General features: G+C 49.2%; 1 protein-coding gene across 1 annotated transcript; it reads left to right on the top strand.

The window, feature by feature from the left end:
* The first annotated feature begins 2564 nt into the window (after positions 1-2564).
* Positions 2565-120338, top strand: Slc6a11 (solute carrier family 6 member 11). Its single transcript, XM_059256839.1, has 14 exons — positions 2565-2805; positions 5922-6056; positions 6178-6318; positions 9733-9823; positions 36935-37067; positions 64412-64546; positions 95720-95823; positions 100256-100380; positions 106599-106711; positions 109384-109521; positions 115976-116078; positions 116923-117023; positions 117506-117676; positions 119132-120338. Exons 1-14 carry the CDS (start codon positions 2565-2567, stop codon positions 119282-119284), a joined length of 1884 nt encoding a protein of 627 aa, XP_059112822.1. The 3' UTR covers positions 119285-120338.
* The last annotated feature ends 23841 nt before the right edge of the window (positions 120339-144179 follow it).

Here is a 144179-nt window from a genome sequence, read left to right on the forward strand (position 1 = left end):
GTTATATACCCATGCAATAGCAGTGCTCTAGCTAAAGCAAGGTCACCGGACTTAAATTCTTACAGGGTCATAAAGGGAGACAAGAGTTTTCCTCAGGCAGTGACCATCAGGCTTTATTTTACAACCCAAAGCAGGAGTGGTAAAGGAGGAGGTCAACTGAGAGCTAAGATCAGTTAATATATTAGGAAAAGGGAATTTATGTGCTGAAACTACATTCCTAGAGGTGGTTAGGTAAATGTTAGGAGTCTATGTTAGTATAAATATCACTAAGGCTGTATAAGCAAGGAGGGTCTTAGCTTAATTCAGGAGATGGTTTGGCCTTGGATGCCAAAGACCACCAGCCCAGGTGTGACACTGCCCAACAGTGGGCCAGGCCTTCCCACTATCAGTGGAAGAAAATGTACCACAGCCTTGTCCACAGGGCATTCTGATGGTGGCATCTTCTCAGCTGAAGCTCCCTCTTCCCAGACGACCATCCAGCTGACAGAACACAGATAGCAGAGATGGGTGTGCAGTCAGACCTTCCCCTGAGCACCCTGCAGGATCTCAGCTTTCTAACACCTGACAGAGGGTACGGCAACCACCAGCATTTAGTTGGGTGGTTCTGGTTCAAGGCCTGGGAAAGAGCAGATCAGAACAGGCAACCAGGGCTGTGGGGCGGGGGGGGGGGGGGGGGGGGAGAATGGGCAGCAAAGACAAGGTGAGTGGGAACTTCAGGGAGGGAGGGAGGTATACAAAGCCACTGGAGTTCAGTCAGACTGTGGATGGAAGAGCCTACGAACCAGTATGAGCAAGACTGGGGATTTGCAGCCTGGTCCTCAGAGGATAACCCCAGTACTCCATTTATTCTTTCAAGAAATGCTGTAAACCAGGAAGGAGGGCATCTAGGTTGAGCCACAAGGCAGGGAACTCAGGAGCCCTGGGACGGGAGGGACCTAGGACGACACAGGGAATCTACTCTGGGGGTGTGCAAGAAGCATGGACCTGCCCAAATCCACAGGCCCTGTCACGACAGCCTCTCCTTCCCCTGTCAGACAGCCTTTCAGGACTGTAACAAATAGCTCAGAGAACCAGCTTATAACAGGATCAGGCACTGGGCTTCTAGAGGCTCCCGTACTTTGGAGTCAATCTGCAGCAGTGTGTCACAGGGGCAGTGAAGGGGCAGCGGAAGGCTCACCTCGGGATGGCAGGAGAGATGAACCTGAGGATGGTGGGCTCTCACATTCCCAGCAAACACACGCTCTCAATAACCTGGAGACCCTCCTGGAAGGCCCCCCTCTTAAAGGTTCCACTGACAGTCAACAGCACCACAGGCAGGGGACCAGGCTGTCAACGTACAAATGTCGTCCAAACCAAAGTACCTCCACTTCTATCCACCCTCCCCCTTCAGCTTGGTCCTGGGGTGAAATTCAGAGCTCCACACCTGCTTAGCAAGTACTATGCTACTACACCCCTACCTTCTATCTGCAAATATTCTAAGCACATGTTGTGTAGCGTGTTATGCTAAGTTCTCTGCTATTGACACAGGATAGTGTCTACTACTGTTTGTGCAACCGATTGGAGGGACATGTTGAACAGGATGTACACATCTAGGTACTGCATGGTGACAATAACCGCTAATGATTATTGACAATTTCTACTGTAGGAGTACTTTATCAGCATCATGTCAATAACTTTTCACCAAAACAAACAAACAAACCACAACAAAACAAACAAACAAACAAACAAACCTCAGAAGGCATTGCTGGAAACACCATTTGCACACCAGGAAACAGGAATAGGCAGTTAGGAGACTGACCAAAGTTGCATGACTTGTATAGGTGAAGCAAGACATTCAACTTAGATTTGCCTGCTCCTGTCCCTGGATGTCACTACTCAACGCCACACCTTTGTGACTCACCTGTGTGCAGAGCAGGGGCCATGGGTGGAATGAGACTTCCAGGGTAGGGGCCGGGTGGGGGGTGGGCCTTAAGACCCAGCGCCATCAGCATCATCTGGGAGCTTCCAAAGTACTTCCCATCTCATGAACTGTCCCTGCCTCGACTAGGCCCCTGCAATGGAACCTGACCAACACAGCTGTTAGCCCTTCAAAAGTTAGCACTGCCCATCCACTTCTGAGCAGAGATGGGAAAACTGAGGCCCAAGCTTTGAAAGGTCACAGAGAGGGGGCAGAACTTCAAGTGTCACAGTCACAGGCCACTTAGGCTTAGATAGAGGACTACACTGATAGAGGCCAGTGAGTGGGGTTGCAGGGCAAACCTGTGCTCTGATAAGCCAGGTTCTTGCTAGGTCAGGGGTTGAGTGCATGCAAAGTGCTGGGCGCGCAAGGTCTAGGTGCTGGGCACGCAAGGTCAAGTCACTAGACTTGCAGCATCCCTCCCACCCCGAGATTCAGGCAGGCCGGGAGGTGGCCTGGGTACCGCGTCCCTGTCCCGGGCGGCCGGGCTGCTCCCTCGGCTCCACCCCCGGCTCCCCCGCCCGCCGCCGCTCGAGCCTCTCAAAAGCCCGGGCGCCCGGGGCGGCGGCGCAGAGCCGGGGCCGGCGCACGAGGCGGCAGGGCGGCCATGACTGCGGAGCAGGCGCTGCCCCTGGGCAACGGGAAGGCGGCAGAGGAGGCGCGGGGGTCCGAGGCGCTGGGCGGCGGCGGCGGGGGCGCGGCGGGGACGCGCGAGGCGCGCGACAAGGCGGTCCACGAGCGCGGCCACTGGAACAACAAGGTGGAGTTCGTGCTGAGCGTAGCGGGCGAGATCATCGGGCTAGGCAACGTGTGGCGCTTCCCCTACCTGTGCTACAAGAACGGTGGAGGTGAGCGCGGCGGGGGATGCGGGGCGACACCTAGGAGGGGACATCCCTCGTGCACGGCCCGATCCCCCCTTCCCAGTCCCCGTGAGCTGAGGGGCTGCGCGGGGGGCCACCTGTTCCTCTGCGCCTGCGTGCACGGATCCGCTTCGCACCTGAGCGCACCACCACCTGCCACCTGCCACGGGGCCCAGAGCAGCGTCTGTCACCTGCCTAAGGGACCGACATGGCCCAGGAGCTCAGCTTTCAGGCAACTGGCTGGCGTTTTAGGCAGAAGTCCTTTAATTTAGCCTCGGAGGCTCAGCTGTCCTCACTGGAAAAGACTGATCTGAGCAGTCTTTTGGAGAGGTCACTGAAGTGCCAGGAGCAGGGGCCCAGCTTTAGCTGTGTCTTCGTACTTTTTTTTCTCCTTTTGGCCTCACAGTCGCCTTGGAAGGCAGTGCTTTTACTGATCTCAAAGATGATGAGGCCAAGGGTCCAAGAAACACTCTCTTTTACTACTGGCAAGGGTGGGATTCTGACCCCAAAGGTCTCGTTTTTCATGCAGGGTTGTTCCTGACTCCAGGAACAACTTTCAGAAAGGCTTTGCTGTGTGCTCTTCTCTGTGGTTTTTTAAATTTACTCTTCAGGCCATTTCTAGGGAAAGTATTTTAGGCCTCTCTGGAGGAAAAAACTGGCACTAAGCAGTTTCTTTTGCTGGGCTCAGACTCACCCACAACAATGGCAACCACGCTGACTTGTATGTGTAAGATGCTTAGAGATTGGGGAAGGAGACCAGAGCCCCTTCCAGTGGCAGCGGCATCTCAGTGTGCTACTGGGGGGAGTGGAAGCTGTGGTCCCCAGCTGAGAGCATGGCTCAGATGCAGCCCCCCCCCAATACTGCAGCAGTAGGGTGGCAGAGTAGCAAGGGATCCCATTAAAACGTTCAGTGGTGGCACAGTTCCTCTCAGGAAAGGCCTGTCTTGGCATTTCCTCACCTCTGTGTGGTATCCCAATCTTCAAGAAAATCTCCAAACTCTAAAAAGGTAGTGCAGTTGGTTGGCACAGACAGCGCAGGGCTTCCTGTGCGAACAGTTTAGGAGCCCGTGAAACATACTTCCTGGCCCAGGCCCTTTTTGGGGTCATTTACTCCAAGGCACAGGCTGCTCCAGGCCTGCCCTGCACTGGTAATGAAGTGGCCAAGAGTGCCTGTGGCTTGGCAAGGCGAGAAAGCAGGCCCGGACTTGGAGACCCAAAATGTACCCTGTACCCTCGGGCAGGCCCTGCCTCCCCGTGCAGACTGAGCCTTTAGAAGCCACTGTGTCTGCTTAGAAAGCTGTGGGAGCTCTTTAGGGTAATATGAGGCGGAAACTATTGTAGCATCTTTATTCATCTAGGAAATATTAGGCTTAACCAAGAAGCATTCTGCAAAGTCGAAAATGGAGATAAATTGGGTTAATCACAAATTCTGCTACAAATTGTTTTTAAGGTTGTAGTGAGTAAAGTTGAAAAATGACTCATTGTTGGTTTTTTCCTCTCTCTCTTTTTTCCTCTCTTTGATTTGCCAAGAGCCTCCATCCGTGCAGACACCCCGGTTTGGTTGTTGGTTATTTTAAGAATTACAGTACTAGCTTTGTGAGCACACAGGCCAGCTGGCTTTCACCCAGAGTCATCTGTTGGGTTCTCGGAGGCTCACAGGTGAATTACGGGGTCTTAAGGGAGCCACTTCAGCTTTTTAATCAAATAGATTTGGATTCAGGCCTCAGATACCATTTACTCTGTTACACAAGTTCCTGCCTTCAATCTAGCTGGGCTGTGGTTTCCTTTCAAAATAATTTGTCCACAGTCAGGACTCGCAGATTCCCCACAGTAGCTGAAAGTATCTTGTTCACAGGGTGAAATCTTAAATTAGTCTCTTGCCCAGAAAAGGCTAAGCCCCTTTCAGAGCCCAGTAGATAGGTCCACAGTATCGGGATTAATCAAGGTTGTTGCTGTTAATCCAGTGGTTAAAGAGGCTTCATTTAGCAAAAGCAATTTCAGCTAAAGCCTCCATTCTTGACATCAGATGAAGAATACTGTGTTTTCATGCTTCGTTATTAGATGGGAGAAAGAAAATGGGGGATTTAGGGAGGTGTCCCCATCTGTGCCTAGGAGCTCAGGCTCACTTCATTCATTTCATTTATTTTGAAGCAAGGCCCAGGCCATGGATATTGTGTTTAGGGTGGTCCTTACCCAGGCTAACCCTACACCATTTCAGTGGGATCTTTGCTACAAATTCCTTAGGGCTCCCCTCCATATTTGGTCATATATGCAGGGGCATTTAACCCTTTGAAGCCTGGTGCTTCTCACTGTATGATTTCCTGAGAACTTTTTTTTTTCTTTATGAGAAAAATCTTTTAGGGGGCTCTATAATGAAATAATAAAGGGTGGTCTCCTTCAGCCATCCTCTTGAGATTAGAATTAAGAGGAGAACAACACATAGGCTAAGAATGAGCTTAATCTGTTCTGGAGAGTGGAACAGGTGGGATGGGAGCTGGGGACCTGGCTGGGCCGGTCAAGTGCTTTCTCTTCAGGCATGAAGATTGGGTTGGAATCCCCAGCACCCATATACAAATCCAGACATCGTAGCACACATCTGTCATTCTAGGACTGGGAAGGTAGAGACAGGAGAGTACCTGGAGCTCACTGGCCAGCCAGTCTAGCTGGATGAGAGACCCTATATCAAAAATGGGGTCAGGATTATAGAGGAAGGCACTTGACAATGACCCCTGGCTTCTGTATACACACAGTCACAGAAAGTAAATCACACAAAGAATTGATCAAACAAAGCAATTTTTTAACATTCCCATTTCAGTCATGCAACCATCCTGAGAAATGATCAGTGGCAGATATTATTAAAACACATTTTACAGCTGGAGAAGTGGAGGTTCAGAAATGTGAGGTAGAATTGTGTAAGGTCAAAGGTGGCAGAGGGCCCAACCCCCTTCCATGTTTTCTGGCTCCAGCCCCTCACACTAGCCAGGTTGGAAGTTCAGCTGAAGGAACACTGTGTGTTGTCTTGTGGTAGATGGCCACTGACGGGCATTGGTGCCGAAGGGGAACCAGCAGGCCAGTTTCCATGCCATCCCTCTGCTCCCTCACAGGGGCATTCCTGATTCCCTACGTGGTGTTCTTCATCTGCTGTGGAATTCCTGTCTTCTTCCTGGAAACGGCTCTGGGGCAGTTCACAAGTGAAGGAGGCATTACGTGCTGGAGGAAAGTCTGCCCTCTATTTGAAGGTAAGTGTTGGTTTCATGAGCAAAGAAAACTTTGCCTCATTGATGAAAAGTTCTCAGGAGCCAATGAAGGCTGTTTCAAAGGACAAAGACCCTAGCCACTCTTTTTCCTTGGTCCTCACAGGCATTGGCTATGCAACACAGGTGATCGAGGCACATCTCAATGTCTATTACATCATCATCCTGGCATGGGCCATCTTCTACCTAAGCAATTGCTTCACCACTGAGCTCCCCTGGGCCACCTGTGGGCACGAGTGGAACACAGGTATGGTCTCCAGGCTGGGTCTCTCCTGGTCCTGTGGAGGGATTTGGGGTTGGTGGTGCATCCCAAGCTGGAACTTGAAAGTCAGAAGACATTGCGTAGAAATCTGATTTTTCAACTTCTCTCTTTTTAAAGATTTACTTAATTTTATTTTATGTGCATGAGTGTGTGTCTGCTTGTATGTATGTGACCATATGCATGCAGTACCCATGGAGGCCAGAAGAGGGTATCAGATCCACTAGGACTGAAGTTACAGATGCTTATGAGCCACCATGAGATGCTAGGAATCAAACCTGAGTCCTCTGGAAGAGCAGCCAGTGCTCCTAACTGCTGAGCCAACTCTTTAGTCCCCAACTTCTCTGGCAACCTCCCTATTTGACAGCAGCAGTCACCACCATGACTGGGGAGCAGCTGCAGCTAATGGATGACATAGTGCCATCATCACACCCAAGTTACTTTACTTGTTTGCTTTACTTGTTCAAACCAGCTAAACATCTGAAGACAACACCCCCCCTCCATCGCAAACAGTGGGGAGTCTTGTAGGTCATCTTTGACTTTGATACACTGTTTGCTTTTAGTCTGTCATCCTATCAGACCTTCTTTGGCAATCTTGAAGAGGAGAAAAATACCTGTCCAACCCCTTTTGAGATTGTTGTGCTCGGAGCAGGCATCACTAATGGATTGTAGAACTCTTCCTTTTTGAGACAAGCTTGGCTTCAGAGCTCTCCTCTGAGGTGCTTCCTTTTGTCTAGAATTGGGACACATACTTTGACCTATCCATCTATGTTATCACCTATGGTTATATTATGTCTAGGCCTATCACCCCGAGAGCTGAGATACAGTGATCCTAGGTCCTGTATGGTGCTGTCTAAGAGGAGCAACCACAGGTGTTGGGTCTAGAAAGCACCACAGTCTGGTTTCTAGGCTCTGCAACTTTGTCTTACCTGCCTTCCAGTCGCTTCTGTGGCAGTTGTTGCCAGCTCTCTTCAGGCCCAGGGTTCAGTCAGCCCCCCCCCCTTTGGCAAGGAACCTCGTGGAGATGTTTAAAATTCAGAGACACATTCTTAGATTCCTGACAGCTAGTGTGCTAAGGAAACTACAACCCTGAGCATGTCCTGAACCTTCACCCCAGCCACTGCAGTCGAGGGCCCTCGGGAGATTCCGTTGCTTGAGTCTGTGTTTGTAATTTCTCAGGATTTAATTTTGAAATCGTGTGTCAACAAGACATATGTGGCTCAGTGGCTGAACAATTGGCCTAGCATGCACAAGGGCCTGGGTTCCATTCCCAGCATTGGAAAATGAAGAAAGGATAGGAGGAGGGAAGGGAGGAAGGAGGGAAGGAAGGAAGGATAGAGACACATTGTTATAAGGCATGCTGTGAGGAGGAAGGTCTTGCAGAAGGGTGGGCTGAGGAAATATGGGGGGGATATGCAGCAGCCTCTTTGCTGTTGGGTCTGCTTTTCTATTAGGAAAGCAGTTTATAGTCACCAATTAGAATTATTCTGTGCATCCTGGGAGGGTATGGTATTGCTTTGTATTGTATCAGTTCCCAAGTTTAGTTGGTATTTCATTTATACAATTAATCCATCTTTAAGATAGAGTCTCATGTAGCCCAGGGTGGACCTGGAGTTCCTGGTCCTCTTGCCTCTCCTGCCCAGGTGCTGGGAGTACAGATGTATGCAGGGCAGCTTTAACTTGTGTTATATATGATCTTAGACCAAAGACCGAGAAGCAATTGACTTACTACAGTTTTAATTTTGCATATCTAGCTGTAAGAGTATTCATACAGGTTTATAACCATTGTTTATTTGTACATAATAAATATTAATACAAATGACACATCAGTTTTGAATGTCTGAGGAAGTGTGTGGTGTGTGTGTCTGTGCCTGTCTGTCTATCTGCCTGCTTTGTTTTATTCTGCTTGGGTTTAGTTTTTTTAGTTTTGAGACAGGGACTCTCTCTGTAGCCCAAGCTGGCCTCAAACTCACAGAGGTCCCTCAGCTGAATCTTCAGGAATGAATTACCACACCCAGTTTCTTTTTGCTCTTAGGAAAAATATTTAGGCAGCACCATTTTGGAGTCTGATAAAAGCCAAGGACACTGTCATTGCAGAAACAGGCAGGGGTCTATGCAGTCAGTTTGCTGACAGTGTTGGGTTCTAGGCTCCACTATAAACTCCCTGGGGTGCCCAATCCCACCTGCTTTCAGCATAAGGCAGCACTAGCCAAGAGGAGTGAGAATGAAGCAGACAGCCGGGCCATTTATCCCCCGCCTTGTGATCCCCTTTCTCCAAAGCCCGGAACATGCACACCTGCTGCACCTGAGATGCTCCTGACCATGTGGCAGGTGTAACTGGGGTTCGTCTGTGAGAAGGTGGAGCTGCCTAATGTTGCAGCACCCACTCGTCACTGGCCCCTGAGCAGGTTGGATGCCTGGGCCCTAAAGGAGCTGGTGCAGGAGGCTCTGCCCCAGAAAGCCTGCAGCCCAGTGGCCCAGGCAGCTGTGTCCACAGATGTAGGGTCTATGGTAGCTGACAGATTCCAAATCAACCACAGCCAGCAGTGGAGTCCTGGCTGGAGTTGTTCTTGGTTCTGTCTTTAGCAGGCTGTGGGCTTTGCAGAGGGAGGGGGAGGCTGTACCTGGGCTATTCCTTGGATTCTTTTTCTTCATAGGGAAGACTTAGAAAAGGTGATTCATTGGAGGGTCTTGGGGTTCTTATTTACTTAGAATTCAGGAGAGGGAGGTCAGGGAAGGCTTCCAGGAGGAGGAGGAGGAGGAGGAGGAGGAGGAGGAGGAGGAGGAAGAGGAGACAGCTCAGGATTGTTCTGGACCTGGACACTGGGATGGTTCTGCTGCAGAGTTCCTTGGTGATCAAATTTCTGAGAAGAGTTGTTCAATAACTAACTTTTAGACTTACCAGAGTGGGTGAGGGGATGAAGGAACCAAGGACCCCTTGGGTGTGTGGCTCCTGCCAGTTCATCCAGTCCTCAGCCCTTCATAAGACTTACAGTAGTCACCTCTTTCTATGCGAATGGGAACCCCAGCTCCATCAGAGCCCCTGGGGATGATTGGCCTGTTGTGTTCATTCTGGTGAGGGCCCCTGGGCAACAGAGACCAGGGCCGTGGACAGGGCTAAGCAGAGAAAGAGAAGAAAGTCCAGAAGATGGTGTGGGTGTGAGGCCAGGGGCAGCATGTGGTAAGACTCTGGGCAGGACCAGAGTCTGGCCCTGCTCCTCCCACTTCTCCGGTTAGAACCAGACCAGGCCATCAGGGAAACTGTTGTGAAATCTTGGATTCTCTTGTGCTCTGGCCCCTGTTTGCCAACACCACCTGCTTGTGCTATCAGCGCCTTGTACTCCCCGGGGTCAGCCCCATGGAGCTTAATTTCCTTGTGTGTTTTGTCTTGTTCTCACTCAGAGAAATGTGTGGAGTTCCAGAAGCTGAATGTCAGCAACTACAGCCATGTGTCCCTGCAGAACGCCACCTCCCCGGTCATGGAATTCTGGGAGTAAGTGAAGGATCGGCTGGCCTTGTCATCATCCCTGCCCCCCCATCCCCTCCCACCCTCCACCGCCTCCTGGAAAAGCCTAGCCCGACTCCCTCCATTCCCACTTCTTGGCTCCTGTGGCCATCTGACGATGGAGAAGGGAGTATATGTAGGGGTTCTTCCGGGGCATCCCATAGGAGCAGCTGAGAGGAACTCGTTCTGGTTCTCTGGAAACATGTCAGCATGCCTAGTGCTTATTAGGGCGGGAAGTGCTTGGTAAAAAGACAGTTTAAAAATTCATTCCGAACAGCGGAGAAGCTAGTGCTCAGTTGCCGTAAGCAAAGCCAGGATTATATTTAGCCTTAGAAAGCTGAAGTCTCGGGGGTGGGGGGGTGGGAGGGGAGGCTATCTTGCTCTCAGTACCTGAAGTAGTGTGTGAAAAAGTAGATCTACTTCAGTGGAGAGAGGGTGTGGGGAGGCAGGTTTGAAATGTATTTAAGAAGGATGTGAGATTGAATGGACCTGGAAGGTTGTGAGTACCCCTTATCCTAGAAGCGGGCACAATTTTATCCGAGTTCTAAAGCACTGTGATCCTCACAAGGCTGAGTGATACAGTTGTGTAAGCTGTATGCACACCTGGGGAGCATCATTCTGAGGTGCCTTGTGAAACGTGCACTGTAGAAGTGTGTGGTGCACAACCTGCAGGATGTATACGGTCACCCTGACTTCTGCTGCAAGAGAGTCCTTCCGCTCAGGCATAGATAAGTGGTTTCTGTACATATTGAAAGCTAAACCAAATGCTCCCTGAGGTCTCTCAGTCTGTGGAAGCCTGACTTCATGGACAAAGTCTCCCTTACTTTATGGCTAATTAGAAATAGTAACATGGGCCGGGCAGTGGTGGCACACACCTTTAATCCCAGCACTCGGGAGGCAGAGGCAGGCGGATCTCTGTGAGTTTGAGGCCAGCCTGGGCTACAGAGTGAAATCCAGGACAGCTACACAGAGAAACCCTGTCTTGGAAAAAAACCAAAAAAAAAAAAAAAAGAAAAGAAAAGAAAAGAAAGAAAAGAAAAGAAAAGCAATAGTAACATGGGGATGAATGGTGGGGTTTTGAGCGATTTTAATATGTGTGCCGGATACCATTTGTTTCCTTCCCTTTAGAAGTCTGGCTGAATTTAGATTCATCATTCTCCTGTCTTTGTGTTTGTTCTGCTTACATGTGTGCCTGGAATAGAACAGAGGCCCTTTACTTACTGTAAACGCTTCCAGGACTAGTACCCAAGCCTTACATTTTGTTTCAACTTTGTTTCTTTTCTCAGCAGTTGTTTCAAGATGAGTCTATATTGATACAAGGTTTCTGGCTTCTTTACACACACACACCCTTAATGGTGTTGCTCTGTGTGAATGATTGCCTTGTATTTACAAGTCTTCTTGATGGGGTTAGACTGTTAGCCGCGCCACAGTGGTTAAATTAACTGTGCTTTCTTGGCGGTTTCTAATCTGCAAGCCCTTCTTAGTCTGTTTTATATTACTGTTACAAAATACCCAGGACTGGGTGACTTATAAAGAACAGAGGTTTATTTCCTATACTTGTAGAGTTTGGAAGTCCAGGGTGGACAGACTAGTGCTTGGCAAGAGTTGGCTCCTGCACCATCCCATGGCGGAAGGCAGAAAGGCAAGCGAGGAACCAGGGGTCCAAATCCAGCTTTTCCTTAGGAATCTCTGTTGGGCCCATGGGAACAATTCAGATCCAGCCCCATAAGCCACCTTTCAGTGCTGTTGCATTGCGGTTTCACCCTCTAACCCATACTGTAAGGGAATGCATCTAAATCATGCGTCAGAGTGTGACTGCTGGGATGTGGGCCATGCATGGCACCTGTTCTATCAGATACTGTGGAGATTGCTCGTATGTGCATCCTAAATATCAGCTTATAAGAATTTTGCTGCTCTCCTTTTTTTTCCAGTGATGCTTTTTTTTTGTAAGATTATTTTATTTTGTGTGTAGGTACTTTGCTTGTTTGTATGTCTGTGCACCTCATGCATGCAGTGCCTGCAGAGGCCAGAAGGTGGCGTCAGATCCCCTGGAGCTGGAGTTACAGATCATTATGACCTGCCATGTGGGTCCTGGGAATTGAACCCAGGTCCTCTACAAGAGCAATAAGTGCTCTTAACCACTGAGTCATCTCTCCAGCCCCAAGTGAATGTTCTACTTTCTGTGCAGCACTTAATCTGAGCAAGTGGTTTAGGCTCTCTTCATTTTGTTTTTTTCAGGCAGGGTCTTGCTGTATAACCCTGGTTGGTCTGAAACTTGCTATGTAGACCATGCTGCACTTGAACTTGTAGCAATCCCCCCCACCCCCTGCTTCTGACTCTCCAGTCAGGTTTTATTTCTACTGGGTAATGAGTGTAAAATTGCATTTCACTATTTTAAACTTGCATTTCTCAATTACTGGTGAGGTGATCATATTTTCATAATTTTGATGTATCATCCATAAACTTCAGGCTCCTGTCTTTCTCTGACTTATGTTTTCTTACAGACAAACATTCTTTATGCTTTTTGTTTTGTTTTGTTTTGTTTTGTTTTTCGAGACAGGGTTTCTCTGTGTAGCTTTGTGCCTTTCCTGGAACTCACTCTGTAGCCCAGGGTGGCCTCGAACTCACAGAGATCCACCTGACTCTGCCTCCCGAGTGCTGGGATTAAAGGCGTGCGCCACCACCGCCCGGCCATTCTTTATGCTTTTAAAATACGGTTTTCTTTGCTATAGGATCTTTTCTCAATGTGTGGGTCTTCTTTCTTATGGTGTACAGAATTTTCCATGGTACTGACATTGTATGTACCAGCTTCTCCTTTGGGGCCGGGACAGTTGGCCCCTTATTTAGGATGATTTTTCTCCCCCAAAGTTGAACAGTTTCTGTATTTTCTCCCAGGAGTTTTAAAGTTTCGGTTTTATCACATTTAGGAACACCATGTGTGGTATAAGGTGGAAATGGAACTTTATTGCTATGTGAATACTGGATTTCTTCAGCAGTTACCCATCCATCACCCCTTCTCGGCCAATGTGCAGTGTCTTCCCCATGAGACACAATTTCCTAAGAGCACTTTTCTTTGCTATGTAGTTGGTCTTTTTGTCTCTGTATAGATGTTTCCCCCGGTGTTGATATGACCTTAACCTGGTCATACTTTGTTCATTTCCAAAATGGTCTTACTGTTCCAGATGAATTTTAGAATCAGCTTGTTTCACCTAAGCAACAAGAACTAAATGAAAACAACTTTGTGGGGTTTGGGGTGAAAGTCTGTTGACCTGTCAGCTTAATTTGGAGAAAGTCGCCCCTCGTGTATTGAGCTTTCGGTTCGTGAACATACTTCAACCAACTCTTCATTTATTTGGGTCTTTTAAATGCCTTTCGATTGTGGCCTTTGGAGCAGTTAGCATCTGAACCAATGACATCTGCCTAGTCAGTCAGTCTCAAAAAGGAGCCTCTGAAAGGTATGTGCTAGGGAGGAGGCTTTGGTTCTGGGCAGGACAGGAGGGTTTTCCCCAACCACACTGGGCTGGGGTTCCCTGGAAAAATATACAGGGGCTTGTGTTGGACACAAACAGTTAAAGGTCTATGAAAAAAATTTTTTTGTATTTTTTAGTGAACTCAGCCTGAAACAAGACATGATATCTGTGTAAGGCCCTGTGTGTTTTCCCCACATATTCATTCCTTTTGTAACTTGTGTGTAATCCTTAGTTTTCCTTGTATTAATATTCATTTTTAAGGGAATACATGCATGCTACAGTTGTATGTGTGGAGGTCAGAGGACAATTTTTGGGAATTAGTTCTCTCTTTCCACCGTGTGGGTCTTAGAGATTGAATTCATGTCTTCAGGCTTGCTGGCAGGTGCCTTTACCCACGGAGCCACCTTGCCGGCCCAAGTCGCTGTGTGGGCAATGTGTTTGCCCACGGTCTGTGCTTCTCAGTCAATGTGACCACTGCCAGGCTTGGGAAGGCTCTCAGTGAGGATCAAGAGGATGAGTGGGAAGGCAGGCAGTTGGTACAGTATAGCAAACCCTGCATGAGAAGGGGCAAGGAGGCCTTGGAAGGAGCCCACCCTTCACTGAGCTTCCTGTCCGTCAGCAGCACCCATCACTTCCAGCACCACTACACACCAGAACACCAACCTTTCCCAGTTGCCTGGTCACTCCAGGTGAACGGCCGTGGGAGACAGCATCTCTTCAGTGTGTCTGTATTGTCTACACAGTCCTGACTGCTGGGTACTGACAGTACTTCCTCAGGTACCTCTGGTCGTACCTCTAACAATTCATCTTCTCAGAAGAGAGCTTGGAGCACCCAGAGACCGGGTGAGGGTTCACATCATCCTGTGAAGATCTGAGAAAAGCCAAGAAATTTGAGGAGAGCTGATGGCTGTGCCATTTGATGGGACCATCCGTGTACCTTTGATCAAGCCAGATTCCCAACCATCTTGTATTCGCTGGAATCATTTAGACTCCTCTCCACAGTGTACCCTGGACGTCATGAACATTCCACTGAACCAATGCTGGAGAATGCTCTGATGGTTCTTTCTTGCTTTGAGCTGATCGTTGATCCCGGGGCTGTGGGAAGAACCTTCTAGTTCTTCACCTGGCAGTCCTTGCATATTGGGTCCGTTTCCCCAGAGCTATCACACTCCACCATGCTTCCTGGCCTCTTTCTTTTGTGGCCCATTCAGTTTCCCGACTTGTTCTCAGGTCCCCAGTGTGTCCCTGTTCTTCACACCAGGGCCACCAGGCTTGGTCAAAGCATTGGCTTGGGCTGCCTGCTGCTTCACTCACTCTACAAATGCCTGCTTCTTGCCGCATGGAAGAAAAATACTGTATCTGGGGGAGGGCAGAGATGACGGATGCCAATCTCTAATACACAAGTGAAACAACCCACAGATGGCCATCAAATCCACAAAAAGTAGCTGCTTCCCTGCTCATAACTGGTATGGCTTCACATTGCTGAGGGCTTCTAGCCCAACCCACACCAAGCCCATTTTAAAATTTTCCTTTTCCTTTTCAGAATGCATTTGAAATGACTCACTGAGCCAACAAGACAAGCCAGACCCTACATCTGTCCTGGTTCTGACTCTGGCAGGGGCTTATAGGGTGGGACAGCTTGTCTCTCTAATGTCACATTTCAAAATCGGGCCATGGTGGTTTCCCTTAGTAACCATTATGCATCAAGTCCGTGTGCTTATCTAAATATGTCTGCATTTCTAATCTTGAGTCTGCGTCCTCTGGTGGGATTGAGCTTGACAACGTTAGATGGGCCTTGTGTTCACTTCTCTGTCTCAATCCCTTCATTCTCCCTAGTCCCTAGGTTTTAGGAGCAACCTCAGACTCACCTTGGGTATAATTACAATCACTCTTCCCATGTGAGGAACATGTCCTAGCACATGCTTGGTGCTGGGCTGGGGTTAGGCTCTGAGGGTTTGCAGCTCCATTTCTTTATTCAGGACCCAGCCTTGTCTTTCTGGATTATCTTTACTGCAGGTGTGTTTCCTTTGTGTTTTGAAAAGCCCCACAGATATCTTAATTCTTCATCTTTGGGCAGAAATCAAGGCTCAGAGGAGCAAAACCTGTTCTTACTGTGAGACTGGGCATCTCTCTTGCTGCCTCACTGCCCCTCCCTCAGTATCCTCCTCCTCTTCCCTCAGTATTCTCCTCTTCCTCCCTCAGAATCCTCCTCCTCCTCCCTCCCCCTGCTGGCCTCCCTCCCCTCCTATTTTCTTTTCTCTTCCTTTCTCCTTCCTCCTCTCTCCCTCAACTCACTGGCCTCTCTCCATCATCTTCCTCTTCCTTCTCTCCTCCTCCTGTGGCTGGCTTTTGTCCCGGCCCGTCCATATGTGTCCTGGCCTGTACCAGGGTCACTCACTCTCCCAGCTTTTGCCCTCCCTTTGCCTGTGTCTGGCTCTGTGTTTTCACAGAGTCTTAATTCAGATGTCAATTCCCTCCTGAGTGGCACAGCAGAATGAGTTCCTTCAGCTTTTTTTCTGCATAGCTCTTTTCTGAACTCCTGCATCTGCGAACTGGCTCATTCCCCTCGGTCTTCAGGGTAGGTAAGCTCCGTGCTGGCTCAGCCCGTGTTCCTTGTTCACTGTTGTTTGCCAGCACATTTGAGGTGCTTAGAAAGCATTGTCAACATCAGTGAATGCAGTAGTGAGCAAATGGATGTGTGCATGTCGCATAGCTCCTTCCATTCCAGCTGGAAGTTGGAAGTGGGTAACTCCACCTGGCAGACACCTCCCCTGCACTGAGCTGTGTGGACAGGTCTGCTGCACAGATGGAATATTTGTGAGTGGCTCTTCCACCTGTGAAATGGGGACCTGAACTAGTCAGCATTCCTCGATGTGACAAAACACCCCAGGTAAAGAGCTTCATGGAGGGGGAAGGTCTATTTCTGCTCATGGTTTCACAAGTTTCAGTCTTGTTCAGTTGGTCCTGTTTGGGCCCATGATGGCGTAGTGCATCATGGGAGCAAGTGACAGAGGAGGTGACCCACCTCATGGCAGCTGGGAAGTGGACAGAGACAGGAAGGGGATGAGGTTACAGTGTGAGCTTCACAGGCACACACTCTGTGTTGTTCTAACCTCCTTCCCCTCGTAGGCTCACCTTCCGAAGGCTCCCATGTCCTCCCCAGTGCCATTACTGGGTGTTAAGCCTTTACAGGGGCATTGAAGATCCAAGCCATCATGGGGATTCTCCTGGTTCCTTGTCTTACTGTCTGGGTGGCTGTGAGGATACTTAAGAGAGTGGGACGTGAGACCCTGGGTGGGCTGTAAGCAGACACACTGTTTAGCTCTTGTTTACTAGGTGTCCTAGTTAGGGTTACTGTTGCTATGATGAAACATCATGATCAAAAGCAAGTTGAGGAGGGAGGCATTTATTTGGCTGACACTTCTACATCACAGTCCATCATTGAAACCAGTCAGGATGGGCACTCAAACAGGGCAGGAATCTAGAGGAAAGAGCTGATGCGGAGGCCATGGTGGAGTGCTGCCCACTGCCTTGTCCCTTGTGATTTGCTCAGCCTGCTTTCTTATAGAACTTATTTACACTGAACTGGGCCCTCCCATGTCAATCACTAATTAAGAAAATGCCCTATAGGCTTGCCTGCAGTCTGATCTTACGGAAGCATTTTATCAATTGAGGTTCCCAAGTCCCAAATGACTGGCACACTGAGCCACAGTGTTCCTTTTGGCCACCTCTGCTGGGGCAGACTAGTGGCTGGACCTGAGCTGCAAACACCTCTGCAGCCAGCCTATGGCCTGAGGAAGCCTTTATATCATACTCCTGCTTCAGGGACAGAAGGATTCCAGACCGTATCCCTAGGTCAGAACTGAACACCGTGGTACCATCTGCTTCCTGACCCTGTTCCACCCCCACCCATCGCCCTGCCTGGCCTGCGGCTGCAGTATACATCTCAGTGGGTAGGTGCTGTGGCCCACCTGGAGTCACTGCTTTCTCTTCCCACAACGGGCGTGCCCCTGGGCGACTTGTGTGGCCTCTGGAAGCCTGTGTGTTCCTTTGAACACAGCTGAATGTATCACGTTAGCATCAAATGAGACAATGTTTACAGAGCACCTACCATGTGGTCCACACTCAATAAACAGCTTTAACATTTTCCAAACTTCTCCAGGGTGTGCTTACCACATCTGTACCCAGAGACACGAGAAGCACCCAACCTAGAGGAGGAAGCCAGGAAGTGAGACGGGTTGGAGTTTCTGAGTACGTGAAAATGATCTATGGGATGCTGGCACAGAGCCAGGGACAGAGAGCTTGCCTATCCAGCTTGTGGGACTGGCTTCCTGAAGGTGCTGGTACAGCTGACCAAAGCTGGGTGTTGAAGGGTGATGAGGAGTCCACGTGGCTGACTGGAGAGCTAGGAGGAAGGCATGACACAGACGGGTGCACAGATACTGAGGTCTCACGGAGGGGCTTGTGGACGTCAGGTGCAGTGCTACAGTACGTGTGAGGAGAGGCTGAGGACGGCGGGCATCGGTTCTCCTCTAGTAGTTACCTCCTTCCCTGTGCAGCCCATCAAAAATATTAAATGGGAAATTCCAGAAAAAATTAATTCATGTTCATGTGTTTTCAATTTCATACTGTCTGAGTAGTAAGATAATCTTTTTTTTTGAGTGAGAATATCTTTTTTTTATTAAATTTTTTCATTTATTTTACATACTGACCACAGTTTCCCCTCCCTCCTGTCAACCCATCCCCTCCCCCACCACACCTCCCATCTATGCCACCCACCTCCCCCATCCACCTTTCTGTCTCTGTTTAGAATGGGGCAGGCCTCCCATGGGCATGAACAAAGCATGGCACATCAAGTTGAGGCAGGACCAAGCTCCTCCCTTGCGTCAAGGCTGGGTGAGGCAACCCAGCATGGGGAATGGGTTCCCAAAAGTCAGTTCAAGTGCCAGGGACAGGTCCTGATCCAATTGCTAGGAGCCGCACAAACAGACCAAGCTACACAATGTCACCCACATGCAGAGGGTCTAGGTCGGTCCCATGCAGGCTCCTTAGCTGTCGGTCTAGAGTCCATAAGCTCCCACCAGCTCAGGTCAGCTGTCTCTGTGGGTTCCCTGTCATGACCTTGACCTGCCTGGCTTGTACAATCCCTCCTCCCTCACTTTAACAGGACTCCAGGAGCTTGGCCCAGTGCTTGGCTGTGGATCTCTGCATCTGCTTCCATCAGTTACTGGATGAAGGTTCTATGATGACAATTAGGGTAGTCACCAATCTGATTACAGGAGATGGCCAGTTCAGGCACCCCCTCTACTGTTACTAGGAGTCTTAGCTGGGGTCATCCTTATGGATTCCTGCGAGTTTCCCTGGCACCAGGTTTCTCCCTAACCCCATAATGCTGCCCCCTATCAAGACAGTAAGATGAAATCTTGTACTGCTTCTTATGGCTGAGATGTCCTTTGTCTTGGGGTGGAGGGGGGTGAGGGAGGAAGAGAGAGATTGACTGGTTGATTGATTGATTGATAGATTGATTGCAGAGGTGTCATCCTCGGTCACTTCCCACTATCTCTCTCTCTTCCTGGTGTGTCCATGCTGTATACGCTGGCAGCCTGTCAGTCTACTCGTGGCATCTTGGTCAGATGCTGTGGTGATATGAAGGTGCTTGTGTTCAGGTGACTTTTATTTTATTTGATAATGGCCCAAGCACGAAAGAGTGATGCTGGAGTTTTAGATATGCTGAAGAGGAGTCAGTAAATGCTTTATTTACAGAAAAAGTAAATCACCTCCTCCACCCGGGGTGTGTGTGTGTGTGTGTGTGTGTGTATGTGTGTGTGATAGGGAGAAGTTTCTCTCTTTAGCCTAGGCTGGCCTCAAATTTCTAATTTGTTCGAATTTGTTGATTTCCAAGTTGACTTGGAATTCACAATCCTGTACCAGCCTCCTAAGGGACAACATATCCACTCAGGTGGTCGGGACCTTTGCAGTCTCTCCCTGTGCCGCTTTATAAATGAGACTTCATTGTACATTTAGATGTATGAGGAAAGTATGGTGTATATAAAGGATTCGCTACTGTGTGTTTTCAGGCAACCACTGGGGATCTTGAAACATCTGTTCTCCAGATAAGGGGAAGCTGCCATGCATGTCTTCAGAGAAAGCTTGCTCTATACCCAATGTTGGTGGAGGTCCTGGGGTACATCTTGAACGAAACCAAATGAAAAGTGCCCCAGTTAAGTCATGGAAAACACCAGCAGGCTAAAGGAATTGCGAGGGTCAGTGTCTGGGTGGGGCCCTTGGAGTGGATGGCATTTGAACAGGGACCAGAAGGAAGTGGAATGACAACCTTAGATGTCAGGGACACGCTCTGAGGCCAGAGGAGGAGCACAGGATGGGGCCCCACTGTGGAGGACATGGTGTGTTCTGAGATGAACCCAAAGACCTCACATGCAAGACGGACCTTTCCCGATAGACCCCGAGAGAGGCCCTGCCATAGTCCGCTTCCTGTTGCTATAATAAAGACCATGGCTGAAAACTACTTGCGGGGGAAAGGGTTTGTTTAGACCATGTGTCCTGAGTACAGTCCATCACTGAGGGAAGTTGGGGCAGGTCCTCAAGCAGGAAGCGAGGCCAGGCCATGAAGGAGTGTGGCTTACTGGCCTGTTTTCATGGCTTGCTCAGTCTTTTTTGTACAACCCAGGACCACCTGCCCACCCATGGTGAGCTGGACCCTCCTATATCAATCATTCATCAAGAAAATGCCCCCACAGACTCACCTACAGGCCAGTCGATGGGGGCATTTTCTCAATTGAGGTTCTTTCTTCTCCAGTGACTCTAGCTTGTGTCAAGTTGACAAAATGCCTGCCCAGCACAGGCCCTGAGTTTGTCTGGACCTAGTCCCTTTATGAATGGTTAGAAATTATTCTGTAGATCGTCCTGAAAGAGCCCACCTTGTGGCTCTGGGAATAAGACAGAGCTCTGCTCTGCATCCTGGAGGTGCTGGGTGTGGCTTGGGTTCAGGAAGCTGACTTCTGCCCATCTGGGGTAGGACTGTCCTCAACTGCTGGGAAAACAGTATCAGAAGCCATCTTGGAGTGTGGTGGTTTATTCTGCTCAGCTGTGCTCCTGACTTAGTAAGGCTCCACCAGTGCCGCCCCATGCTGTCAGATGTCTTCTGACCTCACCCATCACGTCTTGGGTGGGTCTTTCCCAATAGAGACTCATGGGAGGCTCCAAATTATCCAGGACTCAGGATTTGTTTCTTTTGTTTGACAGCACCAGGACCAGTTCTTACAGGTACCAGCTTTGGGGCTGTACAAATGCTTTGTCCCATTTCTGAAAGACTTTTCTGGGGTATGCCCACACTAGTTACACGTAGCCCAAGCGTGCCCATGGGAGCACCATTTGTGATGGCTAAAAAAGAAAAAGATGACAAAACCACATGTGAAATGTCCCGTGAGTGAAATTATGCAGCAGCTGTAAAGAAAGAGGCAGGAAAGGTGTTGGCACAGTGGAGCTGCTGTTGGGGTGAGAAGGGGTGAGGTGTGGAGAGCGGGAGGCATATGAAGGGTGAAAAGCTGTCATCTGAAATGGTCCCCCTCTTCCTTGGCTTCTGGAGACTCTGGATAGCCATATTGACTAGTAATGGGACCAAGTCCAAATATGAAATTATTTATTATGAAGATTGTAGCTGGAGTTTTCCTGCCTGGCCCACAGTCAGGACAAATCTCTTTCACCTGCCAGTCCCACAGCCGCTCAAACCCGACCAAGTAAACACAGAGACTTATATTGCTTACAAACTGTATGGCCGTGGCAGGCTTCTTGTTATCTACTTCTTCTATCACGAATTAACCCATTTCTATTAATCTATACCTTGCCACATAGCTCGTGGCTTACCGGCATCTTCATATGCTGTTTGTCATCATGGTGGCTGGCAGTGTCTCTCCCTCTCAGCCTTCTACTTCCCAGCTTTATTCTCCTCCTTGTCCCGCCTACACTTCCTGCCTAGCCAATGGCCAATCAGTGTTTTATTTATTGACTAATTAGCAACACATTTGCCATACAGAACATCCCACAGCACTTCCCCCCCCCTTTTTTTTTCAAAAAGGAAGGTGGTTTTAACCTTTACAAAGTAAAATTACATATAATTTGGGAATTTGGGCGTAGCGTCTCTTACTACTTCCTGCTGGAGAGGGGCGCTGTATCTTATGGGGAAACAAAGAAAATTTTAGAATTATGGAATAGTCCATGAGGGTGTATCGTCTGAGCCAGTTGCCTTCAAACCATTCTGGATGTTGGATCATCTGGGCCATGGTGTCATCAGAGACCTTTCAGGGGGTCTTGGCTGGTCAAACCTGATGTATCTTAATCTGGAACAAATCCATAGCCTTTGGCTTTCTGTGGGAACAAAAGCAGAGACTCTTTTCCAAAGTAACATATCCTTATGTCTAAATTTTGAAGTCAAGATATCTTTAAAATATGCATTTTGGCATAACTCAACAGCTTTTACAATCAAATGTTTTTCTGCAGTTAAAAATCCCAAAGACAACACAATCCAGATTCTCTGTGTAATATCCATTTTTTACGTGGCTTTTTTTTATACTACCTTTACTGTCTCTTTAAAGACTTTATTTTTAAAAACTATGTATTTGTTTCTATAATTCTATATATCACCTTTTTTATCTCTTTCAAGCCTACGTATCTTTTACACACATTGTAAACTATTACATCTGAATCTGTCTTATTGTGAATCTATTGCCTTAAACTGCAGCAGCTGTGGCTGCTGGCTCTGCCCACCTCAGCTTCCCAACCTGGCCGTGGTACTTTACCACCGGCTCTGGGAGCTATCGTGGGTCTATGCTTTTATCCAAGCAGCGTGTAGCCCAGAAACCTCTTTGCTTTGTACCAGCAAAGGCTAAGTCCACCATGCAGCTTAATGTGCCACTTGCAGAGGCCTCATTCCCGCCATACTGCAGGTTGAGTGCGCACACTAGGAATCCACCAGTAACTCAAACCAGCAGCTGCCGCTCATTTGAGAGAGACAATTAGGAAGCTGTTTTTATTTCCATTTTAGAATCTTTTCTCAGGTTTTAGGTGGAAACTCTTGCCACCACATTGGACGCCATTTGTAGCTGGAGTTTTCCTGCCTGGCCCACAGTCAGGACAAATCTCTTTCACCTGCCAGTCCCACAGCCGCTCAAACCCGACCAAGTAAACACAGAGACTTATATTGCTTACAAACTGTATGGCCGTGGCAGGCTTCTTGTTATCTACTTCTTCTATCACGAATTAACCCATTTCTATTAATCTATACCTTGCCACATAGCTCGTGGCTTACCGGCATCTTCATATGCTGTTTGTCATCATGGTGGCTGGCAGTGTCTCTCCCTCTCAGCCAGCTTCCCAGCTTTATTCTCCTCCTTGTCCCGCCTACACTTCCTGCCTAGCCAATGGCCAATCAGTGTTTTATTTATTGACTAATTAGCAACACATTTGCCATACAGAACATCCCACAGCAAAGATGTACTCAATACCCAACCTAAAGGTAGTTTGGTGGTGTTGTTTTGGGGTGCTGGCCTTTCAATTGCAAGTTGTCATATAAGGTCTACTGTGGAATGCTGGTGTTCAGAAAGTTTCTTATGGGCCTAGGGTGATAGCTCAGTACATCAAATGCTGAGGACCTTAGCTTCAAGGTACATAAAAGATGGGTGGTCATGCTAGCCCACATATATTCTTAACACTTGGGAAGTTGAGGCAGGGGATCACTGGGCAAGCAAGGTGGCTACATTCAATTGGTTAGCTCCGAGTTCAGCCAGAGACATTGCCTAATTTTAAAAGAAATGGAAAATGGTCAAGGAAGATACCAGACATCAACCTATGGCTGCCACATACATGCATAAGTACCTGCACACACATATGCAAACACACATATGCCCCCCCCACACTCACGAGCATTGCATATACTCATGTGCTTATGTACACACAAACACACACACATATGTACCTGCATGAAGAGCAAGGGAGAGAGTTTAAGATTTAAGACCATTTCATATTTCAAGTTTTCAGACTGGGGGTGCTTCACCTGTGTTTATATATGCTTGAAGATACACACACCCTTATCCCCATAGACATGTCTGGGAGGGTACACAAGACGTCATTTACCTGCAGACCACCCAGAAGTAAAACATGGGGAAAGGGAGTAGATAGTAACAGAGTTTTGCTTTTCTGATATCTGCTCTTTCATAGTATTTGAATTTCCAGTTACAACTAGCAGCGTAGTTATCTTATAATAAAAGCAGGACTCATGATACTGGTGAATAAGCTGTCAGTCATGATTCTCTTTGCTTGTGTGACAGTCCCACTTAGAGCCCTAACCCCATCGTGCTAGTATTTACTTATTATCTCATTCTTGTTAATATTAACTCATTTAATTCTGCAGTCAGGCCCAAGGGGTAGGCAGAAGACAAATCTCTATCTTCCCATTAACCAACACTGGGGCTTTGCCCCAACTCATGGACCTGAACCCCAAAGTTGGTCCTTCATTGGCTCCCACCTGTGAGCACCTGCTCTCTGCTGCTACAGGCCCTGTGTATGCAGAAGACCTCATCTGTCCCAGGAAGGAGCCTGCTTGTCATTTTCCCCTCAGTGAGGCACTGGGGACCTTTGAATACAGCTAAGGAGAACAGGGAAGGGGTCAAGACACTTGCTAACTCAAACCAAAGTGGTTCTTCATTGTTACAACAGGTTGTGGCCTCTTTATTCAAACTATTGAATTGACAACAATGGTGAATGGAGTTCTTAGCAACTAAAATACAGTAGGTCTATGTTTCAATAGTAGATTGTAAATCACGTATTGCTCGCCAGCCCCTAGAGATCACACCACTAACAATTCACGCTCTTCCTGTCCCGGGTTCTTGTGCTGCTGAAGGTGGAAGATTCTTTCCAAAATCTACTGTTCTGGCTTTCTCATGTCCAACAGAACCTCCCTGCTGGCCCCCACAAATCTCCAAGTGGAGCCAGGCCTCCATTCTACTGCCAGTGGTGTTTGAGGTGCAGAGAAGGACCGAGGGGAAACTCTGTTTGCTCTTGTACATCATATGAAGCTATCTGCCCTCAGCCATCCCCACCGGAGCTATCTCCTGACCTGGAGCCCCATCTCAGGAAGGACCAATTTGTGTTCTGACATCATCTGAGCCCAACACTGAAAGCCCCACTGAGGGTCAGACATTGCTTGTACAGAGAGCTGTGTAAAGCTGTTTAATGCCATGGTGTGATGTGGGGATCCAGAGACGTGGGCCTCAGGGCTAGCAGCAGGACTCATTGTGCTGTTGCCTTGGGCTTGCTAGTTAGAGCTGCTGGCCCAGCCTTTGTGCAGCAGCAGCAGAAACCAGCCTTGATAAACTCTGCATAATTTACATTTGTGACCATTCAGGCAAAAAATACATCTGAAGTTAGCCAGGAGGCCACTGGCGATTTTAACTGACACACACATAATGGGAAGGAGCCAGGTGCTGCATAGGCCCCCTTTTACATTCTGGTGGCTACAGTAGTGAAAGGGGGTCACTTCCAGGTAGCCCCAACTGTGTACCCTGCTACCACACAGAGCTATCTAACCCTGTCCCTTCCTTCTACCCACCTGCTCAGAGAATGATTGCAAGGCTGACATCTGTCATGCATGTCACAGGGAACAGAGAGGTCAGAGACTGAGGGGCTTGTCTGCGGTACCTCTCAGGGTGAGCCAGAGCCTCTGATCCCCACCTGCGTCCTCCTGAGACTGCTCACTCTTCTCTTCTGCACCTGAAACATCATCAGCTTCCTGCTGTATCTCAGGCACAGTGGTATGTGCCTCCCACATAGAGTCCCATAGCATCCCTGTGTCAATAGCCCTGGGAGATTTTCATTAGATAGGGCATGTTCCTGATAGGCAAGGGAGAGGGAGGTGGGGCTGCAGGAGACTCACAGAAGGTTCCAGCATCTGTACTGAACAAACACACCTGGTATTTGTGGTTCGTCTTTCTTGGATTCTAAGAGGCTTCTTTAGGAAGTGACTTGAACCTTTTTTTGGAAAGAGCACCCCAGTGTCTAGCTGGGCCAGGTGTGGGGTGTGAAAGTGGTCCTCAGTGTTACCTGCTGGGAAGATGGGAGCTGGTGGATTGATGCTGGCTCCTCCATGCTCTTTGTGACCCTCTCACTGGTGGCAGGAAGCATCAGTGAACAAATGACTTCATGCAGGGTCAGGAGCAGAGAGGCTCAGATGGCTGTTCCATCATGACTCCAGATGGTTTTTTAACAGTTATAAGAGCATATTGCACTATCAAGATTTGCGTGTGTACAGACACACACACACACACACACACACACACACACATGCAAACACTCACACAGACACACAGAGATGCACAGAGACACAGACACAGACACACACACACACACACACACACACACACACACACACACACACACACACCTCTGTTCCCCTATGCTCTACGGTCTTCCCGTTGAGTGAGCAGATGAATGATGTCCAAAATAGGGAGGGGTCCCCAGAGCTGGAACAACCCAAGGCTCCTTCATGGAGCTAGAGGAAGTAAATCCAGATCCTTGGGCTCTTCCTCCAAAGCATGGTGTCTGTGTAGACACACTGACTTCATGATTGTTTCACTTACCATGCTCAGCTTCATAGGGTGTGGAAATAGTGAACATTCATAAACTGTGCTTTGACTTGGGGACTGAGGTTTGTTCCCGGGTTAGAGATGTGTGGCTTATCTTGTCTCTACACTGGGCAGGGAAGGGGACACAGCTTGAAGTCAGCCTGTATTCTCTGGGGTGAATGACCAGCACTCACAGTGTGCTGTGTTGCAGCTCCAGGACGCTCAGTAACTGTACCTAGCTCTTCTTTCCCTCTGGATGTTCCTGATTGTCAGTGGCTTTATCAGATGCAGCCCATTGTCCAGGGAACAGTGTTTCTAAACCTTACTTTGAGCTGTATTCAGTGAGTTGTGGATGCTATCTCTGGGCCATTATGGCTTCTCTTGGTTCATCTGCTCCTGTCACTCCCAGCAGCCTTTGCATACCCACTTTCTGTTTAGCTGTCAAAGGCATGAAGGAACAGGATGGAGGTGGCCTCTGGCAGACCCTAGCTGTGGCTTTCATCCAGCCCCTGTGTAAAGCCCCCCCCCCCCATGGGTGAGTGGGGCACAGGAGGCTGAGTATCCCTGAACTTACAGTTGCTCACTAGTGCAGAGCAATTATAGGCATGGCTATGGCTTGGACAGTGCCTCTGAGCTCCCCCGGTCCCGCTGAGAAGGTGGGAGAAGGATCCTGGCTCCAGACAAACAACTCTGAGGTCCCATGAGTGAGAACAGATTGTGTTGTGAGGCTGCTGTGAGACCCTAGAATCTCCGCAGTCCTCTGCTTCTCCATCTTCCCTGGGTGTACTTGTCTCTGGTCTGTAGAATTCTGTCCACTCCTCCCAAGGAGGAGCAGGATTTGAGGGCCTGTCTCTGTGTCCTTGCTGTCTGAAATGTGCCCACTTCTAGACTAACTGTCCCCATCTCCTTTCTCTCCTGCTCCTCTGGTCACACTATACAACTGTACGCAGTGCAGCAGAAGAGGCATTGAACTGATGTTTGGGAGACCGGAGTTCAAAGTTAGGCTGTGCCACCCATCAGCTTTGTAATCGTGGGCAAGTGCATTAGTTAATTTCCTGTTGCTGTGATAAAATACCATGACCAAGGCAACTTACAGAAGGAAGAGTTCACCAGGACTTAGGATTCTAGAGGGTCAGAGTCCACCAGGGACGGGACGGATGCCAGAAAGTGTCACAGTGACTAGAGCTGGAAGCAGACAGCAAACTGGGAATGGAGTGGGTTTTTAAACTCTCAAAGCCCACTCCCAGTGACATAATTCCTTCAAAGAGGCTACACTTCCCAAACTTCCCCAAATAGTGACACCCACTAGGGACCAAGTATTCAAACCCATGAGTCTATGGGCAACATTCTTTTTTTTTTTTTTTTTTTTTGGTTTTTCGAGACAGGGTTTCTCTGTGTAGCTTTGCGCCTTTCCTGGAACTCACTTGGTAGCCCAGGCTGGCCTCGAACTCACAGAGATCCTCCTGGCTCTGCCTCCCGAGTGCTGGGATTAAAGGCGTGTGCCGCCGCCGCCGCCGCCGCCGCCGCCGCCGCCGCCGCCGCCGCCACCACCACCACCACCACCACCACCACCACCCGGCAACATTCTTATTCAAACCACCACAGCAAGTTAAACATGTGTGCAGTACCTGTACTTCTTCTGAATGATTATTGTAAAACAAAATGACAAGTGTAAGTTTCTGGGGTTCTGTCCATGTTGTGCCCAATGCTAGAATTATAGTATCTCCCTTATTCTTGAAAGACATGCTCTAAACCACAGAGATCCAAAACCACAGGAAAGTTGAACCCTATAGATACAATGTTTTTTCCTACACACCTGTGATAAATTTTAATCGATAAATTTGGAACAGTAATTAACAGCAGTAACTAATAGTAACATCAAATAATAACACCATAACAAAGCCACCAAATCCCAATTCTTGCACTTTGTAAGGAAAATAAGCTTCTAAGGTGGGTAGCATATAGACTGTGGATGCGTTGATCAAAGGGGCAGTTCATGTCTTGGACAGGATAGTATCAGTAAAGTGAGAGATGTTACTCAGAATGACATACCATTTAAGACTTAAAAATTGTTTATTTCTGGGATTTCCCATTTAATATTTTCAGAATATGGCAAACCATAGGTAACTGAAACCTCAGACAGTGGGGAACAACCTCAGACAGTTGGGAACAGCCTTGGAAAAGTAGAAACACTCTGGGAGGGTACTCTTGGTCACGGTATTTTATCACAGCAACAGGAAATTTTGTAGATTTATTGAGGTTAGAACTTACATGCTATAAGATGAGACCATTTTAAGCACACTGTTCAGTTGGACTGAGTAAACTTACAGAGGGCAACATCATAACATAGGCTTAGACCATTCCCATCTCCCAGATTAGTTGCTGATGTCGACTGGGTCTCTACTCCTGCCTCCAAGCGACTTCTCATCTGCTTTGTCTCCGAGGCATCTAGACTTGCCTCGTCTAGACAGAGTATATAAATGGAATTGGGTCTTTGGTAATTAGCTGCTTCTTCTTCTTCTTTTTTTTTTTTTTCCCGAGACAGGGTTTCTCTGTGTAGTTTTGTGCCTTTCCTGGAACTCACTTTGTAGACCAGGCCGGCCTCGAACTCACAGAGATCCGCCTGCCTCTGCCTCCCGAGTGCTGGGATTAAAGGCGTGCACCACTACTGCCCGGCGGTAATTAGCTTCTTGCAAGGGTCATCTGTGGCACTACATCCTGAATCAGTGCAGAAGGGATGTCCTTCATCTGCACTGCTTAGGACCAGAAGTGTTTTAAACTTTGGATTTTTTCCCTAGCTTTTTGAATGTCTACACCAAGCTTAAACACAAAATCATGTATGTTTCATACACAGCTCATACAGGCAGAGTGAAGGTAACTTGATACAACACTCCAAATGTGTCTGGATTTTACTCTGACCTGCTTCTGTAAGGCCAGGTGTGGAGTTTTCTATGTACAGTGTCAAATTGCCACACAAAAGTTTTCTGATTTTGGAGCACTTTGGGTTTGAGGTTAGGAATCCTTACTCTGCACCTCATTTTTTTTAAGTGATAAAACCTATGTCATATGAACATGGTACATTTTGTTGGTATCCATGAGTTGATGGATGTTTGAGTGGCTTCTCCTTGGGGCTGTGAGGACTAAATGCTGTCGGGAACATTAATGTGTGGGTTTGGGATTGAGCATATCTATGTTTTCTACTTCTGGGTAATACATACTCAGGAGCAGAATTACCAGGCGGATTCTTTTTAATTTAAATCTAGTTCTTACTGTGTGTGTGTGTGTGTGTGTGTGTGTGTGTGTGTGTGTGTGTGTGTCTGCACACGCACATGCGTGTGCATGCTTGAATGTGCATGTGGCATGTGCCTGTGTGTGTGTGAGAGAGAGAGTATGAGCATGTATGTTTGGAGGCAGAGAACAGCTTTCAAAAGTCAGTTCTTTCCCACAGCACGGTTCCAGAGATTGAACTTGGGCCATCAGACTTGCATAGCAAGTGCCTTTACCTGCTGAACCAACTTGTTAGCCTGAATCGTTAGGTTCTTGTGTCTGACGTTTTACAAAAGTGCCAGGCTGCTTCCCAGGGCCGCTGACCTAGGCTACACGGCTATGATTTATGAGGCTCTGTTGCTTCTGCTGTCTTTTGCATTGCAGCCAATCTGCTGGCTGGGGCATGGGTGTTACTATGGTTTTGTCCTAATCTCCTTGAAGGATGCCTTTAAAGGCATCTGGGGAGCTCCAGGTCAGACAGTGTGATTGGGGTGTTTATTTCAGGCCTTCTAAGAGAATCCCTAGGGATGTCTGGAGTGGGCAGTGTTTTCCTGAATGAGGTTCCACTGTGGGCTGAGAACTCAAAGTGTCTTGGAGAAGCCACACGGGTCAGCAAACTACTGGCCAAGTCTCTGTTTCTGTAAATAAAGTTTTATTGGAAGAAAGCCCACATTCACTCATTTGCAGATTGCCCCTGGCAGCACTCACACTGCGGGGACAGAGCTGGTGGCTGGAATGGAGATAGATGCCTTGCAAAGTCTGGAGCATTTGCCCTCTGACCCTGCATAGAGCTGTGTACGCTCCTGGCGCACAGTGATACGTCAGCACCATGTATGGACGGGCCTGCTGTGGGGATGGGAGCAAGGAGGCATGGAGAGTGGTCTCTTCTGTCTGAACTGGAGTTGTGGGGTGGGTAAACCTTGTAGGCTTGAGAGGATTGAGAAGGAGGTTCCCTGAAGAAGAGACAGGAGAGTGGAGACAAGCAGGGAGCTGATGGGAGACTTACTTAGCTATCAGGGACATTCTCTGGAGACAGAAGAAACTCGAGGCAGCCCCAGATACTCCACACCAAGTTCTTCCTTTGATTGTTCACTTTTCCTTGGATTCTGGGGGTTCTAACACCACCCACCAGATGTACTTCTGATCTGGCTGCCCCCAAGAAAAGGCATTCACGTGGAGGAAGGGTCTCACTCTCCATTCCAGCTTGGTTGGTGGGGGCGGGGGCTGCACTATGGACATGGTAGGAGCCCCCCAGGCATGGGAAGAGTAGGTGCCTGAGTTCGTTCCCGGAAGAGTGTGAGTAGAATCTGGGCAGTAGAATCCAGAAGGCAGCCCTGGTTCCCCAGAGGGGCCAGGGAAGCACACTTGTTTTGGTGATAGGCCTTTTTTTTTTGTTGTTGTTGTAGTTGGTTGCTTCGGGAGACCAGCACGGCTATTTATAGCCTAGCCCCTCTGCACCAGCTTTTAGGGCGGTCTCCATGTCCCTGCCAGCACTTTCCCACATGGCAGGTTAAAGAAAGGTGATCTGTTCCCAGGTTCCGTGCACGACATGAAGATGAGGCATCCCCAGTGGAGGGTGGGAGCTGTCCCTTGCAAGGCCTCGCTCGGGCTCTAATGGAGGAAGGGACAGAAGGAGAGAAGGGGCCAGTGCTGGTCTCCAATTCTGTAGCTTTTGGTCAGAGACACCTCATCCTGAGAAGCTGTTGCCTTCTGGCCAGAGCCAGCACACAAGGTGGACCACCTAGAGGTACAGAAGAGGGGTACTGCAGGAACCCACTGGGGATTCCGGATGCTTCCTTTAGATCCTCAGAGACAGAAGTTTGAAGCCCAAGACACCCTCCCCTTGGTAGGTCTCCACCAGGCAGCTGGTGTCAGCCAAAGAACTTGGCTCCAATCCTGTAATCCCCCCCCCCTGAACAATGGCTTCATCAGCCTGGGCCCCAGTTTTACCATTCATGAAGGCACAGTCAGTACTTAATATCTGGGTTCTGAATCTCACAAGTGCAGACTGAAGATACTCAGAAAAAAAGAATTACGTCTGTCCTGAACGTATTGCATTTTCTCCTGGTCATTAGTCCCTAAGCAGCACAGATCAGCTGTTTGAAGAGCACTGTGCCCTGCGAGGTGTTTGTTATTAGTACTTGAGAGATGGTTTAGACCATGCAGCAGGCTGCACTGGGTTCCATGCAAATCCTTTACCATGCTTTATAGAAAGAAGGGCCTGGGCCGGGCGGTGGTGGCACACGCCTTTAATCCCAGCACTCGGGAGGCAGAGGCAGGCGGATCTCTGTGAGTTCAAGGCCAGCCTGGGCTACCAAGTGAGTTCCAGGAAAGGTGCAAAAGCTACACAGAGAAACCCTGTCTCAAAAAACCAAAAAGAAAGAAAGAAAGAAAGAAAGAAAGAAAGAAAGAAAGAAAGAAAGAAAGAAAGAAAGAAAGAAAGAAGGGCCTGGCATCTGCAGGGTCAAGACTTGATGCTCCGTGGACATAGAGGGTGGTGGAACTAACTCCCTGGCAGTAGTTGTTTGCTATGAAGATGAAATGAAGTGAGATGGGTGCCCTACCCATAATACCTGTCCCAGGCCCCTCCCCTGTCAGCTCCTCCCATTCATTCCTCAGTTTTTTAATAGGGAAGCACATTGGACCAAGCTCCGGGCTTGTTCCTATCACCTCTTTCTATCTCTCTCTGCTGTGGAGAGGTCCTTCCCATCCCTCCTCTCATGCTTGTCCTCCTGTGTCTGGAACTCTTCCCTCCCTCATGGCCTTTTTTCTGACAGCTCTTATGCTCTGTGTCCCATTAGCCCCCTCACGCCTCTACCCCAAGAGCTTCACTCCCTGAGAGAGCCACCTCACTGAGGTCTCTACTCCCACCCATTCCCCCTAGGTCTCCGCTGCAGAGTGAGGCTCTCTGTCTTGATGGTGGCTAGGTCGGCCCCTTGCCCCTGCATTCCCTCTGTGTTGTCTTGGAGGTGGCCTTCCCCATGCTGCCCAGTCTCTCTGTCTTGTCTGTGCCTCCCTGAGGGGTTTTCCCTTCCTTCTGTGCCCTGGACTTGGGGTTCTGGGGACTAGTCACAGACCGTCTCTCTTTTCCAGTTCTCTCAGAAAGCCCCAGGTTTCAGGTATGACCCTTTTCCCTGCCTCTGTTTTCCAAGCTTTGGATCCAGAGACCCAGTGGCCTCCGGGCTTTTCCGTCACTAAGTGTTTTACCTTGAGCCATCTGAACCTAGTTTTTTTTTGTTGTTGTTAACTTGACACAATCTAGAGTTATCTGAGAAAATGACCCCATCAACTGGCCCGAAGGCAATTTCTTGATTGATGATTAATGGGAGCAGGCCCAGCCTGTTGTGGGGGGTACCAACCCTGGGCAGGTGGATAAGAAACCAGGCTGGGCAAGCCATGAAGAGCAAGCCAGAAAGCAGCATTTCTCCATGGGCCCTGCTTCAGTTCCTGCCTCTGGGGTCCTACTCTGTCTTCCCTCTGTGGTGGACTACAAGCTGTCGGATGAAATAAACCCTTTCCTCTCCAGGTTGCTTTTGGCCATAGTGTTTTGTCACAGAACTAGAAAGCTAACTAGGACACCATCTTGTCTTAAAGAATGGCGGCCACCCGCCGCTTTCCCCTCTGTACTTGTCTTGCTGCTGTTCCTCTGGACCTTCCCTCCTCATCCATGGTCCTCTAACTCCAGGCAGTCACCTTCTGCCTCTGCCACTTTTAAACTCATCCGCCCCTCACCCCTGACACATCCTACCTTGATCCCAACCCTCCCCATTGACTGTCCTAACTAAGATGAAACACGCCACGTTACCCCACCTTTATAATCCATTCTTCCTGATACAGCTGAAGCTGGGTTTCCAGAAGCACCTCTCTGATCTAACAAGGTATCAGCCCTCTTTAGACTCTTCTCAGCCCCCCCCACACACTGCAAGGCGCATGCTCTGCCTCACCTGCACCTCGGCTTCTGCACTGGCCACTCATGCCTCACTGCACCCTTCCTGGCCTCCAGCTTTTGCTCTGGCCTGACTTTCTGTCCCCAAGGCCTCTCTCTGCCTTCTTTGCTAACTTCCTTCCTACCTTTTGGCACCCCCACCCACCCCCACATTCTGACACTGGTGTTGACTCTAGCGACAGTGTCTCACTGTGCCTTGAGGCTTCACTGTTCTCTCCAGGACTGGCAATTTCCTTATCTCCCCTTTTCACTGGTTCTTGAGCTCTTATGGGACCTCTAGACTTGGCACAGCATCCACCATCCCAGTGGTGCTCAGTAAGCGCTTGGATATAGCGATCCTTGCAATAGCTCTGGATTAGAGCTGGAGTTAGTGAGCTGGAAGGAATGCAGAGTTGATGTTGGGGTTCTGGGAGACCCAAGAGCTAGCATGGAGGCTGCCAAGTTCCTACCCAAGCTCCATCACTTGCTGATGTAACTCTAGCCAAGTTCCTTAACTTGGCTGTACCTCAGTTTCCCCATCCTTGAAGCAATAATAATGTGTCCCTGTCTCAAGGCTCATGGGATGGGTTAGATGCTTTTGTGCCTGGTCAGCCTTTGGAGGGAGGTCCCATTAATGCCTTTTTACAGATGAGAAAGCTGAGGCCCAGAGAGGTGATGTTCCCCAACCAAGGAAGAGCACCTGGAGGGAAACAGAGCTGGGCTTGAACCCAGCTGTTTGGTGTGTGCCAAGGGCTGGAGACACCTGGCCCTATCCCTCCAGGCTGAGATCTCAGCCTCCAGGTAGAAGCCTCCAGAAATATGCTAAAAGGTTCTCTCTCTCTCTCTCTCTCTCTCTCTCTCTCTCTCTCTCTCTCTCTCTCTCTCTCTGCTCCAATGCCATTGCATAGTGCTCAGTTAGTGTGACTTGCATACAGTCATTTCCCCAAGGAGCTCTAGCTAGTCCTGAGTGCTGAGTGCGTCCGCTCCGGGCACAGTGTCCAGAGGTCCGGTCCTGGGTACTTGCCGGCCAGCATGTTGGCAGCAAGCTCTTCCCCATTCAGCCACCTCTTGTGCTCCAGTGCTTTATGGGGGAGGGTCATTAAGAAAGCTTTTTCCCAGGAAGAGCTGTGCCTTCACCGAGTCTCTGCTGTGGAGTGCCCAGCCCCCACACTGTCAAAAGCTGCCCTTGTAGGTTTCAAAACAAGCCCACAGCCCAGCAAGCTGAGAACCCCCGTCCACTGAGCTTGCTTTTCTCCAGAACCTGCTGGGTGATAATCGGCACTGGTTGAACATAAAGAAAACAGTTTGAAGATGTTTTCAAATCGAGTCTGATGGAACAAAAGAGCAGTTCATCCGCTGTGGCTTTTTGTGTGCTGCTTCCCAATTGGGAAATGAGGTTGTTCAGTTAAGTGAGGGGGCGCCAGAGGCCGCTGAGGCTTGCAGCTTCCACAATGTGAAGAGGGGCACGCAGCCAGCTCCTAGCAGGCCTGCTCCCTTCTTCCTTTCTCTGTCCCTGTGTGTTTTCAGACTTCAGATCCCAAATTCATCAGACAAGTCCGCCAGTAAGAAAACACACATACACACCCCTACCCGCTGGGTAACCTGTGTGTATTTTCATGAGCTGTCCCAAACCTAGACTGGACAGATGCAGAGTATGCCATGTCCATGCACGGGGACCTAAGGTCATTACTCCTCTCTGATCAATGGGCTGTCCTTTGAGGGGTAGCAATTTGTATGACAATAGATGTACATCTGCTACTGGGTTCCCAATATCCAGACAGGAGAGGCATTGGGCACCCTGAAATTTCATGCACGATTTAGGGAATGATGATATTTCTAGCAAGAAATTCTATCCTCAAAGAGCAAGAAAAGAATATAGTTGCTTTCCACCTTTGAGGTCTTTGGGGGGATGCTTGTTACTGTGGCAAAACTGGATCCATCCTGACTGCTACAGAAGCCCCCAAAAACTTCCTGTAAGAAATTATAGATAAGACATGCTTTGAAGTGTGAACAGAACTGAGCCAGGAGAGGAAGGGAGAGGAGATTTCATCTCCCCAATTCCTGTCAAGAAAATGGCAAAGTTAAAAATGACTCAGGCGTCAATTGTCACGCTCTTCTCCGTTACTAGGATCCTGCTTCTGGGAGTCCAAACTTTTTTCACTTGGTAAGAAATTCATATAAGACATGTCCCACTGCTCCTAGGGATCTACTGGGCAAAGATGCTTCTCAGCTTCCGCACTAGAATTTTAGGTCCTTACAGACTCGTAAGGTCTTTGTGAGGTGTGAGATCCTCCAATGAATTCAAGCTGAAGACCGCTAAAGCAGGAACTGTGGTTGTTGTTGGGCCTGGCCAGCCGACTCCTTCCTTCTTACTGCAGTCCTCTTTTGCCCAGCCTTGTCTTGTTGAACACACTGACCTTCTATTCTCGGAACCTAAGGTAGTGCCCAGCACATAGTAGGCCCCTAGGAGATATGTACTTAGGGTGGTTGCTCCCGTTTCTTCCAGCCGTGAGCTGGTTTCTAGTAACCCTGTGGCTGCCCACAGTCTGATTTTGTTTGGGGGCCTGCCTGATTTCTCCAGCAGGGGCTGGGGCTGCAGGGAGCCTGCTGACCAGTGCTAATTGGTGTCATTGAGTAATTAATGCAGAATCAGGCCCGAGCTGATTCCCAGGGAGACAGACACTGAGGGTGGCTTTCATGCTTGGTGGGATGGGAGTTCCTTTCTCCGGGGACATTCTCAGAGCACCAAAGGCGACTGGCACCGTCTGGTGGGGGTGGCTTGGCAGCCAGAATGGGGTTCGTGGAGCAAGTGTAGAGGGGGTTTGTGCTGGTGCCACGGTTGGACACAATATGGAGCGTGGCAAGTTTGACTTTAAAGAAACACAACCCCAGGGTGGGCTCTGGGAGCCAGGCATGCGTCAGCTCTGAAGAATTGATGGGCCCTAGGAGAAGGCCATGGGAGACATTTACGGCATAGCTGGTGTCCTCACTACTCTATGGCCTGGGTCCTCTTGGTATGGGCACCCCTCTGCCTTAGCATGGGTCCCCTCTCTACTCCTCCCACCATTTCGTCTGCCCTCTGCCCCCCAAGTGCACCACACTCTTGTATCTAGAGGTTTAAAAGTTTCACTTAACCTAGAAGAGTCTCCTTCCTTCAGAGTGTAGATCTTACTCTCCTCCCAGGAGGCTTCTGGGAGCTCCCTGCAGCAGCGAAGATTGGTTGAGGTATGTTGCAGTAACAAACCAGAGATCCGAGTGATGCAAACCATAGTCTTCACTTATGCTGGCCCTCTGTCTTGGGCAGTCCCGTAGGAACGGGGCTACTAGAAGCCTCCCCTTGACACTTTTCCATAGTCACAGCAAAGGGAGAAAAGGGAGCTGGAGAGCCATGACACCTAGCTCTAGAAGCTTCTCTCTGATTTGACACATGTTCCAGAGTCCTGTGGCCACCCCTGAGTTCAGCAGGGCAGCAATGTGTAATCTCCTCTTAAGAACACAGACTATTTATACAGCAGTGCATTCTCCTAGATATGCCAGACTCAACAGGCATTCCTAAGTCCATTGTGCCACATGTTTTTTACTTTTTGACAAGAACGTGGTTCCACAAAGTCACAGGCTGGGTCTTGTCCTTCTCAGAGGCCTCCTGCCCAGCCCAGTGTCTCACAGTTAGTGAATGATGGACGATGGTGGATGGGAGTATTAGAGAGAAGCCCACCCTTGTTCCTCTACTGCTCTGTCTCTGCCACAGGTAGGGACACAATGGGACACCCTCAGTCCAGTGACTCCCACCCTCTCTCCACAGGCGCCGGGTCTTGGCTATATCTGATGGTATTGAGCATATTGGGAACCTCCGTTGGGAGTTGGCGTTGTGTCTCTTGGCAGCCTGGACCATCTGCTACTTCTGCATCTGGAAGGGTACCAAGTCGACCGGAAAGGTAAGAGTTAACTGTTGAGCAGCTGGCCACAACTGGAGACGGTTTTTGCACACGCTAACAAGTGACCTATAGATCACTGAGAAGCTCATGTTGGACATACCAGCTCTGGACAAGGAGTCCGCCTGGGAGCCAAGAGCCAGCTCCTTCACCGAAGTAGCTGCCGCACACTTCAGGGCTATTCTGCTTTGCTTGAAGCTTTGGATTTCTCCTCTGTGAAATACCAAAGCCTTATCCCACCTCTTTGGGTGAGTCAAGAGTCACATAAGGTAAGGCAGGATAAGATGTATTGAAAACTGGAATATGCCCAACAGCTGGGGCCATAATTCTTCTGCTGCTGAGCCTGACTCCAGTTCTGTACCAGGGCAGACAATGCTGGCCTCCCCACTAACCATCCTAGGTGTCTCTGTGTCTCACGTTCCTGCAGTGTGGAGGAGGGAGCAAGGACTTCTGTCTTGCAGCCTTGCCATACTAGCTGTACCAGGTGGTCTCCAGGGTCCTAGGAGAAGAGAGAGGGAAGACGATGGCCAGCTCTGAACTGCCTTGGAATTGTATGAGTTTATTCCACTGGAAGGCTGCTGGTCAGAACCTGGGCCTCTTCCAACCACAGGGGTCCTTGGGTCAGAGCACAACATAGACTGTCCACCTCAAGATTGACACTTGTGGCCATGTTCAGCTCGGTTGTGTGGTTTAAAAAAAGAAGGAACTGAAGGAAAAGAGTTAATTCACTGGCAATGTCTAGAACTCAGGTGTTCTGGTTGGCCACCATCCCCCACTGACCCCTGCTGCTCCTACACCTGTGGCTGAGGATCGAGACCATCAGTCTCTTGTCTGTGACTCATTCCATGTGCTTATGAGAAATGGGAACCTCCCCAACTCCGCTACTCTTCATGGATGTGGGTGACACGGGCAGTTGCTGGTCACCTGCGTTTTACGTTCTTGACTGGGACAAGAGCTAGAGGGGAAGCCTCCAAGCACTGAGGGATCAGCAACTCTGAGTCCCTTTGTGAAAGCTGCTCCTCTGAGGCCACTCAGGGGTGGGTGTGGAATGAAGACATTGCTGAGTGTGGGAGGCAGGGCGGCCGGCAGGAGGGAAGCTGAGAAGACACAGACACAGGAGAATGACACATGAGCAAGGCAATGTATGCCGAAAGGCTGTCATGGGGGTTCCTGGGAACCCCAGCAGTAGAACAAGGACATTTGTGTCCCTCCAGCCATGGTGATCAGCTGGCCTTTGCCTTCTGTGGGTTATGATGCCATAAAGGCGATACGATCCCTCTGTTTTCGCAAATAAGGAGTGCTTACCTTTTTGCTCCACTTTAGACTGTCACCTTGCTCTCCCTGTGTCTCTCCTTGCTGCCTTCTCTAGCTGAAGAAGAGGGTAACTGGATGGTTAAGAGCCAGCCTCAGTGGCTGGGGAGTTGGCTAAGCAGTTAAGAGTGCTTAGAGCTCTTCCAGGGGACCTGAGTTCAGCTACCAGCACCCATGTTAGGTGGTTCACAGCCTCCTGTAACTACAGCTCCATGGAATCTGGTGCCTCTGGCCTCTGCAGGCCCCTGTGTTCACACATGCACACACACACACACACACACACACACACACACACACACACACACACACACACACACACTTTTAAAAATAAATCTTAAGGATAACAACAACAAAAAATCAGGACTCAGTCACCATGAATCAGTCACCTGAAATCAGGACTCAGCCACCATGTCTGTCGTTCACTGGCTATGTTGTAGAGTGCCCAGATTAACATCTCCAAGCCTCAGTTTCCCTTCTATAGAATGAGATACATGAGCTGGCTGCATGATGAGACAAAGGGTCTGAGGTTGCATGTTAGGGCTGAACAGTGTGAGGAGTTCACAGGAAGTACTGAGTGAATGGAGGTGTTCAATAATCTTGTATAAAGATAAACTATAGTTTAAGGGTGGTTTCTGAGCTGGGAGTGGTGGTGCACCCCTGTACCTCAGTGCTCGGGAGGCTGGGCAGGAGGACTGAGTTCAGTCTTCCTGGGCTGCACAGCAAGACCCTATTTAAGAGAAGGAGGAGGAAGAACAGGAAGCGAGGGGGGTGGGAAGAAGAAGAAAAACATTAAAAATGGTTTCTGAGTCCCACTGTGGACTGGCATAATCCAGTGAGCTTCGCATTCCTATTATAGATTTACTTATCTATGTGTCATGTGTATGTATTGGGGGAGGGGGCGTCGGAGGACAACTTATGGGAGTCTCTTTCAACCGTGTGGTCTGAGGGAATCAAACTTACACTGTCAGGCTTGGCAGCAAGTGCTTTCCCTCCTGAGGCCTCTTAGCAGCCCTCAATAAGTTTCTAAAAGTGAGGAAAACTCACCCTGCACCCTTCCTAGTAGGTCGGTGGGAATGCCTCAGGAAGCTGAGGGGAAGAGCCACCAATACTGCCTCTTGGAGGCTGTGCCTAGATCAGTGGGCTTGGCTGGGCTACAGTGATGTGTGGCACAAGGAGAGCCAACTGGGGTTTATGTACGGGAGCTGTCCATATGAGCCTGGCATGCGACCACAGAAAGACACGTTTACACTTAACCTGTGCACGGACTATGTGCGGTTATTGGGGAGGTGGGCAGCCCAGGTGTTGGAGAAGTCCTGTTGCGGGACTGGGCTCTAGGAAGGGCAGGTGCAGTCTGGGGGATTTTAGCTGAAGCTGCCAAGGAAGAGGAGAAGCAGGTGTGTCTTTAGCCACGTTGTCCTTTCTGGCCCTTCACTTGGCAGGGGATGGTACATGCCCGCTTTGTGGGGAATTAGTGTTCTGTTTCACAAGTGGAGAGCCAGCGACTGAGTGACCAACCAGCCTGGTTACAGGTGTCTTGTGACTGTGCCTCAGCCTCACCTCAGGCACTCTTGGACTCTTGGTTTTTATAGCCTTGAACTTGCTGTGTAGTTGAAGATGACCTTAAACTCTTGATCCTCCTGCCTCCGCCTCCTGAGTGTCGGGATTACAGACATGTGCCACCACACCCATTGGCGTACCCTTGACTGACAGGTAGACCATTGTGATATCGTGAGGGGCACACCTTCCCTGGCCCCCTTTGTCACAGCTTTAGAAATGACAACCACAGCTGCAGTCATAACCGGAGTTCACTGGGCAGAGTCTGGTGGTGGTGGTCGCACTCAGGCCTTGGAACATCCCTGCAAGGTGGGAGCTCAGTAGCCCTGTTTGCAGAGGCAGCAGATGAAACAACTAACTCAGTCACCCTCAAGCAGGCAGCAGCAGATGGGGCTGAAATCCAAGCACTGGTGACTGCACAGCCCGTGGTCTGCATAAGGGCACAGTCACACCACTTGCAGCATCCTGAGGACGGTCATGGCTTTCTTGTTACCTAATTAGGAAGAGGTTAAAGAGACTGCTTAGTACGTAGTAGGTACACAGGGGTGGCTGCATATGTCTGAACAAATGCTTTTCAAGACAGTACTGACTGATGCTGGATCTGGTGAGCTGATGGGCCATACTCTTGCAGGCTGGTGTCTATAGGATGCTCCCCATGTCCCCAAGGCCACAGTGACATGCAGGGTGAGAGCCATTTTGCCAGAACTAAAACTCCTTAGGCTAGGGCATCAAGCCCACACCACCCTGACTTTATGCATGAAAAAAAAAAAAAAAAAACCAAACTGAGGCATGGAGTCAAAAAAGGGACTTGTCCAGTGTCACAGAGCAAGTGTGTCAGGCCAGGCCCTCAGTTTTTTTTATCAATGGTGGGATTCCAAGGTCACACCTAGCAACTTATGAAGAACAAGAGGCCACGAACTGTCGGGTGCACTCAGTGGGGGTTGGGTGGGTGGGGTATATGGCATGGGCTAGCTTCTGTCTTTTACCCACTGCATCTTGGATATGAGTCTGGAACCTAGAAGTCTCTTGGGTTCTGTACAAAAACATCTGAAAATAAAACATGGGGTCATCTGAGGTGTCCTGTGTAGGCAGCAGTTACCCCTGGTCCCAGAATGGGAACCCCGGCAAGAGCTTTTTGCATGGCATTCCTCAAGGAAGGAGGCATCCATCGTCTCTGGACTGTCCAGCTCTCTGGATGTGTTGGCGTCCTCCTCTTCATCACCTTCCTGAAGTTCCAGCATGCCTCCCAGAGTCAGAGCTCATCAGACATGTCTAGCTGACATGTTCATTAGTATGAGAAAAGTTCCTGGTCCCTCCTATCTCCAAGCTACAATACTGCTTCTGACTTTGGCACAATTTGCTCAGTTCTTCCCATGATCAGGGTGGCAAACACTGCTGGCATGACCTCATAATCAATGGATCTGGGAACAGATCACCAACATACAGATCCCAGGGGAAGCTATGACATACCACAGGTGAAGTCCCCATAGCACTATATAACAGAGACAGTATTCAAAATGGCTATGATGGGCCACAAGGCTTTTCTGGCATTGGTATCTTCCCCAGAAGACATCTGACACCACAGAGGCCAGCACTCAGTACCTTCTGGGGTCTAATGAGCAACCCCAACCCCAGAAGATATTTCTCCAAGAGGAAGGGATACAAAAAAAGGGCTCTGCCACCCACTTGTTGCTTCCTAAGGCTGGTGGAGTGCCACTCTGTGCCAGTAAAGACAGTGGACAGTGTGGTCCTTGATGAGTTTGCAGTGTGCAGCCCTCAAGGGTAGGTAATATGCAGCCGGTGAGAGTGGGCATGCTAATATAAGCAGTTGTAATTGAGTGCCCAGATGTTGTTCCTCAGTAATGCAGCAGCTAAACAAGTCAGATCCTAAGAGCTTCCAGAGCCTCTAGAGTGTGTTCGCCCCGGGGGCATCTTTGTTTTTAAACTCTTACAAGTCGTGGATGACCGTAAAGTTGGCCCAAGACTGCCCATTGACCAGGAGCATCACTAACATTCAAATTCATGTCTTCGCCTGTTCTGTGCCCTCGGTAAGGAACAGTGTATAGATTCAAGGACAAGACCTTGGTTGTTGTTCTGAGGCCACGGGAGCTGCTCATTCATTACTTCCTTTTCCTGCCTCAGAAAAATTGCAGATATTTCCATGCCATTTCTTCTCTCTAGATACTGTGGAAGCTCCCGAAGTTTCCTAAGGATTAAAAAGGGACCTGAATAGTTAATCATATTGTAAGTCCTGAATGAACAAGGCTCGTTACCTTCCAGGTGATAAAGTGTCACTGTGGAGGACTGAGACCGGGGACCGAGATCATTGATGTGACTGATTTTCCTGTGTCCATACATCTACCAAAGTCACCATGATTGCCTCTGCTCTCAGCTCCCCTTGCACAAAGCCACTAAGTCATTTTGGTCAATGCCACTAACCTCTTGTCCAGTTATTGGCCAAGTCCGCTGACGACCTTTGTACAGACAAAAACACTTTTGCGCATAGACCGACACACTCAAGGGCCGCGTGTCGATGAAGCACAAATTGCAAGTGACGTCTCGAAGCCCTTCTCTCACACCATCCGAGTGGAACACTGCGTGTGTGTTGATGCTATGGTTTGCTGTTCCCTCACGTGAAGCTCTGTGAATTTCAAAGCTTTTTGTCTGCATTCTCCTGTGGTGGTTTTGCTAAGCCTTCATCTAACCCAGCAGTTGGCCAACCACTGCTTCAGCAGACCTGACCCACTGCCTGCATCTTTAAGCTGCACCTGTTCACCCCAGTGTCGGCCAGCTACTGCACGTGGAGGGACTGAGGAACTGCAGGGGCCTTGTGGCCCACAAAGATGTTGAGCATCCCTTATCCAAAAACCCGAAATCCAAAGCTTTCCAAGGACTGATGTGACACCTGAAGAAATCACGTATTTTGAAACTTTATTTCATATGCAAATTTACCAAGATATATAAAATTATCTTTCGGCTGTGTATTTAAGATGCTTAAGAGCATAGTTGAATTTTGTGTTTAGTCTTGGACCCATACCCAATCTATCTCAATGTGTACAATATGTATAAACATCCCAAATATGTACAAGTAACCCAACTTAAAAACCTGAAATCACAAACAGTCCTGGTTGCAAACATTTCAGGTAGCTTTGATATGGAGTTCAATAGGATAGTCCAGTCTTCTAAACCGGTGATGTGAATGTTTCCCTTTTAATAAGAGATGACTAAAAACTGCTGTCACCTAGTGCATGGGCCATTTCAACCACTGGGAGACAACAGTGACTATTTGTGAAGGATCCTTCACACATACATGTGGCTGCCAGATGTATACACACACCACATGAAAAAACATATACATATATACATATGCACATATACCCAAATTCACATATACACACACATGCACACAAACACACAGATACATGTAGGTGTACACATACACATGCATGCACATACAGACACATACAGACAAATGCATGCCCACACACATATAAACCCATATATATGTATGTACATATATACACAGAAACATGCACGCATGCACATACACACATGCATATATATATACATACCCATATACATGCATATATATACACACATAATCATACATATATGCACATGTGCATACACACATACCCATGCACATGCGTGCACATACACATACATACACATAAACATGTATACAAATGTATATACATACAGACACAACTCTATACACACGCACATATACACACAGACATACCTATATCCATATACACATATACACACAGACACATACACACATGCACACATAGATACAATCATACATGTATATGCACGCACATATACACACACATATAAACACACACACACCCATGTGCCCACACATACACTCACAAACACACATTGCTTGTTCTTGCTCCTCATAATTATCTCCCATGTCCAGATGTTCTTCAGTTGAGGTTTAGTTTGTTATTTTGGTCATGCTGGGGTGCAGCCCAGGGCCTTAGGCATGGTAGGCAAGCTACTCTACCACTGAGCTCCTATCCCAGCCCAGCGCTTATTGTTTAGGGGATCTGATCCTTCTGTTCATACCGACCCCCAGTGAGTGTTGGCCATGCACCCACTGCGCACCGCACACAGGTGGGGGCTCGTCTGGTAGAAGGATGCAGAAGGGGCTCCCCAGAGACGGCGTGGAACCACAGCTGAGGGTCAAGCCACAAGTTACAATTCCCAGGTGGGGAGGCCCTGATGAAGTCAGGAGCCTTGCAAAGCCAGGGCGAGAGGTGATGATTGACAGACAGGGAGATGAGCAGAGACATGAATCGGGCCTCCTGCACTGTGCAAAGGAGAGGGACGCTTTTCTAAGGATGAGGAGGCCTGTGGAGTGGATGAACACGGCTGACTTTCTGCCTGTTGTTAAGGGGTTGGTGGAGGAGAGACTGAGGTCATCACTGCTCACATATGGCCAGGGAGGCGATGGCAGAGGCACCAGGCACATAGATTACACCCAAAACCCCTTTAGGGTGGCATTCTTGCTCTGCATGCATAGGACACTGAGCCCTTGCTGTCTCCCACCTTCTGAGCAAGGGTGGCCAGCCCGGCTTCTGGCTTAGACACTTGGCTTTCAGCAAAGAGCTGTCCCACCCAGCTGATACAATGTACCCTCAGGCTGTCCCGATGCCTCCTCTTCAGCTGGCATCCTGGCTTTCCCCGTTCCTTCTGTCCTTCACCGTGGATGATTTATGGATTTTTCCCCCTCATTTCCTGGTCTCCAGGAGCAGTGGTTGGGAGGGGAGGACCTATAAAAACAATTCTGGGCCCTCCACACCTCCCCCTGCTGCCCCTTCAGAGGAAGCTGCAGGATTAGCCGGGATTTGAAGAAGAATCCTGTCTTTTCACTGCTCTGGGGCTCTGTTGTTATTCTTTTCAAAGCCCCAGGACACCAAGGCAGGGGGAAAAAAGTTAACAACAACAAAAAAGCCATACACACACACACACACACACACACACACACACACACACACACACACAGAAACAGCTGCAAACAGACTTGAATTGAGTCTGTTTTCTTTTCCCCATTCACCCACAAGGACAGGAACTGGAGGTAACACAAGGACTCCCAAACAGACCGTGTCGTCTCCTCTGGACGGTGGAAACAGGGAGGCAGATGACTGAGCGGCACCTCCTTCGCCCAAACCCTTAACCCATTCTGTCACCACACAAGCCTGTGAGGAAGGTGCGGCCATTGCCCACTTTCTGAAAATTAGAAGACAGAGTTTCCCAGCCTTCAGGTCCTGGGGGATGCTGCCAGAGTCCAGGGGGGTCTGGGAGGAGGTGGCGTGTGGAGACCTGCAGGTTCAGGTTTTGTAGATGGAGCTGCAGATGGAGACCACCTTAGGGGCTCAGAGGACTCGCCCTCCTTCCCACCACTGAAGCAGAGCTGACAGCAGAGACGTGGAGTCCCACACGAGTGAGCTATGCGTCAGGAACACCCTGTAAAGTGCCTAATAGGCTTAGTGAGGCATGAAGGCAGGGTGAAGGGGGCGGGGGAGTTAAGGAGAGAGAAATGTAAGACAGCAGAGGACAGGCCCAGAAACAGACCTGGGCAGCCCTGCCTCGCAGCCCTCAAGCAGCCTTGGTGGTGAGGCTTCCCCAGTGGCGGGCAATGTCTGCTTTCAGAGAGGAAACTGGAGCGATCATGAGAGGCATGCAGAGCACCCCAGCTGCTGCCATGTGAAGATCCCAGCCAGGGCCCCCCAAACTCGAGGGTACGGAAGCCACACCACAGTGTCGGGGTGCTACTCACACTGCTGCAGTTTGGGAGAGGGGTAGATTGTGACATTAAGTCCAAAGAGTCCAGCTTCCAATTCAGCCCTTTCTCTGGTGTTGAATAGCTGGGCTTCACCTTTAGCAGGACGCTGGCAGCAAGGAGACTTGGAAGGGAGGAAGCTTTGCTACTCAGTAATACCGTCTTTATTAAAGCACAAAGGCCCCCCAAAGTCCGAGTGATTGCTGGGGGGGATGTTCTGCAGGCCCAGCCAGCTCTGGAGAAAGCCTGCAGGAGCTCAAGTGGGGCCTGAAGGGAGGGAGGCACTGTTAACCCTTTCCAGTCCTCCCCTGGCACTGGGCACTGTGTGGAGCCTCAGCCCTATGTGGGTTGGTGGGTCTCCTGGGGGCACCGGGCACCATCACCCTGCAAGGTGGACACAGAATAACTATGGAGACTTCTCCCAGCAGAGACAGGCTCTGCACTGTTGGGAAACCAAGGCAGGAATGAAGAGAGCTTTGGCTCTGCACCCACGCGATGTTAGCACTGTCGGAGGCCCAGGTGGTTGTAGAGGCCACAGTCTCCATGCGGCAAGCAGGTTGTCAGCTTTCAACCAGGTTGTCACCCCAGTCTCAGCGTCCTGTTCTGTCAAGGTGAGTGTAACAAGTGCAGAGCCATGGACGATGTGTTCTAGTGTACAGGACAGCGTAGGAGGACACTGTGTGTTACCATGTGTGCAAGACTCAGGCCTGGGTGGCCTGTGGGCCAGTTCTGTGGATGTGGCAGAACCACAGTCAGGCAATGTCATGGGGGCACTAGGGTGAGTCGAGATGTTTCCTAGGGAGCTAACAGATGGTGGCCAAGTCACAACTGTCATGTTGTCGGTGTCCCCGCACACCGTCCCCTGCAGACCATTGGCCAGCTCGCTCTGTGGTGAGTGGGACCTGCTCCAGTCCCTTAGGAGTGACCACATCCCCCTGTTTCAGCATCACCGTGTTGCCTCCAGGATTAGCCTGCACCCACTCAGAGAACGGAGCTGTGCGCTACACGTTGATGCTTTAGTCCATGAGGAGCCACACAACAGTGGTAACTGAAGATTAACGGTAACCTGGAAGGTTCCTGTCGGTTATATCAGAGGCACTGTGATGTCACAGCACAGGGGATCCTTCCATGCTGGTGCTGATGCTGGTGGGACACAGTGGTTGCCCTAGCTGCATGAAGTATAGCAGGCAGCTGATCATGGTGCGCTAGTGGTGAGGATGTACACGGCTGCTTTACGGTTTCCTCTACTGCACTCCTGATAGTGACTTTACAGTGTAGTCCTGTTGGAACCGGGCTAACTGTAAGACAGTCTTCCTCTTCTTTGTAGACAGTGAGCAAGGTCCACTCCATTGCAGGTCAGGGATGCTGACTGAGTGAGTGGTCCAAAGAGCATGTGATGCCTATTGTGTGCAAAGACCTGCTGGATTGAGGTGACAAGCCACAGCATTTCCTGGACAGTCACACACCAGTCCTTCTTCCCTCCCACCCCCCTTACCCACAGTGCCTCAGGAAACTGTTGTGGGAAATGCTATCTTGTGGAAGAAGATAAATGTGGGCAAAAATGTGGAGTGGATAAAAATGTTTGTGACTCCAAGTGTGTGAGACCCTTGTCTGAGAACCAGTTTTAGAAGGAGGTTGACCACTGAATGAGGGAGAAACCGGCGTGCCACAGAGCCCACCTGACAGCGGTCAGACGGTCCCAGGCTCCAGGGTCAGGCCCTCCCCCACAGAGCTGGGAGCAGCATTGTGGACCCCTGCCATGTTCCTGACATGGAAGCTTGACACTGCTGTCATGGTGTGATTCGGCCTTCACAGCAGGTGTTCATGCGAGTGTAGGCAAACCCACTTTAGGAATGGCACTAAGGTCCAGAGAGGTAAGTGACATGCAGTCATACAGTCAGCAGATGAGCCAGGGTACAACCCGGCTGCCACAGTGCCTGGCTAGCCAGTGTGCCCAAATCCCTTTGCTCATCAGCACATGGGGGAAAGCAGAAACCAAGTGCTCTGCCCCTGGCCCCTGGCAGATGTGGTTTTGAATGCAGCTCTGCCCTCCAGGGTGACCACTGGCCCTTCTGTGCCTCTTGAGATGTAAGGAAACCTACCTTGTCATGAGGTTTCTAGAAGGTGCTGCATGTAAACAACGCTCTAGATTTGTGTGTAGCAGGCACAGTGGCTAGCTTCACTGGGACTTTGAAGTCTCTCTGCCTTGCTGGGCTCATTTCCTGGCTCAATGTAGGTGGGTAAGCTTGAGCCCCTCACCTGCAAATATTCACAGAACCCCTTAGCAAACAGTAGCTGATGATGGCACTTAAACAGAAAAGTGTTTTTGGACAGTGGAGTTGGCATGGACAGGCTCACACTGTGCCCTGTGCTGTGACAGCAGCTGTCCTCCTTCCTGTTTGACAACCTCAGGCATGTAGTGAATGAGAGCCCCCAGGGAGAACCCCGGGGCAGATGACAGTTCACTCTCCAGAAGCCAGTGAAGTCTTTCTCCCAGTACACCAATGGTGTTTGGCCCCGTGTGTGGCCATAGCGCTAGGAAGCACTTGCTCCATGCCAGACGGGTCCAGGTGCTTAGGGCTCCTTCACCCATTCACAGCTGCAGTGCCCCCTGCTTGTAGCAGGGACTTTATAACACCTGGACCAGCCTGAGATGCCCGTCACACATAGCCAGGCTGCTCAGGTCAATTCTGGAAAACCTAGCTGCGTTACAGGAAAAGCTAAAAGACAGAAGCGTGTCCATACAGCACATCTATAAAGATGTAAACATTCTTGAGTGGGTAAGACAATGAGGCTTACAGGAAGTGACTCCGACTGTGAGGAGTATGTATAGAAGCGAGGCAAGATGGCAGCCCAGATTATTCAGGACTATTGCTCTGGATTTTGCATCTTGGAAGAAGAGCTCCAAGTAAGCACAAATATTAGCTCAGAGTTGTACAGGAGTGGTACCTTGGTCAGGAGGGTTATGGGGATATTGATTTTGCAACGTGATTTATCTGAAAGGAAATATGATAGTTAGATGACCTGCCTCACCTCACCTTGAGTGATGGTTCCATTTGTGGAAAACTTGGCTTTAATTAAAATGAGAAAGAAAGGAAGGAAGGAAGAGAGAGAGACAGAGAGAAAGAAAGGAAGGGAATAAGGAAGGGGGAGAGAGAGAGAGAGAGAGAGAGAGAGAGAGAGAGAGAGAGAGAGAGAGAGAGAGAGAGAGAAGGGAGGGAGGGAGGGAGGAAGGAAGAGAGAGAAAGAAAACAACAAAGGAACCAAAAATCTTGGCTGTGTGAGGCCCTGGAGTCAACCATTAGCAGCTCCAAATGAAACCTTTCGGTTCCATATAAAACAAGCTTTAAGCTCAGTGGTTAGCACTTCCCCACTTGCATGGTTGCTGGGCCATTTGGAAACCTTGGGAAGCAGGGCCTTTTGTTGTGGTTTGGTGTGCACTGGAGGGTCCCCTAGTCCTTGAATTTTAATTCAGTGCTGAGGTCTCTGGTTTGGCCCTTAGGAGGCAGGGCCAATGTTACTGTAACTACCGGCTTGCACTGCCCCACTGAACCTTCCTAAGAATGCTTTAGCATTTACAGATGTGCACACCCTTGTGTAATGAGGTGCCAGCTGGAAGACCTGCTTCAGGTCTCATGGCCGAAATGAAGCATATGGTATTGCGTCGTTGTGTTACACAGCTGACCATCTGGATGCAGAGCCAATCAACGAGTGCTGAACACCTGTTTAGACCTGAGACGGTAATTGGGTGGGCAAGCCTGGAGAGAAGTTGGGAATGCAGCCAGTCACTGAAGGGCCTTTTGACGTTGTAACACAGTGTTGTCTTCTACAAACACATTGGGCCACATTCCTAGCTATCCTAGGACTTGTGTGGCCCTGATAACCCAGCTTGGACATGTCTGGAAGCTAAGGGGTGCCTCTGGAGTTATGGCAGTGTGAGTCGGTATAGGCAGTCATGGAGGGAGTGTGGTCAGAGATCGTAGGTGCCTTGAGGTGGACAGAGGAGGGTGGGGTTAGGAAGTGCCCGGAGTGTGAACCCTCCCATCTGTTAGTGGTGGGCTTGGGAGGCAGAGAAGTTGCTCAGAGGCAGGTGTGGTGCCACTGGAGAAAAGGAGTGGAGGCTGGAGGGGACAGTTCCCTCTGCCGAGGTCCTGTCAAGATGGCACTTGCCCATGAGAATATACAGGGAGACATCTGGGGTGTCACTGAGGTATCTGGACTCAGAAGAGGCATGTGGAGTGGAATTGCTTCATACATGGGTGATTCTTTATCCAGGGCCGGTAGAGGCATCGGGGCTTCCATGAATCCCTAGGAATTCTATAAAAATCATGGGGTTATTTGGGTATGTGCACTTTTCTACACTCGGGGTTCATAGATGTCGTCTGGTTTTTGTTTTGTGCCCCACTCCTAAAAGGGGAAATGGTTGACTGAAATATTTCTCCTGAACTAAGTCATGCCATTATTCCATGTACTAAAAAGTGCACTGTGCCTCCCATCAAGATGGAACAGAGGTCGAGAAGGTGCCGCATCTCGGTTGGCGCCATGCCATGTGATGTTAGGTCGCACATCGACGTGGACACTTGCTGCTGTGAAGGGCGATGTGTGTGCTTAGGCCACGGTAACAGAGCATGTCACAGCCTCCTCTGCTGTGGATGTCTTCTCTTCTTGGACGTGTAAAGTACTGGGTTGCCTCAGGAAAATGTGGAATTTAAAAAAAAAAAAAAACATACTCAAGATCATATTTCTAAAGTTGGCTTTTCAACATCAAATTCCACCAACCTACTTTGATACCTTTCTGAAGGAAAAAAAATAGTGCCATCTTTTTAAAAACATCTTAAGTATTTTATCATAAATTTAGTGTGTGATGTGCCATGGCTTGGATGTGGAGGTCAGAGAACAATTTAAGGAAATCCGCTCTCTCTTTCCATTAACGGCTTCTGGGGATTGGACTCAGGTCCTCAGGTTTGGCAGCCGGTGCCTTTATCCACTGAGCCATCTCCATGGCTACAGACGTTCTAAACGTTAAATAGGTGGTGTGAAATATTTTAAACTATTTTAACCAGGGGCTAGACAGATGGATCAGTGATTATGAGCACTGGCTGCTCTTCCCAGAGGACTCAGGTTGGGTTCCCAGCACCCCCATGGTGGCTCACAACCACCTGTAACTCCAGTACCAGGAGATCTAATGTCCTCTTCTGACCTCTGGACATGCACATGGTAGACAGACGTATGTACATGTAGGGAAAACATTGATATACATAAAATTTAAAAATTTAGCTATTTTAATCAATAAAGTGTGTGGCTCATGTCTAGTTATAGGGATGGCAATAATCTTGGTGCCTTACATTTTATCAGGTTGATAGTGGCATACGTGCCCTGCCGTGATGTCATGAGGGTGTTGACCAGGGTTGAGCTGATGCAAGTGTGCCATTGCACTTGTATCTCCCAAACTGCTACCTAAATAAGCCTCTTCTTGTTGTAAAGTTAGCTGTGTCTGGTGTTTGATGATAGTAACAGAATGGACAAATGCAACGATTCAAAAGCATGTGTTCTAGGAGATGGGATGGAAGCGATGTGAGCGAAGGATTGCTCAGGAAGAGAAGACAGGAGAAGGTGAAGGAGTGGTGTGAGCCTTGGGAAGCACCAATGTTTCAAAGATTTGGAGGAGAAGGAGAGTGAGGCCCAGAAGACCAAGGTGTGAGTGTGCACTGGGCTGGCCAGCCTGGGCAAGAGCAAGAGCATGACATACTGGAACTTTCGGAAAAAGCAGGTTGTTTTTTGCCCATTTCCAAAGTTTAATTCAACATAAGGGGGGAGAAAAGGAAGCTACAGTCAAAGGAGACACATGGGGCCAGATCCTGGTGGAGACCATAGTCCAGGGAGAAGATGGAAGGTTTGGGGGAAAAGGTGAGGACTGCTGCTTTGAACATACAGATCTGTAGATCCATGTGGAGTTGTGGGAAATCCAGGCAGACATAAACATAAAGGATTAGAAAATGTGGGTCTTAAACTCTGGTCTCCTACCAGTTGGTGAGTGGGATTAGGAGGCACTAGTCCATCCACAGCCTCAGAGACCATAGGAGGAGAAAGGCCTGGAGAGTGTGGCTCAGGGGAAGAGTGCTTGCCTAGTGTGAGTAAGGACTTGGTTTAATTCATTCTCTCTCTCTCTCTCTCTCTCTCTCTCTCTCTCTCTCTCACACACACACACACACACACACACACACACACACACACACACACACACGCTGGGTATAGTGGCACACACCTTTAATCCCAGCACTCCAGAGACATAAGGAGGTGGAACTCTGTGAGTTCAAGGCCAGCCTGGTTTACATAGAGAGTTCCATTCTCTCCAGGGCTACCAGGAAGGGGTTCAGGGAGAGAGGAAAGTGGAGTATCTTAGTCTGTTTTCCATGGCTATAATTAAATATCTGAGGCTGTCGTTTACTTATTTATTTGTCTTTATTTGTGAGGATGTTCATGTATGTGGGTACACATGTGTGCATGTGTGTGTAGATGCCAGAGGTCAACCTCGTGTGTTTCTCCTTAGGAGCCATCTGCCTTTCTGAGTCAGGGTCTCTCTTTGGCCTGATGCTTCATGTTTTGATGGTAGGATGGTTGGCCAGCAAGCCTCAGTGATCTGCTTGTCTCCACTTTCCTTGTTCTTGGATTAGAAGGGGCCACCACTGTGCCAGCCTTTTCCATGGGTTCTGGGGATCGAACTCAGGTCTCATGTTTGCACCTAAGTACTTTAATGACGATTTTGCTCCTCAGAGTTGGTCGATTGGTCCATTGAGTATTTAGTTGATTAAGAGAATACATTCCAAAACCAAGTGGGGCAAGAGGCTCTGCAAAAGGGAGGAGACAGGAACAGAAGTGTAGTGAGGAAAGTTTCAAGTCTGTCAAGACAGAATAAAGATCAGGACTAAGAGACTGTCAGGCTGGACTTCCAAAGGTGAGCCTGGCATCTTCTGAGACACTAGCTGAGTGGCAGGGACTCAGAAGACCAGCTGAGGCAAGAGTGGGGTGTGAGCCGAGCTGCTTCTCTGCCATGGATCTGGTTACTCTGAGATAAAGGCTGTCTTCAGGAACCTGGCAGCAGCCGTGGTCCCTGACCAGCCTTCGCTGCTCTCCATATCTCTATCTTTACTCAAGAGAGCCAGGACACATGGGGTGATGCACACAGAGACAGACGGACAGGCAGGCAGGCATGCGTACGCGCACGTGTGCACACGCGCGCGCGCGCGCGCGCGCGCACACACACACACACACACACACACACACACACACACTGGTGAATCCACTCCAGGGAATGTGTGCTTTCTTGCTGTACTTGGTTGCTATGGTGACAGAAGCCTTTTAGTCCAAGAAGATGGATAGGGCTTAAATCATTATTAGTCAAGGTACTAGGCATGTTTTTCAGGCAGTAAGCAATAGCTCTTAATGCCAGAGTAAGCTTGGCTGGGCCCAGCATGGAATATTTATGTCACTCAGGCTTGTTTTGAGATTGTTTCCATTTCTGTGGCCTTTATGGTGGAGATGTAAAAATCAATAGCATTGACTCTCTAGCTAATCTTAATTCACCGTGAAATAGGCTTAAACCCTTGCCTCCTGAATCTGGTCATCTTTCGATACCCTGTGGACAAAGATTTCAAGTGGGCTCAGCCATCCTAATGAGCATGCAAAACTGCCTGCTGTTTTGGGACCATGTCACCCAGCATGCAGGGCTGGCTTCTGTCCCTGGAGGTGACGTTTTCCCAGGCTGACACATTCTGCCTTTCAGGATTTGCTCTCACAGTGGTTTCTAGATCAGGATTGGAGGCCCGGGGGCTTCCTGTGCCCCTCGAAGCCAACCTCCAGGAGCCCTGAACCACCCTCCCACAGTGCTGTGGGTCTCCCATAACTACCCTCCCTACATGGCTATGTCTGTTCTAGAGTCTCTCAAGGACAGGGACCCAGCTCATTCATCAGCCTCAGCCTGTTCTCATAAGCAAGCACAGGGTCTGGCCACAGTGTGCCCAGCAAATCCGACTGTCTGCAGGTGGAATTCTGTAGAAAGATCTAAGTGGCAGAGTGGAGCAGCCTCAGTCCCACACCAAAGGCCTGCTACAGACTTTATGTGTGGTTATGTGTGTGGTGCTCACCTGTCCTGAGTCAAGATCTGAATTTCATATTCGTCTAGTATCTACAGTGTGCAAAGGACTTAGCAAGACAAGCTTCAGAGCCTGTGAGGATGCATGCAGCCCTTAGCCTTGAGCAGCTGAGTAAAGGCACGGTCAGCTGCATCAGCAGCTGCTACAGTTTAGACCTTAAGTGGTCTAAAGACCCCCAAAGACCTGCATGTTAAAGGCTCAGTTTTCAGCTGTGGCATGTTAGGGACATGGTGGAGCCTTTAGTAAGTGGGGTCTAGTAGAAGGATGTTTGGTTATTGGGGGTGTGTCTTTGAAAATGATTTTGGAGTCCAGATTCCTCCTCCCCTCTTTTTGCATTCTGCTTCATTTCCCTTCTCTTCACTCTCTTTCTCCTCTTCCTTTCTCTCTCCTCCTCCTCCTCTCCCCATCCCTGACCACAATGATGATGTCCATGGGTCTCCTCCTCCTCCTCCTCCTCCTCCTCCTCCTCCTCCTCCTCTTCCCACCATGATGTCTCTGCAGACCCCAAATAACCAGACCAAGTCACCACAGGCCAAGCCGTCTGACCCCAGGAGTCAAAGTCAACCTTCTCACCTCTGATCTGTTTGTCTTGGGTATTATGTCATGGAGGTGGAAAGTTGACTCACACATTGGCTAACCATGTCGCTTTCTGGCTGTGCAAGTGTGTTTCTTTCTGGACATGGTTATAGGTTTGTTTTTTTAATGGAATTAGACAACATAGGAACAATGTAGATAGAGTGGATGAGGAGGTTAAGGCCGTCATTAGTGGCATCTCCTGAACTCAGCATGTACCCTTCTCAATCCTCTACTTCTGTCAAGGATGGCTGTGGTTGCTGGATAATAGATGCAGGGAGCTCAGGGTTAAAATGAATCATGGGTGGAGGTGATCTTCATGGTCCCAGCCCTCATAAAGAAGACAGCATTCCCAAAACTTCTAAGGGCTTGGGCTTCTTCTCCCAGGCCCTGAGATTCTGCCCATAGCCCTGTCACCTGCCATGGCTGAAATTGGGACTCCCAGATGATTCTCACTGGCAGGGGCCTGGGTTGGTTTCTTGCAGAGTCTGGGAGTGATGGCTATGCATGCATCTCTATGCCATGGGTCATCTTCTCTCCTGGTCCTTTGCCCCCAGGTTTCCCCAGCCAGTGAATTAGCTCCTCTTAACACCAGCTTTCCAGTCCCACCCCGAGTCCATTAGTGAGGTGGTCTCCTAAGGATTGTCCAGAACCACTGCCCTGACCCCCTCACAGCTGAAATGGGGCTAATGCAGCCTCTGCCTGAAGTCTAGAACCCCTGCTACATTGTTCCCTACACACAAAGGCTACTCATTTGCTACAATGAGAGGCCGCTTCAGCCTTTCTCATGACTGAGTGTTGGTGACCTCTGATTTACTTTCATCATTTGTGTGGGAATTGACCTCTCCTCACAAACCAAGAAGATGTGTGCTCAGAGAACCACGTAAGCACCTAGTGCATGGTGATGCACCCTACGTGCAGATCCCCATTCACACTGTTCTTGAATCATTTCAGGGAAGCTTGAAGCTTTAATTTTATAGCTTAGGCCTTCCTATTTGTTGATGTTCCTGGCTGACTCTAGAGGTAGCAGATGGTCACTCTCCATGGCCGACTTCTGGGATTCTCGGGTCATCTTCAACATCTCTGTGTGTCTGTGGAAGGGAAGTATGGATCTTCTTAGATGGTACCTTCATTTAACAACAAAAGACCAAGACCCAGAGTGACAACAGCAGTGCCTGCCCAAGGTCAGAGAGGCAGCTGGTGGCTAGTCAGATTCTGTATTGGACTAAGGCTCACCCCTTCCCTCTCACCTGATGGGCCTGGCTATCCTAGGGTATTGCCCACAGTTTCATGAGATCTTGTCTTCATTTTAGCCCAATGCAGAGGCAAGATGGAAGGGTAGGATCTAGCCCTTCCCTTCACAGGCATGACCTGGAAGCAGTACACAGCGCCTGCATTTGAGTCTTATTGGCTAGCTGTCATCACATGGCCACCTAGCTGTGAGGGAGGTTGGGGTCAGGCAGCCATGGGTTCTGTTAGAAATGAGGCTGGGGAGATTTTCCAGTCAATGAAGAGTTTGGATCCAAGCACCCACATGAAAATCTTGGTGTAGCAATTCATGCCACAATTCCTGCAGCAGGAAGGCAGAAAAGGGTGTCTGAGGCTTGCTGGCCAGCCAGGCTGGCCAGATCACTGATCTTTGTAGTGAGTGACCCTATCTTAAAAAATAAGGTGAGCAATGATTGAGGAAGACATTTTTCAGTACCCCCCCCCCACATGCACACACACTTCAAAGAGAGGTCTCGTCACTGCAGAAGAAGGAGTAGATATTAGCGGTCCCTCGTGGTGTTAAAATGAGCTCCAAGGTTCGCTGCACTCAGCTGGGCCCTTCTCTGATGCTGTCCCACAGCACCTTCCCGTCTTCCTCCTTAAGCCAGTCCAGGGATGCCAGGGTGAAGCATGTATCCTGAAGTGGCCTAGTGCTTCGCGACAGTCATGCAGTCTCTGCCATTATTGAAACGCCACCAGTTGGTTGTTGCTTAACAATGGTCTCTTCAGCTGCCCAAGGAAATACCACTGTCTTGTTAAAATACCATTTCCTCCATGGAGAGATACCCTTACTGACTTGTGAAAACATGACACTACTGATTTCAGACTTAGTTACTTGGAAGGATGTTTTCCTCCAACATGTACAATTTTGTTAGAATATTCTTGGGAAACAACTCTAAAAGTAGTTTTTTCAATGTGGGAAGCCGGCTATGTCTATGGCAGCCTCCACTCTTCAGATTTTTATCTCCTTTACTTTTTCTCAAAGTCCAACAAAGTCCTCCTTAGTGGAGGGTATGTCTGACTGTTAGGTGACTGTTAGACTATTCTTCCCTGGGGATTCTGGGAGTGGTTCCCAGAAATCCAGGTAGGAGTAGCAGGGATCTAGTAATAATCAAAAGAATAGTCTAATAACTGGCTGTTTAGTGCTGTGCTTTCTAGCCCACGGGACATGCAGATGTGCTGGAATGACCATCTGGAAAGGGAAACAGGCAGGGGCATAGCATAGGCTTTCCCTGGCCAGAGGAAGTGGGCAATGATGAGTTTCTGTCAAAATCCATTCAAGCCAGAGGCTCTAGGATTAAGGACGAGCATGGAAATCATGCAGAATCTGCAGCATGGGGGTTAAGGACAAGCATGGAAAGCATGCAGAAGCTGAAGCATGGGAGTTAAGGACAGGCATTCAAAGCATGCAGGAGCTGCAGCATAGGGGTTAATGACAAGCACGGAAAGCATGCAGAATCTGCAGTATGGAGAGGTCAAACTTCTGAATGACCTTCCAGCTGTGTCCCAGGACAATTCAACTCCCTAATCTTTGAGGGTTTCAGTCTGCAAAGTATAGAGAGAAACCCATATAAGCGGTGTTGAAGGCAGGTTAGAGATGACGGTGTGGGCCGTCATCTGGCACCCTGCAGATGCTCCACTAACTGGAGGCATTGCCCGAGGTAAACGAGCAACCCAAATCAGTGTCAGGACCCTGGAGAGCGCCAGGGAGTCCTGGTCCTCTGGGAAGGCTCACACTTGACAATGGACTAGTCTCTTAGAAATGCTGGAGACCTGGGGAGAACCTCACATAGCATTCATCTGGTCTCTCACTGCAAATATGGAAGGAACTCTCCTGATGGTGAGCCTCAAAATGATCTTATCTGCATGAAACACAAATAAGAGCATCCAGTCACATCGCGAGATAGTCGCTTCCTTGGCAGAATCCAGGGAGGGGCTGAATTAAAGTTAGTGTCTCTCTAGCCTGCTTCTCTTTCTTTAGACACAGACTGAGCATCCCAAGACAGCCTTCGGCCAGAGTTTACTCTCATCTTATTTCACCACATTTAACTTTATAGTTACCCTCCCGTTGGGCTCAGAGACGGTTTGCCCATCTATGGCAGCAGTTCACGGTAACCTTGTTACGTTTGTAACATAAGAGGCATACTGACTCTTAGAGGATGCAGGTAAATAACAAAGATTAGCACACATATGTGAGTTCAGTTGTGCAATACAGTGTAGGAGTGACTGAAGCTCAAATAACTTGTCCCCGTCTTCTCTGTATCATACCTTTCCCTCCGTGCAGAAAGGAATCTGCCTGAGAAGCCCCGCCCGCATTCTGCATCTGCTGACCCTGGGGACCTGGTCCTCTGTCCCCACATCAGTTTACTTTCCAAATGCCTTTTGAACAGCACTCCACTTTATAAACCACCCCATTGTCCTGAAAAAAAAAAAAAAAAAAAACCTAGGGAGGGGAGGCCCTTGTGCAAACTCTATGGCATGCCCAGTGACCAGACAGTCTCCCTGCTATGGAATAAATAGCTGTGTCCTGGAAGTAGGGGGAAAGGCACCCCAGGATCCCAGTATTGGGATGCAAATGAGCAATTAGAGTCAATTAAGACAGGATACAGTGTAATTACCACAATTATGCGACCTTTCTGTGCAGAAGGAGGTGACCTGATGCAAAGGGATTAAATAATAGTGAAACTCTTCATTAACCCAGGGGTGTGCTTGGGGCAGGGAGGCCTCACAGCCTGGGCCTAAGGAGGCTGACAAATGGGACCCTCCCTCCCTCTCCCCCACCTCCCTGGGTCTGAGCCACTGCTGGCAACAACCAGGAACAGCCTGGCTGGGTGCTACCTTGTCAAAGAACTTACTGTGCCTGTCTCAGACACCCCATCTAGCACAGGCCCAGGTGCTGTGACCACCTCCTGCCTCTTCCAGACATATCCTGGGTCCCCAGATGTCTCCTTGCCAGGGAGCACCTTGATCATGAGATCCCTGACTCTCCGTGTCTGATCTGTGGGGTCTGTTACAAGGGAATCCCTTGTAATCACCTTCCCTGGAAACACACCTCCTAAAATCCAACTCACCAAACCTAGTTCATGTGGCTCCAGCATTTCACATGGACCTGCTGCAAAAACCATATTCTAAATGAGCAGCATTCTAGCCTAAGTTTGTGTTTCTGCTTACAGCCAACAAATGGCGACTGTGCCCATCTCACATACCCTCTATACTCTGGACCTGTGTCTGTAGCAGAAGTCAAACCCGAAAGTCCATTCTTCCATTTTAGAAGTCATGAGCTTGTCAGACAAGGCAACCAGAGTATTTGGTGCTAGAGAAAGCTGAGATAGCTCAAGTGATGGGTGACAGCTGTTGAGTAGGAGTGAGGACATAGCAGTCCTTATAACAACATCTGGGCTGGCGGTTTTGTTTGTGTGTTAAGAGGTCACTTCTGAGGTGAGCAAGGTTTATTTTAAGTCAACCACTGTGATTGTCTGCTTCCAGAGCTGTGAGATTGGACAAGCACATTCTGGTGGAGGGGCAGAACATGTGACCTGGAGGAAACTCAGCCAGCTGTGTGGGGACTCAGACACACAGGGTGAACACTGTGGGTGGCCTTGAGCTGGCGATGGACTCTGCAGACAAAGGGAGGCTGGGAAAAGGCAGGGGACTTGGAGGAGCCTGGCATGCTCCCTAGCAGTGAGGAACTGGCGGTGGGGATTGGTGAAGACCTGCCAAGTCACACAGCAAGAAGCAGGATTGGATGCTCACACTCGCCACCAAGACTTGACCCTTTCACTGCACCCCACCTTGAGCATGGTCTGCTGGCTGAGACTCACAGGACAGAGATGAACCAGATCTTTGTTTTTGAACCTAGGCTGCAGTGTGGACAGCACCGGGCTGCCACAGTGACCCAGAAGGGAGGGAGGGAGCCTTGCTGTGAGCTCAGAATACAGTGAGTGTCAGGAATGGACTGTAATGGCGTGTGGGGACAGTAGAGGAAAGAGAGCAACCTTCCCATCACCCCAGTTACTACCTAGAAGCTTCTAGATGTTCAGAAGGTATATTCTGTGCTTATCCCATATCCTTGGCCTCTACCGTTCCTACTTATCCAGGGATGCCCAGCTCCAAATTACTTTTACAAATCCATCTCAGAGATCTGGGAAGTGCTGTCTCAGCAGCCTTCTTTTCCTGTTTGATCCTGCTGCACTGCATCAGGACCCCAGGGACTCAAACCTGTATGCACAAAAATCTTTCCTTAAGGACTAGACCTAGGTCTTATACATCCATGGACTTGCAGGAAACTGGAAATGCATGTGTGAGACAGAGTAGTTCAGGCATAACAGATGGATTGCGTCACAGCTGGAGTTCTGCATGGGTGGCTCTGAGGCTGCAGGCAGGCTCAGCTGCAAGGAATGCTGTGATTGATTAGTAGTGTCTGACCAGAGCACAAGATGAGTGGGTGCCAGCACATGTTGTTTGTGGGCAATCTCTTGACTGCCAGATCTATAGCTAACAGTCAACAGTTGATCTCCGGGTGTGGGGGAATCAAAGAAAACACAAATACCTGGAGTAGCCAAAAATAGAAACACATCAGAAAGGATTTGGGGAGATATTACATTTTCAACTTTGACCCAACTCATATATTGTGTATATTATGCAATGATGCTCCCAAACCACCTTTTGTATCCCTATTGATGCTCTCAAACTTTGGCTTATGAGTGAATCTTGGGTAACACATGCCAGCCAGTGGTTTCACTCTGGCAGTAAACTTGCCTGCTTGTGGTCTGTGGGCAGCTCATTTGCACATTATTTTTCCTTTATGGTTTTACTAAAAGTGCCATCACCCCAGCCCTAACAAACAATATTTTAGAGAATATGCAATGCTGAATGTCTAGAAAGCTCCGTGGAAGAGGAGGTTTTTACAGCAATCAGCTTCCTGGCCAACAACCGGCTACCCTTGTTGGTTGATGGCTGACCTTTTTCTCATTGTTAATATCGACTGCCCACTGCAATTGTATGTCTGACTTGCATATTCTCTCCCTGGGTTACAATATGTGCCATTGTATATGACAGTAAGAGAATGCATCAGTCACTTGACATGCCTAGGAGCCCATGGTTCATTTGGTAGCCATGATGTAGGCATTGGTGGGCTGGGGACTGAGTGGGCTACAGGCAGCACTATCATTGAAGAGATAGCACCCACATAAAATGATCCAACCTTCCAGATGTGTCCATAAGATGTGTTGTCCCCACCTTCTGCTGATCCTCATGTTCTCCTGCTTGAGAGCTGTGTTTAAATCTGTGCTGTGTGCTAACCAAATGGCTGGACTTCTCTCAGATGGGAGAATTAATAGGGCACTTTTAGGAATGTCATGATGATCTCTTACGTGGTGGGAAGTTCAAATGGGTGACCTTGGGAACAAGCTGACTTTGTTTGAATCCATACTGGCCATGACTCTTTAGCTGGGTGATTTGGACAGGCTACCGAGTACTCTATCCTTTCTCATATATATAAAAAAGATGATAACTCCCCCTACCCACAGCACTCTCTGCACTTGCCCAGTGTGCAGACATGTGGGATGAGCAAAGCCAGTACCACTATCGTATGCATATATGTGCGTATAGTATATGTGCAGGCATGAGTGTTGTGTGTATATGTGTGTATGCATCTGTGCAGGTATGTGCATGTATATTGCATTCATGTATATTTGCATATGTGCATGTCTGTACACGTGTGCCTATGTGTGCATGCACCTGCTTTTGTGTGTATATATGTGTGTGCCATGCATGCCTGACATGCAGTAGAAATTCCATTTCTCTTTTCCATTCCTGATTTCCATATCCTGTGCTCCTACTCCTTTAGGATCCAATGTCTGGGTCACCTTCTTGGAGAAGCTCCCCCTTGACTGCTCATATCATGGCTGCTGTCTCTCTGTGCCCACCACTGAATATATTGTCTGTCTCTGTATCTGTCCTTCCCACCAGTTGGAAGCCTTAGAGCAGAGAGATCCATTGGGTGAGTCTTCCTCACCTGGGCATAGCTCAGTACTGACGGCACAGGAATGGCTTTAGTGTTGAGTGAGTGCCTGGGTAATGAGTAAGTGAGGAAGCAAATAAGGGAATGATATGGAGCCCTGGCCAAAGCAGGCCCAGCTTGAACAGGGTGAGAGGTGGTAGCAGAGGCATCCTGCTCAGAGTGCACACTCTTCCTGTGATATCTGAGTCCCAGTCATCGGCAAGTGTGCCTTGTATCTGTGTACACTAAGGGCTATGCGAAGCTAAACTGGAATTTAAGGATGTCCCTGGCCCTTCTAAACGTGAATGGGGAGGTCCCAACAAGGGGCAGTGCCAGTGATCAGAGAAGAGAAAATGACAAAGGAGAAAAGAGTCTAACCTGGCAGGACACTAAGCCCTGCAGGGTCCTCCAGTGGGAGGCATGGCTAGCACCTCTGTGGGGGCACAGGACTGGGGTCTGGAGTGTGTAGTGAGTTGGCCATCTCTCATGAGCAGTATTCAGGACAGGGGGCTTCAGGAGGGCTGTGTGTCCTTGAGTGTACTCTCTATTCCTACAGGGATCTATGGCTCAGTCTCTCTCAGCTTCTCTGGGTACAGGCATCTGCCTCCAAGCAGACCAGGCCCAGGGAGTTCCAAACCAGTGCTGGATCCTTCCCACCCTCTCAGCTTCCCACGCACCCCCCTATACTACCACCCCCGCCATGTCCCAGTCTATCTTCAATTATAAAAAATTTTTTTTTTTTTTGTTTTTCGAGACAGGGTTTCTCTGTGTAGCTTTGCGCCTTTTCCTGAAACTCACTTGGTAGCCCAGGCTGGCCTCGAACTCACAGAGATCCGCCTGGCTCTGCCTCCCGAGTGCTGAGATTAAAGGCGTGCGCCACCACCGCCCGGCTTAAAAAAAATATTTTTTATTGAGAGCAGTTCTTTTTAAAATTGTGGATCTTGACCCATTAATGAGTTGTGAAATAGATTTAAAGAGTTCTGGCCAGGTTTAAAAAGATGAAATAGAGGACTATAGCAGGAACTTTAAAAGCTCTTACTAATAAAAACAAATCTGGAAGCCAGGTATTGGGGTGAATGCTGGAAGATCAGAGAAGCAGAACAAACCATAGCCACCTCACCTTGCCAGTTTCTCAGCTGATTTTGTTTCCTCAGACTGGAAACCTCTGTGTCCTCATCCGGAATGAATCTCAGCTGAACTGTACTGCTCAAAGCCTAAAAGCTTAACCAGCCAAAAGCTTCTAGTTCCTGGTTTTCACGCCTTATATATCTTTCTGCTTTCTGCCATCACTCCCTGGGCTTAAAGGCTCACTTCTTGGGATGAAAGGCGTGTGTCACCATGCCTGGCTGTTTCCAATGTGGCCTTGAACTCACAGAGATCCAGAGGGATTTCTGCCTCTGGAATGCTAGGATTAAAGGTGTGAGTGCTACCATTTTCTAGCCTCTGTATCTAGTGGTTGTTCTGTTCTTTGACCCCCAGATAAGTTTATTAGGGTGCACAATATTTTGGGGAACACAATATCACTACAGAGGACCAGCAAAGATGGCTCAGCAGAAAGGGTGCCTGTCGCCAAGCCTGACTACCTGAGTTCGATCCCTGGGACCTACATGGTAAACAGAGAACACTGATGCCTGAAAATTTTCCTCTGACCTCCTCCACACATGTGCCATGCCATGCACACGGCCCCCACACAATATGCACATCAATTTTAGAATGAGGAGAGTCTGATAGACAACATTAGTAGGTGTCCCACATGGAAGTGATTCGGGAATCTTCCTTTCTAGAGTTCCATGAACGGGGTTGTGATTCCTATTTCTTTCTGTGGGTTTGGCACCCCCACTCCTATCAAACTCCTCATGTGCCCTGGGTGTGCACTCCCCTGAGGAGAAGGTGGAGGGAGACAAACAGGGGTATGTGTGGGTTGGGGGCCCCTCTCCCCTTGGCTCCAGGTGATGCCCACCACTGTCACCCCTTCCCTTTCTAATTCTATTTATTGCAGTAAGAATCCTAACATTTAACCTCCCCTCTCTGTAATGTTCTAATTCAGGACACATTGCTGCCAACCATGTACAACCTTGGACGATGCATCTCTTTCTCATGCTCCTCTTGATTGACAGGAATGTTACACCCGACGTGACAGAGATGACAAGGGAGGCACCATTATCCCACTCTTTGCTTCTATGACTCTACTTTAGGTACTTCCTGTCAGTAAAGTCACATAGGAGCCACATCTGTGAATTCAAAGAAACTCAGACAATATTGAATGGGGGTTTGCATGGAAACTGAATGTGTAGACATTTTCCTTGTCATTGTTCCCTAGATAATGCAGAGTGCTGATTGCATGGTGCTTGCATTGTACCAGAGATTGTCAGTCATCAAGAGATGACTTGCTATACACAAAGGATTGTGGGGCTTTCTGCAAACACTCTGTCATTTGATGTGAGAGACATGAGCATCTGTAGGCATTGGCAGCTGTAGCAACAAGACCCTGTAGATGCTCAAAGTCAACTGTCTTTCTGAGCCTGGGCTGCGTAGATGGATACAGAGAACGTGGTCCACGCATCTAGTCAAATTCAGGGCAGCCTTCATAAAGGACCATCTGCAGCGTGCAGCTGCATGGAGAGGGAACTGTGCTGAGTGAACTGAGCCCATCATTGCTACCCTTGCCTAACCCTTTTCTCTCTCCCCCGGGCAGGTCGTGTATGTCACGGCAACCTTCCCCTACATCATGCTGCTCATCCTCCTGATCCGAGGCGTCACCCTGCCAGGCGCCTCTGAAGGCGTCAAGTTCTATCTGTACCCTGACCTCTCCCGGCTCTCTGACCCACAGGTAAGGGTTGCATCTCAAAGCACAGTGTCCCACACCGGCCACTGAAGCTCAGTGGCCAGGGGAGTAGGTAGAAGCCTATGGCCTCCTCGGAATGATAATTGTTAACACATCAATGAAACACACAGGAAAGCAAATGTAGTAAAATCCAACTGGAGAGCATTTAAAGGTAACTGTGTGGCCTGGTGACATAGACATTTCTTGCTTAGTGCCTTCAACATACCATCCCATGCAGGACCGAGAGCTGCAAGCAGAGTCGCCTTTACCTGGAATGCTTAGAATCAGACATTTCAAATTTGAGATTTTTCTGAAACTGGGAATATTCATATATATTTGATGAGCATCTTGAAGACAGTGCCCAGCTGTAAGCATGAAATTTATTTGTTTCATGTATATCTTACATATGTATTTTAGTTGTTTTGTATGTGAAATAATATCTCTTGCCATGAACTTTCCTAATTATGATATGTTGACATTCTGGAAGTTTCAGAGTTTGGTTTTGGGGATCAGGGATGCTCATCCAGTACCATGATTTCAAAGCAGCATTTATCATGGATATTTTATTTCTTATTTATTTGTTTTTAATTTTTAATTAATTTATTTTTAATCATGTGTATGTGTATATATGTTACATACCTGTGGGTGTTGGAAGAGGCCAGAGGTGTCAGATCTCTTGGAAGCTAGAATTACAGGTGGTTGTGGGCTGTCTGATGTGGATGCTGGGAATTGAATTCTGGTCTCTGGAAGAGCAGTATGTGCTCTTAACCACTAAGCCAGATATCTGTCTCTCTACCCATCACCATAGACATTTTAGCTAGTTATACCACCATTGTATCTAGGCTTTTCTTCATGAGGGGTCTGTGGTTTGTTGACAGCACTCATGGTCACAAATAAAGGACATGCTAAACTTCAGTTAGGAATTAGTTAAAATTACAAACTTATTTTTTCCTGCCTGATGTCACAGACCTGCCACAGGGGATCTTGGTGAGAAGGCGAGTCCTTACTGTGGTTAACTTTCTTTGTAGAAGAGTTCACACCAAACCCACCCCCACCCCCACACAAAGAATTAGAGAAGTTGCCTCATCTACCCATAGTCATTAGTCAGGCCTGGTTTATTCTAGTCATGAGTAACAAGTGCCTGGGAGTGTGTTAAACAGAGACCCCCTCATCTAGCCAATCCTTCAATCTCTACTCCATGCCAGAAGCTGTCAGGGAGATTCCTAGACTCTAGCCCAGACCTCTCTCCACTGAGCCCAGGTCCATGGTAATATCAATGTAAGAAGCTACTTGCTCAGGGTTCACTGTTTCCACCAGGAAGTGCCCACTTTATATAGAAACAAACACATGAATCACATAGAATTAGTGTCTGACTTCCAGTCAGAGTTTGAACTTCTGAGAGATTTCAAGCCTGTGGCCTTGGATCCCTCTGTCTGGGCTGTGTGGACGGAAGGATTTGCAAAGCACTGGTTGTTTTAGTACAACTCAGAGGTGTCTGTGAGAGTGAGTGATGAGGCCGGTGGAGTGGGACACACGCTCATCTTTGCCAGTTCGTTATGCCTTGGGGTGCTGCTGGCACCTGTATCACATCCCAAATCACAGGCAGGATCCCCAGGAAGAGGGAAATTGGCTCCTGACTGGTCAACTCTAACTCTGATAGGAGGGGCTCTACCTAAGCAGCAGTTTGTGCTACACATATCCCATCATGGGTCCATCTTCTCTTGTTAGGGCTACCCTTCTGGTATCAACAGAAGACAGGTTCTGTCTCCTCTGACCAACCTCTTCTTCCTCCCTGGGCCTTAAGGTCCAGTGAAGAGACCATGAGCATCCTTTATAGTATCTAGATCTTGACAATCATCAGGGTGCCTGCAGCTTGGTAAAGACAGGCTCCAGGGGGTCACTTTCAGAGAGTCTGGGATGGCTACAGGACAGCCAGGTAGTTAAGGAGCCTCCGAGGTGATTCTGATAGCCAGAAAGGTTGGGGAAGTCCAGTTGCCACTTTCTCAGAGCCCTACATTCACACACAGACTCACAGAGTTACACACATAGCGACATACATATACATATACATATGCATATGTACACACAGTCGTACGTGCACAAACACAGACAGAGACATACAGACACAGAGAAAAACACACATGCACACAGATATAAATGCACATGAGTACACATGCCCATACAGATATATAAGTGTACACACATGTACACAGGTATAAATACACATGAGTACACATGCCCATACAGATACATAAGTGCCCACACATGCACACAGATATAAATGCACATGAGTACACACGCCCATACAGATACATAAGTGCACACACATGCACACAGATATAAATGCACATGAGTACACATGCTCATACAGATACATAAGTGCACACACATGCACACTGATATAAATGCACATGAGTACACATGCTCATACAGATACATAAGTGTACACACATGTACACTGAGGAAACAAACGCACCTATACACAGAGAGAAACACATGCAGGTGCACACACTTGTATGCAGATGGACATGTACACACACATGCACACAGGTGAACACACATGGACACATAGTCTGAGAACACAGATGAACCAGAGGCCTAGGAATCCATTCAGTTCTTCCCTGACCATCTCAGGTTCCCACTGTCTTCCTAGGTCTCCTTCTGAGCCTCAGTTTCTCCACCAATGACCTGAAAGGCTAAGTTGTACTCCTGCAGCCAAGAGCCAATAAAGGATTACTCCATAGTTATCCACCTCTCCTGAGAGCCCGGGAAGAGACACCAGGAGGGAGGACATCCTAGAGCTCCAGAGTATTGTCAGGTCCCGTCAAGTCTCCAGCCTCTGAGCCCTTGGCCCCAGGCTGTCCATCCAGAACCTTGGGGTGTGGGAGCTGGGCTATTAGGTGCAATGGTCAGCAGATGGGGGTGTCTTTCCTGATTGTGAATCATGAATGACAGTCCCATGAGCAGATGAATAGCTGCTGAGAGTTCTCCCATAGAGGCTGCAGGCCTGTGCCCAGCACTGTGCATTGTGCTAGACCCTGGTCCCTGGAGTCCTCAGCCTGGGGAGAGGATAGTCAGGCCACTCCCCCACCCAGGTCTCCCTCTGAGAAGAACACAACAGGCTAGGGTGAGATCAGAGGTCCGTGTCCCTCCGTAGGGTCCACCATCTGCAGCGGAGAGAGAGCCACCAGACAGTCTGGTCTGAAGGGGTCTCCATCGGGCTGCTCACCTTCACTCCTTCCTTTCCAGGGCCAAAGCTGCATGCTGTTCTCATTGCCCCTCCCCTGCCTTCTCAGGCCTTCTCCCCCTCCCCCATCTGGAGCTCCAGGGCGGGTCTGCTGCTCCCTTTGCATGCGGGGTGGGGGTACATACGCTATTCTGCACTCCCTCTTTGGAACCTTGGGACCATTTCAGTTTCATCATCAGTAAAATGGGGCTAATTCCTTTTTTTGTGGACAGAAAAAGCTGTGGAAGTTGTTTTAAAAATCTAAGGGTGTGCCAGCAGCTAGTATAGTCACCAGGGGTCCCTGAATTTATGCTGCACCATGTCCTTCCCAATACCCATCTCTTGTCAGTCCTTAGGTCCCTTTTCCCGCCATCGCTGACATCTCAAAGGCTGCCCAGTTGTTGCTGCTCTTCTTGCTCTAGTGGAGACTCAGGCAGGGAATGTACCTGTTACATTCACTGTTTGCTTGCCAGCCCCTGGCACAGCCTGTAGTGAGGTAAACTGGCCAGCGACTGTTTCTCGGGAGGAAGATAGTTGCCCCAAAGTGTGCTCACTGCCTGTGTCCTGGCGCTCCAATCTTTCAGCACTTATGAGTATGTTCTTCAAGAAGTAGTGGCTTTGTAATACTTAATCCGCTGCTGCTGTGTGGCTGTGTGCCTTCCACACTGTGTCTTTCCCTCTCTGGGCTCACAGTTCTCACCTGTCTATTAGGGTAGGAATGTTTGCCTGCCATGAAGGGATGCCGCAAGGCACAGGTAGGTACACATGCATGCCCGAGCCCTTGAATTTCTCACCTCTGTTGCCCAGCCCCAGGCCTGGCACCTAGTAGGACTCTGGGTCATGTTGGCCTATGTCTGGCTCTGAGAAGGACAACTCGGAACCTCACAGCCCAAGAGGAGGGTAGCTTTGAACTAGGAATGGGGCTTTTATTGTGGATCCAGCAAATTAAGTTTCTTGTGAAGAGCTTGAAGGGATGCAGCAGCTCGCCCACTTTGTGCCTGTGATTTGCATTCCATGGTCAGAGCGTTTAAACATCTGTTTGTCTTCACTGTCGGCCCAGTGTTTTCTCTGAAGTGTGAGTGCTCCGGCTCCATTTTTACCCCCTCAGATTTTCACTTTCTGTCTTCTCAGTCTTTGGAGAGCCAAGGGGATCTTGCAAGAAATCACATTGTCCATGCCCCAGATTTCTGCTGCTCTCGCTTGTCATTGTGTTTCGAGTGTGTGTTTTCAGGGCGAGAACAGAAAGGCTTGTCACAGATCCAACTCACGGGTCTGCTTTCCCAGGCAGAGTACTGATACACCACTTTCCTGGGCTTCCTCCTCTGTGGAGGGAACAGAACCTGAGGATGAGGTGTCCAAGGTGCTGGACCTGAGGACAAGGCGTCTCTCCTGCGGCCCCATCCCACAGGACAAATCAGAACACAGGAGCAAGACCAGACCCTGGCTGGAAATCTTCTGAACCCTGAAGAAGAGTCCATGAGATTACTGCCACCTGGTGGCCGTGTTCTCTGATTCCATGCCAGGACCCAAAATAAGAAATGGCCTCTAGCCTGAAACACTTTCAAACCAAAATATCCATGTCTCCACTGACTTAGAGATAGCAGATACATTTTTTACATGAAACATCACTGATGTGGAGGCCACTCCCCGAGACTGGAAGTCCCTCAAAGTTTCCTTTGGATGCATTTGGTTCTGTATTAAGTGTTTCTGTAGTACTGTGGGTTTGTTGTCTTCTCTCAGGCCTAGCCATCCCACTGCACATGGCTCTTTGTCTTCAAGGAGGTTCCCATCTCTTGGGAAAGGCACGATTAGGTCAGTAATAATGGTGGTGGAGACAGTACTGGGGATTGGAATTGCCCTACAGGTGTAGGTCTTACCTAACCTCATGTCCAAAGACAGCAAATCTCCTTCTTTTCCTGGCTCATGGAGTCAGAATTGCTGGGCTCCTCCTTGGGGTTCTGTGCACCGCAGAGATACTGTTAAAGTGTTGGAACTCAGGATGAAGTTCTGTGGTCTCTCAGCTGTTTCGGCAGTGTTGGGGTAGGAGAGCTGCTGGCATGGCCATCCAAGTCATGATACTGGATGCTGGAGCATGGCCCAATCACATAGCGCAGCTTAGCTTGCCATCTAAAAAGTAACCACTGATGGTTATCTCCTGACTGCTGACACTCTACCAGTCACCACAGCTATCTTGTCTCTCCAAGTCAATCAGCCACCTAATGATTACTGAAAACCATCGTGCTCTGTGTATGGCCAAAGTTCTCACAGGATGTAAGCTTAAAATCCGATTTCACAAATGAAGGAGCTAAGGCTAGAGGCCTAAAGTTTACACATCTATCTCTGAGCCCAGTGGCTTGTGACCCAGCTGAGCAAAGGGCACAATGCCAAAGCCACCATGTCCACCATCTGCATTCTCTGTCTGCCCAGTCCCAGCTGCCCTTCCTGATTCTGAAGTCACTGTGTGGCCTTTTGCTAGGATCCCAGATACTGCACATCAGGTAGGTTTTGTTCCCACCCAGAAACCACTTCCCGTCCTGTGCCAGGAGGCTCCTCACCTCTAATTTGGAACAACTCTCCAGTCACTCACTTCCCAATGTTCAAATATACATGCATACATACAGACATACAGACAGACCAATCTGTCTTCTCTCCTTCCTTCCTTCCTTCCTTCCTTCCTTCCTTCCTTCCTTCCTTCCTTCCTTCCTTCCATTCTCTTTTGGCTTTGCTACTCTGATTTGTCAGTGTTCTACTTGGAGAATATCCATTAGGCGGATTTAAGTTCAGCCTAAACCGCGGAGACCATCTCAACAATGGGCTCCTGCTTCTTATCGCTTACCACCTTCCCTCACTGGCCCTGCTGCCTTCCTGCAGCATTCTCAAGGAGCTTGGTGGGGAACCGAGACTCCTGCATGGGTGCTTTGAATGTGTTCTTTAGTTCTCTGACTGTATCTAGGGACACTGAAGTCTGGTAAATGCCAAGCCTCTGGCCTAGAGGAAACCCCGTGTTTTCTAGTCTGCTTGTGCTGCTGGTAGTTTTTGATTGAACACTATGTGCTACAGAATTGGTGTGAACACTGGATTCCGTTATCCTCCTTTGAAGAGTGCTGGCTTTTGTCTTAATGTGCATTTTATTCCAGGTATTGACCGTTAGCTTCCTTGTGTGGGTGCAGCCTCACATTTTCTCAGTTCAGATCTATGGAAGCCCTATGCTGACCCCAAAAGACACTCTGACATCATAGGACTCAGTAGGAGGTGATGGGCTTCTGAGTTATGGTCCTCCTATGGGTCCCCTCAAGGCTTGGCTTTAAGCCAGGAAAAAGTGAGTGTAGAGATCTCCTTGTTCTAAAGCTGTGCTGTTTATCTGGGAATTCTGCTTCCCAGGAGACATTTGGCAGTATCTACAAATATATTCAATCACCACATTGGGCCTGGTCCTATCTCACCTGGCCCTCATTCCTGGGTCACAGTGGGCCTGGCTCCAGCTGCCAAGGCCCCACCATCCCAGATTCTGTCTCTGTTATTCTTTTTTTACATCATCCCATGGCTGGCCCCCTTACATGCTACTGGTCATTCTGCTCCTGCGTCAGGACCCAGTCAACCCCATGAACCTGAACAAAACCCTGTTGTTGTTTTAATTCATGGAGCTGATGGCTGCCTGGCATAATCTCATGTTTATTAATCAATATGTTTATGGTTAGTATTATCAGTTAGAATTTCAGCTCTACATAAGCAAAGAATGTTTGTGTGCTATCCACTTTGGACTCCTTGGTACGTACCTGAGACAGAGTCTGGGACATGAGAAGATCCTAGTTACTGTGAGATGGTGAATAGATGGGCAGATGGTTAGATGGACAGACAGATGGATAGATAAATGGATGAGTGGATGGATAAATGGATGAGTGGATGGGTTGTAGACGGTGGGGTTAGATGACTATGGATGATCAATAGTTGAGAAGATGGATGACTGGGTGGTAGATGAGTAGGAAGATGAATGATGGGTAGTTGATCAGATAGATGGATAGACTGGCAGATGTAGAATGGGCAGTTAGATGGATGGATGGTGGGTGGGTAGATGGTCATATGGATGAATGGTAAATGGATGGGTAGGTGGTTGAGTGATTGGTAGGTGGTTGAGTGCTTGGATGGGTGGAATAGATGGATAAACAGATTAATAGATGGATGGTAGGTACATGGTGGTTGGATAAATGGTGTTTGGGTAGACAGATGAGTAGATGGCTAGTGGGAGGGTGAGCAGATGAAACAATGGATGACTGGGTGGGTAGGTGAGTGGATGGATGGATAGATGGATGGATGAATAGGCAGTGGGTACGTGGATAGGTGGACAGATGATGGGAGGATGGGTGTATAGAAGCAGATGAATGATTGCCATATGGTGGTGTATCTTAAGGAATACCAACAATCAGAGGTGAATTAAAAAAATTATTTCTGGCTGTCTGTCCTAGAGACTTCAGGGAGTTTGAGTTGCTGTTTGAAGGAAGAGGAAAGAAAGGTTGTTTGAAAACAAGCATGGATGAAAAGAATGAATGTCTGCATACATACGGGAAGTGGTCAGAGAGCTATGATTACATGCAGGAGGAGTTGGTGACCAGCAGCCATATGTAACGTGGCTTTAAAGAAAGAAAGGCATGTTACCCTCTCCAGAAACCGTGTCTGTCAAACTGAAGAATCCAGACTTCCTTTGGTGGTCTGTGGGTGGTTGTGGAATGTTCCCGAGTGAGAGGTTGATTGGCGAGAAAAAAGCTGTAATTTCAGAAGGCAGTCCAGCTCAGAGCAGGCTGAGTGAAGCCAGGCAGAGTGTATTAGGCACTCAGCTGCTTTTGAATCTGCTCTTTGCTTTTTCTGTGTGGCTATGGCTTGGAAACTTGCCCTCTGACCTTCAAGATGTCCCCTAGTGTGTTCCTAGAGGGTAGGGACCCACTTTTACTTGTCTCCTGTCCCCATGTGAATATCGTCAGGCTAGATGAGACAGATAGCCTGAGCCTCTTCCAGTGTCTGGAAAGAATGGGAGAACAGTGAAGAGGGAAAGAGGGAGAAGTGGAGCCACATATCCAATGAATTGTTGGGCTTTAGCAGAGCAGGCATCGACCAGGTAGTGGGGTCACTTCCGGAAGACACCCAAAGCCCCATATGACATGTGCTCTGTGGTGTAGCTGACAAGATGAGCTACCAAGAGAAGCACACCAGCCCTAGGCTGGCCTAGACCCCAGACTGGCCCTTGGGTTGGATCCCTCCTGAGCTTATTTGTCCAGAACACATTTATGGAGCATTGTCCCTGGCTCTGCTTTCATAGACCAAGTGACCACTCCTGCTAGCCACTGGCTGGCCACTGTGGGAGTGGGTGGAGGAGCAGGTGGGTAGATACAGTTTCTGTTTTCTGGGACAGTGGCTTTTAATTGGAGAGGGTCTTTGATTAATATATTTTACTTTTTGAGTGTCGAGCTTATAGAAGTAGAAAACAGAATCTAAAGGACCCCAGGTTTTCTGTCACCGTTAGGGTGGTCTATCCCCAAGAATTACAGAGTCATCAGTATTGATGCCTTATATTCACTGAAGCCCATTATTATTTATGTGTAACTTTATTTGTGTGTGTGTGTGTGTGTGTGTGTGTGTGTGTGTGTGTGTATGTGTACACATGCACCACAGCACACTTGTGGAAGTCAGAGGACCACCCATGGCTGTCAGTTCTCTCTTTCCATAGTGTGGGTCCTGGGATCAAACCCAGGCCATCGTGCTTAGCAGCATGTGCCTGCATCCTCTGTGTTGGGCATTCTATGGGTTTAGACAACTGTGTAATGACATGTACCCAACATCACAGTATCATACAAGTATCATACAGTAAGACCATTACCCTAAAATCCCTGTATTCTGCCTGTTCACACCCACCCTCCTTCTGACATTTTCCCTGTATCCACAGTTTTGTCTTTTCCAGAACGGTCTGTAGTTGAATGGTACAAAGGTAGGCTCTTCGTACTGGCTTCTTTTGCTCAAACCTTACTACACAAACTGCTTTTTGGCCAGTCACACAGCCTGTCTCCAGAAGCTTGTCAGATGTGCTGACACTCGGCTCCATTATGAGCCTGTCCCCTCCAAGCCTGCATTTCAGCAATGCCCCTAAGTGACTGGCACACAGGTGGAAGTTTGAAACAGTCTAGTCTAAGAGAACATTCCAGGTAGGTGAGACCTGTCAGATAAATCAGGAAGGGCTTGTGTCTGATTAGGTCATGGTCCTGGGGACAGGTAACCCAAGCAAGGATTTCTTGGAGCCTTCTTGCCCACTCTAGGGTAGGAGGAGGTAGAGGAGCACTCTAGGCTTCCTGGAGGTGGAATGCAATGTGCCTTTGGGGGACTATACTCCTAATGCTGTGCTGTCTGGTAAAGTAGCCACAAACCATGTCTGTTTCAATTGACTGAAATTAAATCACACACAGTTCAGTGCCTCAGTTTCTCTAAACAGTTTCAGATCATTAACAGCCACGTGTGACCAATGGTCACTAAAGTGGGGAGTTTATTGGTCAGGGTTCTGTAGAGTAACAGAATTAAAAGAAGGACTATGTGTTAAAAATGGGACTTATTAGGTTGGTTTACAGGATGCAGTCAGCATAGTCCAATAATGGCTGTCTCACACCAAAGAGGCCAGCAGCCTGATAGTTATTCAGCCCGTGATGCTGGATGTCTCGGCAGTCCCAATCTGGTGCTGATGGCCCTGAAGAGTCCTGAAGAGCTTCTGGTCTTTGTCTGTTATAAATGAGAAATCGACAGTCTTAGAAGTGCCAGGGTGGGGATTGCCAGCAATCGTGAAGGCATGCAGAAAAATGCAAAGCTTCTTCCTATTTTTATCTGTGCTTTCAGCAGAAGGTGCTGCCCAAATTTAGGGTGGGGCTTCCCATTTCAAATAATTTCATCAAGAATATTCCACATAGGGGGCTGGAGAGATGTCTCAGCGATTAAGAACACTGGCTGCTCTTCCAGAGGTCTTAGTTCCATTCCCAGCAGCCACATGGTGGTTCACAACCATCTATAATGGGATCTGATGCCCTCATCTGGTGTGCAGATGTTATATTAATAATAAATAAATAAATCTAAGAAAGAAAGAAAGAAAGAAAGAAAGAAAGAAAGAAAGAAAGAAAGAAAGAAAGACAGAAAGAAAGACAGAAAGAAAGAAAGAAAGAAAGAAAGAGAAAGAAAGAAAGAAGAAAAACAAAACAAAGAAGAATATTCCACATAGGGATGCCCAGTAGCTTGCCTTTTATTCAATTCTGGATCCAGGCAAGTTGATAACCATGATTAGCTATCACAAAGATCATGGCTATGGAAGGTTTTTTGTCTTTGTAGAAATGTCTGTTGGGCAGTAATAATGTTTAGGGCTGACTGAAGACCTCAGAGCAGGAGAGTCTGTAGAAACTGGCACTCAGGTTTCCCTGGAGACTTGAACATGGACCTGTCACCTTGCCTTCCTGAAGCCATGCTGTCAACTCTTCCATGACAACATCCTTGATCATCAATATTTGTCTCTTTTTACCTTCTGGTCTTAAATCTGGCATATTAATTCTTTGAGCCACAAATGAGTATGTAGCAAATACTCATTAATTCCAACATGACCAAGAAAAAGTCTTAATTCTTGGTTGATGATTTCCTAAAAACACATTTTCCTAAAAAACATATTTTGACTGTCAATTCGCTTCTTATACAGAATACAATTATATTTATTAAGGTGTGTGATCAGGAATGCAGTGCAGTTAACTTCTTTCCTACATTAGCATGCTAGGGAAGCAGTATCTGGGACCAACTACTTCCTTGATGGGGAGTGCCTGAGTCCCAGGGAGAGGATGTAGCTTACCTAAGACCAGAGTTGGTAGAGAACTGAATTAGGACATAGAACCCCAAATGAAACATCTGTCACTTTTCCAGCTTTCTGAATCTGTCTCCTCACCTGTGAAATAATGAGTCTAGATTGACATGGAATCAAGTCCTGACTCACGAGCTTTGTGACCTCAGACAAGGGGGTTGACATCTCGGGACTTCCATATTAATTGCCCCTGTCCTTTCTACTTCCGTTGGTGGGAGAGAATATCAGATACACTGGCAGCCTCACATGGAGGAAAGTGCCCTGAGATTTGCAGAGGTCAGAGGGAGGGAGGCAGAGGAGGCCCTCACCAACCCCACAGTTCCAATGAGCACCTCCTGGACGCGGTGACTTCTGATGATTTCTGACCCAGCACAGCTTTGTGAGGGAGTGAGGTCTCTTTTGCCCATGAGCAGCAAGATGATGGGGCGTTGATAGGTCTTGGGTGACTGGAATTATGACAGTTGATGGCCTTCTCTGTGCAAACTCACTGGTGTGTGAACCCCCTGTCCCATTTCTTTCATCACTTCTCATCCTCAAGCTGAGCTGGAGCACCCACGGGGCAAGCACCGCCCTGCTTTTGCTCACAAAGAGTTCAAGCCTGGCTCCTCTCCTTGATTAGAATCTTAGTGACATTCTGCCAGGCACAGGCCAGGGAACACAGCTCCTCCTCCAGCCTTACAGAGGCATATGGCATTGTCTTGCACACCTCACCTAAGGAGGCAACGCTACATGGTGTTCGGACACTCCCCACTCAGACTCTGGGGACCCAGCACTGTCACTGACCTTAAACAAGCCACTGTCTCTCCCAGTGCCAGAGTTCCCTCAGCTAGAAAAGAAGGCTATTGAGTCAAATTGCTGCCTTTTATCTTTTCACCAGCAATAGAGGCCTTTAATTGTCCACTTCTGACTCTCCCACTCCGGCTGTGGCTTCATGCCAAGTGGAAATTCCTCTTAGCAGCCCCAAGTGTCTGAGTCATAAAAGTAAAAAACAAAACAAAACAAATGAACAAAAAAACAAAAACAAAAACAAAAACAAAAACAAAACCCTGGCAAAGTCCAGGAATAGATTTTCAAGGTGTCTCCTGGGGGAAAACAAGGCCCAGAGAAGAGAGATGATTTATCTGTGATCCTATGAGTGTGTTTACTTTACATTGCATCGAAAGGAACAGATGAGCCGGGTGGTGGTGCGCCTTTAATCCCAGCACTCGGGAGGCAGAGGCAGGCAGCTCTTTGTGAGTTTGAGGCCAGCCTGGTCTACAGAGCAAGATCCAGAAAAGGCATAAAGGTATACAGAGAAACCCTGTCTCGAAAAAAAAAAAAAAAAAGAAAAAGAAAGAAAGAAAGGGACAGATGAATATTGGTCTAAGAGCACATGATTAAAACAGGTTCTGCTCAGCCACTGCCCACATGAGCAAACATTCCTAACATGTGGACAACATCTTACTCAATTCTCCTCTTGAGATGGCTTGTGTGCCGCCCAGCACATAGTAGGTATTCACTGAATGCTTTCTGCAGAATCTCAAAATTATGCTATTGCCTGGAATAGTGGGCACCGTGACATTCATTTAGACCTCCGTACAGGTGACAGAGCTTGTGGAAAAGTCAGAGTGGAAAAGAAATAAGGATTTCCCTCTGGACACGACATGGTCTTTGTACATGTCAACACCTGTGGTTATCTGCTCAAGATCAAGTCAGTCAGAACAATCCAGCAGGAATGTGGGAGGGGCCTGGGGACCTGCCTTCAGCAGAAGAGTTAGCACCCGCTGATGGCCCTGAGGGAAAGAGTGTCACTCTTCTTTGGGGGTGTGGCTGGTAACCTGTGCCTTGGCGGATGGCCCCACAGGCATGTGCATGTGGAAAGCACTTAGTAGACTCAGGATTATTAATAACAAAAAAGGAAGACATGGAGTTGGGAGGCTAGTGGGGACACTGGAGAGCTGGGGACAGAGAGTAGTGGATGAATATGGTCTAAATCTATTGAATAAACGTATACAATTGTATGTATGTATACAACTTTCCACAGATGAAGAAAACATTTTTTTCAAAAGGCGGGGCGGGAGGGTCCCTAAGAAAACCAGATGGGGAAATAACAACAGCCTCGAGCTTCTTTAGTGACTGTGTCCCAAACATAGGGCAAAATGGAACCAGGCAAACAAGTTCATACTTGTACTTGGTCTGTCCTTCTCTCCCTCTGGATCCCTGGGGGCTGCACCACCTCATTCAGGAGCAAGTGAGGAGTCAGAACCACCCAGACAGACGCATGGCTTGCAGATGGATGATATTAGGTCATTAACTGACGTGTCATTAGCCTGTGAGGTGATGATGTCAAGGCAGAGATGGCCGAGTCCCTGAACTCTTTGGTTTTCTGGTCACAGACTAAACACCGATCTTTGTTCTTACCATTGCCAAAAGGAGCAGAGAGTTACGCAGTTTGCTGCCATTGGTACAAGCGTGGGGTTGCTTGGCTTTTCCCAGTTGAGATGTGAACAAATGTTCATTCCAGATAAGGCACCGACCACAGACTAGAAGACATGGTCTCACCCAGACCTTGTTTTGTGAACCAACAAGTTTTCCGGTGTGACTCCAAGGCAGGTGTGTCACTAAGTAGTCATGGGTGATGACTCACATCATCTTACCTGCAGCTCTACCAAAATGTCCTTTGCTCCAATTGTTTATTGCTTATACAGCATGGGTCTTTGTGAGTCTTGTAATCCTCGATGCTTTTCTGAACCTTATGAGTTTCCCTAGCTTCCTGAGTCCTTTGAGCCTCCCTTCTCCCTCTAGGAGAGAATGCTTCATGTTAGAGGCAATAGCTACAAGACAGTCCACCCCTTCCTCTGGCTCTCCCATCTTCTGAGCTGTTTCCTGAGACTGGAGTGGGTGGTTATTGTCTTACATTTATGCCTGAGCACTGAGCCCCTGCGCCACAGCAATAGGTACTCTCAGCAGCTTGGATAGTTAGGAATCGTCAATCCACACTGAAAAAAAAAAAAAGTTTCTTTCTGTGACTCAGGGTAGCAGCAGCAGTATTCCATGGCAAAACCAAAAATGTTTAAAAGCAACTTGACAGATACATTATATCCATTTAACAAAACAATAGAAGTTCCTTCCTCACGGGAGCCTATGACAGTCCCAGCTATGAGCTTTGCTCTGGCCTATAGTACTAGACTTAAGTTCCCATCTAGGGAGTGGGACTTTAATTGGAAATAAGTTGGTTATACCCTGAACAGTCCTAGCTCTTCTGTGAACACAATCCTAGCAGGCCAGTGAGCTGGGCATGTGTACGAGAAAGCACATCTTACCTGCATGTTGTTAATGTAACATGTAGGGTCCATATCTGAAAAGTACTGTCAGCAACAATTCTCCCTGCCACAGCCTGCCTAGTCCCTTCAGCACTACACAAGCCAGCCGACAGAGAAGGGGCTTTCAGCTTGGCCCCAGCTTGATTTCTCCATGTCCTGGATATAGCATTTTCAGCAATGGGGTCTTACCATCTAGTTCTGACATACAACCAAGAGCAGTGGTAACAGCCTGAATTGGGCTGGGAGTAGCTATGGAGGGGACCCCCTGGCCAGTAACTCATAGAGTGGTGGCCCATTGCTGACACTGAGACTTTTACCCAACAACTTTACGGCTCCTGGGAGCATCTTCTCCCACCTAGTCAGGGCGTCTTCATTCAAACTCTTTAACTGCTGCTGCTTGCTGTTCTTGCGGACGCTTCTGTAACTGTGTAAGGCCCTCAAGGGTTAGCATCCTTTATGAAACACTTACACAGAGGGTGGGCAGGATCCCTGAGGGCCAACTGCCTTCCAGGGCCAGTTGGGCTTGTAACGCAGCAACTAGGAGGATATGAAAAAAAAAAAAAGAAATGTGTCCGCAAGGTCAAATCCAGCATGGAAAGATGACGTCACTGTAGCAATTGTTCCGTCAAGAGAACAATGGGAGGCGCAGCAGCCTGGATGCGGGCACTACCTTGACTCTCTCTAATCCACAGTCCTCCTCCGTGAATGTCCAGCTCCCTCATCCTGATGGGAAGCTTCTGTGGGTCTCTCTGCCTGCCACAGGCTTGGTGGGGCCAGATATGGCTGCTTACATGGTAGGGAGCCCAGCGAGCCAGGCCATGCTGCCCTATTGTGCATGCTGCTGCTGGAAACTGATTCTGGGATCAGATAGGCTCCATGTTGGTGCAGTAGCTCTTGCCTCTCTGGTGGTCACACTTGGCTACAGGAAGGGCCCTGGGCTGGGTGCAAGACCTCTACCCAAGTCTACTTTCTTTCAGGGGAGAAATGCACATCATAAACTCAGAAGATATATAGCTGCCCACACTAGAGCAAGCTTGATCTTTGTCTCCTGGACTATTTTATCATTTATGTCTTCTGTGAACATTTTCTTGGGCTTTAAAAGCATCCAGGTGCCACCAGTTAAGGATTTAGCTGTCAGGATTGTTTCCCCCACCTGGGAAGACTAGCTTGATATAAATCTTGCCACAGTCACCTTTGAGCGACCCAGACGTGGCCCTCTGTTTTCCATTCTGTCATCTCTTGATTGCTTTAGCACTTTGTAAACCCAATTTACATGCCGGTCTAAATCACAGGTGTGCAAGAACCTCTTCTGAGCCTTCCAAAGATCGAACTTCACCATGTACCAGCAAAGTCACCGAAGCCCCATGACAGTCCCAAGGTCCCTGTTGAAGTAGCCTCCTTCTTAGCTCTTCTGTGAACACTAGCAAGCTGGTGAGCTGGGCATCAGGCACCACCTTGCTCATGCCCAATTCTCTCAGCAATGTCTGTCCTTCCTCTGTTCTCTTTCAGCCCTGGTATTCTTGGGGAAGTTAGTTGCAATGGCCAAGTGTCACACGTGGCTCTATGAGTCAGTGCGTCTGGAACTGATTTCCTTTGTGTTGTGCCAGATTCTGCAGCCTTGGTGTCCAGGGAGGATGGGTAGTTATGTTACACAGTCTTTCCATGTCCACAGTGCTCAGCCTGACCCTGTATTCCCACATCCTACAACCTCACAAGCTGGGCTGTGAGAGCTCTTCTGGGTCTTGTTTCAAAGTCTTTCCCAATCCAAGCAGTTCAGATGAGCGCTTCCTGATTATCCGTGTCCTATACGAGCCATTATTAAGGGGTTTTCCTTTCTTCTGTGTTGAAGATCAGACCTGCAGATTCTCTTCTATCACGTCTGCCTCACTCTCTTCTCCACACACAATGTGATTCTTCTCATGATTGCTGGGTGTCTGTGTCCTAGTAAAGAATCTTCAGCAGATTTAACTGTACTCTCTTTTTCCTATACCCTACCAGCTGTAAGAAAGGGCAGGCCAGCACCTCCACCTCTCCCCTCCTTACACACACACACACACACACACACACACACACACACACACACACACACACACTTTTCCTGCCAATCAAGACAATAATGTAGAAGGATAGCATCCATGTCTTCCTATTGTAATTCCTCCTGCTCAGGCAGGTTCTTTCTGGACAGACAGTTGAGCCTCGATTGTGTGTCTTATGACCCATAGCAAAGGCCACTCAACAACCACTATAGACTGTGTGTGATCCTAGCCTGTAATGCTACTTTTAGGGATGGCAATATATTCTCTAGTCCTGGCATGAGGGTATCCTCATGTTCATGAAGTAGATGCCCCTCCTCAAGGAGGCCTGTCACTTAAGATGTCTGAGATGTTCATTGACAACTTAGAAGGATCTGGAATCTCATAGGAGGCAAGCCTCCAGGAACTCCTGTCTGGGAGTATTTGGGCTCTGGGCATGCCTCTGAGAGATTATCTTGATGACGCTAATTGATCTGGAAGCCATCTTAACAGTGGATTGGACCATTCCCTAGGCTGGTGTCAGGAATGAATTGTCTCTTTACCCTGATGGGGCACAGTAGGAGATCAGGAGACAGCACACCTCAGTCTAGGTGATAAACCAGTGAGTCAGGAGCAGCAGCATCAACAAAATGCCCCCCCACAGCCTGAGTGACGGTCAGGAAAGCTGCCTCCTTGGAGCTTCACTGAAGTCCTTCTCCCTCGGTACCTCCTTGGGTAGCCTTGGGAGTGGCCTTGTGAGTCTTGTAACATCCCAAGCTCCCAGAGTGTTATCTGCCTCCTTTCTCCTGGACCGCCTGTTTCCACTCAGAGGGGGCGGCTACACAGCGGTGTTGCTGATCAGGAGTCACATCTCCTCTCCAGAGTGTCCCGAGGAGTGTCTCTCCCTTTCTTTTTGTAGTCTTGTCCTGTCTCTTCCAGGGAATGTCATCACGATGGGTAGCACCCACCCCCAGATTCTGTCATTGGCATTTGCTGTGTTCGCTGCGGCCTGGACCTCTACAGCCCTCCCTCCGTCCCATTTCTCTCCTATGCATTTTAAAGTGAGTTGTAGACATGTGTGCCCTTCTCCCAGGACATGTCAGCCTTATCTCTTGATTTATCTTCTTAATGATCATGCTTAGTTTTGCTGTTCGGGATACAGCCCTGGGAACTCACCTACAGGGCAGGAGCAGGGGTGAGGGTAGGGGGCATGAGTAGGACCTTGGCTCACTCCCTGAGCCTTTGCCCCAAGGCCTGGGACACTGTTGCAGAGAATCTTTTGGGAGGGTGAGTACCCAGAGCTGCCATATCTCCTCTTCGTCTTCCTGAAGAAGCCAGCTCTCCCACATGCTTGCCTCCAGACATTGCAGTGACTGGGAGCAAAGCTCCTCCCCCAGGGCTCTGAGCCAAGGCAGCCAGTGGCCCTGTCATTCCCAGCCACCCAAAGATTGCATCCTCATCCCTGTGCGTGCCTCCTGGGCTGCCATGGCAGTCAGACTCCCAGGTGTCCAGGACTTTTTAAAACTGTCACCTCTTCTCATCAGATGAGCCAGGGAGGGACAGGCCACGTGAGCAATGGCAAGGTTGCCTTTCAATTTGGCAAGGATTCTGAAAGCTGAAAGAGTGCTAAACCAATCTTGGTTCAATAAACAAAAGTGTGTCTTCACTGAGCGTGAAGACCCTCTCTCCCTTATTGCTCTCCTCTAACAACATACAGCAACTCTCCCATGGGATTCGAGTCGCTGACAGACAAGATAATGTGTAGGAGGCGTACTATTTAATTTAAGGCTGAGCATCCTGACATTTTGGTATAGGGGGAAGGTCCTGGTACTAGTCTTCAGTAAAATCCAAGGGATGGAATACTTGAAAAACACAGAGAGTAGATTAAAGTGTTCTTACCTCGGGCCTCACAGTGTGTGAGGGAATGTGTGTGTTAATTAGTTTGATCTGGCCATTCATACTCCTAAGAGCAGCCTGCTGCCTGAGAGACACAGCTCCTGGGGGACCCAGGGACCCTGAGGGAAGCCTTAGAAGTGGCTCTCTGGGAAGTGTTGACCGCCCTTGGGAGGGGAGATGTTGGTCCCTAAAGAAAGCAGGGCAGGGATGGTTGTTGAGAGTGGGGTAGTTCCGAACCAGAATGAGGAAGCCAGGCCTCCTTCCCTGGTAGAGGCCTCCATGGCTAGGGCTTGGGAACAGGGAGCAGCTCCATACGGGGCTTAGAACACAGTCTTCTGCTTCTCCAGCTCAAGACTGCACACTAGGACCTGGGCCCTCCAAAAATCCTTTTTAAAGATACATAGTCATGACTTTTTCTGGCTACGCAGTGTTTCCTGTGAACACTTCATGTGATCAGTGCCGTGAACTGAGGGCAGCCTGACAGTTCCCTGCTGTGCTGTGACACCCACAGAGAAACTGAGGCTTCAAGAACCGACCTCTCCAAAGTCTCCCAGAAGAGCTGAGGTTCCACCCAGTCTAACTGACCCTGTGTCCTCCAGGCTGGGTACTTGCCTGAGTTCTTTTCCAATTATATACCTGCTAGGTTGCAGGCTCCTGAGCAGTGGGTCTTGGGGGTCTGACTACTTCTGAATGCTTATATCTGGAAGCTACGTAGCTAATGGTCAGAAAACGTGGCTGAGAAAGTGTCTGCAGCCATTCCACTTCTCAACAGCAGAGAAGCTCAGAGATCTTCTGCCCAGACTTAAAGGGCAGTGTGGAGACCTGTCAACTGCTTCCTCATCATCCCCAGCCACGGGAGGCTCATCCTGGGCTGGACTCTCAGCCAGGGAGGAGCTCATTAGCTCCTGTGACTATCTGAAGTCCCCAGCCAACGTGAGTCGCCTTTAGGAGGTTCCTTAGGGACTTGGGGGTGTTCTCAGGCAATGTCAGAAATCTGTTCATCACAGGATTGAGTAGTCTCTTCCTGTGGCCTCCCTGTGAGTCCCATGGGCACAATCCTGCTTGGTAACTTTGAACAACTTTCAACCAAATGCATTAGTAAATTGGTACCTGCTCCACGGGCTCTGGGAGGCCCACCCAACCCCACACTCTGCCCCTTGCTTGGAAGTGCCTCTACTGGGCAACTCCAGTCCCATCCTAGCTTTCTCAACCTCTGGGCCTTTGCATCTTTGCCATCTTGCTTCCTTCCAGCCTCCCAGGCCAATGCATGCACCAGTGACCCACTAAAAATGTGTATTTCTGTGAGCATACCATTGTGTCTGTAATGGCCCCAACTAGTCCTGAAATCTATCAATCACTTCCTTGCCTGAGATGTCAGGGCTGGATGATCATCTCCCAGGTTTTACTCCATTGCCAATTCTAGCTAGTAGTAAACACTTCTCACTATAGCCAGACTAAGGATAGAAGAGAGTGTGATTGATTAGTAATGTCTGCCATAGGCAGCAGTGAGTGTGATATGCATGTCACATACTGACCATCTTCATTTCTGTCTAGTTTCTGCATTTTGTGGATTAGGAAACCAAAGCTAAGGAGGAAAAAAGAGCTTTAGGAGAATACACAAGAACTTCAGGGACTATCTGGAATGGAACCAAGATATCCGGCCTTTTCAGTCCAACAGGTTCCCCAGTTGGCTTGATAGTTAGGATTCTGCCTGGACCTCAAGGACTGTGTTCCTGTGTGCTGAGTCTCACGCAGTGGTGGCCACTGTTCTTGAAAACTTGCCAGGCAGGGTACCAAGGGCTGGATGCTCTCACAGAGCCCCATCCTTGCTAAGGCGGACAGACAATGTCGCAGAGAAAACAACAGCATGCTGGGAGGTCTCTGTTCTGTGTGCAGGCAGACCTTGTAAAGTGGCCTCTCTTCTGCTGGATAGCTGTATTCTGTCTCTCCTCCAACCCCAAGAGAACCTTTTCTGTTGTCTAGACCTCATACTGCCCATGGCCCTCAGAGGGCACAAAGCATCCCTGACTTTGAATCAACTCCACAGTTATTAGAGGAAAGTATGTGGTCATGGGGGAGGGGCTAAAATTTCATCCCTGAGCCAGCTTGGCTGACGCAAAGGAGCATGCCAGCTCAGGGCTGGACTTGGGAGCTAGAGTTTGGCTTGGTCCAGGGCACACTGGCCTTGTGCTGTCTGTGGATGAGGGCTACTGCTGCCAGCCCAGACCCCTGCCAAGGCAAGGCTGGACCTTTGATCCAGGTCATTTAGAATGAGATAGGTCATCAATTTGGTGTTCACAGTGGTAGGGGCACCTATAGCTCTTGAAGTCAGTGGGGCTTATGTATGTATACCAAGTCCTGTGTGGGGAATGCACTGTCTTCAGTGCCGGGAACGGTCCCCTGAAGAAGTCCTAATAGGGGAGATCTTGGCTTAACGGGACCTCTGAGTCCACGGACAGACCTAGGGGGAGGCCCAAGCTGAGAAGGGGTCCTGGCTCTGGACCTCCTCTGCTGATCCCTTGAAAAATGGGGCTCAGTACTTCACATGATGAGTTGGGGAAGGTATGCATAGCCCCCTGGATTTTACTACATAAGACACCAAAGGTCACTGCCACATACTTGGTGCCATCCACCACCCATCCACTCCCTCTGCTTTCTGTGCCTCAGACACAACCGCTCAGCATCCTGGGCAGAGGTCCAGCCACAATGACCCCTGTTCACCACTGCACACACACGGGCCACCAGGGTCAGCCTACACACCCAAACTCCCCACACACAGAGCCAGCCAGCTCCTCACTGCCCACTGCTCAGCCGTTCAGCCTGCTGACACTTTACTGGCAGGTCCTGAGGTGACCAAGGCCAGCTGCCCAGGGAAGGGCTTGGCACCTACTCGAGAAGCAACAGAACATGTTTCCAGTGGGATTTCCAAGCCAAGATCCCCTGTCCCTTCCCACCACCACCATCCTGCCGGCTGGGCCGGCCAGCGAGCCCAGCACATTAGCATTTAAATATAGCCAAAGTCAGCTCCCCAAACCCTCTTCCCCATCGAAGCCACCAGGGAGGAGCATTTGAATCCTTCTCCTGGACTCCAGGCCCCTCATAATGGCCATACTGTATTCACTTGCTTCTGTATGTGGCATTAGCAGAGAGAAGGAGCAAGGGTGCCTAGCAACCCGGAGGAGGCTGAGAAAGAGGTGGGAAGGAAGCGATTCTCATGTAATTATTCACTTCCACAAAAGCCGTTGTCAGGTACACACTGGAAACACAGCTGTTTCATTCTTCTCCTAACCTACTTTTAATCCTTTCAGAGGCCTTCCCAATAGAGAAGGTGGAAAGAAAGACCTTGATTCAGCCCTTTTCTGCCAGGCTATATGAGTTACGTTTTTGCTTCAATTGAGGGCTCCACTTTTTTAAGTTTGTGTGTGTGTGTGTGTGTGTGTGTGTGTGTGTGTGTGTGTGTCTGTCTGTCTGTCAAGGAAATGTTCAAGAAAGATTGTGGGTTACCAAGCCCTGTCCTGACTCCCAGATCCAAAAGTCAGAGGCCTCATGTACTGTTGGGTCTGGCAGTTTCCACACATCTTTGCCAGGCTCTGGGACGGTAGGGAGCCTGGGAACAGAGGTTGGCTCTTCCTACCCGTCACTGATTCCTGCACTCATGGCCAAAGCACACAGGTGTATCTGTGCAGTGTTGATATGTCTCAGAAACCTGAGCAGTGTGGAGGGAGGTTGGATGTTGGAAAAGACATGAAGAGTTTGTATCCTTACCGTAGTTGATAAAAACATCAGCGCAAGGGGCAGGTGCCCAGTACCCCATTACATACCTGCTATTCTTCTGTCGTCTATGAATGATAAGCCTGAGGCTCAGAGAGATGAAGGAACTCACCTGGGGTCACACAGAAGGATAGCAGAAGAGTGAGAGCCCAACTCGCATCTGCCCACCCACAGCTTTTGCCCCGCCCACAAATCCCTGTGAGGCTCAGAATGAGGCACCTGATGGAAGTTCCTCACCACGTTTTGTTCCCAAATCCAAATGCCTGTACATGTGCTAGGGTCCCTCTCCCCAAAACGGAGTGGGTGGAGCTCCTCTCTCCAGCCGCTTGCTGCTGGCTTGCCTGTGAAGAACACCAACGCTGGTGGTAAAATTGAAGGGCAGCTGAGCTGTACCATGCAATTCACCTAGCCCTTGGTGTCCGAGGCTCTGATACAGCTGCTTGGAACCACTGTGGTGACCAGAGTCACTGTCAGCATACACCTGTTCTTACTGGCGCCTTCGTAAAGTCCACTCAGAGACCCAGACATTGGCTCTGACCAGCATGGGCTCTTTGCAGACCTGGAGGTACAGTCTAGCTGGGTTTTCTCTGTGGTGATCCACACCGCCTGGGATGCCTTCAAAGAGCACACCTCTTCCAGCTCACTCTTGGCACCCTCACCTGCCTGTCTCTGCCAAATGGTGTTCCTTCTCCATCTTTGTCTCGACTGGGAGGAGCTTGGTGAATTGTGGCCCCTACCTATTCACAATGCCCTCTACCCCAAGAGCCCTGGGCTAATTGCCCCTCTCTGAAAGGCACTGAAAAGACACAAAACTTTGGTCCCCATATGTGGATAAAATTAGACATTCCATGGGTAAGCTCAGAGCAGGGATATGGGGAGAGACTGAGCTAAGCATCCACTTAGCCATATCTCTAACTATGGGATGGCTGCCAGCCCCAGGGCCAGGTACAAGACTCACAGTGCAATAGTGTGAACTGTGGAGTGTTGTCCCTGCCGACTAGGACACCCGTTGTGGCAGTGTGACCTCCGAGAATTTGTCCTCATGTCTGCAGCTGCCATTCCTGAATCCTAAGGGTCCTGCCGGGCAGGCAGGTAGCACGCTGACCCATGTGCCAGGGCTCCTTGGAACCAATTGTCCCGAAAGCTGTGAAGGGGCTTTTCCTGTTCCCACACAAATCTGCCCTAAAATCTCTGAATGTGGGCTGCCCTTGCTGCAGGGCCAGCACGCCCCCCATTCATCCCGCAGAACATGGGGAGGATCCTCTCCTCCACTGACCCGACTTCCTTAGGGTTTGTTTAGTGAGACTGTTTTCCCTTCATGTTGGTTAGGGGGCAGGGGTAGGAAGCCCTTTCTCCTAGGAGCCTCCACCTCTGCGGCTCTGGGGAAATGCAAGCAGAGGGGCTGTGGTGTGTGGTCCCCATTTGTTTTGTGGAACTCGGGGATGCCGGGTGCATGCTGAAGACCAGGGGCTCTCCTGCCTTTCTCTGAAACATAGACCCAGAAAGCCACAGGCTCAGACCTGAGTCTCCTTTAAGAGCTGTCTGACCTTTGATGGGTCCATTTTCTCATTGGAGAAAGCAGAGATGCCAGAACTTACCCAGTGAGAACATCATGCAAATCCTGAATTTGTGCATGGAAGAGTGGAGAGCTTGGTCTGCTTTGACCAAGGTTAAGAAGTCTCTTCCCAAAGGGTCCATCAGCTCCATGGAGGGGTTGGGAATGTTCATTCCCCCTGTTTTCTTTTCTTTGTCAAATCCTTCCATGGCCACCATGCTTTTATTCCTTCCTTCCTTCCATATATATAAATTTCCTAGTAGCATAAGAAATATGGGCATGATGTAATGCCTTAGAGATAATTTGATGTGGCCCCCTAGCCATTTATCCCTTCTTGGGAATACTTCCCAGATTCTCTTGCCTTTATGTTGGGACCTCATGGCCTGGCCCTGGACATGGTATGTGGGCAGAAGTGATAGGAACCAGTTCCCCAAGGCCCCAAAAGTTTCTTGAGGAAACTTCTGGGTCTTTGTCTCTCTGTCTGTAGACTGTGTAGGAAGCTGCTGTTGAGGTGGCAGGAAAGACTTGGGTCACCATGTCACGGGCAGAAGAAAGCCCCTACACTGGCTACAGCTGGCTTTGTGGGGGTGACAACTAGGCTGGTATCTAGCTGAACCCCCAGATGGCAGGGCTTCTGTGTGGTCCAGCAGTCCTCACCAGGACAGCTGCAGCAGCTTACTGAGAAGCTCATTAGCTCCTGTCTACACAGAGTGGCCAGGCTGGCAGCCAGGCACAATAGATCTTCTTAGCCACAGGCTTATCTGCTGTACCCATTTATTGAGGTGAAGAACCTCCCAGGCTCCATGTGAAGACATGCCGTGGCTCTCCACGGGACACTCTCAAGAAACCTGGCCTGGCCTCTGTGATGCCCAAGATGCATGTCTCTTTAGTAGAAAGGTTGACATCGGGGCTGTAGAGAAGGCCAGTTAAGAGCATTGGCTTTACTTACATGGAACCTGGGTTTGGTTTCCAGCACTCAAATCAGGTGGTTCATATCCATCTGTAACTATAGTTCCAGATCTAGCACCCTCTTCTTGCCTCCATGAGTGCTGTATGCACATGATGTGCATACAGACAAACACGTACACACATAATACATAAATAAAAAATATAAACATTAAGGAAAACATTTTAATTTTCTAGAATGGTTAACATCAACATGCGTTTTCCAAATGTGGGAGCTGGGGAGACCAATGGGGAGGTTTGGGATTCAGAGTCCAGAGTGTTAAGTTACTACAGAGATCCCAGGGACTTTTCAGCTCTGCACCTTCAGCTCAGTCTTCTGTGTTTAGCCCCAGACTTTACAACTGTCTCCTGAGCATCTCCTGATGTCTCAATCTTGCTTTTCCAAATGAGCACTTTACCCATCACCCCAGGAAGCACCACCGCCCTTAAAAGAGAACCATGTTGACCTCAGGTGTGGCACTGTTTCTGCTGCCTGCTCAAATCTGCATACTCTTCTCCAGCCTCCATTTTCAAATCCATGTTCTAAAGATGATCCTGAGAACCAAGAAGACAAGATAGCAAAAGGAAACAAATCAAAGCACACATTGTAATGTTTGCCGGAGTCTCTAACGCCAACAGAGAAGCCAGGAAAGTATGAGAGAAAGCAATCGGCACGATCTTCTGGTCAATGAGGTGGTTCTGCCAGCCACAACAGCAACAGCATGGGGATTCTGTGAGCTGGGGAGAAGATGAAGGGCAAGCTGCAGGCTGAACACCAGGAATCCCATAGAACTTTCAAATGCTTGCCCTGAGGAGAGGACCATGCTAGGGCAGATGATTGTTGGCGTATCAAAGGATATCAGATCAACCCAAGAGGGTCCATGTGGGATGCAGGTCCCCGGTGATAGGGGAGGGTGATGGGGGTGGGGCAGCTGAGATCCCATGGCAAGAGACATGACCTTAAGGAGAACCCAATCTGAGCAGGCAGAGACATTGTGGAGAAGAGTGGGTGCTAGCGATAAGGAAAAATGGCTTCAGAAAGCATCAATAGCACCACCATCATTTTAAAGACCCTGATAGTCACTGAAGAGGAAACTCTAGGACTGCCAAGGCTAGAAAGTAGACCCTAGCCATCGCCATTCCTCTACAGAGCATCGTCCCCTCTCCGCTACAGCAGAAGAGGACTGTAGTCTGATCCCATATGTGGCTGTCATAAGAAACCATAAGAATAGGGTTCCCATGGGTATGTAGACAGAGCCCTAGGACAGCCCAACCCTGCAGTATCCAAAGCCAACTGAAAGAGACAATGATTCTGGAAGAGCCCACCAGGAAGGGCTGGCCACTCACAAAAGGAAAATAACTAAATAAAATGAAAGAAACTGAGGGTGGCCATGATAGTGTAAACAGAGGCCAGTGAGGAGAAAAATAAAGACCAAGTCATAGAAATAGATACTTTAAAATGCAAGAAATGTCTGGCAAGATGGCTTAGTGGGGAAAGATATTTGCTACCAAACCTGACAACCATTGTTTGATCCCCAGGACTCATATTGAAGGAAGAGAGTATAGAATCTCTCTAAGATGTGTGTGTGTGTGTGTGTGTGTGTGTGTGTGTGTGTGTGTATAGCACTCCCACAAGTTGTTTCCTAACCACAGGCACACAATGCACACAAGCACCCACACACACATGCATACGCACAACAAATAATACATAAACCAACAAATAATTGTAATTTTTTTAAATGTGAGAAAAATCAATAAGTATAAATAATGTACAAGAAGGCCCTACATAAATACAGGTCCCTAAAGAGACACATCTAAAGTGCTAATGAAGGGGCTGTCTTCTGCTAGAATGGAAGACTTGAACTTACATCTTGTTAAATTTATTTCCACCTGGCAGTAGGAATGTGGCTCAGCTGGGAAAGTGCTTACCTAAAATGCATGAAGCCACTGCATTGACTGGGTAACTGTAATCCCAGCACTTGGAAGGTGGAGGCAGGAAGATTATGGGCTGGAACTCATCCTCTGCTCAATAGGGATGACGGCCCGACTGGGCTACATGAGACACTACCTCAAAAATAAAATGAGTTTTTAAAACTGATACATAAAGTGTAAAAATTGCATATGCTGATGGGGATTATATATATTATGTATGGGGTACTATATAATTCAATGTATATATAAAAATCAGGTCAAACATCTCTGTCTCCTCAAATAGATTTATCATTTCTTTATGGTAAAAACTTTCAAACCCCTTTCTTCTGGCTTTGTTTGTTTTGTGTTTGCAGTGCTGGGGACTAAACCCTGAGCCTTGTGCACTCTAGGCAGACTTCTCACTACTGGGGGCACCTTTCTCTTTATTCCAATGCAGACCTGGCCTCTCCTTAATGGCTCCCATCTCAGCAATCACAGCCCATCTTCCAGCACATGCCTGGGCTGTCACATCAAGCCTGCCAGGGTCCTTTTCCTTTCCATACTGTATTTTTTTTCCTGCCCCATTGGCTTTTTTGTCCACTGTAACTTACATATGCAGAGTCAATATTAATAACCACATGACAGAGTCAATATTAAGCTGTCTTTAAGTCTTCCTTCCAAGAAATTAGTCCAATACTTTTAAATTTAGCCTCAGGCAAGTTCTTAGGACAAAGGCAGAAAAAAAGCAGGTGTTTTGTTTTTGTTTTGTTTTTGCCAAAATATTATAAAAATGGTCTCTAGCCCGGATGCTAATATTGTTCCCCCATGAACCCTCTTGAGCCTCCATAGTCCACATAGCTCTGGTACTACTGTCTTCTAGGTATCTCATAGCATGGCCCATTAAGCTCTGCTTACAGCATCCAACTGCTTTTGTTAGTCCAGAGTTTCAAAGTCTTTCACATTCCTGTACACATTGGCATGGTCAGGTTTGTGATATGGGTCCACACTGAGTTGGGAAGGAGTAAGTTCCCAAAGAGAATCCCAAGTCCAGCTACTCAAGAGGAAGAGATGGGTGCTCAACTTCCAGAAAAGTTGCCTGCAAGTAAAACTCCATGCATGGGTTTTGGGGTGCACATCATTGGAGTATGTGGATGAGAAATTCTGTGAGCTTTTCTAACTCAGAGTTGAGGACTATGGTGAGGTTCTGTAGAATCATGGTGGAACAGGCTTTTCCACCAGGCTGGGGGCTTCTCCTCCTCTGGCCTGTGGGAGGTTGAGCTTGCAGGATCATTAGCCACAGGTGTGAGTCCCTTGTGAACAGTCACAGTGATCAGTCAGCCACCAAGCATCTCACAGGACACCACTGGAAGTGGGCATTCTATTCATGAGTCAACATCTGGGCCGTGTTCCACCTCTCACTGTGGCCTGCTTGCTTCTCTGTGTAGAAAGGAATTCACCACAGAGAGACTGGCACACGAGGAACCCAACACAGGATGTAGCACTTAACAATATATTCATCTCTCTCCTCAGTCTTCAGCAATTTTTATTCTGCCAACGCATAGGCACCCTCGAGCTCCTGCTGCTCTGAAAACCTTCCTTGGAGTTTGATTTTCCTTTTCCCCACCACTCTCTCTGATTCCCCATTCACAACCGTGATTCTTGAGCTTTGTGGGGGGTTATCATTTTTAATATAGTTTTATTCTTTGAGAACTTCATACAATGCATTTTAATCATATTCACGCTTCTTCCCACAACCTCCACTGTGTGTTTCATTTTTTAGAAGACACTATCTCACAGCAAAGGTCCTGGTCCTCTGGTTCTAACATCTTCCTACATCCTCTTCCTGAGCCTTAGGTACAGGGATGTGTTGTAGATGTATCCCCTGGGGCTAGGCACCCATGAGCAGTTGTTCGCATTTTGACCAGTTGTGGTTTTCTGTGATGGTCTCTGCTGCAAAAAGAAGTATCTTTGATGACAGGTGAAAGCTGCACTTTTGTAGGTTGAAGGATAAGTATTTTGAGGGGAGTTGGGAATCATACTGCTTACAGTGACTGTAGTAGGGTCTCACCAGCCGTGGCTAGCTGGCAAGGTTTACAGTGCCAGGCACAAATTCTCTCCTGTTGAGTGAGCCTTAAGTTCAATAAGATGCTGTTGATTACCCCAGGATATGTATGTCATTATTGCATCTTTCAGAATATCTTGTCATTCTTATCGTTGTTTGGGTCCATTGGTGTTACAGCTGGGTATGACTATTGATTACTTTTCTCCTAGGCAGCTTGTGTGGCTCCTTCTGATACCACAAGAGCTAATCCTTGTGGAGGAGGCTTCCAGGTCAGATCCAGATGGATTCCTCCTGTGTCCAAATTATGTGTTGTTCTTAATAATGATGGCTTACCTTCTTTTTCTAGAAGGCACCAAGAGCTATGGCAATAGTCTATATTTGGGGGGAGTTTCTTGGACTCGTCTGACCAACTCAGAAGGAGGTTTCCCATGCCTGGCACTGGGTTGTTATTAGATAGTTTATGGCTATTGAAGAGTTCCCCCAAGTGGCATAATTTTAATTAAACTTTAATTAAAATTACTCTGTGTGTGTAATTTTAAGTAAACACAAAATAATATGATTCTTACTTTTTTTTCCCAAACATTCTTGGTTTCTCTCTATTTCCAAATACCCATGTCTTAGTACACCCTGACCTACCAGCACTACATGTGTGTGCGAGTGCACATGCACATGCACGCACACACCCACACGCACACCCCCACCATAAATGTGCTCATGGTGTTTCTCCTTAGTGACACTCTAAAGCCAGCCATCCTGGCTTAGGAGAGGTTAACAGACACTCCTGTCAGGGTCAGAAGCACTTCTCATATGTTACCATTGGGTGTTTTCACAAACGTGAGCACACCCACACAGGGTGGCCTGTTCCATGTGAGCAAATCCTCGAGAAGGGATCGTGCCTGGAATGGGGATGTTTTGGGGGTCAGGAGGCTATGGGGCAGTACTGCTAAGTGCAAGAGAAAGCTATGATGGTCTGACAGACCCAGAATCAAACACCAAGAAAGGAGAGTTCTCACTTTAGGAAATGACTTACCAGTCACAGGTGTCTAAAGAAGAAAGACACATGTCACTCTCCATCAGTGACAGCAGTCAGGCAGATGTCCATCAGAAGGACTTGGGAGAGAGTCCCGTTCTGAGGTAGAGATGAAGCACCAGGATGTAGGGGCTGGTTCTGAACCTGCATGGGGGCTGAAGCTGTATCTCTAGAAGTGGGTCTGTGTGCGTTTCCGCCCATCACGTCCCAGCTGCATGGTCTTGGGCAGGTTACTTGCCCTTTTTGTTCCTTGGCTCTAGGAGCAGGTTAAGAGCATCCTCTCTCTGCCTTGGGCTGCCTAGGAGTGCTGACATTCCAGGGCACAGCAAGGTGCCTCGCATACCAAAAGTGCCTAATAAAGGCTGCTCCTGTCTGTGTTCAGTGCTGAGTCTCGTCTCCAGGTGGCGCTGGATGCTCAGCCCAAAACCAGCTTGAGTTTCAGCTGCAGCTTTCCTTGGCGACTTCTAGGTGCTGAGTTTTGAGCCTGGGGGTGGGAGTGTACTTGAAAAGTCAGTGTGATTGCCACAGTGTAGGTCATGCTGTCCAGAGGAGTTTTGGCCAGAGGGGACTTTGGTGACTAAGAAGCTGCTGGCTGGCTGCACCCCAGGGAAACTGGTATTAGGGAATCTGTTTTGTAAGCTAGTGAACTCACACACATGCACAGATGTGTGGGTGCACACACCCCTAGTCTGTACTTGGGGCAGCTTGTGTCAACATCTTCTCTACACAGACATGAGACACTGTCTTCATGGTAATTTCAATTACCAGGAAAAGGGAGTGTTTTTGGACTTAAGTGTGATGTGGCAAAGAAGCAGGACCCATGCCCAGGGCTCATCCTCCTGGTACATTCATCCTCGCTGCAGGCCTGACAGGGTTCTTCCTTTCCTACTTGGCAGATGAGGAAACTAAGCCTTGGGGATATTAAGTTACTTTTCCAAAGTCATACAGCTGGAGCCAGCCAGGGCCCTTAATATCCAAATACCATTTTTTTTCATTTGTTTGTCCTTTTTTTTTTTTTTTATGTAGCTCTGGCTGTCCTGGAACTCACTCTGTAGACCAGGCTAGCCTTGAACTCAGAGATCTGCCTGTCTCTGCTTCCCAAGTGCTGGGATTAAAGGTGTGCACCACTACACCTGGTTCTATTTACTTATTTATTTTTTGGAGACAAGGTCTTGCTATGTAGCTCTGGCCAACCTAGTTACTTAGACAGGCTGGCCTTGAACTTGCAGAGATCTTCCTGCTCAGCTTTCTTAGTGCTAGGCTTACAGGCTTGTGCCCACAGACCCAGCTCAATATCTAAATTCTTGTTATGTGGTGGATTATTTTCCACAACCTTTGGAAAAATCTAGACTCTATAAAGGAAATTTCTTTTTAATGAGGTGGTCCCAGGAATATAAATGTTTTCACAGGTGTTCCCAAGAAAGTTAGGAAGTTTGATATTCCTGTCCTAGAATTTCCTTTGGAGAGTGTCCATGGAGCAAGCTCCCTCCTCCCACAACCAGCTCTCCCTCCTCCCACATCTAATTCTCACTCTTCTTCCATTGGATGCTTCCACCTCCTGCATCTGACTCTCAATGCCCACATTTTTGTGCCCTCCTCCAGGTGTGGGTGGACGCTGGGACGCAGATCTTCTTCTCCTACGCCATCTGTCTGGGCTGCCTTACCGCTCTGGGAAGTTACAACAATTATAACAACAACTGCTACAGGTGAGCCCAACTGACAGCCACAGCTTCCAAAGGCTCACAGCTGTCTACAGTGCAGGGCCCAGAACACAGAGAGCTGCTGTCAGCCCTGCCCCGCCCCCAGGATCACAGGGACAGAGCTGGGAAATTGCCACCCGCAAGCAGAGTCTGCCCTGGATGCAAATCCAGCAAATCCACCCTACAGCCTCAGTCAGGACCCAGGGCCAGCATGTGCAGCATAGGTATATAGACAATAAGGTGCGCACGGTCACACAGCGAATAAGGAACCAAACTGGCTCAACCCAAGTGTTTCCACACCAAGGACCTTGTTTCTGCCTCCTGGGTCTATGGGGCCCTCTCTTGACCCACCTGGAGTGGCTGGGCCCTCCTCTTGACCTCCTGGCCACATAGGGTCCAGGTAGAGAGGTGATCAAGGCCGTGGAGCCTCGCAGGCCTGCAGCCTGAGTGCTACCATGAGACTGAGGCCCGTGGAGAGCCAGGGACACTCAGCAGTGTTGGGAGGCACAGAGACGGGCCAGGGAATAAGCTCACTCTGGGGTCCCTGGCTGCAATGACAGTGTTGAAGTCCTTGCACCTAAGAGCCCAGTACTTAGCAGACATAGGTGGATACCTGCTGGTGGATGGACAGAGCATCATCACACTGTGGGACCCTGGGAGCTCCTTCCATAGGAAGGAGACTTTGGATTTGTGATGGGGTACCACCATGAGCACAGTCAGTTGAGAAGGGACACCCGACCTGTGCCCACCCTATATACCAGTCAGCCACAAAGAGAAACTACCCTAAAGGAAGGAATTGAATGCTGATTTGGGGATGTGAAAAGACGGTAGAAAGCTAAAGTGGAGGCCATGGAGAAGGGAGTACTTGTGGGTCCATGTGAAAATCTGCATCATCTCACACTTCTGGGAGGAAAGAGAAAACCATGAAAAATATCACATTAAGAGCCTGATTTCTCCTCTCTTGATTCCTATACATCGAAGGTGTCTTTGTTTACTGTGGGTACATGTTGCTTTTATGATTAAAAAGAAAACAGAGTCAGGAGAGTCGAGCATATTAGCACACAACACTAGCACGCAGGAGGCTGAAGCAGGATTGCTGTGAGTTTCAGGCTAGCCTGGTCTACATAATGAGTCCCAGGCCAGCCTAAGATACAGTGAGACCCTGTTCTAACCCCAGGCCCATCCCAGCAAGGAAATCAAATTAGTGCAGATATCATCTATGTATTTTTTGACCCCAAATCAAATATACAAATTATTTATTAAATTAAAAGTCATAACAGTGACGTGTAATATGTTCGGGGGCTGAGACCATATATGTAAGGTTGAATGTGGGTGATTTTTTTCAACCAGCAATCTAGCAGCGACCTGAAAATGAAGAGCGTTCAGCGCGGGTGTGGGGTAGGAGAGGGGCCTGTCCCAACCCACCGCTGGCAGGGACTCAGCAGGCAGGATTTTCCCTCCTCTCCTGGTCGCTCAGTGGAACAAAGCAGATGCCTGCAAAAATCTGTTTCCAGATTGTTCTGCAAACAGGTCTGCCCAGCAGTCAATTAATCCCCTCTCCTGACAGCTTAGTCACCTCTGGAGCTCATGCAAGCCCAGCTCAGCCCCTGCTGACTTCAAAGCCCCAGTTATGTAAGCCTGCCCTAGAGATTGCCGGGAGCTGTCAGGGAAGGGCTTGAGAGGGATGGGACAGCCCAGCCAGGCAGGGCCCAGCCTTGTGGGGCTGAGTGTGCTCACAGGTGGAGGCTGGCATCCACACACAGAGCTGAAGGGGTCAGACGTCCCTGAGAACTCAAACACAAGAAAGTGATCTGAGAGGCCTATGGGAGAGATTTGCAGAGAGGGACGTTTGCCATCCCCAGCCATATGGTGGCTGAAAGTAACTGCCCACAGTCAGGCCCTGGAAACCTTGATTCTTAGGAAGTGTCATTTCGCCTCCAGAAAGGGCATCTGAGAGGACTGACTGATTCCCAACCGTAGTTTCGCTGACAATGGGCCCTCACCTCCAGTCTTGGGATTCGGAGGACCTAACACAGGGCTGGCACACCATGGCACCTTAAACATGATGGGAGAAATCCAGAAGGTAGCAAGCATGGAGTAATGCCTTCCTCTCCAGACCCTTCCATCCCTGCAGCTGGATACGTTAGGACGGTTTGGGCTTTGGAGAGGATACAAAGGGCACCTGTGACTGGATTTTGGACAGTAAGATACTAGCTAATGTGTAAGTGAGTCCCTGCTGCCTCAGGAATAGTGTGGTCCTTTCCTGGCTTAGGCTGAGTGTCTTCCAGAGTAGAGGCAAACGGGGCTTTAGACAGTAGTCAGGTTAGCAGCTCAGCTGGCGTTCACTGTGTCGGAAGAGGTCTTTAAAGGGACCTGTACCACTCCTCTGCTGCCGTGGTAGTTAGTGTTCATGACAAGTAGACCTGGCTCCAGGGGCTGAGCATTTGTGTTCATACTCCTGGGCTGAGGTTAGCTAGGGAAACTGTCCTGGCGGTGAGTGGGTGGGTTTGGCCTCAGGTCAGGCTCAAAGCTGTTCTTTGTGTGTGCATCCTGCAGCCCAGGCTTGAAGGGACTGCCATTCCCTTGGGAGTTCTTCCTGGAGGGGGGGGGGGCAAAAATCACAAGAATGATAGAAGACAAGTCCAGTTAAGAGGACACTAATCAAATGTCTGCATCACGTCAGCTAATGTCCTTACTGTCTGAAAGTAGGTCACATAGCTAAGCCCAAGCCAGTGGACCCGGGTTTCCAACCTGCCCCTAGGTGGGGGGATTAGAAACAGCCCATGACAGCTGGGCATGGTAGCACTTGCCTTTAATCCTAGCGTTCAGGAGGCAGAGGCGGGTGGATTTCTGTGAGTTCGAGGTGAGCCTGGTCTACAGAGTGAGTTCCAGGACAGCCAGGACTACACAGAGAAACCCTGTTTTTTGAAAGAAAAAAAAAAATCCATCCCATGAGGCCCTGCTACCAAATGCTTTCTATCAAGGTCAGTTACAAAGAAAAGACCTGCAGGGAGAATCACAGCCCCAGGCTCCTGACTCCTTATCTAGTGCTCTCTCCACTGTGCCCTCATTACCAGGGTCGTTGCTGCCTTGTCCCCAACACTGCTGTTACCTTTGGTTCTATTACAAAAAGCACAATGCACGAGGAAGAGAGGAAAGTTCTCAGTCCTGCACACAATAGCTGCAGAGCTTCTGGGTAAGCCAGAGTGTACTACAGAGGGGGGGGCAGGCTGAAGGGGTGGTAAGAGAACCAGGGTGCTAGCTGAGAGAGGTGCTCTGAGCCTCACCCTCCAGACCACCCCAGCCTCAAGCCCCGCCCCAGCCTGTTGGATGGCCAAGGCAGATTTTTGTCCAATGGAATACAAAAAGATGCTCTGTGCTGTCGGCAGGAGGCTCCATCCAGTAGGAAGGGGTCTTTTAAGCTCCAGCTCCTGGGCCAGGAGCTAAGGCCACAATGTCAGTCCACTCTGGGACACTATTGGTCAGGACCACCCAAGTGCACCTCCCGTACAGAGCAAGGCACTGACATGCACCGTGATCTGAGTTGTGAGCCCGCACTACAGAGGCTGAATTCTAGAGCCTGTGGTAGGGTGGGCCAAGACTCTGGGCCATCACCCTCATCTTCAGAAAACTCCATCACTTGTCTGTTTTCCCCTTGGTTGGGGCTTTACGTCGGTGCTTCCTTGCTGGTGAGCAACTCTCTAGAGCAGGTCAAAGCAACAGCTCTGGTCAGTCTCCTCCATGAGCTGGCCCACTGAACAGAACCTGAGTAGAGCAGAAAGCAGGGCATTGCTTGGTAATGAGCTCAGCCAGGATAGGTGCCACCACAAAATCTCTCCCCTGCTCAGGCAGGATAGGTACCACCATGAAACCTTTCCCCTGCTCAACCAGGATGGGAGTCACCACAAAACCTCTCCCCTGCTTAGCCAGGATAGGTGCCACTACAACACCTCTCCCCTGCTCAGCCAGGATGGGAGTCACCGCAAAATCTCTCCCCAGGAAGCTGCTGGAGCTGCAAGTCTATGGTCCTTAGTCACTCATCTGGCTTCTCACATGAAAGCTTCTCTCACCCTCTGAGCTTTGTGCCTTGGGAGCATGGTCCCCTCCTGCTGTTTTGGGCTTTCTCTCCTTAATCAGATCAGCATTTGTCTCCTGGGTCTTCCCTCTCTTGGAGTACAAAACCAGGCCCCTTTCTTTCTGTCACACCCCTCTCCCTGCGACCTACCTTGTCTTCTAGCAATGCAGGGAAAGCTGTGTGACTGTGAGCCAGCTATCCACCCTCTCTGAACCACAAATACTTCATATGGAAAGCGGAGGCTGTCAGTGTCTATGCTTCTCTGCCTGCCCCACAGTGTGCCCTGGTCTCAGATGGGGAAAGTTCCAGCAGCTACCTCTTCTGCCTGCACTGACTCAGGCCCCTCTTACTGCTTCCCCACAGGGACTGTATCATGCTCTGCTGTCTGAACAGTGGCACCAGCTTCGTGGCTGGGTTTGCCATCTTCTCGGTCCTGGGCTTCATGGCGTATGAGCAGGGAGTGCCCATTGCTGAGGTGGCGGAGTCAGGTAAGTCTGCAGAGGTGGGTGTAGAAAGGCCAAGGGGTGAGGATAATGTGGCCACTGCAGTCTTCCTGTCCTGGGTTTGTTTCTCAGGATGTGGCCACTCTCTTCATCCACAGTCCGTCGCCTGCAGGGGAAGCCCAGACCTTCCTCATTAGGGAGCCAAAGCCTTCATTTACTTCCCAAGTTACTCTGTTTCCTGCTCCCCGACCCCCCTGCCCCCATTACCACTCACTTTGGACATGCTCCATTCTGCACTCAACCCCAAGGTGTCATGTCTACAAAGCAGCCTCCGAGCACAGCCTGAACAGCCCCAGGATGCTGGAGCCACCCCACCCACTTCGCTACCACTGTCCCTCAGTGGTCTCTCTCACTTCTGCACCATATTCCACCCCAGGCCCTTTACACATGCTGCACCTTAGAGAACCTACCTCCCCTCTGCTCTTCCACTCCATTCTACATATGGAATCATTACATATGTCACAGCCTAAAGTTGAGGTATTTGAATCAAATATACTATGATCAGGGTGATGGTTCACCATGATGACTCCTTCTTGACTAAGATGGTACTTGGATTCTGAAAAAATAGACTGTAATGAAAAGGTGCTATGGGTCCTGAGTATTGAAGGTAGAGATGGTCCTCAATGAGGTTGGGTCAGAGTCAAAGTAGATGACATCAGAGGTGAGCACTGCCTTACACACTGTGTCCCTCATAGTGTGCTTAGCTCCTCAGCCCATTGAAGGGGCACTCATATACCTTTGCACCAAACAACCTCAGAGAAAAATTCTCTTCAAGTAAACATGAAATGTTTACCATAATAGGTAGCACACTGGGACACAAATTAAATCCAAGATAAGTAGGACTAGGGAAATAATAAAGAGAATTCCTACAATTAATAGAGAATATTTTAAAAGCCAAAAGCTCTATTAGAAAAGATGAACAAAAGCCATAATTCCTTGGCAAAACTAACAAGGAAAAAAATTAAAATACAAATTACTAATGTATTACTGACTTTTATGTTGCTACAATAAAATGCCATAACTATAGCAACTTACAGAAGAGTTTATTTGGCTTATAGTTTCATGGGATAGAAAGTCCATCATGGCAGGAAGGCATGGCATGGTATCAGGAGCAGGAAGCTGAGAGATCACATTTCAACCACATTCAGAAAGCAGAGTAAGCCAGCAGGAAGTGGGGCAAGGCTGTATACTCTCAGATCCCGCCTCCAGTGATGTACTTCCTCTAGCAAGGCTACACCTCCTAAAAGTTTCACAGCCTCCCCAAACAGCACCACCAACTGTTCAAATGCCCATGGGGGACATTTCTCATTCAAATCAATCCAACTAACATCAACAATGAAAGGGGGCCAGTGCTGTGGAATAATCCTTTTGTACATTGTGAAGATGTGTTGCTCTCATTGTTTTAATAAAGAGCCAACTGGCCAGTAACTAGGCAGGAAGAGGTTGGGTGGAAAAACCAAACTGAGAGAACACTGGGATGAAAGAGGGTGACGTCGCCAGGAGACACAGAGAGAAGGAAGATGAACATATTGTGTTAAAGAAAGGTATCAAGCTACATATTAGAACATGGATAAGAAATATGGGTAAATTTAAGTTGTAAGAGCTAGTTAGTAACAAGCCTAGGCTATTGGCTGACCATTTATAATCAATAATAAGTCTCTGTGTGGTTATTTAGGAGCTGGCTGGCAGGACAGAAACTTCCACTTATACATCGTGGCCAAAGTCCAGGGCCACGTACATTCACATGAAGCCTGAGAAAGTATTAAAAAAAATGGGGAGCCGGGCGGTGGTGGCGCACGCCTTTAATCCCAGCACTCGGGAGGCAGAGCCAGGCGGATCTCTGTGAGTTCGAGGCCAGCCTGGGCTACCAAGTGAGTTCCAGGAAAGGCGCAAAGCTACACAGAGAAACCCTGTCTTGAAAAACCAAAAAAAAAAAAATGGGAAGCTTTTACCCTTACATGATACTCATAAATTTAAGCAGGCAAACGCATACACATTTTATATATACATATATATATATATATATATGCATGCTTGTGTGTGATGTGTACATATTTTGTATTTATATATATACACACACATCACACACACACACACACACACACACACATATATATATATATATATATATATATATATATATATAGAGAGAGAGAGAGAGAGAGAGAGAGAGAGAGAGAGAGAGAGAAAAGAAGGGCTATACACCACTACTACAACAGTTAGGAGCAGGAATTTCCCACAAATTGGTAAAGAATCATGCTCCTCCACAGATCAGCTGTGAAACACGAAAACCTTTCAAGGCCACACTCTCCAGTTGTTGCCATTTTCTTCTCCTATAACAGAAACCTAAGATTAGATAAGTTCTAAAGATGTGGTTTTTTTTTTAAGCTGATAGTTTCTGGAGAAAGGAAGATCTGGTGGTTGCATTATGTGTTTGGGTATCTTATGCAGCACCATCACATGATGTAGGCATCACGTGATGGAGGTATCACATGATGGAGTCATCACATGGCAGAAGCCATGTGGCAGTGGGATGGGTGCACAGAAAGAGGGTGGGTACCAAGGAGTGGATCCTCTCTAACAGTCCACCCATGAGAACCACTCCATTCTCAAAAGCACTAATCCAGTCCCCTGAAACACACATTAATCCCTCTTGACCTGGTCACCTCTTCAAGACTTAATTGCCTCTAAAAAACCACCTTCCAACACTGCTACCCTGACAAACACATTTGAATATGAAAGCTGGGCATGGTGGTGCCTGGTACTGAATCAGAAGAAGATACAAGATGATGAGGATAGAGACTAACAGAGAAAGCTCACTGTGGTAAACACTGTGGGGAAACATGGAAATAAACTGATTTATGTGTCTGGACCAAGAAGAACCATTGCAGGAATAATGCAAGGTTGGTTTACTGTTAGGAACTCCATTATAGTAGGCACTGTATTCACAGATTAACAAAAAACCTAGTATCTCCATGGATATGGAAAAAAAGATGTTGACAACATGTAACACCATGTATGTATATTAAAAATTATCAGAAGGGGATGGAGAGATGGCTCAGAAGTCATGAATGCTTGCCGTTCTTGCAGAGGACCCAGGTTTGGTTCCCAGCACCCACATTGGACAGCTCATAACCACCTGTAACAGCAGCTCCAGGGGATTTGATGCCCTCTTCTGGCCTCCATGAGCACTGAACTCATGTGGTACACATAAACTCACACAGGCAGGGTGCGCACATGCACGCGTGTGCACGCATGTACACACACACACAAATAAAAAAATCAAATTTTTAAAAAAGTAATCAAGAAAATATCAATTAAAGAATATTTTTAAAGTGATATATGTAGAGAGCTGGTCATGGTGGTGTACCCTTGGAAGCCTGAGGCAGAAGGAAGGTAATGCCAGCCTGATCTACACAGTGAGACTTTGCCCAAAAAAAGTTTGTATTTAAAAGTTAAAAAAGTAAAAAGTTCCTCTGTGTCCCTCATGGGAGAAAGACAAGAGATGAAAGAAAATATGTGTGGTCAACTGTGCAAAAGAGGTACAGAGAGGCCTAGAAATTAGAGAGAATGGCTATTGTCATGAAGGGCAGAAAAGGGAGGGAGAAGGGGCAAGGGTGGAGAGAGGGAAGGAAGGTACAGTACTTCCTAGAGTGTCTTCCTTATTAGCCTTGACCCTGGGTGATGTCTCATATCCCATCCAAAGTGGAGTGGGACCCAAAATGGAATACAAGCTAGGAACAGTGACCTCACTGTGTTGTGGAATGTCAGTGAGTCCTGTAGCCACACTGGGTACTAAGGATCACAGAACTAACAGAGAACAGACAGACATGATGTGCTGAGTGGGCACTGGAGAAGAAACAAGAAAACAATAACTGTAGTGTATTTGTGTCAGAACAGGACTCTGAACTAGAGAGTCTGTTGAACGGAACGTGCATGGTGGGTGGACTAAATCGGTAAATGTATATAGATCCTGAGGCCACTGTTGTCCTCTGAGGAGCAGGTACTAGAATGTACTGTATTGGAAGTCACAGGATATGTGTGCTTGGACTCCTGGTTTCCCTGTGTGGGCAGAAACATGTAGACATGCACAGGAGGGATAAATGTGCTGGGGGAGCCACCTGCAGTGACACCCCCAGTTACCACAACCCCCTCATGTCCAGACTTGAGCTTCTAAACATCACTGTCTGCAGCCAGGGCCCCTTGAAGAGGCAATCGGTTCCAGGGCTGGACCAGGACACAGTGAAGCCAGAAGATAAAGCTGTGCTCCAGAGAAGTCTGGGGACACATCAGAAGGATGCAGAACCAACCTGCAGGAGCCCCCAATGGCCTGTGCTGGGACAATTTGAACAGCAAAGTAAATAATGATCATTACTGGATCACAACCCAGAGAAAAGACTGAACACTGAGGAGCCCACGGGGGCATGAACGCATCACCTAGTGAGTGGCCTTGCGGACTCCTGATGAATGGGTGTGGAAGGAAGGAGGAAGATCCATCCTCAGGCGAACACCGTCCTAACAATGGCTATAGGAGCAAAGCTCCAGTGGAGGCTGAGATCACAGGGGAGGCCTGAGAGGAGCAGAGTCCTATGTAACCTCCAAGTTCTGCTCCCCGGGAGAGGAAAACCACTGCTTCACAATGGAGATGATGCCGACACCAGCCTAGCCAAGGGATGGGGTCACAGCAGCAGCCTACCCTGGTGTTTCTCTGAGAAGGACTTAGGACAATTCCATGGTTTTATCTCATGAAAATTGCTGTATTTCACTAAGATCAAGCATAAAAGATTATAAACACAAACACTTCAGTTTTTATATGCTAGCAACACATAGTTTGGAAAAATTAAATACTTCAAAGCATTAAAGACAAAAGGGCTGGAGAGGGAGCACAATGGTTAGGAGCACTGGCTGCTCCTTCGCAGGACCCAAATTAAATTCCTGGCACCCACATGGTTGATCACAACCTTGTGTAACTCCAGTTCTAGAGGATCCATTGCCTGGATCCATCCCTCTACGGGCCCTGTAGGCACTGCACACAGACATGAATGCAGGCAAAACATTCATACACAGAAAAAATAAATATTCTTTAAAAATAAGATGGGCCAGGAGATGTTCATAATGCCTACATTCCTGTCAGCTAAAAAAATGCTCCAATGCAATAAAAAGGAAATGGGCCAATAAAGGGGGGCATTGTGTGAATAGTAAGCACTGAAGGCACCCCGAAACACAGATTAAAAACCAAAGTGATTGAACAATGCACAGTCACTATAAGGACTAAACCTGAAATAATAACAGTATCAAATGTTGGCAAAAACATGGAGCCTCAAGCGTAAAATGACAGAACGGCATGACTGCATTTGAAATCAGTATGTCATAGGTGAAGTGTGTGGTTGTCACCCCCCACAATTTCATCTTAAACAGCACAAGCAACTTTAATCTAAAATTAAAAAAAAAAAAACTGGAGAGGTGGCTCAGAGGTTAGGGACATGTACTATTCTTCAGGTAACAAAATTGCCTGTGACTCAAGATCTAGGGTATCTAGCACGCTCTGCTGGCCTCCATGGGCACTGCACTCAGATGCACACACACACACACACACACACACACACACAAACACACACACATACATGCAACTTAAAATTAATCTTGTAAATAATAAATGAAAAAAATCCTAGCACTAGTTGCCCAGGATGCTGATGAAGGAGGATGTGAAGGTGGTAAGCAGCTAGAGGCAACAGGAATACTGTGTATCTTGATGGTGGTTGTGGTGTAAACATGTTTTCAGAATCTACTGGGATGCACATTACACTGGGCTCTTATGGTATATGGGTTGTACTATAATAAATTCTTCTACTGCACACTCTTTGCTTGGTGGCATCTCGCTATCCTAAGAACCATTTGAGGTAGATTATTCCACTCTCGCTTAGACTCAGCTGATGTCCAGTCCCGGTGAGAATATTTGGACAATATGAAAGCAGGTGGCAGGTGGATACAGAGGAAGATCTGTGGGTCAGACATTCCTGGCTTGAACCTTGACCTTTCCAGGCCCTCTGCACAGTGACATACTTTTCTGTAGGTCCATGTTAACACAGCAGTGTCGGCAGGGTAGGGACAGGAGATTTGAGTGGGACCTGGGTCCAGTGGCCTGCATCACTACATCCCTGCAGATGGAAACACTGAGAGTGACCTCTCTGCCTCCCCTCCAGGCCCTGGACTGGCTTTCATCGCCTACCCCAAGGCTGTCACTATGATGCCCCTCTCCCCATTGTGGGCCACCTTGTTCTTCATGATGCTCATCTTCCTGGGTCTGGACAGCCAGGTGAGGGGCAGAAAGAGGGAAAGGGATGGCAGGGGAGGGGACATCTAGGTAATGGGTGGGGGAGGGGAGGGGAGGGAAGGGGAGAGGCAGGTCAGGTGATGGGGAAGGGACAGGAAGGGAAGAACAGGGACTAGACAGGCCAGGTGCTGCAGCTTCTAGGCCCCAGAACCCTCTCCTAGTCATCGGACCACCAAGCAGCCCTGCCACCTTCTTGGTAGCCGCCAATCACAGACACATCTATTTGGTGTCCCGCCCTCTTGTTTACTTCACCACAAATTCCCAATTTAAGTGTTTTGGGTTTTGTTTTGTTTTTAGCTTTGTTTTATTTTAATTTATTGCAATTATTTATTTATTTATTCATTCATTCATTCATTTATTTACTTTTGTGTGTGTACACACCTGCTATAGTATACATATAGAGTTCAGAGGATAACTTGCAGAGATTACTTCTCTCCATCAACCATGTGGGGATGGAATTTAAGTCCCCAGATCCCAATTCATTTTTTTTTTCAAGACAGGGTTTCTCTGTGTAGCTCTGGCTTTCCTGCAACTCGCTATGTAGACCAGGCTGGCCTCAAACTCATGTAGATCTGTCTTTCTCTGCCTCCAGAGTGCTGGAACTAAAGGCGTGCGCCACCACTTGTGGCCCCCAATTAAACTTTTGAAATGATATCCTAAGTCCTTCCATTCTGATAATTGACTCCCAGCCAGAGGCTCCTGGAAAAGCAGAAACAGAAGTCCTAAAGAGGGTGGGCTGTGGCTGATAGTAACCGAGGGTCCCCATGTCCCCATGCCTACCAAACCATGGAGCGCTTAGGACACAGGAGAGGCAGTTTCCTTCCTCTGGGCCTGTGACGAGGACTCCACGACATGTTCTTGGCATCCTCTTGGTGCCTTAGCACCTTCATCCAACAGCTGTATGCCCACTAGTCCCTGTGGACCTCTGTCCCTCCCTCCCACCCTCCCTCCCTCTCTCCCTCTCTCCCTCCCTCCCTCCCTCCCTCCCTCTGCAACTGTTGCCCTTGGAGCAGGTCCATTTGCTCTAGGAGTGAGCGGCATGCCCCGTTCCCTCATCCCTCTACACCAGCTTGCACTCCCTCCCTGCTCTCCATGCCCACTCTCATCCTCCCCATGGCCTCCTAGCTTGAAGCCTATGGCCTCTCTCTGCCCCATAGGCCTGGAACACAGCCCCTGCCTGCTGCTGAGAACAGCTGCCTGTCTAGAGCCCAGAGAGCTGCATCCAGCCATGATGGTGGCTGTCAGTTAGGTGTCCTGACAAGTCTATGCTGGAGGCCTATGCAGAAGAGAACCGCTGCTTGACCAGAGAAGCAGTCCTGATCCTCCGGCTTTAGGGGGAAGGATAGTGCCCAAGTTAGCCGGATGAGCACTGCTTCCGCTCATGACCTTGTGAGAGTCACTGCATACACAAGCCCTGCCCGGTGTGTCTGTTAATCCAGACACGTTCAATTTCTCTCCGGAGCCAGAATCCTTCCCCAGAAACCACTAAGCTGTGCTGCAGACACGCCGGCTGTTTCTGCTGATAACTTTCCCTTCCATTGTTGTCGGCAAAGCCTTTCGGAAATCAGGGCTCTGCAGCTGGTGTGTGACAGGCAGAGGCTCCTGCCTGACAGGGGAGGTGGGACTGAGGCATGGACTCTGCTCATGCCCCACTGAGCGGGGCTCACTGACTCTTCTGCCATGTTCCTGGGCCACATTCAGCCCACCCTCTGATAGTCACACGAACGAGGACCCCTGTTCGTTGTCTGGGTTTGAAAGTAGAAGTCATGGCTGAGAGCTGCTGAGTGACTTGCTGGGGCAGATAGCCAGACTGCTTGCCTCTTACCTGTACATGTCCACACCCCATACCTCATTAGCTTCCTGGGTAAGCAGCCCTCTTTGAGTCCCATCTCCCTCCTACAAGACCCCGGAGAAAGGGTGCCAGTACCAGCCCCTGTTGTGGAGGCAGTGCCGAGGACCAGAGTTGAGCATCAGTTCTGAACAGCACCCAGCTGTGTGACTTTGAGAGCATCACTACCCTCTCTGGGTCGCAACTCTTTTTGTATAATGCAAACACCTTGTCTGGGAAGATAGATGTGAATCAGACGATTAGGGGTGCAGAGTCTCCCAACATGGTGACTAGCAAGCTCATACTCCATTGCAGCACAAAGGTGGGAGACCACCTCAGAAGCAAGTGGTCCACAGCTGGGCTCTGCCACCAAACACCTGGGTGACAGAGCTGGGTGTGGCTTTCCACCTGTCATAGGGCAGGGGACGGCCACAGTCCTAGAAGTCAAAGACAATGGCTGAGCCTGCTGCCAGCAGATTATCAAGCTCCCAGGACAGTTCTGAGACTCCTGCCTTGCCTCAAGGGCCAAGGCTGGGTCTGCTGTAACCCACAAACCCCAGAACAAGAAGTGGCATCGATGAGGGAGGAGGAGGCATCAGTCTGGAGGGCAGGCATGCCGAGTGACCCTGGGCAGTAGCTTCCCTTCTCTCAGCATCTTTTTCCGGGTCCATTCAATGGATATACTGGAGCTAGTTGGTGCTGGGCTTGCTTTCGTGACTGTGGGATGGAGTGTGAAGGCGGAGGGCAGGCCAGCGAGGAGGAAGCCCCTGGGACATGGACTGGCCTTTTCCTGGGATTTACTTACTCCTTGTGTCTCTCCCTCTAGTTTGTGTGTGTGGAGAGCCTTGTGACTGCTGTGGTAGACATGTACCCCAAGGTATTCCGGCGGGGCTACCGGCGAGAACTGCTCATCCTGGCCCTGTCCATCATCTCCTATTTTCTAGGCCTGGTGATGTTGACAGAGGTAAGTGATGTTACCAGTGCTCCATCACACTCCAGCTCCAAGACCTCAGACCTTGTGGCTCTGGGCACATCCAGAGCCTTCTCTGCTACTAGTGCTACTGGGGTACCTGCTTTACCTTTGGGGATACTGTGTAATGGACACAGACTCAGTGAGCTCTGAGTACAAGGTCTCTGCCCCCCCTCCCACCATGTCGGTGCTAAAGGTTGCTAGACCAGACAACTCACGTGGGGACTTGTCAGGCCAGACAGTGATTCCCTAGTCATCCCTTGACTAGGTGACCCTCCAGTGAAGAGAACAATGTCAGCTCTCAGGCTCAGAACTAGCTCCTTGTCAGGATGGCTTCAAGTTCAATAGTGGCTTTTCTGGAACGTCTCTCGGAATAGGCTGTGTGTTCCAGCCTCCGCCTCCCGTGTGTTCCTCCTTCTTCCTGTCCCTGCAGGTGAGGTGGGCTTCTCCCTGACCCCGAATTGAGGAGGTCTTCTAAACCATGTGCTCACTCCACCCCACAGCCATTCTGTCCCTGTCCTGTGACAGGTATCTTTGGAAGGTGAGATTAGGTGTCTTTCTCCCCGTAATGCACGAAGATAATGAATGCAGGGAGAGGGGGATGGGGAGATCCGTTGCTGAGAGACACGGAGGTTGTGTGAGAAATGGGGAGAAGAAGTGGGGAACTGGAATCCATCAGGCAGATGGGGTGAAACAGGGGCCAGCCATCTCCAGAGACCTCTTCCTCACCTCCCTCCCAGGCCCCAGTCTCAGGGAAGGTCCCGTCGCATCAGGCTGTCATCTCCCTACCTGGGCCACTGTGTTCCCAGCTCACGCCCTGTCCCTCTGGCTGTTGTAAAGATCCCTGATCAGCCTTTCCCCTGGCCCTGGCCCTCTGGCTGTTGTAAAGATCCCTGACCAGCCTTTCACCTGTCCTGTCGTCCTTCAGGCCCAAAGGTCCAGGAGAACGGGAACCTACCCTGTTCGGCCAGAGGGCCCTGGGGGCAGCTCAGGTCTTGTGTTGGATGTGAGTGACTGAGTGATTGCTGTTCTTACGCACTGTCACATTAGTGAGAGTGACAGTCACTGTTTGAGCCAGTGAGTGGGGGAGGGTCCAGTCCCTGCTCTCCCTGCAGTGGTTCTGTCTTGTGTTTCTCCATGTAGGGAGGCCGGGCTACAGCGAGTAGGGCCTCATTAAGCACTGGTTAATTACACAGAATGCAGTCATTTGTCACATACAAATTGGGAAGGAGTTAACCTGATGCCTTGAAAAAGCTAATGGGAAGATGTTGCTGTGGGTATTGCTGACCCCCACCACAGCCTGCCCTGGGTTGCCCCAAGTGCACAGGGCACTCTTCTAGGGTACATGGTGACTCCCGGGGGGCCATCAGGGCACCAGCGCTCCAGCCAACTGAGACTATTAATCAGCAGGAATTTGGGCAGCCTCACATGTCAGCCCTCCACCCCCACAGAGGGTTATCTTCAAGCCATTGTGCTGAAAAAGTTCACAGTGGGCCCAGTGGGCCATGCCAGCCTCAGTCGTCATGGTAATGGCCTGCCAGAGCCTCTCTTTCATTTACACTTGGTTAAAGCTTGGCTCTAAGGAAATTCCAGGTTACTTGCTTCTTATCTTCCACTACAGCAGTGTGACTAGTGGCCCTGCCACTCGGTTCTCGGTCCCTTCACTCAGCTCCGTGACATCCTGCTGCAAGTGGCCTTGCCTCTTGGTGCCTCAGTTTCCCTGTAGGGACACAGTCATGCCTGTCATCAAATTGCTGGAGGAGGGGAGAAACAATACGTACATTGAGACGTGGAAAAGTTATATCCAACCTAGCCATCGATCCTTTAACGGAGCTGTGTTCTGAGGACTCTGTCACCAAGCGATGGCGTATGGACATCAGAGCAGGAATTCTTAAGTGTTGCTACACACAGCCCCCTTTCACTCAAGAAATTTGTATGTGGCCCTGGAAATATAGGCATATAAAATCGATATACAGGGTCTGGAGAGATGGCCCAGTGGGTAAGAACACTGGCTGCTCTTGCAGAGGGCCTGGGTTTGATTCTCAGGACCCATGTGGCAGCACACAGCCATCTGTAGCTTCAGTCACATGTGATCCAATGCCAGCTTCTGGCCTCCATAGGCATTTCACACATGTGGTGCACAGATATACATACAGGCAAAACTGCTCATATACATAAAAATAATAATAAATAAGTATACAAACCAAACATTTGCTGATAATAGATTATAAAGAAATTTCTTTGAAAACAGTTCTTTGGTGTACATATAATTTTATTTATTAAAGCAAAGGCAAAATTGTGTACTAATGAGGTAGATGTGCTTACATAAAGAATCCAATCTTGGCTGAGTATTTGATACTACAGGATGTGGAATATCTTTAATAGTTTTCAGAGTTGATCAATATTTTGATTTTATGATCATCAATACTGAGAACCCTGGTTGCATAAATATATAGTTCATAACTTCAGAAGCATGTTCAGGGTACTTTCAGAAATTGATTCTGTCCTAATTCCAAGACAAATTTATTGAATGATCTTTTATGCACCTTAAATAGCAGTTTTTAAGACCAAACACTCTGAGGCTGGCAAGATGGCTCAGTGAGTAAAGATGCCACCAAGGTGGCCAACCTGAGCTTGGTCCAGAACCCACAAGGTAGGAGAGAACTGACTCCTCCTACAAGTTGTACTCTGGCTTGCACACATGAACCAAAGCACAGTTCACATGCATACACACACACACACACACACACACACACACACACACACACACACATGCATTTTATTAAGTATAAAAAGAAATATCAAACATTCTAATAATATAATGCAAAGATATCCTAACTTGATACACACTGAGGAATGACTGAGAAAATGCAAAAAGTCTTTATAAGTCAGTTGGCCTTTTTCCTTAGCTGCCCTTAATATTCTTTCTTTATTCTGTATGTTTAGTTGTTTAATTATTATGTGGCGAGGGGACTTTTTTAGGCAAACCCAGCAGAATAACACCCAATTTCTCAATGGAGACTTTGAAAGCCAGAAGGTCCTGGACAGATGTAATGCAGACACTAAGAGACCATGGATGCCAGCCTAGACTAATATACCCAGCAAAACTTTCAATCATCATAGACGGAGTGAACAAGACATTCCAAGACAAAGCCAGATTTAAACAATACTTATCCACAAACCCAGCCCTACAGAAAGCACTAGAAGGAAAATTCCAACCTAAGGAAGTCAGATACACCCTCGAAAACACAGGCAATAGATAAAGCCACAGCAGTAAACCCCAAAGAAGAGAAGTACACACACACTACCACCAAAAAAAATAACAGGAATGAAAATGCAAAAAGTCTTTGTTTTCCATAATTAAACCATTATGTTTCTGGAAGAGCAGATGCCTTTATATGTACAGTAAAAACACTGCAGTTCGTAACATGCAGTCTTGAATCTGAAATGTTTCAGGCAGTATGCGTTGGCACAGAGTGTCATGTACTCAGAACCGTGGCTCTGGTGAGGCCACGTAGTGCAACACCAGTGAGCACTGCCAGAAAACACCTCTGACGTCTTACAGATTTGATTTTGAATTAATTTTCAGTCGTGGTACAGTCAGAATCCTTTAGCCTTTGCCAAGTTTTTTTTACACCCTCCACATTCATGTATATGACCTGCACAGCTTAAGAAGCTGGGCCATAGCCAGGCGTGGTGGTGTGTGCCCTTAATTCCAGCACTTGGGAGGCAGAGGAAGGTAGGTCTCTGAGTTCGAGGCCAGCCTGGTCTATAGAGGAGTCCTGACAACCAGGGCTACATAGGGAAACCCTCTGTCTTGAAGAAAAAAAAAAAAAAAGAAAGAAAGAAAAGAAAATGGGCCATAGACCATAGAGCACCCTAGGTCACTAGGGGACCTAGACTCAGCAAATGTCTTGCTTTGTGTCCTTTTCAGTGCTGATGCTGGACTGAACTTACCTCACTCATGCTAGGCAAGAGCTCCACCCCTGAGCTATACCCCTACCCCCCCCTTTTTTTTTTTTTTTTACCTTTTATTTGGATGGTCTCACTAAATTGAGTAGGCTAGATGTGAACTAGCTCTGTGTGTGGGGGGGGGGCGAGCCTTGAACTTGTGATTCTCCCACCTCAGCCTCCTGAGTGTCTGTAATGACAGGCCTGGCGAGACTCAGAAGTTGTCTTTGGTACGTGCAACCTGTGGCTGAGCAGAAATCAATGTGTGACCTGAAGCACTCCTGGGAAGTTCATGGAAAGCTACTTAGTTCTTTTTTAATGATATCTGGGCAGTTAGGAGGGGCATCTTGAGTTTGAACTCAGAAAGCCAAACTCACTGCTAGTCAGGTGCCTCAGACCCATGCCGGGAGCTGACAGACTCTAATGTCCACTGTTGCTATCACAGGCAGCCTCCCATCAGACAGGGCCTGGGGATTGTTTAGCTCCACTCTCCCTGTGTTCTTCAAAACATGAAGATATCACTAATAATGTTAAAAAGAGATTTTTTTTTCCTGTAAAAAATTTGACTTCTGGGACATTCCAGAAAATCTGTACATCAGGCCTCACACCCATGCCCCCTAACAACCATCGGCCAGAACCGTGTGTCCAGATGGTGCATGGGCCTTGCAGTTAGCCACAGTCTCCGCACGCCCTGCACACTCAACCCTCTCTTCACACTGGTGCTGTGTGTGGCCCTGTCTTCCTTACGATGTCACCTCAGTCTTCGGAGGAGACAGATGAGGGAACACGTGGTCTCGAGCTATGGAATACGCATGGTAGAAGACAGCCCAAGGGATGTTACTGGGGGACTCGTGTTCCCAGTGAGACCCCTTGGCAGACACAAGAGGCCCTGAAACCACACTCTGGCTTTCTAGCCCACTGCCTCGACTTCCCCGACTTCCCCAACCTGACCCTTCCAAGCTCTTTCATGTTGATTTCCCTGCATCTGTGCTCTTCATGTACCAGGAAGATTTTCCTTACAGATGTTATTTCTGCCCAAATCCAGACCTGGCCTCTCCTCCCCCTCCCTTCCCCTCCCATGCTCTCTCCACCCCCAAATCCTCATGAAGGAGACTTCGAGGGGCAGGGCTTCACCGAATTTCATCTTCAGACTTGCTCAGACGGTTATCCCAGCACACCAGAAGCCCCATGAACAACAAATCTACAGATTCCTGGGTCCCTCCTATTTTCCTAGGACCAGTCATCTCTGGTTTATTCATAATGCCTAACATCATATAAACAGTATGTGAAGAGCTACATTGTACTGTTTTGGGGGGAATGGCAAGAGGTCTGTTAGGGCTCTCTAAGGGAACAGAGTATAAAAAGGGGTTTAGGATGGCTGACATGGTTGCGGCTGCTCCTTGGAAAGAAGAATCTGGTAGCTACTCAGCCCATGAAGCTGGACACACCAGTGGTTGTAAACTGGGGCTGGAGGCCCAGGAAGATCACTTGGAAGCTTAGCATTGTGTCTGTGTTGGAAGGATGGAGAAGCTGAGGTCCATGGTGGTGGAGGCCACAGTAGAAGCACTAGGTAAAGACATGTTTTTTTCCTCACATCTCTTTCTGTCTGGGCCCTCTGTTGGAAGACGCTGCCCACTCTGAGGCCAGGTTTCTTCACTTTGGTCGATGAAGGCCAGCCATCAAGGGGCCGACCATGTGTTATAGAGTAAGCCCACAGGCAACCTTCATCGGTAATTCATCCCAGAGATGAGCCGTGCACTTACTGTGTGTCCATTTCTGAGCTCTGGGCAAGCCAGACAGTAGCATGCCACAGAGCCCATGCTCTAGGTGATTCTACTGACATCTTTTAGGGACCTACTGTGGGCTGGAGGGACAGTAAGGACCAAGGTGCGGGGGCTTCCCAGGCAGAGCTCAGAGCTCTCAGCTGCTGAGATCTGCTGTCTCAAGGAGAAACAGAATGTAGCGTGGTACTTTTAGGATTAAATTGTAAGTTCAGACAATGAAGTCTAGAAACCTGAAGAAAGAGTGAGGCTGAGGATGGAGGACTTCTCAGAGGAAGTGACATTTTAGCTGAGCTTTGAAATAACTTAACCAAATGCAAAGTGAGGCCACTTGCCTGAGAATGGGTGGTGGGGCAGGTTGGAGGGAGCCAAGGGTAATTTTAAGCCTATGAAAAGATGGCAGAGGGCAAGAGTAGCAGCAGTGAGGCCTGCCTGGAGGCTGCTGGAGCTGACCCTCTGGGGAGAATATGTTGAAGCCATCTGCCCCCTCCACTCTGGTTTCAGTGGCGCCTCTGATGCCACGGACCACCTACAACCCCGATATCTCTACAGATCTGGGCCTGGCGACACCCAGCTGCAGAGAGTACAGCACTCGGACTAGAGATGAGCAAATCACTGGCTGGCAGCTGCCAAAGCAGAGAGAGGATGCCACGGAGGCCTCCTACTGACCCTGTTTTCCCACGTGTCTGTCTGTGTGTCTGTCCTCTTACCTGCAGGGAGGCATGTACATCTTCCAGCTTTTTGACTCATACGCCGCCAGTGGTATGTGCCTGCTCTTCGTGGCCATCTTTGAGTGTGTCTGCATCGGCTGGGTGTATGGTAAGTGGTGGCTGGGCCCCTGGGACCTGGCATGCTGCATCTATCTGTGCACTTCCCCTCGGGACTCAGGTTCCTTCCTACTGTCACCTTCCCGTTTTTACCCTGGCATAGGCTGTTCAGGACCCAGACACCCCGATCTCTGGCCAGTCCTACTCTGAGGCTCAGTTTCCCCATTTGTGTCCCAGAGGGAGATTTGAGGCAGAGCCACTAGCATGAGCCACGCCCTCATTCATTTTACCTTCTGGTCCTCACACAAATCAGGATGAGATCTGCTGTCTCAAGGAGAAACAGAATGTAGCTTGGGAGCAATAACTACTAGTCATACAAGCAGCCCAGAAGGCCCTCGCCTCCAGAGCCCCAAACCTTGTGAATCACCCATGTGTCTACCTCACCTTGCCCATCGTGTTTATTGGCTTTGCACCACTGCAAAGAAAATCCCCAACATGGGCTACTTAAGAACTAGAGGGCTAGCAGAACTCATGGTTCTGGAGTTCAAGTCTAAGATTGAGTGGTTTCATTGCTTCTGGTCCTGGTGAAGGCCTCTCACGGTGGGAGTATGTATTGGAGAAAACCATCACATCTCTAGCAGGGAACAGGGAGCCGCACCTCTACCATTGACCTAAGGACCTCTGTAGGGCCCTCCTTCCCAGAGTACAGTAGGACTTCGCACTTCTCACACCTAATAATGCCACCCAAGGGACCCAGATTTCCATGCAGGCACTCAGCACTCAAGCCCAAGCACTCCACGTCCCATGCTGGGGAAGGTAGCCCTGGCCCCCGCCCCCCCACACACACTTTACCTCTGCTCCGAGACACCTATGCTTGTCTGCTTTCCTCCGGATAGGAAGCAACCGGTTCTATGACAACATCGAGGACATGATTGGCTACCGGCCACTGTCACTCATCAAGTGGTGCTGGAAAGTTGTGACCCCTGGGATCTGTGCGGTAAGGCCTGCAGAAAGCCTTTTCCAGTCCCTTCGTTTGCTAGCTAGCCACTCTTCAGCTCCAGCCAGCTCAGCTGAGGCTGGCCCTGAGGAGGGTCAAGGGTTAGGCTGTCGCTGGAACCAGGCCCCAGGCCAGCGTTGGTGAGAGGAGGCTTCACAGAAAAATGGTCTCATTATTCTTTGTCCTCTCTCTGGCTCTGGGGGCATCAGAGCTTATCTTCCCAATTGAAGGGGTCAGAATAACAGATTCAAGAGGGCCCTAAGATAAACTCTGAGTGGGAAGAAGCTGAGAAAGAGGATCCTGGGAGAGGGGACAGACATCACATCTCTGGAGAGGTCCCAAGCCCCTGTGTTCTGACTGTCGGACCAGCTTCCCTCCAGAGTTCTACCACAGGCTCACTGTGGACAGTTGAGATACCTGGACCTTTGGAGTAGGTCAGGGCTGAGGGACACCACCAAGAACCTCTGTCTGCCTCCCCACAGGGCATCTTCATCTTCTTTCTGGTCAAGTACAAGCCCCTCAAGTACAACAACGTGTACACATACCCAGCTTGGGGCTATGGCATTGGCTGGCTCATGGCTCTGTCCTCCATGCTATGTATCCCGCTCTGGATCTTCATCAAGGTGTGGAAGACAGAGGGCACCCTGCCCGAGGTGAGCAGTTGGTGGAGGAAGCAGGGGTAGAGGGCTGGGCTGGATGGAAGGGGAATTGTGGCAGGCTCCTCTTTGGCAGGTGTTCCTCCTTAAAAGGTACCAGCAGCACCTCTGTGAGACTTCCGGGTTAAAGCCTCCCCACCTGCCGAACAGGCAGTCAGCACCCCTTAATGGATAGAGGGTGTACGAGGCCTGGGGGTTCCTACAGGGAAAGCATTTGAATCAGGATCTGAGCTGAGGTTTGGCCAAATGTCAGTTCTGACAGGCCATAGGGAAACATAAGTGCCATCTAAAATGCTCCCTCCTGGGCTCCAGCAGAGGCAGACAGATGGAGAAGGTCCCTTTTGTTGCTTACAGGAGGTGTTGGTCAAGGGCAGTTGGTTAATTGATATCGAGACCAAACTGTCCAGAGGGAACTGACCTAGGACCACTGGCTCAGCCCCCCCAGCAGCCTCCTGGTAGTTACGAGCCCTTTCCTGGCTTCTTCCTGTCACCCTAGCTCATACCCTGCCCACCCAGGCAGCAGGGCTTGTTACAGAGTGAGCCTCTGATCTAGCCCAGCTTCAGGCCTTGAGACCTGTCCACACATCCTGAGCCTGGCACACGAGAGGCACGATTAATCAGCTCCTATGAGTCTGAGTGTTAATCCTACCTAGGCGGCATGGCGTTTACCTAAAAGAGGAGGCCCAACCTTGTCCCTGAGTACTAAGTCACTCCAAAGTCCTTGCAGCGTTTTTTCAGGTAAGGGCCCATGCTCAGGAGGGCTTCCTGAGTCCTGGTCCAAGGACGTGCAGATGGTGCTGAGGTGGGGTCCATGCTCGAGATGCATTGTGAGAGGTTGAGGCTATGAGTGGAAGCTGAATTAGGGATGACGCCTGCCTCTAGGCATAGCTTGAGGAGCTCAGTACATGGAGCTTCCCCTGTACTGCAGTGGCATGGTGACAAGCCCAGGGCAGGGTAGGACTCTGATTAACCAACGTTTACATCAGTAGCCTTGGAAGTCTCTGAGCCTCTGGACAGCCAGCGCCTGCCATCCTGGCCCACAGATAGAGGGATGCAGCCAGAGGTCAGGAGACTGGCTGGCACAACCATCAGGCCACTTCAAAGCTCAGCTCCCCCTGCTGCCAAGGCAGGAATGGAGTGGCAGGCCCTGAACCCGACTCTCTAGTCTTGGTCCCCTTCTACAGTCATGATGCAGGGACTAAGTGTCTCCATCTCCTTATTTCTCACCTACTGCCCGGAGTGGGACCTCAGCCATCCCCATTTCTGGTGGTGGGAACTCAAGGAGGTAATGCCTCACCCCGAAGTGAGGAACAAGGCAAAGCCAGGGCCTGGCCCTCAGTCTGGTGGCTCCATAGCACCAAGGAACATCTATACAGGTGGGGAGGCAGAAGTGGACAGACCCTGGGCCCCGGCAGTGTTGCTCACACAGCCTTCTCCTCTTCAACCATCTAGAAATTACAGAAGTTGACAGTCCCCAGCGCTGATCTGAAAATGCGGGGCAAGCTTGGGGCCAGCCCACGGACGGTGACCGTTAATGACTGTGAGGCCAAGGTCAAGGGCGACGGTACCATCTCTGCCATCACAGAGAAGGAGACGCACTTCTGAGTCCCACCAGCCACTCGGATCCTTCTCCCCCGTTCCTTCCCTGCTTGTAAATGAATCCTGAACCTTGTACTTCACCTAATGTTAGGGGCTTGCTCATCTGCACAGGACTATTAACAAGTTAACTCCCAGCCGGCCACTGTGTGCCCTGGACCCTCGCCTCACTCCCGTGATCATGGGCATATCCAACTTACCAAGATAACTCTGTACAGTGATTAGCAGATCCTGGCCTAAGGTGGCTCAACCCACGTTTTCTAGAGTCCTTGTATTATACTGTCAACTTTTATGCTGTGGGCGAGTGGAGTGAGGGAACAGAGCCCATCCGCCTCTGGTTTTCAGTCATTCCTGACCTTGTCTTGGACCTTCTCTGCCCACCCTCCTCTGTACCCTAGGGACAGTTTGTTCTGTTTTGTTATTTTCTTTTGGTCTTCCCCTTTTCCAATGACAGGACCTTCCACATGTCAAAGTTGCAAGACAGTGAAGAAAGCATCCCACCATCCACAGGGCTCCTGAGTAATCAGGAGTTGATGACTGTCCCATCCAGTGTCTGCAGCTACTTCCTTCCCTCCCTGGTCCTCAGTTTCTCCATCTCCCAGATTGAGGGAGGGGATAGAATGGAGTCTTCCCCTTGAAGCGGGGAAAGATTCCCTGCCTCACTGCCTCGCAGGGCTGCTTTGACCTTGACCTGCAGAGACTTGCAGGCCTCTTCTCTATCCTTCTTTGCTATGACCCCCTCCAACCTTATCTTAAGTCAAACCTATCACAAACTATGTTGGGGAAGTGTGTTTCCCTAACAACTGGAGTTTTAGTGTAGCCCTGATCCCTGGAGAACAGCACATCCCCAGCCCCTGTGACAGGGGGTCCCACCATCTCTTCAACCTTCTTGGCCATCAGTCTGTCCCTCCTTCCTTAGTAGGGATGGACAGAGAGCAACCACCTCTTCTTGCAGCTGCCTGGCCAGGATCTATGGCCATCCCTGCAGGGGAGCTAGTGAGGCCCGGGGCTGGATTCCACCCACGGGCCCCTTCCTTATACCACCTCTGCCCGCTCTTGTCCTCTGCCCTCTTCTCTACCTTCCTGCCACTCCTGCAGATCCTGTGGGCAGACATCTTCTGGAGTCATTCCACCTGCCCAGGTGTGAGGAGCCTTCACTCACACTTACCAGAGGGAGGAACTGGGCATCCATCCCTCAGGCTCTTCCTTGGAAATAGAGAACAGACGTGGTCCCCAGGAGGAGGCTGGCACTGTGCCCTCCCGCCTGGCTCAGACCTTTTGGACTGACCTCTCTCTTCCGCATCCGCTGGGTTTTCCAGCTGTATTGTCTGCCCAGCTATTGGGGGATGGGAGGTGGGAGAGGGGCGTCCTTTCTCTCTTCCTGTAATTGCCTAGATTCATCTGTTGGAAAGGTGATATTTCTTCACACTAAGGCTCCCGTGTCCTGTCAAAGACCTGAATGCTCTATTTCCCCAAAGCTTCTGGACTCTGAGCTGTTCTGCCCAGCCGCACCCCCCAACCCCCTCCCCTGCCTCCACCTAAAGCCTGAGATGGCTGAGCCAAATGCCCAGCACTCCCCAGCTAGTTGTACACTTGTCCAGGGCATGCCCCTGACCCAGCTGCTCACAAACAGGCCACATATTCCTTCTGGGAAGGCCAACGTCATACTGAAGACAACCTGTGAGTTGGTCCTCAACTGCTGTCCCCCACCACCCCTGAGGAGGGAGGCTGCCCATTGCTGCTATTGCTCCTTACCACCAACTCCCTCATGGACAGACAGACAGATCCCTAATGTCTGTCATCACAGACACACGTGTTGTACATGTGGCCCTTAACACTTGACACTCATAACATTACTCATGGGGCAGGGTAGAGGGAGGCTTGTGGTTGGGGGTTGTTTTTTTGTCTTGTTTTTGTTTTGTAATTTCATACTAGTATTTGGGTAACTGTAGGGAGGAGGGGAGGGTAAGAGGGAGCAAGGGGACATGTCTTTGTGTCAACTTTTTTGATATTCATTAGAAATGATACAATATATCCTTTCTGAGATATTTACAGTATTATTAAAAATGAAAAGGATTGGACGGTTTTGCATAACAAACTTTTTATTGGCAACCCAAAGAGCATAAGATTGTCTGCTCCTTTTAAAAAATTAAAAGATGTGGATCGACTCCCATATGGCTGTTCCCAGCAGGCGGTCTTTATTGGGTTCCCTCCCGTCCTCGAGTATCCACAGGATGCACCTTCATAACCATCTTGGTTCTGTAATTAAAGGCTGTGGTCTCTGTTCAGCATTATAGACCAGACGGCATGGGGAGAGGTGGTATTTCAGGCCTACTTGGATGCCTTTGTCGTTCCTGTAGTCACCGTACTACATACAGTACATGGCGGCTGCTTTACAGAGGCTTCCTGTGAACTGAATGTTGAACAGATCTCTCTCTCTCTTTAATTCACACAACCACCTGCTCATTTTACAGATAAGGAAAACTGAAGCACAGAGAATCAAGTGACTTGCCTCCCAGTCACACAACTTAGAAACCACAGAATCTGCCCCTTGTCCCTCTCCTTGCAGAGTCAGATGAGTCTCTGAGCTCAGGGCTCTTCTGTCGCTGACAGCCTGAATATTCGCTTAATCAGGCGTCAGCAGCAAGTCAGTAAGAGGCTGCTGTAAAAATGTGTGTCTCCTTCCTTCTCAAGAAACTTGAGCTGCAGACCTTCAAACCTACATGATTTAAGAATTAATTTGCCTGGCACACCAGCAGGCAGCTGTGTGTGCTAGTGACCCCTGCTGGCCAAGTGTGGCTCTGCAGCCTAGCTCTGCGAGACACTACCAATAACCAGAATTTGGGAGGGAAGGTCTGAAAGTGAAGTCAAAGACCCAAGAAGTTTCCTGTGGGTGGTGGAGGGGTCCAATCATCAGAGAAAGTGATCTGCTGACGTCTAGTCTCATCAGATTCTTCCACGCACCCAGTAGGCAGTCTCTGCACATCTGAAATGTTCCTGTTCTTAGTCAAAAAGAGTGGTGTCCACAGCCTTCCGGATGGGGATTACCTGTGGAGGAGCTGCCTCCCTGGCCTCTCCAGCAGGACTGTGCTGCGCAATCAGTGAGTCCGCCCACTTTCTTAGGCAGCACTCACCTCCGCTATCTGTAGCGGTGTAGCAATGAGACCAGAGAGAACATGCAGCTAGCGCACACTTCCCCAGGGGTCCCATGTAGACTTTCTTGCAGCCCCAGGGTGGAGCAAAGCTGTTAGTAGACAGGTAAGCCATCAGTTCAGCCACGCATCACTCAGCAGGGAGAGGGGAGCCTTTCCCTTCCCTGTTGAGAAAGGGCTGCTCTGTAGGGAACGCTAGAGGCACAACAGAACATCTGCCATCTGTGAGCTAGATACCCAGAAAAGCTGCTGGAGTAGCCCCATCCCAGTGGAAGAGCCTGAGAGAAAGAAGTTCTCAGCCCCAGCAGAGAGTGAGCAAGTCCACGCCGCCTCCACCTTGTTCTTCTCTCCAGGCCCTCTACAGAGGGCATGGTGCCCACTCACCCAGGTGAGGGCTGCCACCCTCACAGGCACCCACAGGCAAGCGATGTTTCACCAGCTACCTGGGCACCTTCTTAGCCCAGTCAAGTTCACATGTGAAATTGACCTTTGGGAGCTCCGGAACACTGCCACAACCACCAGAGCCACTGGATCACCCAAGAGCATGCTGGGTCACCAAAAGCATATAGATGGCAGAAGTTGGAACTTACTCGGTAACATGATGCATCTCTCAAAGGTTCACGTTCCCCCAAATGATGGAAAGCCACTAGAACTTATTGGGAGGGATGGGGACATTGGAGGCTGCCAAGAGACACTGAAGGCAGGAGATGTCACTGGGACACGTGCCCCCCCCCCCCATCCTCAAGACCTGAAAAGAGACATCAGGGTTTCCTGGTGGATGGTTGAATCATTGAGTCATGAGGGAGGGAGGGAGCATTGAGAGTGGGAGGGGCAGGGGACTCTGGGAATAGGAGTGGCTGGGGGCCAGTGGAGTTTGAAAAGCCAGGGTTCAGGGGCATTACTGGGTATTGTAGCCACCCACAGGGCCCACAGAAAGACATGGGCTGACCCCCAAGGAGCAAACTGCGGGATGTGGCCTTAAGGAAGGAGAGAAATGGGAAGGTCCCTCCCCTTATTGCCCTCCCATCCCTTCTAGGGCAGGTGCCAGCAAACCAGCCACTAGGGGGCACCACTACTAACCTCAGGCCGTGGAGGTGGAGCTGGGACCTGCACCAGAGACTGAATGGACTGTGGGGATGGCCCAGGATCTTATCTAGGAACCCAGTTGCAGGGGCTGGGGATTTAGCTCAGCGGTAGAGCGCTTGCCTAGCAAGCACAAGGCCCTGGGTTCGGTCCTTAGCTCTGAAAAAAAAAAAAAAAAGAAAAGAAACCCAGTTGCAGGAACAGAAAGGAGAAAGACTACCCTTGGTTAAAAAAATATAATTCATCCTCCTCTGGCTCCACCCCCACCTTGACAGCAGTCACCTTCTCCCCTGACTGTGTGACTTTACTTGTCTCATTCAATTTCCAGAACTACGCAAAAGGGCTGAGTGCAGGTGTCTGACCCACCTCGAGTCCTTCTATTCGATGGTCTTCAGAAGGACCTAGTTGCTGTCACAGACCTGGTTTCCTCATTCCCGAATGTGCTATGCCTTGGAAAACGTCACATTACCCCTCTGGACAAAGCTCATGCAGACCTTAGCTATCTGGCGAATGCTGGAAATCTTCTGAAAGAACTTTGGGCAAGTTGTGGGGGGATGGCTATGGCAGTGATGAGTAGGCTGAGGGGCCCGGGATGGCCTGTGGTTCTCTTCACACTGCACCACACGCTAGCCTTGCCACACACCTGCTGGCCAGCCTTACTCCATCTGCCCTGAAGTCAGGCCCCCATCCCACCTGGACAAGGAAGTTAACAGAACAACCACAGAGGAAGGGCTGGATTGGGGGTGGGGCGGGACACGGAATAAGGATGATGAAAGTTTCTGGGGAGGAGATTTAGGCCAATTTCTCTTTTTTGCTTTCTTTTCTGTACCATCTAATTATTTTTTTCTAAACAAAGCTCATCTATTGCTTTTTTATTCCAAAACACGAAATCAATGACGCTATTTTTAAAAATTCTCCCTTGGCCACTGAGAAGTTGGTTACAAATGCACATTCTGAGGAAAAGAAAAATGATAGACGTGGTTAGAAGAGATGGCAAGAGGAAGCAGAGAGAGAAAGAGAGAGAGAGAGAGCCAGGAGGGAGGCTGCCCACCCTCACCAAATTCATCAGCCAGGAGTTCAGCTCTGCCCTGACATGCTGGAGAACTAGCAACTGAGCAGGACCTGGGCTTTGTGCCACAGGCAGGACCCCTCCTCTGGCAATAGCGTTTATGGGCATTGTAGCTGTTTCTAGATTGTGGCTTCTCACAGCTGATGAAGAGAGGGAAGAAGCCTTCATCAATGGCTTGCCCAGTCCTGATGACCTTCCTGTCTCATCTTCAAATGAAGCCAACATTCCCCCACCCTGGTACCCACTGAGTATGGAATCACTAGCCCAGTGAATAGATGGGTAAACTGAGGTTTGGGCCTGCACCACTGACTGCCCTGCAGTCATATTCTCTTATGTGTTTTTCCAATTCATTTCTCAGGTGAATTCAACCCTTGCAGTCTCTGCCTCCACCCAGTCTGTTCCTCTCCATCTCAGATCCACCATCCAGCTGCTACCCGCATCCAACAAATACCAGTTTTGTGCCCACTGTGTTACACAGCTTCCTCTGGGTAGACAGGGATAGGACCATGGGCATCACACAAGGTACAATAAAGAGAGGGGTAGAAGTGAGTGATTTGCATTAGACTCAAGTGGGGAAGAGGCATAGGAAGACCAAAGGGCATGGAAGGGGTTAAGCATGGGGGCGGGGCTAGAACCTAAATAGGCCATCCAGGGAGGGTCTTCTTGAGAGGGTGAGGGAGACAGCATCATGACCATATAGGAAAGAACATTACTGGAAGAGTGAGCAACATATGCAAAGGCCCTGTGGTAGAAACTTGTACGTAGTATTCCCAGGATTACAAGGAGGCCAGAGCAGCCAAAGCAAAGTGCTTAGGGGACAGCAGTGAGTGACAAGCTGTGAGAGGTGGTGGGTAGAGAGGGGAGGCCTAGCAGAATAGTGTAAATGTGAAATGAGGGAGCCCGGAACCATGGGAAAGTTGAGCAGAAAAAGTGTAAGTTCTGATTTCTGTTTGTGATATGTATGGATGCATATATGTACGAATTAATTAATTTATTTTTATTTACTTTATTTATTTGCTTTTATATGTGTATGTAATGGGGGGCACATGTGTGCCCCAGTGTGTATGTGTGTGTGTGTATGTGTGTGTGTGTGTAGGTCAGAGGGCAACTTGCAGGAGCTGGTTCTCTCTTTCCTGGTTCTGAGGATCAAACTCAGGTCTTCAGACTTGGTGGCAAACACCTTTACCTGCTGAACCATCTCATAGGCTCTGGCTAATGTTTAAATACAACCTTCCAGCGGCTGTGTGTTGGGGGGGACGGGCGGGGCTCAGGTAAGGTGGCTGCTAGAACCAGAAGAGGAAAAAAAAAAAAAAGAGGATGGAGTCAGTGTGGGAGCTGTGAAGGGAACACAGATTCTGGGTGTGGTTTGGAAGTGGACTAGGATCTCTTAGTGTTTGAAAGGGAGGCATCTAAGATGGTCAGTTGGGAAAGGGGCAGATGAGCCATTCTCAGGCCTCACAGCCCACAGGGAGCAGGCCTTCTTGATGGCATGAGCTAGACCTTAGAAGGTCAGTATGCAGTGACTTCATACACAATGGCTGGAGTCAAACTCTTGAGCAAATCCCCTCACCTCTTGGGGCCTCACTCTGCCACATCTGCAATCTGGAAACTGCTGTTCTCAGTCCTCAGTTTCTCAAGGCCTAGGTGTCCCATTAACATGGTCTCCTAGAGACAGAGGGGCCCCAGTACAGGGGTCAGACAGACAGGATCCTGCCCTAGCTAAATGACCTTGGACCAGACACCCACCTCTTCCATCTCCATCAGATCCTTTGCAGAAGGGAACCCACTTCACACAAGACAGCTGTCCATGCTCCCAGCACACAGTAGGACTTCCACCAAGGTGCAGTAGAAGAACATGGACTCTGCCGTGGTGCAGCTGGACCCATGTTCCCATACCCACTCCTGGCCAGGGCAGCTGCAGCCCCACTGGGGGCATTTTTATCTCCAAGACTGCAGCAGGCTCCACAGCAGCGCTGTGGCTCGGCTGAGTCCCCGCGTGTGTGGGCAAAGCTGCTGTTCCCGAGGATCTAAAATTGTCTCCCTCTGATTGCTGCTATACAAGCCGAGCCGCTGCTTGCTTCCCCCATCCAGTTGGGTCTATTTCAAGAACACACTGATGAGCGCTGATTGAGCCTTGATTACTGCAAGCCGAGCAAGCGAGCTAGTGCTCAGGCCAGCCCCCTCCCCAGCCTCAGTGGGATGTGCTGGCTCCCACTCTGCCACCGTGGCCCACTGCCACCCGAGGGCCACCTGAAGAAGCAAGGAAGGGACATAGCATATAGTATAGGGCACCTCACCCACAACTACCTCCTAAGATACCTTCTTAGCTCGCCTCTCTCCAGAACCACTCCCCCTCTGCCAAAGCCTCTGGATTCCAGAGCAGGAGCATGGGGAACAGAGAGATTTGCATGTTGAGTTTTTAAGACCTGGGGAGCTATTGGCCAGGGGAAAAGGATCTTCCATCCATTGTCTCTGTCACACACACATGTGCAGCCACACTGGTCCACGCACATGTCTGATTGTGCTTGAGGCCACCTGGCTCATTGGGCTGGACCTTAAACATCTCTCCTTCCCTCTGCTGAACAATGGCACAGACCTCAAGTACATGGTCACTTTTGTATGTGCACACGTGAATGCACATGTTTCTGTGTTGGGTGGGGATACATGAGTACAGTCACGCATGCATGTATGTGTGTGGAAGCTACAGATCAACCTCTTCCTTCGTTGCTCTCTATCCAGTCTTTGAGACCAGTCTCTCACTAGGACCTGGTTCCACCTGTTTCCACCTCCCATTGCTGGACCCCAGGCGCACACTACCATACACAATCAAAGCACTCCACAAGCACTTTACTGACTAAGCAGTCTCCCCAGAGTCAGGTTTTCAGATCCATTTGTGCCCACTTTGCAGGTGATGACACTGAGGCTGGTGGAGCTGGTTTGGGGTTGCCCCGAACCTAGATCTTTGGTGCTTATGCTAGTTCTTGACAAACCCTGGGGCATGATTTTAAAAGCAGCCTCTGGCTCTTTCCTTAGCGATTTGGTGTCAACAGGTCTTGGCTGTGGCCAGGTCTGCATTGTAAAGTACTATCTGGGTGATAGAGTGGCACGGGGGGGGCGGGGGGAGCAATTACTTGCCCCCTCTCCTGCTCGGCAGGGCCTGTGGCTTGTGGGACACACAGACATCCTCTCTCCTCCCCCTCTCCTTGCCCCGTCCTCTTCCCTCCTTTTCTCTTCAGCAGTTCACATCTTTCCCAGCCCTCTCTCTCCTTCCATCCTCTCCACTCCCCATAGTCTTCTCCCCCTCCCCATCCAACCCTCTTCCTCTTGGCGGCCATCACTCCCTCTCATCTGCTTGCCAGACCCAAGAGGGCTGCAAGGGCAGACCTTGCAACTCAGCTCCACCTGGGGACAGGATGCACACCACAGACCTAGGCTGTGACCCAGGCTTTTCAGAACCCCTAACACGCCTATACTATCTTGAGGAAGGAGAGAGGAACACTGAGGAACCCTCCCCTAATATCCTGAAACAGAACATAGTGGCCATGGCCAAGAGCCCTGGGTAGCCCTCATCAGCCTGGTCCCTTTCTACTATGTAACCACCATGTTTTCTTTCTTCCTCCTGCTACAACAAGGGCCCCACATCTGACACCTTGCTATCCCTCAAATTTCTGTCCCAGGTATGGAGCTGCTGGCTTTCTATGCATTGGAGTACACTTACACACATGTACGCATGCACACATGCATGCACCCATGAATGCACACACATGCACCCATGAATGCACACACACATGCACACATACATACATACATACAGACAGACAGACACACACACACACACACACACACACACACACACACACCAAATTTCTCAAGTAGAAACCTGGGAGATGCGCTGTGAAGTTCAGGGTCTGGTGTCACACAGGAGGCCTGGCTTACAGGTCTTGACTCTGATCCATATTGGCTGTGTAACGTTGGACAGGTCACCCAACCTCTATCGTTCTCAGTTCCTTCTTCCCAGGGTTAAGTATTTAAGGAGTGAAAGCATACAAAATGCTTAATTTCCAGCCGAAAACCAGTTTTCATGTCAGGGACTAGCCTTGTACCAGATCTCAGTCTAGGGGTATAGAGTGGACTTCTGAACCATCCCCCTTGTTTTTAGGTGGGCCCTTGGTGGGAGGAGGGGGCTCCTAGGTCAAGGCTTTCAGGAACCTCAGGATCTATTATCCTCACATCCTTCCCCATTCATGAGCCTGGTAAGATACACATTGCCCTGCTGCACACAGAAACCAGTGATCAGAAGCCAGACTGGACCTTACTGCACTCCAGCAAGGCCAGGCACAACCCCCTCCATTTCCCAGCACTGGGCTTCAGGTCTGTGGTTGGCACACTGTCTCTAAAGCCCATGCCTGGGATGTGGGATTCAGGCAGGAGGTTTACACAGATCCTGGGATTCTGTAGACCCCTACCCTGTACTTCTGTTGCTAGGCAACCGCTGCTCATTGCTGAGGGTGCCAGCGGAGAATGAGCTGAGGGAGGCTGCAGCAGCTGGCTCTGTTCTTCACTAAGAGGCCTGGGGAAGCGATCCCCAAGTCAGACACAGCAAGAATCACAGTCTCTCTGATAAGTAGAGACTTGCCCAAGATCACCAGAGCCGTGAGTGAACACATCCTAACTCTGCCGTGTCATAGCTGACAGACTCCCGGGAGAACCTCGTTAGGTCTTTCAATTCCTGAGCCCAGGAAGACATTGCTACACTTGCAGTGGAGCAGAGCCCACACAGCTGTGTGGTTGCAGGCAAGCCCCTTCACCCTTCTGAGCCTGGCCCCACTGAGTAGGAATGGTTTGATGTCAGCATGTCCTTCCCTGAAGTAAAGCGTGTGTGTGTGTGTGTGTGTGTGTGTGTGTGTGTGTGTGTGTATGTGTGTGTGTGTGTGTGTGTATGTGTGTGTGTGTGTGTGTGTATGTAGCCCTCCTAGACACTAGGCATAGAGTGCATGGGCAATAGTTTTATCTGTGAGGGTTCTCAGATACAGAATTCACAGGGCTCTTGATAGGATGAAGAAGAAAAGGGAAAATATGTGGCCTGAAGGGTGGGATCGAGCTAGAGGATAGATAATTGCCTAACAACAGCTGGGGTCTGCTGCTGATTGTAGGGAGGTTTGAAGTCAGCAATTTTCTCTTCCCCTCAACTTCCTTCCCTTTCATTTCCCTGACGCAGACCCTAGACCAGCTCCAGCAGAACTAACAAGGGCTCCCCCTGCATACACACCCCCCATTTGTGAGTGTTGGCTTAGCCCCACAAAACAGGGAGACTCAAGGCCCTGGAGCCAGACTTACCTGGCCTCAGGTACCCTATGCAGAGTACCTGGAGCACCATCTTGCCTCTACTCTAGACACTGACCCTGCAGGGTTCCCCTGCGTGGCTACCCGCATCAGTACCTACAGTAAACCAAGGCTCTCTAGAGGCAGGACCTCGGCTTGGAGACTCTGTCCAGCCAAAAGGTGCTCCCCCAAAGTGCCCAGAGCTAGTCTCAGGGGGACTGCTGTGAGTGCATGGGTAAATGGCAGAAAGGAATGGATACACCATGGCCTGGTGCTGTGTGGGTCACCGGAAGGTGGACCGAGGACACTCAGTAACGAACCTAGTCATTACTGGATTCCACCTAAGGAGCCCTTCTCTGACTACACAGCCTAGGAAGTGGGGGATCCCCAGACATCACCATCCCCAGCCTCAGTTTCCTTGTCTGTCAAGTTGGGAGCTGAGAGCAGATGCCCAAGGCCTCACCTCAGTGACTGTGAGCATGACCTGATTCACCAAGAATGGGTATGGAAGCCCCTGATATGAGCGTGGGGGCAGAGACAGCTCTGAACTTCTTGGGTCCCACTGGAGACTTGCTAGAGACAGGTCCTCTGCCTGGGTCAGAAGGATGCTGTGGCGTTTTCTGACCCGTGTCATAGGAGATGAGTGTGGAGGGGCTGCCAGGAGGGAGGAGGATGGTGTGAGAGAACTTACCACAGACTCTGCCTGAAGAGGAAGCTGGGATGTAGAATGTGTGCAAGAATTGGCATATGTGCACATGTTAGATGTATGTATACATGTGCACACATATGTATGTATACATTTTCACAGGCATGCATGCACACATACAACAGACTTGTTTGATATGTATATACATACTGGTTTTCTTGCGCAGCCTTGGGTCTCATTCTGCCCATGAAATCTTGCTGTGGGGTGTCTTTCTGGATGCTGTGAATATGTGTTGCTCCCACATACTAATAAATAAGCTGCTTTGGCCTATGGCAAGGCAGCTTAGAGGCAGGCAGGAATCCACACAGATATACAGAGAGAAGAAAGGAGAGGAGAGGAGAGGGGAGGGGAGGGGAGGGGAGGGGAGGGGAGGGGAGAGGAGAGGAGAGGAGAGGAGAGGAGGGGAGAAGAGAGGGGGGGGAGAGAGAGAGAGAGAGAGAGAGAGAGAGAGAGAGAGAGAGAGAGAGAGAGAGACCAGCAGACTTGTAACGCCATAGCCATGTGGCAAAACATAGATTAATAGAAGTGGGTTAATTTAAGATGAAAGAGCTAGCTAGCGAGAAGCCTGACAAAGGCCATACAGTTTGTAAATAATATTAAGCCTCTGAATGATTATTTTACAAGTGGCTGCAGGACCACGGGGCCAGGAGGGGGCCAGGGGCCGGGGGACTGGAGAAATATTCTGGCTACAAAATCTTTCTTTCCATTGTCTTGTTTTCCCCATGGAAAGTGGAAGGTGTTGTCACTCCTAGCCCAGCTAAAGAATGCAGGTGCTTCATAGTGAACCCGAGAACCAGGCCTCTGAGGGGACCTAGGGACAGTGCAAGTACCTGGAGGTGGCAGCAGCTGGGTGCTCAGGAGCAGATGCCAGGTGCCAGCCATGGTTGATTCCCCAGGCCCAGGGCTTCAGCAAACTTGTCCAGTCTGCAAAGAGGGCCTGCAGCTTTGCCGGATGCACCAGGGGCCTCATGGCCTGACCTTGGGCAGCTCTATCCTCAGCCTCTCTCTCTCTCTCTCTCTGGCTTCTTAGACAAAGGCCTTCCCGGGTGTGTGTGTGTGTGTGTGTGTGTGTGTGTGTGTGTGTGTGTGTGTGTGTGTGGCTGTGGGCTGTCACCAGGACAACCGTCTATCACTTCTCCACAGTCTTTCAAGCTGTCACCACTAGACTGTCCCTTTCCATCATCCATGTCAATGGCCCCAGCAATGGTAGTGTGCCAGGACTGGGCATGAGGACCCAGCAGGAAACATGGGTTTGAGATCATTTCAAACTCTCCAGCAACTCCCAGAACACAATCTCATGAAGGGCCCATTCACTCAGCCACCACACTACAAACCAGCGTCTGGCCCTGTGGAGTTCAAGCACACAGATGGGCGAGGCAAGGAGATGAGCCCATTGATGTGTGCAGGGAGCCATGACAAGGAGGTGTCTTGGGACTGAAGTAGTGAAGCTGGGCTGGGTACTCCCAGGAGGTGGCCACAGCTGCTGAGCCCCATCTTCCTGGAGGAAGGGCAGAGGCAGACCAAGCCCTGCTGGAGCACAGCAAGGCCATGGAGAGCAAGAATGGGCTGTGGGGATGAGGGAGAAGAGGTGCTGCAGGCATCCAGCAGACACTCGGGACCTGAGCAGGAGGGAACGTCAAGGAGAAGCTGGTTTCTGCCTTGGGCAACAGGACGGTCCAGCAATGCATCCAAGAGTCAGAACGCAGCAGACTGCCGATGTCACCAAGCTCCCAGGACGGTGGTGTACGGAGACCTTGGCCAGAAATCCTGGCCCCAGGCCTGAATCTGTCAGATAGCTGTGAGAATATCTCCTTCTTCCTCCCTAAGCACATGGCACAGCCAGGATGTCATCTCTAGAGTGTTCTTCAAGGTACCTGGGGTCTCCAGGACACAATCATTCCCTTGGGTTTCAGGATGTCTACCATTCTGCCCCCAGCCTGGGGAATACATCACCACCTCCTCCAAAGTCAGAAAGATACCTAACCCCGTTACTAAGGATCCCTCCCCTGGAATTCACCTTCCACCTTCAGAATGTGGCTTCTTAAAAGAAGGCTCCCACCAGAAACCTCAAAAAAAAAAAATCCTGGCTGACCTGCCACTGGTTCAGATCTTTCAGGGAATTCCTCATCTCTGAGGAGCTTCTTTAGTGTGGGGACCATCAATTCAGAAGAGATTGAGCCTCTCTCTAAGACAAAGCAAGGAACCAGGTCCCAGAAGCAGAAAGTCTGGATTTAGAGTCCTGAAGACTTACTGTGTGACCTTGACCAAGTCCCTTAAGTTCTCTGAACCTTGTATTTTATGGGGATATTGAATGTAACTCCAACCCCTCTGGCCATCACAAGAGAGAACAGGTTCCTGGTCATAGCAAGTATTTAACCAATGGCAGGTGTGATGTCACTGTCTTAGAGGTCTTTAACCAATGGCAGGTGTGCTGTCATTGTCTTGGAGGTCTTTAACCAATGGCAGGTGTGCTGTCACTGTCTTGGAGGTCTTTAACCAATGGCAGGTGTGCTGTCATTGTCTTGGAAGTCTTTAACCAATGGCAGGTGTGCTGTCATTGTCTTGGAGGTATGTAACCAATGGCAGGTGTGCTGTCGCTGTCTTGGAGGTCTTTAACCAATGGCAGGTGTGCTATCATTATCTTGGAGGTATGTAACCAATGGCAGGTGTGCTGTCACTGTCTTGGAGGTCTTTAACCAATGGCAGGTGTGCTATCATTACCTTGGAGGTCTTTAACCAATGGCAGGTGTGCTGTCATTGTCTTGGAAGGTATTTAACCAATGGCAGGTGTGTTGTCTTGGAGGCATGTCCTTCTGGGTATTTAAACAACAACAACAACAAAACACTAGCTTGTCATTGGCCCCTCATCATCCCCAGTGGCTGGCAGAGTGGCTCCTTGTCCCTGCTCAGACAGGCATGCTGGAATCTCTCAGGCAGGTCTCTTTGTCACAGCTGAGGAGACCAGGCACGTGCTTCCCTGCCAGCAGAGGCAGAAAGAGACAGGACTGCCACTGTCCTCAGCGCCTCTGTGAGAGGGGGATGGGACACACAAGCCCCTCAACCAGGTCCGTGTGGGAAGTGGGAGGAGCCTGAGGAAGACTCAGACAGGGAAGGAGCCCCAAAGTGGGTCATCACTGCCCTGGACGCCAACCCACTTCCAGTCCCTGCTGCCCACAGGCCTGCGGCCACAGGATGTCATCTCGAATTCTCTCTGCCCCTGCTTGCCCCGTTTATTCTGAGGTCTCTTGCCAGTGTGGGCGGAGGGAGGTTGGTGAGGCCTGTGGGGCTGCAGAGAAAGCCATTACAGCATACCGCTGTTTGAGCAGGTTTATCCCCACCCCCATCCTGGCTTCATTTGGTGTGGGGACTACAAGTGACAGAGACACAGTGCAGGGTAAAATAAAAAGCAGGTTCGGGGGAAGCAGGACGTGTCCCTCCACTCTGGGTTGTGTGGCTTCTGGACTGACGTCATTTCTTCTGAGCCTGTCTCCTTGTTCACAATATGGGCTATTATGAAGTCTATAAAGACTTTCACCTGTGCTTGCTGAGGGCCACTAGAAGCTGCCATATTTTTCTGGGTAATTGCTTCAGAGTCAGCCAGACCTCCCTAGGATCCTGGCTCTGGTCCTCCTAGACGTGTGATAGAGGCACAAGTGACTGAACTTCCCATCTGAGAGGGGGTGGGAGAGGGAGGGAGGGAGGGAGGGAAAGAGAGTGGGGGGAGAGACTCACCTTCTGGGCCTATTGGTCCTCAGCACTTGTAGGTTTATCGTGAAGCATCATGGGAGAGCTCTCAGACATTGATCGCCATTAGGACAGCATGGGAAGTCACCCACTGTGTATCAGCTGAGTGCCTGAGTGACTGCAGGCCCTAGGGGTTAGCAGGGAAGACACTTCTTGGGCTCCAGACTCCAAGAGAGCTTACCAACAGGAGACAGATAACCCCATGATAGGTCAGAACTGAACTCTGTGCAGGGACCCTGCATGGAGATGCCTGGCCCAGTCCAGTCATTCTGTCCCTGGGGGGTCTGAAAGAGGATACTAAACCCTGAGTCCCCCAAGCTGGGGAGGGTGTCAGGTGCTCCTGTGTGAGCATCTGAGAACACCCTGCACCTACCAGGCACCCTAGCCTGGATAGTGTCCTGAGAGAGTGGCATGTATGTGTGCAGTTACCTGTGCATTTGTATGGAGGCTAGAGGCTGGCAATGGCTGTCTTCCTGACTGCTCTCCACCTTATATTCCTTATGACACAGGCTCTCATTTGAACCAAGGGCTTGCTGATTCGAGTAGTCTAGCTAGCTGGCTTGCTTTGAGGATCCCTGGTCTTTGCCATGCCCACCTACCGTTTACATGGGTGCTAGGGATCCAGACTCTGATCCTTATTCACACTGTACAGCAAACACTTTACTACTGAGCCATCTTCCTGGACCCACTTGATAGACAAGACAGTGGAGAGAAGATTGAGTTCATGGAGTCGCTGAAGCTCAAGGCCCAGGTCTGTTACCCACAAACTTGAGAAAGGGACCTGAGGTCTCCACATCTTGGTCTCATCACCTCCAAAGTAGAATAGTGATTCCCTCTCATGGGGACTCTGCAGATGTCAAAGGACATTGAAAGCTGAATATTTTCAGCCAAGTCCTCAGCATAGAGAATCTGGTTCCAAACAAATTACTGCTATGACTGAGATGGGGTCCAGAGACACAGGGTCACCAAGACTCCTGCCTCCCTTCCTTGCTGTCCTTCAAGTGGTACCGATCTGCTCTCTGTGCTTGGCTCTATGAGGTGGAAGGCAGCCTCCCAGGGGCATCTCCCACAACCTGCTCCACATGTACCCCCCACTCATCGCAGATAATTGAGGAAGGCCCCTCCCAGCTCCTCAAAGACAGAAATAGAGGGTATGCCTGTCAGTTATAGGCACGTGAACTCCTCTGTGGGTTATTAATGTCACAGGCATAACTATTTGGTGACAATACGAAAAAGAGAAAGATATTTGTCAAGAGTTAAGCTATTTTGCCAACCATGGTGGTGCATGCCTGTAATCCCAGGACTCAGGAGGCAGAGGCAGGAAGATTGGGAATGCAAGGGCAGCCTGGGCTACCTTATGTCAGAAAGAAGTAGGACAGGGAGAAAGAGGAGGGAGGTGTTTACATCTAACAGGACAGAAACGGTCTATAATTGTGGAGATATTTAGCCTTGAGGGTCCAGGAACCAAGCAAAGGGGAAAGATGGCTTCTGGGTATGCTATACTTCAGAACTGCAGGAGCAACATGGGTAGAGTAGTGAGGTCTACCAGCATGGTGGCTAGCCTTGGCCTAGGCGCCACTCTCCTAGGGACCAATCGGGGAGTGCCGTGACGTCCTCAGAGATTGCAGTCTTCTACCTCCATGGCCCTCTGATTTCCAGGGTAGCAGTTACAGCTGCTGCACTCTCCTGTGACCTCCTGATCAAACTGTAGCACCCAGAGCCTGTGCTACAGGCTCCCCCAGTGATTCCTGCTCACTGTGGAGGTCACTAAGCCCCTGTCCCTGTCACCTCTTGTCCCCACACAGCAAAGCGCTAGGACACAGCCTGAAGACAGTAATTGTCTTTCTGGAGCAATTCAGGTGACTAATAGCACTGTGGTACTGGCAGCTGTGACTGCTAATGATGTTAGAAACTGTCAAATTGAAGGTAATAATTGTCTCCTTTAAACAAAAAAAAAAGCCTAGATAATTAGCATAATCAGAAAGTAAATGGGCCAAGATTTCTAACCCAATGTGGGGGTTGGGGTGAACATCGACTGTGATACAAAGCTGGGAAGTCGGGGTCACCAGGTCAGAGGAAGAAAGGAGCACAGGAAATGTGTGTGTTTGGGGGGCCCCTGTTGTGAGAGCTCAGGGACTTGCTATTCTGTGTAAAATGCACCATTGGCATTTTTCCAATCTGGCCCTTTGATGTGTATTTACTGAACACCTGCTGGGAAGACAGCCCGGGAGTCAGTCATTCTTGGCCAAAGGAGGGGGTTGGACCTGAAGTTCTCAGAGAGTGCCCCTCCCCATCCAGCCCCCTCAGCCTTCTTCCCATTCTCAAAGAGGTCGGCTGCCCGGCTTGTCGAAGTAAGAGGAGACCTCAATTCTAAGTCACATGTGTCTGGCACGTGGCCAGAGGGCTCTAGGAATTGGTAAGAATCATCCATCACACCTCTCCATGTCACCACTCAGATCCAAGCAGGCTGCCAGACTCATGCTCCACGAGATGGGTACAAAGGTGGGCCTTCCACACTCACACTAAAGAGAACCCTGTCTCGGCGTAAGCAGGAGAGTTCTGGTTGAGGAAGCCGCAGTGAAGAGAGGGTCCCAAGAGAGGAGGCTCTGGGCTTAGGAACCGAAACCTCATCCACCTAACCAAGGCACCAAGAACATGGAGCCAGCAGGGGCAGACACAAAACCAGCCTAGCTTTGAGGCAGGCACTTCATTGTTCTGGGTTCATATCCTGCCTGCATCATATGATGGGGTTGGGAGTTAGTCCTGGGCAATGACAAAGTCTTGGTTTCCCTGAAAATTGTCCCTAAAAACAAATGTTCAAGGTTCAACAGTATTTTTGGAAGCAACTCCAGGAAACACAGATAGTGGAGTGAATTTATTACCTTCTGTACAACAAATTACCCCTACCACTTATCAACCCATTAACTAATCATTTCTGAGGACCAGGAGCCAGCAAGTGGCTTGGCTGGTGGTTGCTGTTGAGTATGTCTCTTAATGTGTCAGGGAGTTCGAAGAGCCGGAACATAGCCCACAGCTATGCCAATAAAGGATCTGAGAAGCCTGGGAGATTGCTCATCTGATCTCTGCCTATGGGTGGAGGGCTGGCTGATCATGAAGGCATGAACTGTAGGTTTCTCAGATGCCATTTACCCTCAGCCTGTTCATTACTAGATTGACCTAATGACAGTGTAATTGTGAAGTGTCTCCTCCAGTGCTCAATGGAGCCTGTGTGAACATGGCTAAGGGGTCACTGTGGTGGATGGTCTTGGGGTAAGCTGACAGACGCACGATCCTCGGTAGGTCTTTGTAGCTAGGCTGTCCTCAGCATATTCCTACAACTCCAGAGCTCAGACTGTCCTGCTCAGACCATCACTAAAGAAGGAGACAGATGGTGTCAAATGTCTTTACTCACTTCAGCATGTGTGAGACTCAAGGTTTGGAGAGCACAATGCAGGATCAACACTTCAGACAAACCCCAACGTGGGCCATAGCTGGAGCCAGCCTCACCTTGCTTCCACCATTGTTGGTTGTGTTGAGTCTGTTTTGCTTGAACTTAATGTGATGGATATGAGGTCCCACAGTGACAAAGGGCAGGCTGGGATCAGGTGTAGGAGACTTTGGTGAGACGCCTGATTCTCTGCTCCATCCCTCAGTCTCCCCGTCTGTGTCTTGGGAGCCAGCCAGCCCCAAGGGTGTGTGACAAGCAATCTCTATTCTTTTCTTGAAATTCTTAATAGTTTTGTTGTTGTTGTTTAATTTATCTTTATTAGTGTTATGGCTTGTATGTATGTCTGTGTGAGGGTGTTGGATCCTGGAATTACAGACAGTTGTGAGCTACCATGTGGGTGCTGGGAATTGAACCTGGGTCCTCTGGAAAATCAGTCAGTCAGTGCTCTAAACTGCTGAGCCACCTCTCCAGCCCCTCTTAATGGTTTCTGACAAAAGGCTGGCATTTTCATTTTTCATGTTCCCTGGTTCTTCAGATCCAGCCATTCAGATAATAGAAACATTTCAGTCAAGACTTGAAGAGGTTGAGGGAACACTTTCTCCCTTCCAAGAGTCTCCCTTCCAAGTTCTTCCTGAACTGTGGCTCAGGAAGCTGGTGAGAGCCATACCTTCAGGTTCCCTTGTCCTTTCACACGTACAACTAGGCTTAGCCAGTGGGCCCCGGCAAGAGTCAGGAGGCTGAGAGAAGAATGATGCCCAAGTCCAAAGCCATCTACCCATCGAGTTGCAGTCCCCATCCCAGGGGCCCCGAACACCTGAATGCTGGTCCCATCTTTATAGAGACCCCAGCTCTGTTGGGTTTGCCATTGGGTCTTCCTGTTTCTAGCTGCAGTCCCCATCCCAGGGGACCAAACACCTGAACGTTGGTCCCATCTTTATGGAGACCCCAGCTTTGTTGGGTTTGACATTGGCTCTTCTGACTTCCAGATCTACACCCATCTCTACCATATTCTGGTTGTGTCATCTCCTTCCCTGGGTCGTTAGGATCACTGTTGCCAGCCTCAGATGTGTGCCCCACTTCACTGATTTCCCCAGCCATCTTTAAATGCACCTCCATTTTACCACCTGAGTGCCTTTTGTCCCCACCAGGAACTGCCTGCCCTGCTTTCTCACAGAACTCTAGGGAAGATTAAGTAAAATCCCAGAAGTAACTCACTCCCTAGAGCACAGTGTGTACCCAGTCCAAGTGCCCTGTTCCCCTGGCTTATCTGCATCCAAACAGGGCTCTTAGGTATGGCCCAGCACCACACTTCAGGCTTCGCTTGCTGCTGCATAGACAACTAGACAAACTGTAGCTGGGAGCTTCTGGCTTTGACAGTGAAACCTAGAATTTAAATCGTCCCTAAAGACCTCTTGTTTCCAACCCAAGGACTCCGAGCTGCTCTCTGATTCTTGCTGTGGGAATTTGTCTCCCTCTCCATCTCTCTCTCCATCTGGTTTATTCCCCCTCCTATATGCCCTCCCTCTAAAGAGATCCAGCTCGGAGGCCACTCTGTCCTCTAAAGCTCAGATACCTCAGCCTAGACCCTCTCTGGGAGCTACAGGCTCTCCATGACAAGGCACAGATTCACACACGGCCTCTCTCAACTCTACAGCCTCAACCACAGGGCAACTGGAAGACCCCGGAGGGTCTAAAAAGGCCTCTATAGTGTGACCAAGATAGCGCTGCCACCAACCAAAGGCACCAAACTGTACCCAGTGCTGACCCTACTTGGAGCAGTGCTAGGGACTCTCAGGGAAGGTTGACCAGAAGTCTTAACCCAATAGGTTCCTAACTCCACAGAGCCCCGGTTCCTGAGACTGCTGTAGCCTGTGGATGCCTTAACATCCCAAGGTCACATCTGTGTCATTGCCTACTGTGCCCTTGAATCCTGACACAGGGATGAGGCCCCTTAAAGTGTGATGAATGGAGGGGTTGAACACTCATGTCTAGAAGCTACTGCGGGACTGGCAGGGCTCTTTCTGATCCCCTGTATTAAGGTATCCAAACATGGGGTTCTATACAAGGCCCATTCGAAAATACACAGGAGCCATGTCTTCTGAAGGCAACTTGATCATGTGATACACACCCTGATGTAGCACAATTCTGTTTGGAGGGCAGAAAAGCCTACATCACTACTTCAGTTCATTCTTCTTTTCCCACACCATCCCAGGTGGTAGGGTGAGGCAGAAGTAGAATTTTAAAGGAGTGCTCCAAGGACAGTGCCCTGAGGACCACAGGGAGAGCTGCTGGGAGGGAAAGGCATGGCTGGACTGGGAAGGAGGAGGTGCTGATATTCCCCAGGAAGACTCCACTCCAAGAGTCCATCTCCCTCAGGTTGTGTCATCCCAGAAACAGCCTGAAATGGGGAAGTGAAGGCAAGCAACATTTTTGGGAGGAGACTCCCAGAAGCTCTGGTCAGGGCTGGGGGAAAGTGAAAAAGGAAGCTGGGAACCACAGTAACCAGTCCAGGGCTGAGTGGGTGAGTATGTGGATAACTAGGTCTGGATCCCAGAAGCATGGAGCAGGCTCTGTTGCTACCACACAGAGAGCTGTAGATCTGAGAATTGATCCTTCAACTCCTGTTCCATATGGGCCATGCCTTGTTTTTGGGTGGGTGGGTGGGGGTGTCTCCAAAATATTCACCTGATCCCAGGGTCAGGAGAAAGCCCATGCATGGAGCCACAAGTGCTCAGTCTGAGCACTCTGTTAGTTACTTGACCCCAGCTTGGAGCTTTGGGTAACACACGTGTTGGTCATGCCCATGTCTGGAGCCATACTTCCAGCAAGCAGTGCTCCCTGTACAGCCTTCAGGAAAGCCTGGGAGGTTGTGCATTTTACAGACTGGGAGACTGAGGCTCAGAGATTATGTGGCATGGCCAAGCGTGGTACGCACCTTTAATGCTGGCACTTGGGAGGCAGAGGCAGGAGGATCTCTGTGAGTTCAAGGCCATCCTGGTCTTCATATTGAGTTCCAGGTCAGCCAGGGCTACACAGTGAGACCTGTCTTTAAAATAAAGGGTGATGCATGATAGGGAGGAAAGTAAAGGCAGATAGGGTGCTGGAAATGTGAAGGGGCACAATCCAACAGGGGTCAGAAAAGGGACACCAGACATGGCAGCATTTATGTCTATACTTAGGGGAGATGAGACAGGAGGGAACTGTGTGTGGACTGGGGGAACTGAATTCCATCTGGTGGGAACCAGGTAAGAAGAGGAGAAAGTAATGTATGGATGAATGAATGAAGGCATGAGTGACTGGATGGATGAATGCATGACTGAGTGAATGACGATGAAGGGTGCAAATGAGGGAGAGTGTGAAGAAATAAATGTGTGAATGAGGGAATGAATGAATGAATGAGAGCAAGTGAGTGGATGAAGAAAGGAATTAATGAGCTAATGAGGTGTGAATGAATGAATGAGGAAATTGAAGAATGAGGGAGTGAATGAATGGATGAATGGATGGATGGAGAACCTCTTTACTGCTTTCACAGACAAGTCTTAACCATTTACATTCATAGGGGTGTCAGGAGCAGGAGCAGGGAACAGGCCGGTGGGACCCAGGGACCCAGCACACAGTCATCTGGGCCCGGTAGAAAACTGAAGGTCTCAGCCACCCCCTTCCCCTCCCCTCATGCTCCCAGCATGGCCAGAATAGCCCAGGAAAGCTTGTGCAATCACAGACTTGAAAGGCCAGCCAGGCGGGGAGTCCGGTCAGGGCCAGTGACACTGCTTTTGCAGAGTGTGGCTTCAAGAGGCGTGAGCATCTCAGAGGCCCTCTCATCTGCCTCCAGCCCACAGCAGTGGGCCAGGCCTCCTGCTCTGACCAGCAGGAAAGAGAGCAAGAAGCTGAAACAACATGTCATGAGGGAGCTCTCCCCCAGCTCCAAAGGGGACCAGAGACCACGGGACGCTGCAGATGCCTGAAAAGAACTTTTGCTCCCTGACCCAGAACTGCACATACACAACACTCCCAAGGGGAAAGTGAAGGAGGGCAGGAGCACAGGATGGAAGGTGCTTGGACCAGTTTTCCACTCACATAACCCACCATTGCCCTAGAAGTGGGTTCTGTCAGTAGCGTCTCTTTGCAGATGTAGAAGTGATACTCACAGAAGGTCTGCTGCCTGCCCCTGGGCAACTATGGTGGATATGGCCTTTGAGGGGTTCTCAGGCAGAGTAGAGGTGGATGGGATTGGTGGATGTGTGCCCCCAGTAGATCCAGAAGAGGCAATAAACATTTGGAGGAAGTATTTTCAGGACTGAGTGGAATACAAAAGGACTGGTTAAAGAACTAAGAGTGGGCATTGGGCTGGGCTTTGAAGCATAATTAGGAGTTTGCTCCAACTAAGAGAGGCCTGGACATTCCTGGAAGGGAATGGTTGGGCAAAATCCCAGAAAAGGGGGTATCACAGTGTGTCCAGGGAGGTGCCAGGAGACCGGGGCAGGAGGAACAGAACAGGATGTACCCTAATCTCTGTCCCTCTCCTTCCCCAACTCCCTTGAGGAGACCACTTCCCTTTGGCATCCCCATGACCCCACAGGTCCCTCTTTCCCTGGGTTCTGGAGAAGACACTATGGTGTTATCTGCACACAGACCCTGCTTAGGCTTTGCAGGCTAGGAAGGGACCCACAGGCATCTGCTGGGGGGACCTTAGACCATATACACCTTCAGCAGTTGTGACTGGACACTCAACATGGATGTGCAGCCAGCATGGTCCCCAAGCCATAGTCTTTCAACTGTTGTTGAAGAATATTATTTTAAGATGTGTTACATTCGTTTATGCTGTGGAATATCTATTTAATGATGCAAAGATGTGTTGCATTCTTTTATGTTGCATTTGTTTAACTCTGTGAGGCTGTGTTACTTTGCCTGTCTAAAACACCTGATTGGTTTAATAAAGAGCTGAATGGCCAATAGCAAGGCAGGAGAAAAGATAGGCAGGGCTGGCAGGCAGAGTGAATACATAGAAGGAGAAATCTGGGAGAAGATAAAGTGATCAAGGAACAAGAGAACAAGGAGAAGAGGACTTCAGGAGCCAGCCACCCAGCCACCCAGCCACCCAGCCACCCAGCCACACAGCCACACAGCCATACAGCCATACAGCCAGTCACAGAGTAGGAGTGAAAGTAAGATCACAGAAATAAGAAAAGGAAAACGTCCAGAGGCAAAAGGTAGATGGGATAGTTTAAACTAAGGAAAGCTGGCTAGAAATAAGCCGAGCTAAGGCCAGGCATTTATAAGTAATAATAAGTCTCTGTGTGTATTTATTTGGGAGCTGGGTGGCAGGCTCCCCAAAGAACAATGAGCCAAAAGAGTAAGAGTGAAAAAAGAAAAACAACCAACAGCAAACTGTCCTCCATATGTGACCAGTCACCCTTCCTAAATTTAAAGCCATTCTTGTCCCCGGAGTGGATAAATGGAGGATGTCACACAGCTACACAGCTTCCTGACTCTGAACTCAGACTCAGCCACTCCCCTTGGCCTTAGAGCATGCCTATCCAGCCAAGGTTGAGGGCTGAGGCCTTGACAATGAACAGCTGCCATGAAACCATCCCACTGGAGCACTATGGAGTGAACACAGCTGTGTCCCTTCCTCCTGTGTCCTTACTACCCAGGTCCTTATCAAAAGAGCCCCCACTAGCATGAAATGCGCATCAGTGAGTGTGCATAGCTGATGGGCAGGTGTGAGGTTTCAAAGAGGCTGGCTTGTGTGGAGTGAGCTGATGGGGTGGTAACTGTTCTGTATCTGTCAACTATGGCTGGGTTCTGCTGCAGTAACAAACAGCCCCCTGCTCAGAGATGCTCAGACTGAATCCTTGCTGTCCACCAGTGAATGTACAAGTCTTCTAAGACTCTACTTGCAGAGTACCCTTGGGACCCAGAGCCAATGGGTGAACCCTTCCAAAGGTCACCACAGTAGGGGGCAAAGAGCACACGGCAGAGCAGGCTCTTAACAGCTCCAGCCACCTGCAGATGGGGGAGTATGATCCTCCTCGGTGACCCAGAGGAGGCTCTGAACAAGTTTGGAGTACACCACCCAGCTTACAGTAGGTCAGACACCAATCAAACATGAGCATCTATGGGAGAGAAAGCCAGGTTCCTTGCACACTGTTGTGAGAGGAAATCTTTCAAGGGGAGTGGGAGCATGTCCTCTGGAAGTGGACATGTGGGCTGGCCTTTCCTGGATGTGTGTGTGTGTGTGAAAGTGTGGGAGAGCCTGAGGATGGACAGACTTGAGTGCAGGCGTGACAAGGCACAGAGGGTCCTGGGAAAATGTGTACGTGCAGTCGCAAAGGGCACACGCTCCAGCACAGCCCAGGCCCAACTGCACAGGCCCTTCC

The sequence above is a fragment of the Peromyscus eremicus genome, chromosome 3 (genome assembly GCF_949786415.1).
Source record: "Peromyscus eremicus chromosome 3, PerEre_H2_v1, whole genome shotgun sequence".
Classification (NCBI taxonomy): domain Eukaryota; kingdom Metazoa; phylum Chordata; class Mammalia; order Rodentia; family Cricetidae; genus Peromyscus; species Peromyscus eremicus.

Coding starts and splice junctions, on each gene's coding strand:
- Slc6a11 (XM_059256839.1), top strand. CDS start 2,565: ATGACTGCGGAGCAGGCGCTGCCCCTGGGCAACGGGAAGGCGGCAGAG. Junction 64,547..95,719: donor CCCGGCTCTCTGACCCACAG/GTAAGGGTTGCA, acceptor GCCCTCCTCCAG/GTGTGGGTGGACGCTGGGAC. Junction 117,024..117,505: donor TGACCCCTGGGATCTGTGCG/GTAAGGCCTGCA, acceptor GCCTCCCCACAG/GGCATCTTCATCTTCTTTCT.